Source organism: Nannobrachium achirus (assembly GCF_963921795.1).
Source record: "Nannobrachium achirus genome assembly, chromosome: 9".
Classification (NCBI taxonomy): domain Eukaryota; kingdom Metazoa; phylum Chordata; class Actinopteri; order Myctophiformes; family Myctophidae; genus Nannobrachium; species Nannobrachium achirus.
The window spans coordinates 37,911,786-38,055,964 of NC_137818.1; the positions used below are offsets into that span (position 1 = coordinate 37,911,786).

General features: G+C 43.9%; 2 protein-coding genes across 2 annotated transcripts; one reads left to right on the forward strand and one right to left on the reverse strand.

The window, feature by feature from the left end:
* Nucleotides 1–6,106: 6,106 nt before the first annotated feature.
* Nucleotides 6,107–99,355, forward strand: syt6a (synaptotagmin VIa; the record flags this gene model as incomplete). The annotated part of the gene is made up of 7 exons (XM_080733438.1): nt 6,107–6,275; nt 85,640–86,042; nt 86,610–87,168; nt 90,745–90,865; nt 92,067–92,238; nt 98,931–99,081; nt 99,284–99,355. The coding sequence occupies exons 1-7, from the start codon at nt 6,119–6,121 to the stop codon at nt 99,353–99,355; spliced, it is 1,635 nt and encodes a 544-aa protein (XP_080589564.1). The 5' UTR covers nt 6,107–6,118.
* A 5,657-nt stretch (nt 99,356–105,012) lies between these two features.
* On the reverse strand, nt 105,013–115,053 carry olfml3a (olfactomedin-like 3a; the record flags this gene model as incomplete). The annotated part of the gene is made up of 3 exons (XM_080733594.1): nt 105,013–105,797; nt 111,750–112,083; nt 114,940–115,053. The coding sequence occupies 3 exons, from the start codon at nt 115,051–115,053 to the stop codon at nt 105,013–105,015; spliced, it is 1,233 nt and encodes a 410-aa protein (XP_080589720.1).
* Nucleotides 115,054–144,179: the final 29,126 nt, after the last annotated feature.

Genomic DNA, 144,179 nt, shown 5'->3' on the forward strand with positions numbered 1-144,179 from the left:
TCAGGGATGAAAGAGAATCCTATATTGTCCTTGCCATTCTGCCTTGACTCAGAACTAATGTATTTAGCGTCGTGTTGTCCTTTACATTTTCAATGTCAAAGCCCTCTCCTTTGATTTTCTTTTCTTCCATCCCCCCTTTTCTCCTTCTATAAAACCCAGAGAAATGATCAAAGGTATCATTGATGCTCCCCGCCTTGATTTCATTCTCTGATCTGAAGGCCAATAATTATTTTACCTCATCAGCCTAGACAGACAAACAGACAGACAGACAGACAGACAGACAGACAGACAGACAGACAGACAGACAGACAGACAGACAGACAGACAGACAGACAGACAGACAGACAGACAGACAGACAGACAGACAGACAGACAGACAACAGTGAAGGTGTCCACCATCACCATCACTCCCATCACTGATGGTGATGGGAGCGGGGAGGTCTCTTATTGCTCCAGCGGCAGTCTTCCACAGGCTCTTTGGTCTTGCCTACTATACAGTATGTTTAGCTGAAGGTAGTTGTTATTACATGACTCTACAAATGTCTCCACCAGGGCACTGTGTGTGCGGTGGTCCACCAACTGGCCGACCACATTCGCAATTTTAATGTACAGTATGATGATGATGATAACTTTGTTCACAGATAATCTCATTGTGTGTTCTTTCTATGTACGTATGTTAGGAGTAGCTGAAACCATATCCATGAAAATACTGCACAGCATGGTTTTACAACTATGAGCCTTAAGTTAGAGCTTAAGTTTATTTTCTGATCGCTTTACAGTTGTGAACCTGTGATTCACAAATTGTGACAATGCTAAATAGACATGCACACACTTGTGCTCATACATGCTCACGTGCACGCACGCACGCACGCACGCACGCACGCACGCACTCACTCACTCACTCACTCACTCACTCACTCACTCACTCTCTCTCTCTCTCATATGCACACTCACTTTACACAGTTTATACTGTACATAGACCCCGCGTTAGTTCCCTAAGGACAATTTTGGAAATGCTGATGTTGATTAGCATAGCTTTGAGTGTGCCAGCCCTTTGTCATGCCTTTGCCACTATGAATCAAGTTCAACATCTGCGGCCATGGGCTGTCACCTCCACAGAGAGATCGGCCACAGATGAGGATGATTTGCATATCAAACCAAGGACCCTGTGTGCCACAACCTCCTCATTTGCTGTGAAAAATATGCCCCCACCTGCTACACAGCGATCAATACGGCCCCCACAGCCCTCATTTATTCATCGCTCGTAGCCAGACCTCCTCTACCATAAACGAAAGAAATGCTTTACAGGACAACTTACTGGATTATTGGCTGGTGTGCGTAACAGAATTAGAGACCATTAAGCCTGATTTATACTTAGGCGTACAGCGGCGTCGAACGCTATACATGTTAAGCTGATGTACAAGCTCACAACGTGTTGCAGATGCAGTGTGTTGTGAGCTTTTATATCTGCCATTTTCGGCACTTCGACACCGTCGTATGACGGACTACAAATCAGGCATTAGGCTGCTCCCAGCAGTCGCCTTGATTATGCCATTAATTCAACATTAGCGTATATAAAGTGTATGTTTATTTCCTGCAAAGCACTTTTGTAGCCATGGATCCCTAAATTATTTACAGGCGGGGAGACGACTTTCACACCAAAAAATGTGATGCATAAATAATTAACACAGCAGATAGAATATAGTGTATAATTAATCTTGCACTGCTCAATCAGTTTTAATCACTGTAGCATTTACACATGGTAGCCACTGCCTGCACTTTGAAATACAGAGGGCCTTATCCTCCGCCCGGCGCAATGCAGTGCTAGCGGAAGCGCACATGTTAATCCTGTCTTCAAAGCGCAATTAGAGCACACTGCTATCTTATACCCAGACCCAGAGATAAATGCAATTTGCGCCTTGCCAGCCAGTAGCTGCTTTTGGCGCTGAACGCAAACGCTTGCTTAGTATTTACGCAGCGCACCATTGGGATTAAGAACGCCAGGCTTATTGCACAGGCTTTAGGGGCTGCTGCAGCCGTTTACACATCTCCATTCAGAAACATTCAGAAGATTGACTTCCATTATTATAAATGGAGGTGTCACCTAAACCTAACCTAAACCCTAACCCTAACCTCAGTGGGGGTACTTCTGAATGGGGATGTTTCTAAGTGGGGGTGTTTCTGAATGGAGGTCTGCCCCCGCTGCGGCCTTGGGCAACAAGCTCTGGGGGGCACCAAATGCCAGGCCAAACAGACTGGACTTTTTCAAATAACACCACCAAAATAGTGTCCTAGGCCTGCTGTGAAATGCACCCCTCACACCAGAGTCCTGCATGGGTCCAATTCTGAAAACCTGCGCCCGCCCCACCCGCCATTAATCAGATCCGCGGACCGAACCTGTTACCCGTCATTATATAAAAATATAAACCAGATCCGCCCCGCCCGTCAAAAAATGGACCACACTTTGGCAGGAAACACCAAACCGGAAACAGTTTCAACCCAGTTAGCGCATGCGCAAGTAGTTAGCGCTTGCGCAAGTAGGGGTTAAAACTGTTTCCGGTTTGGTGTTTCCTGCCAAACTGTAGTCCGTTTTGAATACAAAATGACGTAGGATACCATCCGCTCCCGACCGGATCAAAAGCCCGAAATTGGAAGCCGTCCCAGGCTACTTCCCCACTGACTGTGTGCGCTCCACGTTGTTTAGGCGGAAACAATGCTGTGTCCTGCTGCTCAATGTGTGTGCTTCTGTGATGTTCTTTAGGCGGACAGTTGTCTGAGTTTCACAATAAAATGTCGCCCGCCTGTGTTTAGTCACGCACCGCCCATCCCCGCAAATTTATATTTATAGTATTATTATATAATTATTTAAATTTATAGTACATATTCCGCCCGTTTTCACCCGTATGGGTACCCGCGGGGCCCCAACCCATTGCAGGACTTCTCACACCGCTGGTGAAGAGAAAATCTTCTGCAGATCGTATATCCAGCTAAATGTAAAATCTGCTTTTAGCAGATGAACAAAGTTGATTTACTGAAAATGGAGTTTAACACATTTTAGCACATTTGCCATCCATTGATGGCAGACATCCATTAACATTGCAGAGAAAATCTGGCTTTCCGCTGAGTGAAAAGCCTGCATGGTGACGTTAGGTTAGAGTGCTGGTAGCACTGAATATCAGCCCTTGTCGGCGAGTGATGCAGCTGTACAACAAAGTCTAATTTAACCGTAATACTCCTCTCACACACAGTAGCCTGTGAACTGGGAGAGCGGGTTGCAGCTGAACCTGTTTGTTTTAACAAGAGCAAGGGTAAATAAAAGATAAAGTGATATTTGCCTGTTCATCACTGGCCTGAGATGATCCAAATCTTCAGCATTAACAGGAATTGGTACGGTATCCAATTTAGTTAAGACGACAACTACACTGCAAGTCCAAGTGTTCATTTAACTCGGAGAATGCACAAATGTAAGGCAAAGGCTGAGGATACAACTGTGTATGCAAAAAAGGGGGCTTAGTTTAGCTCCCGATAATCTAAGGCAGGGGTCTTCAACGTTTTCAGGCCAAGGAAGGACCCCTTAGTTGTGAGAGAGATGAAGCAGGGAGTGGGACCCCCACAAGCTGTTCATAGATTCTGTATAGTTTCATTGTTTGACAGCACAATCATCAGTGTATTTTGGATTCATGTCAATTTGTGTTTTCAGATATTTAACCACTTGAACCGTCAATACTTAATAAACTTGACATTTCAAACCGTTCTTAGTCTGCTCTTTTTCCCCTCTACACTAAAGCTCTTTGCCGAAAATAGCAGATCTACAAGCTCACAACTGTGAGCATAATTTTTGTGGACTATGGACACTAGGGTTCAAGTGAATATTTTTCCACTTGAACGCCTGCGCTGCGAGGCGTTGTGAGCTGGATTTTGTGAATATGGACACTAGGGTTCAAATGGTTAATTTAAAAAATTAGAAAAAAACTTTCTATCACTCAAAAATTTGGAGGACCCCCTGTAGTAACTCTGAGGAACCCCTAGGAGTCCCGGACCCCCTTTTGAAGACCCTTGATCTAAGGCCTATCTGGTAGCCACACAAATGGTAATGTACTAGTCTTTAAACTCTGGGTCAACCCAATTAGGGAGGGAATTCAGTGTGTGACCGTGAGTCAGTATGTGAACCACTTTTTGAGCTTCCTTTCTTTAATGGGTTTATTATATTACTTTAATTAATGGTCAGTTTGAGTATAATTAAGGCTTACGGTCATTTGAAAGTTCACCAAGAGTTCAAGTTGATAATGTGGGAAAGTCAAGTCAATTAGGTAGAGCTTTCTTTATCTTTTTTAATTGCTGGAGGTTTTTACCCCCCTGCAGCATTCCTGGAGGGAGAAGCTAGAGTTCATGTAAATGAACACATTAAATGATGGATCTTGGAGGTCAAACCCCTTATCAGTGATGATTTGAAAATAAACATAGTTATGTTTTCACTTACTGAGTTAATCTGAATGAAATCCACTGAGGTTCATTGCAGGCAGCACAGGGACCTGCCTCCCTGCATCTACTGTGTTGTTTAGAACATAATTACCTGCAATTGTCCTAGCAGATATGGCGAAGAGTGTTAATATCATAATGTGCTGTATAAATAGATACAGTATAATGTTGCATATCATTCTCAAATACAGGAATGCATGCACAGGCACTTGGTTATGCATACAATGTATGCGCAATTGTATGCATAATACACACGCACGCACACGCACACACTCTCACATACACACACACACATTTGCAAAGGTTAATTATATACAGCCACAAGTAATTATATGGCTCCATGCATGCATGCACTTACATACTCCAATTACAGTACATTGGCATTCACTCGCACGCACTCACTCACTCACTCACTCACTCACGCACGCACGCACGCACGCACGCACGCACGCACGCACGCACTCACTCACTCACTCACTCACTCACTCACACTTATTACCCATTCCTATACATCTCATGCATTTGATGAGTTGATATTTGCTTCTATTTCAGTATAAGTTCTTCTATTTGCACAAGAGACTGCAGAACTCTGGCACGCACATTGTGAATTTGATATTTGTTTTGATATTTGATATTTGCACCGAAGTTGAAATTGAACTGGCAGACATATGTGCACTGAGGCGACACGCAAAGCACAAACACAACCAGAAAGCCAGCCGCTCATCACCTCAGCACCACAAGTTGTAAACAGTCAGCAGCACTTGGAGCACAGACAACCAGAGCGATGGGGGAATGTGGGTGACAACGAAGAGAAAGAGCTCTCAATCACAGGTGGCTCAGCTGGGAGAAGAAGCTCACCACTGGAGACAGCCTGACCCGAGGGAGCAGCCTGTCAAGCGACCTGGGAAAAACAAGCCCAGTGGTCCTAAGTTAACATGAACGTCTTCATAAACAAAACGTCCCTGTGCAGCCACAGTGCGGGGGGATGGCAGCATGGGGCTGGAGCATGAACGGACCAGGGGATCTGCGGAGGGAGGGAGGTGGGTGCAGGAGGGTATCTAGGGATGGGGGATGGGCTCCTGGGGGGTGTTAGGGGGTGGGAGGGGATCTGGGCTCAGGCTCTTGTTTGAGTGTTGCCGAGTGAAATCATCTGTTGTGTTCCATTTGGCGTTCTTCTTTAGAATAGATGTGATGCAATATTTCTGTCCCTGGGAGTACCTGGGGGCATGAGTGATTCATTAAGCTCACACTCTGTTACACACACAGCTAAGAAACCCACGCACGCACATACAATACGAATGCATACATGAACACGTGCTCATGCACTTGCTCGGCCCGGCTTTCACACACACACGCACACACACGCACGCACACTCACATGCACGCACGCACGCACGCACGCACGCACGCACGCACGCACGCATGCACGCACGCACGCACGCACTGCAGACTGGCTTTCACAATGTGGAAGTGCCCACACACTACATACACAAGAGAACCATCATAAACGAGGAGAATCGGCGGAGGACGCAGACAACTTGAATTTGTCTTCTCTATCTATCCCAGGCTACCGTGTGGTATGTGTGGGTGCGTTAGTCCTGTTGGATGAGCACACACGACTGAGGATGCGGCTGGGAGCATGAGTTCTGACCGAGAGGACTATGACATGGTCTGTCACAAAGCTGTGACCCTGATCGTTGACCTGTGCCTCCACAACAGTCCACTGTTGGATCAGAACACCTGTCAGGATTTCCTCTTCCTGTTGTCCAGACAGAACCCTGACCACAAAGACCCAGGTAAGGACAGTACAGTAACTCAATATCTAGCCTATTCTGCAAATATCACAGTGGCTTTCCACTGTAAAAAGCCTGAATCCATAAGTTTACACATATTTGTACTATATCTTAGTTACAAATTGATAAACTAACACTGAACTCCCTTCTGTTGACTGCTTTGTGACCCTACTACTGTATGTGTTTAATGTACTTTTAGGGATTTGTGTTTTTAGATGTAAATATATCACTTGATGGATTTATTTAATTTTTGTTTTGAACACGACTATTTTTTTATTCTCCAAAGACCCATGACTCCTCCATCTAATTTTCCTTTCCACATATACTGTATGTACAAATGCTCTGAGGGGGGTCCACTAGCTTGGCTTTCTAAGCCACGAATCCAACCCTTAATGAGTTTTTGTGACCCCAGGGCAGAGAGCAAAAGGTACAATCCATAGTGACACATCTCAGCCTGCCTCACAGAACAGCGTTCCTTTACCATGAAGAAAAAAACCCTGTAGGGGTGACTAATGCCAGCTGATGCTGTCCTGACCATTCAGCCTTACTGTTACAGTTAGCTTAACAGTTAAGGGCAATGTAGCTAAACCTTTTGTAAAATGAATGTTGCTGCCCGGGTGGATAGTGCTGTAATGAATGTAGGGTCACTCTGGCAAGAAGTAGCAATGCTCAAAACTAATGGTATGCCTAGCCAAGTTTAATCTACAATGGCTCTCTGGACTTGTTCATTGCACACCCCTGGGTGCATGTTGCTTAGTTATTATAATGTAGTATCCTTCAGTAGTCCCCTTTTGACATTATTTTAATGGATACATTGTTAATGTCCCATTTACTTTTTAACAGAGACGCGTCCACGCTTTCTCTGTGAATTGTAGCTTTGGAGGGGAGTTGTTAATGCTTGAATATATTAGTTTAACTACCGTGGGTCATGGGAATATATTAAAATCTGTCAAATGGCTGATTTACACAGAAACGTACACAGTGACATTGTCAAGATAAGTTGTTTAAAAATGTTTTTTAAAGGAAGAAACGTTTCCTGAATCCAACTGAGAATGCATGTCTGTCGTAAAACGTACCAGTGTGTTCTGTGTCTTGAGAGCTCACTCTCAAAGGTACTGAACTAGTAAGACGCCTCAGGCCGCGCCAATTCTTGGGCTGGCCATCTGGCCAGTGATCGGACCAGTTACCCATATATGGAGGGAGACCCCTGGTACCCATAAGCTGTGAGAGCCCAAACATGCTTACTCAGTTAATTGTTATGTGAAAGTCCTATGATGTCTATGTCAGATGTCATAGACTCTATGACATCTGACATCATACCCTTTTTATGCACATACATGGAGATCCCTGTCTGTAGAACCAGCCACACAGATATGGGCTGTCTTGGCCATCTGTCTTGACCATATATGGATTCTGTTTTGTGTGGTATGTGGCCGATGTGGCCTCCATATATGGGCATTCCCATATGAAGTCCTGTTAGATATGCGCTTAATATTGATGACATCAGGGAACACCATACATGGGCATAAAAGGATTCTGTTAGTGTGACATCACAGTGAAGCCAGAGCGTGATGTCAGAGCGGCAAACCCATTCTGTTAAGAGTGGTTCCCCTGACATCACAGTGACGTCAGAGCATGATGTCAGAGTGACAAACCCATAGACCGTAAAAAAGTGGAGATCCCTGCTCCTGTGATGTCACAGTGATGTGTCAGGGGAACCACAGTGTCAGGTGTGACAGAGATATAGACAAGATGTGTCGGTTTCCATATGTTCGTATTCATACCTATAGTAGTAATAGATCTTTTGTCATGGAAAGATCAGATTGAATCAGTGTATAAGAAAACAAAGCAAATAATCTAATTCCTTTGCCGTTTAAGATCATTTGGTGCTAGTAGACAGATTCTTCTTAGTCAGTCACAACTGCGGCAACAACTGAATATTTGTTCAAAGATAGTTGAACAACCACTTCAGAGGCTATATACATCTACGTATGATAACAGTATTCTTATGGTTGGCAATGAATATTACCTCTAACAATAGACCTGTAGGTTGCTGCCTTCAGGAAGGAGATACAGTGTTCCAGCATACAATAAGGTCAGACTAAAAAGGTCCTTGAGTTTAGCCAGGGGTAGGCTAAGCGGTGGACATTGCTCTTGTCCTTATGTATGTAATCCCGTTTTGTTCCTTGTGTTATGTCAAATGTGTGTATATTTTTCGCATACTTGGCTACTGTGCTGTGTTGACAAATTTCAGTGTGAACTAACAATAAAGTACTATATCATATTTCACATAATGGTAGTAGAGGGTAATGCAAAATGGCAAGGAAATTGAACTCACAACCATTGACCAAAGTGTGGTGCTATAGCACTCAATTGAACAAGACTGACATAAGTAATATGGCATTAACTGGGATACCAGGTTATTAATGCATGAATCCACCCACCCACACTAATATAAATAGCCTCAATGTTTTTGGATTCATATTCATTAGATCAACATCGTACATAATCACAAACTTGCACTTGCACCACAAGGCAAAGGCTAACAATTCAAGGTTGACTTTTAAATTACTCTTTTCATTGCCTTCAGTGACACATTAAATGCTACATTTGAAGGCAATTGTTTGGTCGTTGGCCTAAACCAGGGGTAGGCAAGGGGAGGGTGATCACCGGCACACTGGCAGAAGTGTGAGAGAGAAGATTTTTATTTTAAAAGGGTTAGGGTTAGGGTTAAATGTGATCATGAATGAAGTTAGCTAATTTATAGCAATTCAACATTCATTAAAACTCTGAACTCTGACTGGGGAGATAGGTGGATTATTGCTCTGGGTCTAATAATCGTTATAACAATGTCCTGCCAAAAATAAGTCAAAATATTTGTCATTAAAATGCACTGTACCGGTATGTTGACATGGCACACTGACACACTAGACAATAAAAATCACACCCGTGTGAACTGAGCGGTGGTTCTCCCCCCCCCCCCCGTGTGTGTGTGTGTGTGTGTGTGTGTGTGTGTGTGTGTGTGTGTGTGTGGCCTGGACAACAGCGCCCCTCCCTTAACATGTGTGGTCAGAAAAGGTACTACACAGGCTTGAGGCTACATACAGACCCACCCACCCACATACAAACAAACTAACTAACAAACAAACATACCTACACACACGGCCACGCTATGGAGACGGTGTGACCACCGCTCAAAAACATGGCACTTCATTTCAAAAAGGTTGCTGACCCCTGGCCTAAACAAATGTAACCTTGTTTACAATTTCTGTTTCCACATACAAACAGACTAAATTAGATAGGCCTAATAAATAAAATAATTGCTCTAAGGATGATTAAAAGTCATGATGCTCTTGGATCGTCCACTGGCACAGACAGTATTGACATACATTCTGAAGCCAGCCAAGGATCTGCAGTAGAAATGGACAAAACAATTTACCCGTTTGGGGTAGATTTGATCTGATTTGGGGGCTGACGAGATGGGAAGGCTTTTAGCATGTGTACTAATTATTTGTTTACTTATAGCACCACTCCTGTATGACCATTAGCAACTACATGAGCTCATAAATACATGAGCAGAACGACACCTTCTTGCAGGTGATGAGTATAGTAAAAAAAATCTGATCTTAAATAGTCACTCACTTGTCCTCTGGGGACCCCCCACACAGACCCACTTGAAAACCACTGGTCTAGATGAAGTACAAAAAAAAATGTCTAGTAAGAGTTTTTTACCCCCTGGGAAATAGAAGGTTCAATTCCTGGCCCCGGCTATGTGTCTAGGTTTCCCGGAGGAATATACAAATCCCCTACTGCTTCCCCTCAAGCGCTCAATATGACCAGCTCATCAGCTGTAGCGGGGCAGTTAAGGAGAACAATACTTCAGTTCTGGAAAGAAGCACCAAAATTTGACAGAGTGTACCTCTTGGGTCATTCTTTAGAAAAATCACATTAGACACTTAATTTTCAAAATGGCCGCCAGTTTTAAAGATGGCCGCCTTTTCGGATATGTTTTACAGTACGCCAGCCAGTTAATATTGAATTGTCATAATATTAGAGTTGTTTTGTAGGTTTTAAAACATCCTGAGTTCATTTATTACACTTTTAAAGCAGCCAGAATAACCTTTCTGACTTTTGGTTGGGGTCTTTCCTCACCTGGGACCCCCCAGACAGACCCCTGAGCCTATTTCAGTGATCGCTCTGCTCCTGCTCCAGAACAATGTTAAATTAGATCTGAAATATGCTCTGAAATAAAACATGGCTTGTAGCAAATAACAGAGGTCTTCCACGGGGGGTCCGGGACCCCTGGGGGGTTCCTCAGAGCTACTACAGGGGGCCTGCCAAATCTCGATGAGATCTTTTTTTTTTTTTTACATTTGAAACTTTGTATGTTTTTATGTATCCTGGTTTTATGTATTGTACTTTGATGGTTTATTAGCATTCTCAGTATTATTTATAATGTTTTTGTGTTAAACAGTTATGGTTGACAGCTGTTACTTCAGGGATTGCAATAATGAAGGTATTGCAACTTTTCACTTTGGGCGCAGAACAACATTTCCGTCACTCACACTGACAACACACACACACACACACACACACACACACACACACACACACACACACACACACACACACACACACACACACACACACACACACACCTCTTTGTTATTGTCACCCCAAAACCCTCACCTTATCCTCTTATAGAGCCCATCGTCAATTACGCCCAAAGAGATTCATTACAATACAGTCATTTCAGACATGCAGGATATATTTGTCTTCATCATCATCATCTTCAACGTCCAACCTAATAGTGTTGACACAGTCTCCACCATAGCATAGAGTGAAAGGCAGGTTATTTGAGCAGCTGTACCGTCCCTTACAACCTGCTTTGGAGACACATTTGATGAGCTCAAGTACTGCCTTTGGAGCAGGGAGAGCAAGAAACCTGAAACCTGGAATATACCCTCCACTCTCTGAATTCTATCTATTTTCTTCGATTGGTGGAAGCACAGGGTAATTTGTCAGGTATGATTTATCCTGCATTGTGACAGAGTTGGCACAAAGGTAATGTGGTAGCAGTGCAGCACGAGTTGGAGGTAGCATCTCACCCTCCTCCAAGTTCGTTGACAGAAATAGTTCCCATCTGAGTAATCCCAGGGTTGTTGGACCTTTTGAACTGTAAACATGGCATGCAAAATGTTCCGACTGCATGTTGATGGAAGCTCACCATTAATAAGCTCAGGAGGAATGGCCAATGACCTTGCCAAGGTCCTTGAAGCGGTTAATGGCTTGGTCATCATCATCATCAAGTAGGCATTGACCCATGTCTTTTTGGTGATTCCAACAAATGTTCTTCCCCAGTCGGCACCTGAAAAACTATGTACGCAAGGGAACCCTTGACATTTGTAACATCCAATAACTTGAACTCACTCGAATATATCAATTTCCTTTTTTTGTACCGGAGGCAAGGACTTGATAAGGACGATTCCTTATCAAGGTATCAGCCTCTTCATGTGTTTGCACTTCCTCAAAATCATGTCCCTTGATGAAGGTATCGTATTATGATGCCTACTTTGTCATACCGGACAAATTGCCCTGAGCTTCCATCAATTGAAAAAAAAAAATAGATGGAATTCAGAGAGTGGAGGGTATGTTCCAGTCAGGTTTCTTGCCCTCCCTGCTGCAAAGGCAAAGCTCATCAAATGTGTTTGCAAAGCAGGTTACAAGGGACGGTGCAGCTGCTCAAACAATAACCTGCCTTGCACTCTCCTCCCTGCAAATGCTATAGTGGAAACTGTCAACACTATTAGGGAGGACATATAGTATAGTAGTGAATTTCTTTGGGTACAATTGACCGTGAGCTCTTTAAGAGGATAGGGTGTGGGTTTTGGGGTAACGATAACAAAGAGGTGTGTGTGTTGTGTTGTCAGTGTGACTGCAGTGTAATAAATGGACATGTTGGACTGCTCGCCCAAAGTGAGAAGTTGCAATACCTTAATTCTTGCAATCCCTGCAGTAACACCTGTGAACCTGTCTGTCTAACACAAAAATGTTATAAATAATACTGAGAATACTAATAAAAACAGTTTCAAATGTAAAAAAAAAAGAAAGAAAAAAAACACTTCCCCATCAAGATTCGGCAGGCCCCCTGTAGTAACTCTGAGGATCCCCTAGGGGTCCCGGACCCCCTGTGGGAGACCCCTGGGTATTTGCTACTATTCATTTTTGCTTTCAGAGCCCAGTTACAACAACTTTAATGCTTCAGTTATGATCTAATTTAACATTGCTCTGGAGCAGGAGCAAAGCGATTACTGAGATAGGCTCAGGGGTCTGTTTGGGAGGTCCCAGGTGAGGAAAGACCCCAACCAAAAGTCAGAAAGGTTATTCTGGCTGCTTTAAAAGTGTAGTAAATGAACTCAGGATGTTTTAAAACCTACAAAACAACTCTAATATTATGAAAATCGGACATTAACTGGCTGGCGTACTATTCAGAGGCAGCCATCTTGGAAACATGGCAGCCATTTTGATTTTTCAGTGTCTAACGTGTTTTATCATAGGAACAACCCCTAAGGAGTACTTGTGAAAAGTTTTAGGTTTCTTTCCACTTGTGAAGTATTTTAGTGCAAAAATGCATTTATCTGCCCCGCTACTGGGTGAAGCTGAAACTGTATTACCTCTGTAGGGATTAATAAGGTCTACGCATTATTATCAAATATTATTATTATAAACAGCGAATGGAGCGACCTCCATTATTGACCTATGACAACAAAAGCTAGCTAATTTCATATAATAGGCCTAAACGCAAAGCCTATTTTTTTTCTCAAACTTCTTAGTGGTACAAGGGCACCCTCGATGTCCACTGTCGGAATATGAAGCAGACTATGAACTTTCTGTCGCTATGGTGATAAAATGCATAAGCCTAAATAGAATACAATCCATGTTGTATTGATGCAGTACAGAAATTGGCATAACTAAATGTTTTACATCAACTACTATCTACGTTACAATGTGTAGATAGAACAGGAAGGTCCAGTGTACAGGAAGGTTGTTGGGGGATCGGGATTCAATCCACGACCCACTGTTAGGCATTAGTGTCTACTGTCTATATGCAGGGCTAGTTGTTGTCTCCACCAGCCGAAGGCATGGGGGAGAGTATGTTTTCCCTGCGTCCGTCCGTGCGTCCGTCCGTGCGTCCGTGCGTCCTCGCAGTTTGTGTGCACCAAATCTCAGTCGCCGTTGGCCCGGGCGCTGCCAAATTGAGCACACACATTCCCTGGAAGCCAATCTAGAACCTCTGCCATAAATTTTTCAAATAGGCCTTTTCTAGCGCCACCTAGTGGCCGATGTTTGCAAAACACATTTCTGTGCACTACTCTTACAGATTTTGTCCAAAAATCCTACAAATCGGTAGGCAGTATCTCGACAGTCATGTGATCGACACGGATCTGTCCAATTTTGCATATTCCATCCTGATTGGCTAAGATTGGCTTCCAAAATTTGTAGGATTGAGCCGTTTTGAACAAAATGCCTCAAATCCCAAACGCAAAGTGCAATTATCATGAAATTGCACACACACGTTCCCACTAGGTCGAGGAAGAAATGCCACTTCAAATTTTTGAAATCAGCCTCATGGTGGCGCTATAACAGGCCAATTTGTGGTTTTACCTATAACTCCACCGATCAGTTTCAAACTTTGTAAGCACACTCCCTAGAGGCTAAGGATAAACCTTTGCCCTGCATTTCTCACATCAGCCTTTTATAGCGCCACCTTTGGGCCGACTTATGTAAAACACATTTTTGAATATTACTCCTTGAGATTTTATCCAAAAATCACGCAAATCGGTACACAGTATCTCTATAGTCATGTGATCAAGTCCGATCCGTCTGATATTTCATATTCCATCCTGATTGGCTAATATTGGCTTCCAAAGTTTGCAGGATTGCTCCTTTTTTGAACAAAATGCCTCAAATCATCAACGCAGCTTGCGATTACCGTGACATTTGCCACACATATTCCCACTAGGTCTAGGAACAAATGCTACCTTTTTCACATTGGCCTGTTATAGCGCCACCAGCAGGTAGACTTTAGCAAAACACATTTTTGGAACACAATGCTTCAAATCATGCATGCAGCGTCCGATTGCCATGAAAGATCTAAGGTGAAGAACATATGCCACCCGTTTTACATTGGCCTATTATACAGTAGCACCACCAGGATGCACAGCCTGGTGGAGACCTGTGCTCGGAAGAGCACTGCTTCTAGTTCCCATTGTACCCATTGAGAGTACTTGGAAGAACACAGAGTACTTGGTCTCCATTAACATGGTACATGGAGGCTGGTCTTTGACATCAGTAGGCTACTATGACGTTGAGGACATCAGAGATCTCCATATATGGGACAGACAGACGGACAGACAGACAGACAGACAGACAGACAGACAGACAGACAGACAGACAGACAGATAGATACAATCATTATGGAGTCATAGATACATCTCTAAAGAATTGCCAATCCAATTGACTTCCTACTCCCTTGGGTCATCAGCGATACAAACAGTAAATTTGAAGTTGATCAGTCAGATGGTTCTCTATTATGCAGGGGAAACACAGACACACACACACACACACACACACACACACACACACACACACACACACACACACACACACACACACACACACACACACACACACGGGTCCCTCGTGCACGCACACACACACACACACACACACACACACACACACACACATAGATTAAGTTAATGTATAGATACTAGTCAGATATGTCCCAGAATATAACCATGCATGCTCATATTTAAACTAACATTACAAACAACTAGAGGTTTGCACCGCGTCGCCCGTTTCATAGTGATATGTTACTTACCAGTAAGATGCCGAAGGGTGAAAAGCGACAAGGGCGCGCCATCTGTCTTGGCCATCTGTCTTGGCCATCTGTCTTGGCCATGAATCCCTTTTATGCCCATATATGGAGATCCCTGCTCTGAGTATCTGACTTCACAGAATCCCCTTTATGCCCATATATGGAGATCCCTGCTCTGAGCATCTGACATCACTGTGATGTCACCTGTGATCTCACAGTGATGTGTCGGGGGAACCACAGTGTCAGGCGTGACAGAGATACGGCCAAGCTGTGACCGTTCACATACTAAACTGCGACGGTTGCAATTATAATGTCACCCGTGAAACTTGACCAAACATGGAGATTGGAGATTTATATAGTCTGGTTGGCCAAAATGTCATATGAAGCTCACCAATCCACACTTATCGGACATATACCCATCTGATTGGCTACTACGGGCATAGACAGCCCCTCTCATGGCTCTTAAATATGCCTTAATATTATGACGTAACCCTTTGACCCTTTCCGATTGGCTATGTGCCCGTGGCCCATGATTGGCTACGCGGACGCAGACACGCAGATGTGGTTTCCCTAATTTATTGATAGTAGATATATAATAGTTGGTACCAATGCCCATATACAGTATGGACATTTCTGTACCTGTCTGTCTGTATCCCGTATGCCCATAGAGTCTGACATGCCACAGTCTGACGTCACTATGATGCCATATTGATAATATCAGGGTACTCCATATATGGGGATTTGCAGATGTATCGATATTTTTGGACAAACAGCGTTCCAACCAACTTCCCACTTTGCAGATCACTCCGTCCGCTCCTTGGTGATGCGCTTTCCAGGCGAAAACATAGTCTCTCCCATGCCTTTCGGCTGGTGGAGACAATAACAGGGATAAGTCAATTGAACCAAATGTAAAAAATCACACCCGTGTGAAGTGGAGCTGTGTGTGTGTGTGTGTGTGTGTGTGTGTGTGTGTGTGTGTGTGTGTGTGTGTGTGTGTGTGTGTGTGGATCATGTGTACCGATTTTTGTGACATTTGAAGAAAATATGTAGGAAAAGGAGCAAAAAGTGTGTTTTGGAGAAAATTCAAGATGGCGGAAAATCTATCATGGCGCAAATGGGCGTGGCCTATATGGGGAGATGCGTCATGACCCAAGGAATCCAGAGAAAAATAATTTTAATTTTCCGACCTACGGTTCAAGAGTTACAGGCCAAAACGTAAAGTGGGGTGTTATGGCGCCACCATGCGGCCAAATTACACAATTATTTTTTATTTAATCCTTGAAATCATTATGAACCTCCTCTCCAAGTCTTGAAACTCTAGCCCCTATGGTTTGCGAGAGACAAATAATTGAATGTGAGTTTTTCCGATTCCCATTATAAGTCAATGGGGAAAATTAATTCACTAATAAATTAATATCAATTAAACTATAGAACCTTTCTCTTAGAAAAGTAATAGCCCACGATTCCCGAGTAAGCCGTTCGATTTGACATATGGCGCGAGTGTGTGGTGGCAAAACTGTGGGACTAGTGGCGTGCCGAAGTTTAGGAAGTTCAGGCTACATACAGACACACACACAGACAGACACACAGACAGACCCACACGGCCACGTATAGGGAGCCTGTGCTTCACACAGCTCCAAAAAGAAGAAGAGATGGACACTGGAGTGGACAGTTAAAGCCTTTTATTCAGGTTGCTAGTAACAAAAAAGAATGAGTGACGTTTCGATCTTTCGATCTTCCTCAGGTTCATGACTCTGAGGAAGATCGAAAGATCGAAACGTCACTCATTCTTTTGTGTACCGCACTAGCGCCTGAATAAAAGGCTTTAACTGTCCGTGCTGCTCTAGTGTCAATCTCTTCAGCAACTGTTGTTGTCCCTGCTCCTGTGACGGACCAGGACTAGTTGTATTAGGCTGAGGTGCACCGGTAGACTCTCATTGTTGTTGTTTTTAGACCTACTAGAAGCTCGGCCACCTGAAGATTATGTATTTATTTTATTTAAAAAAATAAAACATGTACACGTGTGTGTGCGTGTGTGCGCCTGTGTGTGTATGTGAGTATATATATATATATATATATATATATATATATATATATATATATATATGTGTGTGTGTGTGTGTGTTCGGTAATATATACAGTATATAATCTGTGCAGTATAACTGTTCAGCTTTATGACTGGGGGAGAGGGGCCTCAGGTACCTCAGAAATATCAAGGACCACTTCCTCGGAGATGGATCCTTGTTCACAGGCTCTACATGTCACACCAGTCCTGACCAAATCCTCTGTCACCCCACATCATCCTCAATGAAGGAATTGAACGTACATCACAGTGCCACCGGCATCCGCTGCTGAGCACTGGGGACATTAAATGCCACTGCATGTTATCAAGCCATCGCTGTGAATCACTGCTGCCACATGGAGGCTCACGGAGGCTGCTTCTCCTGATATGTGGGCTATGGTGGGGCGAAGTACAACCCTTCTCCTCAGTTTCTGTGCTCCACACAGTATATAAACCCACAAAACGCTTTGGATGGCAAATGTTCATATCTGTTTATAGGGCTGTCACAATTATTACATAATCGTCTAATCGTGATTATTTGACATTATCGCAATTATTTTGTCATAATCGTGAATGTTGAAAAATGTCCGAAATAGTGGAAATAGCAGATCTACAAGCCCACAACGCGTCGTATCGCGACGCGTTGTGAGCTTGTAGATCGGCTATTTCCACTATCAAAGTTATTTTTTAAGTAGTAAGTTGTCAAATATGTCAGTAATTGTCTCCACCAGCCGAAGGCTGAGGGAGAGTATGTTTTCCCCTCCGTCCGTGTGTCCGTCCGTCCGTGCGTCCGTCCGTCCGTGCGTGCGTGCGTGCGTCCGTGAGTCCTCGCAGTTTGTGAGCGCCAAATCTCAGTCGCCGTTGGCCCGGTCGCTGCCAAAGTGAGCACACACATTCCCTGGATGCCAATCTAGAACCTCTGCCCTAAATTTTTCAAATGGGCCTTTTCTAGCGCCAACTAGTGGCCGATGTTCGCTAAACACATTTCTGTGCACTACTCTTACAGATTTTGTCCAAAAATCCTACAAATCGGTAGGCAATATCTCGACAGTCATGTGATCGACACGGATCTGTCCGATTTTGCATATTCCATCCTGATTGGCTAAGATTGGCTTCCAAAGTTTGTGGGATTGAGCCGTTTGGAACAAAATGCCTCAAATCCCAAACGCAAAGTGCAATCATCATGAAATCGCGCACACACGTTCCCACTAGGTCGAAGAAGAAATGCCACTTACATTTTTTGAAATCAACCTCATGGTGGCGCTATAACAGGCCGATTTGTGGTTTTACCTATAACTCCACCGATCAGTTTCAAACTTTGCAAGCGCACTCCCTAGAAGCTAACAATAAACCTTTGCCCTGCATTTTTCACATAAGCCTTTTATAGCGCCACCTTTGGGCCGACTTATGTAAAACACATTTTTGGATATTACTCCTTGAGATTTTATCCACAAATCACGCAAATCGGTACACAGTATCTCTATAGTCATGTGATCAAGTCCGATCCGTCTGATATTTCATATGCCATCCTGATTGGCTAATATTAGCTTCCAAAGTTTGCAGGATTGCACCACCAGGACGCACAGCCTGGTGGAGACCTGTGCTCGGAAGAGCACTGCTTCTAGTTTATTTGTATATTTAGGTTATGTCTCATATCTACCGTGTACAACTTCAAAGCCTAAAAGCCAAACAGAAATGTAATTATTAACGACAAACACACAATTAAATCGTTAATCGCCAATTATTTTAGTGACAATTAATCGTCATGTAAAATGTCATATCGTGACAGCCCTATCTGTTTATATGCACCTTATGTGAGCCCACCCTGACTTGGCTCACAGTGTTTCGGTTTTCAATATTTTGTGTTGTGCCTGTTGTCAGAGTTACCAATTGTACCTGTCTGTCTGTATCCCTTTTATGCCCATATACAGTATGGACATTTCTGTACCTGTCTGTCAGCATCCCTTATGCCCATAGAGTCAGGCATGCCCACAGTTTGACATTACTATGACGCCATATTGATGATATCAGGGTACATGGGGATTTGCAGATGTATTGATATTTTTCGACAACCAGCGTTCCAACCAACTTCCCACTTTGCTGATCACCCTGTCTGGTCCTTGGCGATAGGGTTAGCCAGTAAACCCACAACATTGGAGAGAACGCTTTGGATGGCAAATGTTCATATCAAACACCCATGCACATTATGTGAGCCCGTCCTGACTTGGCTCACAGTGAAAAAACACATTTCTGTTTTCAATATCGTTCTAATTGTCAGTTGTTTTACTTTAAACCCTAAAAAAAGGAGAATGTGAATATATATATATATATATATATATATATATATATATATATATACACACACACACACACACACACACACACACACACACACACACAAACACATAAAATTGTATATCTATCTAGTATGTACTAGTATCTACCTACCCATCTACATGCTAGATCTGCAATTTTTTGCGAATGTTTGCTTATTTACTTGCACCATTAGAGCGCTTAAGTAGGCTGATGGTAGCTGTCTGTGAGTGTGTATGTGGGTGGATATGTGGCTGACAGTCCAAAGGCTGGGCCTTTAGCCAATGAGGGAGCAGCGTTCTCGGGGACGTCACCACCAACCAAAGTGCGACCTCACCTGATATAAATTACAAGGCGCACTAGGGTTCATAATGGTTAAAGCTTTTCAGCTATTCAGCTTTCCCCCTAAATATGTGGCCTATAGCCTCTTTTGAATTCATCTACACAGGGTTTAATAAGATTGATAATGTTATTCTAAGTACAGTATATACATTTTTGCCTATCCACAAGTTTCCAACGCCCCATAGTGCATTGCGCAGACGTCTGTACCGAGCTTCCGGCGCCGATTTACAAGCTCACAACGGGCTGCATCTGCGACGCGATGTGAGCTTGTATGTCTGCTGTTAAACCCGGAAGTTTGGTCCCGATAGTCTCCAGTAAACTCCCGCGGAAACTTGTGGATATGAAGTCATTTTCTCCTCTATGACACAAAGCAACAAAGCACTCTGTGTTTGTGAGCAGAGCAAACAGTACCTGCTGAACCTGGTGCTGTCTCAGAGCAGCAGTGGCATTTTAGTGGAATTCCTCACTGCAGGTCCTGCCTTTTGTTGCCCTCGAAAATGTCCCCTCACTTGGAAATCAGCTGTGACAAGATGCAGAGGAATTCTCAGATGTCGCGGGGGGAATTTAAGCCCCACTTCTTGAGTCATGCCCTAAGACGGTGCTCCTGTTTAGAGCGGGTAAACTCTCGAATCTCTGCGGGGCTGATTTTATTCCAAGCACGACCGTGTCACCACACAGGACGTACCTGTACCTGCTCCACGAGGACCACGAGGCCTTTCAGGGAGATAAATGACAGTCCCGACCGCCATCTCACACTCTGCTGAGGAAACATTTCCCACTGATCGGCCGCCTGCCAGGGATATTGATATTCACTGTAGAGACAGGCTAGAAAACATGTCCCCCAAGCTTCCTCTAGCCCACAGTTTAGCCCGATGCGCACACACACAAACACGCAAGGATATACCCTCTCACAAACACTAATACTAATTCCACTTTCCAGCTGCAGGTGTGTGCGCAATTGAAATTTTAAAGTATTTTATACACATTATTTCTCACAAGACATGGCCGTGTCTTCCAGAGAGGTTTATTGAGCTAGACCTCTGGCTGACAGACGACATTAGCATCACCAGATCGTTTTTTTTTTTTTTTTTTGCATTTCCACTGGACTGCTCCTCCACTGTCCCTGTTTTTTTTTTTTTTTTTTTTTTTTTCAGGAACGGATGGTGCATTGCAGGTTGAATCCAAAACAGCAAAAACAAGAACACCAAATTAACTGCATTGTAGAACCCCGGCATAACCACAACGCCATTCAATAATTCATATCCATAGTCTACTGTCTATGTCTTTTATAGACACAATATTTCACCGCAGACCACAAAGGAACATCCGGCAGCCGTACTTTCCTGTTGTGAGAGATAACACAATGTTGCTGTCAGGCTGGAAACCTTGGAGTCCAAAACCGTTACATTTCAGGCAAAGGAAAAAGAACCTGTGTTCCAATGGATCCAGTGTAGTTATCTAGTCACAAACTCTTAAATACTTTTCATTGGTTAAATATTCATAAAACCCACAAAGCAGCAGATCTACAGGCTCATATTCTCTCAAGCCATACAACTCTTCCACAATCTTTGAATGCTACAGAGACTCTGTAACCATGTCTCCTGAAAGTCGTAAACAGATACTGTCATCTGTTTATCATTTAAATGTTTTTATTTTATTTTTTTTATTTTTTGATTACTATTTCTGCACATGTAGCAGCAAGATAGAAATGCTTCAAGCTCACAATGTGTCATGTCGTGACATGGTGTGAGCTTGTAGATCAGCTATTTTTGACTACTTTTACACAACACTTTCATACGATGAAGTATAAAGTAGGGTATTCATTCATGAAAAACCATAAAAAGATGAAATGTGGAGTTACAAGGTTTCTGTCCAACGGTGACGAATTGTCTGTATTGTATCCACTCTTCAAGGATGCATAACATTATTGTTGGCAATTATGAGAGCTATAAAACACTTTTTCGTTGTTTTTATTGTGTGCAAAGTGGGTAAAGAAATTGTTCCATTCTACAGAGCAAGATGGATACAGTATAAACACTGCTGGTTTTCTGTCAATTCCTTCTTAAGATCTCGGAGCATGCAGGCAGCAGCGAGGTTACTTTTAAAAGTATCTGTATAAGGGTGGCTTGAAATCAAACGGATGGATGACTTTTTATGGTAGGGTCAGCATACCGGGTTGAGGAGGTATAGGATATAATGGCCAAGCGGAACGTGTTTTTCATTAAAATGAATGTGCTAAAGACAAAAGTCAGAGCATGGCAGTTGAATACCAATCACTGCTTCTGTAGGCAGTCTGTGACTGGCATTTTAAATTGTAACGCCCTCTTTTCTTTCTTCTCTCAAGGGTTTCGCTTTCTTTCTTTTCTTTTTTCAATTTGATTTAGAAGATCGATAGCTTGTGGGATGTGGCTGATGTCCTGGGATCTTAGCCGGCTCAGTAGAATACTACAAGGTTATTTCCTCAACATGGGGCTATCATGTGAATTTACCTCAATTGATGATCTTTTCCTTTCCGTTTTAATGATTGTTCCTCTTCCAAAATAGTGTTCATAGAGTGCTCTCTTTAAATAGCTTGCTTATGCTGGTTTTGCAATACAAAATAGATTAAGGTCATTAATGACAAAGAGGTTTAGCGGATGAATTATGGAGATACCTTCTGTGCCTCACATGAACCAGAGCACAGGGGGAAAGGTGCTCTGCAGGCCCATGGAGCAGCAGCATTGGTTTATTGATTTGAGAAGCGGGGCCTCAGGCAAGCTCTGTGTGGGTCCCACAGTGTGGGGAGAGCATTATATGATGGGGAGAAACAGGAAAAAGTGCCAGAGCCTTGTTTATTTTCTGTTGCCCTTTGGAGCGCACGGCCAATAGAAATTGTCTTGTTGTGGGCTAGTACTGTATAGAGAAGTTTAGATAGTGATTTTCTCCTTAATTTTTTCAAAGAGTAGTGTAATAAAAACAGGAAGAAACAATACGGTTTCACGTTTTCTTTCGTTTGTCCATTTGCCTCTCCTCACAGCTCAGGCTATAATGACTGATTTGGCTAATACAGCTGTCTCATTATTATTGTTGTGTTAATGGAGTAGAACACAACCAGACACGAGCCTGTACAGATCATTTTTGATTGATTGATTGATTGATTGATTGATTGATTGATTGACTACTTTATGAACAAGATTGTTAACAGTACAGGTAGTGCAGTCAACGGTTATGCTAAAAGGATAACTCACAAAGCCCCAGTTGTTTACAATTATGCTATTTTGATGGAGATATAGAACTTGGAGATGAGAAAGAATTAGCTTTAGGTGTTTTGTACACTCGTTATTTGGAGATATGGATTTATGCTGGAGATTTAGTTAATGTCTTTATTTTGTGTTGTATAGCCAATGTGTTTGATGTTAAACAGACTGAAACCTCTGGGACTACAAAGGTTAATGTAATCAAATCTAAAGTGTTGGATGAACAAATTTCATGGCAGTCAGACAATTCTATGTGCAAAGTTTACCTTTGGGCCAGAGGGTGGCACTAAAGGAAAGGTCATAGGGTCACTCCAAGGGTTAGGGTTAATTCTCTGGGGAGCATGTGCACTCAGCAAGTTTCATGGCAATCCTCCAGCCATTAGATATTTTGTTTGTGATATAGTGCAGGAAAGTGGACATTTTGGCTGAAAATCACAGGGTCACCAGGTTAATTCTCCGGGGAGTTGTAAGGCATGCAAGGCATTCCAGCCAGTAGTTTTCAATTTAGGTATTTTGTTAGGTATCAGTGGAAGGACAGATGGACAGACGGCTGGACCAGCCAACATTTCCAGTCTTATCTGGAAATGTTCTTATAGCCCTGCTGCTAGTGGGCCCAAATACAAAACACAAAATAAATCCAACTAAAAATAAAAAGTATTGAGTTGAGAGATGAGAGTATTGCTTATGCTTATATTTGTTTACAGTATTGTTAGGATTATTATTACATTAAAGCTACATTCTGGGGACTTTAATGAATGTTATACCAATCTCTGGTATAGTTTTGATTGATTGATTGAAGACTTTATTAGAAGTTTGCATAGAAAAAGGTACAGTTTCATGACGCTACAGTTCACTGGTACAAGGTCAAAAGGGAGATCTTAGAAAAGCACTTGGCTTATTTACACAGGAAACCATTGAAGTATCTCATAAAACATCGAATGACAGACGGATAGAACACAGTACTATGCAGCAGATATAGTCAGGGTAAAATAGAATAAAAAGAGACTAAAAGTACGTTAATATAATAAAACTAGCACATCTTGAGCGGTTGGAGGTGGTCTCCCTAATCATCCATTGATCAGTTTTAATTCTGATGACACCTAATGGTTGACAATGCCAATAAAGTTATTTTGAAGCAGATTGTACACTGGAATGGACACTAGATGCACTAACATGGCGACATCTATATTGCATTTAACAACGTTGCAATTAACTTTCTTTGTCGTGAGAGTGAAACAACAGACATAAAACTTTAGATTTAGCTTTAATAATGATACGAATGTCAAACAGTGTCACAATTAACTACAACGGAAAGATGAGTCTTACCGGTAATTATAGGCTGCTCTTTCTGACATTGTCCAAGTGCAGGCAATTGATGCATGTCTCATTGCCATCTGTGACATGGTGATGTATGATGTGGTTTTAGTTATTGTACACAGACATTAGAATAAACGTTGTTTCTGAGGCTGGCCAAGTGAGCTACACCAGCCCAATCATCTCCTGCGAACTGTAAGGTGTGAGGTGTTATACATCTGCTGCCTTAGCGGGTGTAGTGGTGTGAGATATTGTTTCCTACCAAGTCTCTGTTAAGTGCCACAGGCTACATTTTTGACAACATAATGAAGAGGAGGTTTAGTTTGTCAACACCTTTTTCATTAATTGGATGGAAATATTGCATGCCTGCAAGGCTGAATAAGTTACAAATATCACAGCTTAAGGCACAAGCCAAGGATATAAGGTCATACCTATTAATAGTACACTGTTTTCAGACATTCATTTTATATGATCAAACAGTACAGTCGCCTATAATACTGCCTACAATTTTAAACAGTTTAAACATCCTCTCAAGACTATACTGCCCCCTAGGCTCTTCATTCAAAAACCTACAACCTCCAATAATAGTGCGACGATTCGTAAGGATCAAAGCGAGTTCAGGGGGCGGTCCCAAGGGAGCGCGCGCGCGGAGGGGGGTGGGTCACTAGGTCCTGCCCCCCCCCTTACCCATAGTTCTTAGGGAAGTCAGATGGTGGGACTCAGTCTCGTTGCATAGCACTGCTGCTTGCTACCATGCTGCAGTACACACACAAGTGCCACACTTGTTGCTTGCAGGTAGCTGTGCTGCTGCCCACCGCTTGGAGAGGGTGCCTAACTTGGCTGAGTATTTCTGTCTGTTTCTGCTATTTTTCTATCGCTCAATTCATGTATGTTCAATGACCATACATGAAGCTAGTTAACATTTGTTTGTTAGGTTTCTCTAGAACTTGATTATATTGTGTTTTTCTCTAGATAGATATCCATTTACATTGTTATATTGCTGTTAATGTACTGACCTATTATCTTGTTTATTATTGCAATGTTGTATCTGCTTATTGTAAGTCGCTTTGGATTAAAAGCGTCTGCTAAATGCCTAAACTGTAAACTATAAACTGTAAACTTAGCTGCCAAACTAAGAAGCTGTGTTCTTGGCCAGGTTGTATGGGAAGTTTGAGATTGTTATTCTGGTAATCGCTGAATTCTAAACTGCTGTTTCAAGGTTCAGATTTCTTGCTATCGTTGCTGGTGCCTAGCTGATTCTGTACTTTCAGTTTGTTGCTAAAGCTATTTCAAAGGTGTTACAGGCTTGCTAAAGTTGCTAAAGGTAAACTCCGTATCATAGAAGTTGGCTGTGGCTACGGGCTAAATGTTAACTTATTTCGTGCCCTGGTGGGCCTTTACTGGGCTACCATGAGTTAAAGTAATCTCAGTCGTTGGGTTTGTCGATAACCATGTCAGTACTTTGCAACGGCGCGGGCCGTATCGGCTAGCGCGGAACAACAGGTTTAATGTATAGTCAGCTAGGAGCTAGCTGGTGGCTATTGCTAGCCGGCTATTTCGGTAAGGATGCTGTTAGCTGGTAAATCAATGTGCTAGCCAGGTCAGGCATAGAGCGGCGGCCCGTGTGAAAACACAGCCCCGTAGCAGGTAATGAATCACGCTAGGAGGATTCAGTTTGTAGGTTGCAGGTGTCTGTAAACGGCAGAGTTCACCTAGCTCCTGAGCTAGCCGAGTCACGTCAAGCGGTGATTTACGGCATGACGTTCGGCAGCAAATACTAAGCGCTGCGTGTGGGAAATGTAGTTCTCTATCATGCCAAGCCTCGGCGTCGTGCTAGTAGCAAGCTTCGCCCGCAGCGTGCTTAATCTAGTTAGTATGGGGCCTATATTGCTTCTGCCTCGCCTCGGGTTATGTGTATGTTTTCCTCTTTTTGCCTCTTTGTCTGGCCGTCTTAACAGCTGCTGCTTATGAGGTGCTAGTTGCTATACCTTAGCAGCTACTAAATGGTTCCTGTCGCTTCTTGGACCATAGTAGGGCTGCTGTCATTTACCGTGGCGTAGAAGCCCTCGCGGGAGGAACTTTTAAAAACAGTAATCGCCTCTCTTTGAGAAGCCTATTAAGGATGTTTTCCGTGTGAGCTCCTGGGAGGAGGAAAACCCGCAGGCTATACAGTTTACGTGCAAACTTGTTTTGCTTCCGCTAACACAGTCGTGCCTGTCTGTCCTGACGTCACCAGTTGAACTCGCTAGTGCATGCAGGGAATCGTAGTCTAATCTAAATGCTCGATAGACCACCCTCCCTCCCTCCCATCCAGCTAAACATTCTCTTTCAGTTTCAGCATCCATCAGCTGTAGCTTTTCCTCGCATCGTAGGCTTTTAGTTGATAAGTTCTAAGTTGTCAGCGGTACTGCTATACTAAATGCTATAAAAACCAGCAAGTTATTGTTTCTACTGCATGTCAAGCTGTTACCAGGGTGTTGAGTGTTTTCTGCTAACATGCTGTCATTACTGCTCCAGTATGGCAGCTCCAGGCTAAAGCGGCACAGGTCCAGCTAAATCACTTTCTTAACAGCGTCTCGCTGCGGCGGCTATAAGGGCGCGGCTAACACCAGGTCTACGTTTTAACTTCAGGTTCCTAACCTAACATTATGTTTATTTTTCAGGTTCCTAACCCTAACATCAGGTCTATCTTTCAGCTTCGGGCTAAAGCCGACGCATAGCGACAGCTACAGCAGGTCGTCTTTGCAGCGTCGCACGGCAGCTGCGGGGTGTTTCTACTGCATGTTAAGCTGCTACCAGTGTTTCAGAAGTTAAAGGGGTTTAACTCAAATATTTGTTGCAAACTAAGGTTATAGTACTGGGTCACATAGCACACCGTATGTTCTAGTGGTGTTTCCGTAGCCGCTGCACTTGGCTTCAGTACTGTTTTCCTTCAGTTCATGCTAAAGCTAATACTTGCTGGTTGCTATTCATCCTGTCTATTATTCCAGCTTCAGGCCGGCGCGGCTGCAGGCCCACGGCTAGGACAGCAGGTTATCATGGCAGCTTTAGCTGCAGGTTCCACTAATCATGTCATGAAGGTTATGTTTCTAGCTTCGTCTAATGCTGTGTGCGGCTGGGAGTCCAGTCGGGAGTCGGTCGGCACCACGGAGGGTATCGCTGCGACGGCCACAGCTGCTTCCGCTGCTGCCTTGGGACAGCCGGCCCGCCAGCCTCCTGACTTCCCGGCGGCCCGCGAGACCACGACGGAGGCACGTAGGGCACAGGCTCATCTTCCGGGGGGAGCGGCACACCGACACCGCCGTCACGCCGCAAAGGAACGCCAGTTCTAGCGCCAACGGCGGGAGCCAGTTTTCTCGCCAGCGACGGCTGCCCTGGAAGCACGGCGGAGCCAGACTCTAGCAGGTAAATAGCAGCGCATTTGCTTGTTAAGTTCTGTCAGGGTGCAGTCGCTCTAAGCTGGGGAATTTACGCATATCGGTTGGGCCACGTTTTGGTATGGTTTGACTTTAAAAGTCAAGAGATGGGTTGTAGAGTTTCTTATGTGTGCATCAGCAAACTCTGCAGCAGAACTAACTCACTTTTCCGTCCTGTATGTCCATGCTGAAACACCTGGCTGTCCGCCCGATGTCTGCCCCAACGACCCTCTGTTCCATGACGCATGCTGGTTCGCCGCGAGACTGAGGGAGCAGGGCCAGAGTGAAGGCGTCGCGCCATCTCTCTACACGCCGCATTCCCTGCGGAGCGGAGCAGTTTCGGCAGCGGTGCCCCGGGCGCGGAGCAGCTTCAGCGGCGGCGCTCCGGGCTCCCTCGGGCTCAGCCAGATGCCCTGAGGAGCCACACTCTAGCAGGTAAATAGCAACGCATTCGCTTGTTCGATTCTGTGAGCGTTCAGCCGCTCTCTAAGCTTGCTAATAATAGGCAACCATAGTTACATGGCAGCGTCTTACTTGTACTGAATGTTGGGCTTTAGCCGCTCTCTAGGCTTGCATAGCTTGCCTTTAAAGGTCAAGACGGGTATCTCGTGGAGATTCTCATATGTGCAGCAGCAGACTCTGCAGCAGAGCGCTCCGTGGGCTGCGAAAATTTCTCTGTGATCCTAAAAGTCAGCGTCCTTAGGCGTGGTTTCATTGTTATGGTCAGCTAAAGCTAAGATTGTAATTTCTGCGGCAAGCACATGCGGTCACCAAGGCCAGGCTTAAGATGCGACTAGCACATGGCCTCTGAAGATTGCAGCTCGCAGTTTAAGCAGGGAAGGTACACCAGTGTCAGTCGCAGAACTAACTCTCCCTTCTGTCCTTTCATGTCCATGCTGAACACCGGGCCGTCTGCCCGACGTCCTCGTCACACGACCCCCGGAGAGAGCTGCCAGATTTGCGGCCCGCCCCTCTTCACTCTGCATTCTCTCCGGATCGGAGCAGCCACACCACCAGCACTTCTGGTGCCCTCAGCTAACTCAAGATCCTGCACGCCAAGCTATCAAGCACACACAACACAGGACTGACCGAAGCGTAATGGTTCCAAGCTGGAGTTGGACGCGTTTCAGTTAACGCTTCTGCTGCTGATGTTAATAGTGCTGCAGGCACTATTAGCACGGTTGTTCCATAGGGTTTTATTTGCTGCTTCTGTTGCGTTACTCGGGGCTCGCGCCCCTGATAGGTTGCGGGCCACGATAAATATTACGCTTAATATTTCAATCTTGCAAAAGCTAGGTGGTTGCTGGGGTGTTAGTTAGGTAGGATGTGAAGCTGTATGGCGCTGTAGTTATATGAATTAAAGGTTTCATTGCTGCTTTTGGTTCTGCTGTCTATATATATACGTCCATGTTGCTGCTTCCGCTTTCTCTAGGGTGTTTAGTATGGCTTCAGTCAGATTGCAGTATATAGTTATAGTCAGCAGTACCACCTTTCCTCACCGTTGGGTTCGGTCTGCAGCTGCTAACATTCTTAATTATTAAATTATTTTAGCAGTACTTATAGCGTTTTTGGCAAGCTGCCAATATCATTGCTTAATATTTTGCTTAGTAATATTGGCTAGCACTGGCATGGGATTCTGAGATTTTGGCGTGCTTTGGGGGTTTGTAGTTTTGGGGGGTATCGGGCCAGGGCTCGCTGTAATTAGATTATGCCCTCGATGCTCATGGTAACATGAGGATCGTGGGTTCAGCGAGCCATGGCCCGAGGCAGAACCCCATGCCAAACCATGCTAACTTAGGCTATAGATTCTATGCTGTCTTATAGTAGAGCTAAGGTAGACTGCCAATACTATGCGCTTAGATATAGGCTTAGATTCTATGCTGTCTCTATAGTAGGGTGCTCAATATGCCATGTTGTGTGATGCTTGCTTTCTGCTTCATTCTGGTCAATAAAGTATATCTTAAACCCAAGTGATCGTCTCCTGAAATAGTGCGACGATTCGTAAGGATCAAAGCGAGTTCAGGGGGCGGTCCCAAGGGAGCGCGCGCGCGGAGGGGGGTGGGTCACTAGGTCCTGCCCCCCCCCTTACCCATAGTTCTTAGGGAAGTCAGATGGTGGGACTCAGTCTCGTTGCATAGCACTGCCCCGCCACCACCCCAGCGCCACCTTCAGGTTCTGCCTTAGATCCCCCTCGGGGGGTATCGGGCCAGGGCTCGCTGTAATTAGATTATGCCCTCGATGCTCATGGTAACATGAGGATCGTGGGTTCAGCGAGCCATGGCCCGAGGCAGAACCCCATGCCAAACCATGCTAACTTAGGCTATAGATTCTATGCTGTCTTATAGTAGAGCTAAGGTAGACTGCCAATACTATGCGCTTAGATATAGGCTTAGATTCTATGCTGTCTCTATAGTAGGGTGCTCAATATGCCATGTTGTGTGATGCTTGCTTTCTGCTTCATTCTGGTCAATAAAGTATATCTTAAACCCAAGTGATCGTCTCCTGAACTAGACTAACTAAACTAAACTCCATGTTCTTTAGTCGTTCAATGCCAGGCAGACACTACTACTGGGTTAAATTCCGAAGCAATTCCTTTTTCTTTGAGTAGTCTTCTTTTTTTTCTTCTTTTTTTTGTATTACGTAGATTCCTTTTATATACCCCTATACGTCACTGTAGTGTAGAGTGAGTGCAGAAGCAGGAAGTAAGTTAATGGTACGTGAAACATGTAGTACAATAAGCCCACAGGCCATCAGTTCATTCCAATTTCCTGGAATCGCTGCCGCTTCCTATAGTTTTTGTTTTGTTTTCACTTATGCTGCCATTAACAATCCCCTGAGGAAACATGAGCCAAAAGAAGAACAGTGAGAGAGATGGGAGCAAGTAAAAATGTAATGTAATAACAAATAATAAGGCTAGATGGCATGGAAAGTGCGTATTTAGGTAGCAGGCAGATGTGCATGTATGATGTGATGTGATGTGTGCCTTTACACAAAAGGGCGATCAGGTTTCATTAAAACTACCGTAAATAGAATACAGTGGGTTTTTTCTCCCATTCTCCTGCGTTGCACAAAGAGGAAAGACAGGGGCCAATTTGAAGTTTGTGGTGACATTTCATCCTCTGATTGTATTAGAGCACCATCCGCAAAGCAGCAATTGTCTACCCCTGAAGTGATGGTACCTAATCTGACAGGAATGGATGGAATGACCTTAGCACTTGTCTATCAGCACAAACAAGCTTCATGCATGAAACATCCCATGCATTGCACCTCTCTGGGCTCTCTCTCTGATCACGTGTTGGTTAAACAGTGCTAAATTGTGAACACAGGAAACAAGCGACCTGCATAGTGAGTGAGAGCACTGGGGATCAGGGACGTGCTGGGCCCCTGATTCAGCCCGGGAAAAAGCGTTGGAGAGGCCCTCATTGCGCGTTATAGCGCTGCTGCTACTCAAAGATTTGCCATTTCAGATCACGACAAGTGACAAGCCAGTGGGCCAACTACATGAGTTATATTTCGTTGTTGTCGGGTGGAAACCTTGTATGTCCAAAACCGTTTGTTTTGTAATTATCATTTTAAAAATGATTTAAACTAGTGAAAACAACGCGGTGCGAGGCGTTGTGTGCTTGTAGATCTGCTGTTTTCACTACTTTTGTGCGACGGCCTTGTATGATGAATCAGGGCTTTGCTTTGTGAAAAAAATTACAAATTTGAAACTTGGAGATACAAGGTTTCTGCCCGACAGTAACTATTTACTTTAACGGAGGACGACATTTTATTTGAATGAACCGGCCTTTCGGGAGTTGTCCCGCTTTTCCCAATGGCCAGCACGTCCCTGTTGTGAACACAGGAAGCAAGCAACCAGCATAGTGAGTGAGAGCACTGGGGATATTCTCCTTAGCTCTGGTGCAGGATTCTGAGCTATGCAAAGCTCAACCAGTTGATAGTAAGTATCTCCCAGAAGGGGGGTTGACTGTCTGACATACAGCCAGATAGGGTTTGCATAATCACCTGACAACACACACTGTGGACGCTATGTTCCATTATTCATCAATATGGTCGTCCATTTATAGTGCTTATTTAAAATACATCTGTTGGATACTGTAATATACAGTGATAGATTGCACCTACCATGAAATGATAGCTGTCTTTCAGAGGTGAAAAGCAGAAAGCCTTCTCTTTGATGTGATTAATAATGACCTGTTTATGACCTCATTATGAATCCTTGCATATATAATTGCATATATTTGTTTGATTACTGTGGTTTTCTTGCACAGTAAAATCCTCAGCATCCATTTGTCCTTTTGTAACTCTGATGTAACCGAATGGACCTACCGGTATAACACTAGAGGATTTGACTGTGTACAGTACATAGTTGACTGCCTGACATGTATTTGATGAGCAGTCCATGAATTAGAATGTGTTGATAATCAGCCCTGGGCTATGGCTTGTCTCTTCCTCTGTCCAGATTTTGCTAGCTGTACTCCTTTGTTTACTTTGTCCATTGTAAAAAGGGTCAAATGGGCAGAATTGTTCCGATTGCTACTCACCTAAAAGTGGAGTATGAATGAGCCTTTACTGTCAATACTGTCAGTACAGTGTAGAGAGACAGGAAACATGCAACAAATGCTCTAGCGGGCCCAGGAATCAAACCAGGGACTCTTGTACACGCCCCTCAACACTTGGCTATAGAGACACACGGGCGCCTACAAATTCACGCCCCCTATTGTGATAGCGACCCCACTTCGGGTAAGGATGAACGGTGAACTGCAGCTGCCAATGCAATCCCAATGAGAGGAATTGTGAAATATCATAATTTCAGTGGTTAAATTTGCCTTTTTAAAGTGGCATATTTTTGGGAAATGATCGCATCTCACTTCTTCCAAACGGAGTCTTGCAGGTTATTTTTGGATTAATACTAACCTGGAGAATTCACTCTGTAGTTGAAAAAGTCAGTATCTTCAAAGTCAGCGCTCATAAACGCAGCAGTAAAGACAGTGATGTCACTGAAAAGCGACAGGTTCTGTGTCTGCCGTTTCCCCTCTTCTCTGTTAACATTATGGGTAACTCATTCAAGTGGCAAATTAAACGTGACACACATCATGTATTTAGCAAACAAGAAGATATGTTGGCAGAGTCAGGCCATACATTTGAAAACATATTTTTATTTAAATCAATATAGTCTTCGGTTCGTGTAGGATTATTTTAATATTAGGCTAACCACAGTTGAATTGCAATGACTTTCTATGGGCTGGCTTGCAGTTCACCGTTCTCCCTTACCCGAAGCGGGGCCGCTGTTTCAATTGTGGGCGTGAATTTGTAGGCGCCCGTGTGTCTCTATCCCCAACCGGCTGCAGTGGTGGTCCGGGCGCCTGGGCTGCTGGTGCGGCCTGGCGGCGTGTGGCGGGTTCGACTCCCAATTCCGGCGACCTTTGCGCTGTGTGACACTCCCCTTCTCTCTCCCCATTTCCTCTCGGTCTACTATGGTCTATCAAAAAGGCAAAAAGAAAAAAGTAATATATGTGTATATATATGTAAGATGGGCCAGTCTTACTGTTACGTTCAAAAACAACGGCACTATACTAATACAATACTACTAACCATTTACCATTAAAGGAATATATATATTTTACTGTTGTATGATTACTCTTATATAAACCCAAATGGAAAAGGGGGACCTTTGTTGCCGGACAACGCCAGTTGGACTTTAACCAACAAACCATTAAAGGTTTAACACCACTAGGCTAGACACAGGTTCGTAATTATACCAGGCTGGGAGAGCAATAGTGGGTACGAACACCCTGGAGAGACTGACACCACAACGTTCTCAGGGGGGTACAGAGGCACAAAATGTTTATTATCTAAAATTACAGCGGCCTCTATAATGCCACAGAACAATAAAAGCCAAAAGAAAACCTAAATCCTAAAAGGCGCCGCTAAACTAATTCAAATCATTTATTAAAGCTAAAATGTTATTAAAACGTTATCTTTGGTTCTACTAGTCAAGTGCCAGGTGCGGATCGTAGAGCACTCTCCTAGTATTCGTCTGTTCAACGAAATAATATCACAGGGGGGTGAGCAGCCAGGGAGCCCAGGATAGCCACACAGCTCAGCAGTACTCAACAGCGTACATCATACGTCATCTCCTGGAACACACAATGGGAGGCCGCCAGATCATATGTTCACAGGTGCAGCATAGTTGTCTTAAAAGTATGGTGCGTCAACTTCGTGTGTCGCGATGGAAAGGTACTTACACACCAGGGAAGCGGCTGCTTCCCTGTGAGTGTTGTAGACGTGCGACACACGCCGGACCCGGCGGACCGTCTCTCTCACAGGGGACCAGGTAGTCGTCTCCTCCGTCCTTCTCCGTCTCTCTCACCGGCGGTTCAGGTAACCGGCGTCTTCTCACAGCGGGCCAGGCAGTCGGTTCGCCTCTCTCACCGGCGTGCCAGTCTCTCCGTTCGCTGTAACTATAAGATTCACACAATGTCTCTCTCGGTCAGTGTAGCCTAGCTACTCCACTCAGCACATGAGCCTCAGCTCTTGCTCAATCCGTCTGTGCTGCTTCCCCTGTTCAGCCCGACTGAATCACAATGTCCCATTTCATAGTCCTGCGTTCCGCCCAGCCGCCACCCAATTGGCCAGCCGTGACGTCAACCCACCCTGCATAGGCTGCGACAACGCCGCTAGTTATCCTATCCAGAACCTTCATTCACTTAAAGTCCCGCAGTCCATTCAGAAAAAAGAGAACAGGGTTAGGGGGAAAGGAATATTGTTACAACATAAATACCATAACGAAAATACAATGTGTTTAAATAAAAGAAACAAAAAGAAAACATCATTGTAGTTAAAGAAATAATACAAAAAATGAAAAATAACAACACCTTCCTTTCATCCCTATCACATATATATATATATCTAACATATAATTTTCGGAATGTCTGTCTGTCTGAGTGTCTGTCTGTCTGAAACCGCGTTTCTCATCAGTGGCTGGAGCAATTGATCTGAAATCGCATCACCATAAGCATATGAACACACCTGACATAACTGTGAAGCCCGTTTGTCACTTTCGCAAATCGTATGCTGTATATTTGCATTTTTATGGTGTATCTATATCTATTTAGCCTACAGTACCTTTTGTGACCACACATGTTAAGGGAGGGGCGCTGTTGTTCAGGCCATGCACAATCACACACAAACCCACACACACACACACACACACACACACACACACACACGGGGGGAGTGTGTGTGTGTGTGTGTGTGCAGGCAGGCGGGCGGGTGTGTGTGCAGGCGGGTGGGCGGGCGGGCTGGGGGGGGGACAGTATCTCTGTAGCCATTAAAGGAAACGGGTTTCTTACATTGATGCTCCTACATCATGCAAGCACCAGTTAAAGTTACTTTCCATCCCTCATATACTGTGTGCACAGTGCACATCCCATAACCCACACACTGCACATCATTTTGGAGCTCATATCTTTGAACGGGTAAGGGCTAGTATATATATATATACCGGTACATACATACATACATACTGTACATACATACATTACATACTGTACATACATACATACATACATATACATACATACATACATTGATGTTGCTAGGTTTTCAATGTAATGAAACCCACAGGTGGCCATTCAAATGGGTCCCAGAATTATTTTATGGGTCCCGCGACGACACACGTAACATTTTAAATTTAATTAAAATGTAATTAATTAAATGTAGTTTAAACAAATAGTGGCAAATAGCTACTTGTGTGTAGTTAATAAAGGACAGAAGCATGGATTTACAAGACAATCTCAATCATCTCATCAATAATGCCAGAACGCACAGCTGTGGAGACTCCACCACATGCAGCTCAGCTGGTGCAGTGAAATGATTGATAGCAGGAAGGATAGTGTTGTATGCATCCTGGGGATGCATACAATGCTTAGTCCTTTATTAAAAATATGGGTCAGGGCTGATGCAGGGCTAGTAGCATCACTGAGATATATATATATATATATATATATATATATATATATATATATATATATATATATATATATACTTGGCTATCGGGTGCCCCTGATCACCAATTCTAATCAGTTCATCCGTGAGGTCACTCTGGTTTAATGAGCCTTTTGCCGTTTCACTCTACAAGCCATTATTTAGTACTTAGACATGCATGGCTTAATCTTTGAGAGAAGCATAATGCTACTAGCAGGATCAAGCAGGTAGGCCTCCTGCCATGGGAGCCAGGGCTGCACCGGGCTGCACCGGGATGCACCCCGGCCCGCGCACGCAGCACCTTGACCACCCAAATATTTTCTCAATAATTTTATCCTATTAATTGAACATTTCTGTGAAACGTTGTCATGAATAACATGGGGATTCTTGAGTTATGGCCAAGCACATTAGCCTGACACTCAGCCTGAATTGACATTTCGTTTCACTTTTCATTTTTCATATTCAGTCTGAAGTTGGTTCCACCCAGGGCGATTGCTGGGATGGGCGTTGCCAAAGAGGCAGTCTTCTGAGATTGGTTCAATGTAGTGTTGTTATGTGTGGCTGGCTAGTGGCTAGCCTGTTGCTTGCTAGTGCTACTTGCTAACCAAAGAAAAAGCAGGAATAGGAGCACAACAAATTAGTAATCAAACACAACATAACATGTCTGCTACTGATGTTTCATAGCGAGATCGATACGATCGGATTTTACCTCATATATTTTTTTATAAAATAGTAGAAATAGCAGATCTACAAGCTCACAACGCGTCGCATCGCGACGCGTTGTGAGCTTGTAGATCGGCTATTTCCACTATCAATGTTCTTTTTTAAGTATAAAGTTGTCGAATATGCCAGTCATTTCTTTGTATATTTAGGTTATGTGTCATATCTACCATGTGCAACTTCAAAGCCTAAAAGTCAGAACAGAAATGTAATTGTCAGCGACAAAAACACAATCAAATCGTTAATCGCAATTATTTGAGTGACAATTAATCGTCATGTAAAATGTCATAATGGTGACAGCCCTATTAAATGGTTAAAGGTTTCTTAATACTGTGCAGTGTTACTGTTACTGGCTAAACGTGTAGGGAGAGGGATTACAAAAATGTGGCAGCCTTACTTACGAGGTGTCAGTAATGACCCGCGGGTCAATCATGGAACCTTGCTGTATGTAAATAGGTTTTACAGATGGTAATTCATCCCCTGGTAGACGATAGTCCCCTCTTTGACAAGCTAATCCTCAGCCAAGCGTGTAATTAAGAACATGAGAGGTTATGCCACGCTGAGCATAATGCTAGGCATACCTGTGACATGATGGTGAAGTGCTGCTCCGTGCCATCCGTTCAGTAACTAATCTCCTTGGGTGAGACAGACAAGAAGATTTACCAGTGGCTTAATATTAACCCATTCAAAACGGGTAGGCCTACACATTATTGTGTGTATCATTATTTTATGCTTTAACTATTGAAAAATAGCAGATATACAAGCTCACAGCCACGCTGCGAGCTTGTAGGTCTGCTATTTTTGAAAAATCGTGAAAATTTGAATTCTGACCCGATTCTATAAGTGTCTTTTGAATCCTTCTAAGATTTTTTGAAAAACCTATATTTCTACGTCGGCAATCTGGCTAGCCATCGTCAAAGAAAAGGTCCTTTTCACTTAACTGGAGCTCAGTTAGTCTGTTCTTGAGAGACTACTATGTCAGTGGTTCTCAAACCTTTTCATGTGAAGAACCCCAAAATGATATGTATTTGGCCACGGACCCCTATCTCAAAATATCTCGTTCCAGGGACCACCCAGAAGCAAAATTTGAGCTACAAATGTTCGCTTAAAACATACATATATTCAAAGATTTGCAAATATTTTCACAACTTTTTCAAAAATAGCAGATCTACAAGCTCGCAGCGCGGCACTGTGAGCTTGTATATCTGCTATTTTTCAATAGTTAAAGCGTTAAATAATGTTAAGCCTAAATGGGTTAATATTAAGGTGGAAGGATACAACGTTGGATATATTGGGCCATGCCCCTGATCTCTTATTACTGTTTATTTGTTATTCTATTTAATAAAAGCGCCAATCCGTTGGGGTTTTCTGGGGATATGTGGTGGGTTATGTGTGTGTGTCTGAGACAAGAGCACAGCGGGTTCATAGTCTCTGTCTCAACTCACCCCCGTTGGCTCCCAATGTGTACACTGGTCCATCACTCAGACAGCAGCTTTGCGCCTGTCTTTCACATCGGCTTCACCTTTACATAGCCATTGTTTGGCAGAAATATTGTGAGAACTGGGAACATCAGTTACTGTCATCCGGGAGAGTGCAGTGTGTGTGTGTGTGTGTGTGTGTGTGTGTGTGTGTGTGTGTGTGTGTGTGTGTGTGTGTGTGTGTGTGTGTGTGTGTGTGTGTGTGTGTGTGTGTGTGTGTGTGTGTGTGTGTGTGTGTGTGTGTGTGTGTGTGTGTGTGTGTGTGTGTGTGTGTGTGTGTGTGTGAGAGAGAGAGAGAGAGAGAGAGAGACATAATAGTTGGCTGTCGGCCGGGAGGCGGCGACCTTCTGATTACCAGACGGGTTGTCTACCTACTAAGCAGCCGGCCCAACATGAGGCCCATATGAGTCAAATAAAGTTTAGTTACCCCCATGGGGTTGGCATAAAAATATGCCATACTTCCATCCGTTTTCACTATCTCTCTCTCAATTATTTATTTAGCACTTTTTTGATGTAAGTGGTTTCAATGGTCAATGTAACCCCCCCCCCCCCCACACCCCCACTTATTGAATTTCATTTCAAGTACAGGCTGCTCCTCACCCACATCTACAGAAGGTGCACTGCATACAAATAACAAATAACCATTTCTGAACAGCAAGCTCTCTGGAATGGATGATTAGCAACCAGCCTGTGGAGTACTGTACGAGCCTAATAGACTCCATGTGTACTGCATTCAGCTGAATGGTTGAAGTGAGAAGGGGTCAGTGCAGGCAGTGTGGCCTGCATTCTGAGCAGGAGAAGACTACAGTAGGTCACACAGACGAGAGATAAAGAGGGTCCTGCAATATCCGGCCTGTGTCCACAAACTGATATATCTCTGTGTGGCTTGGCAGAAAGCTATTTACCTGCAGGATCACAGGAGCACCCAGAAATAAATAGCAGGATTTTGGTGTCATGGCCTGTAATGATGAATTGCTTCACCCAAAATGAAATCATTCACGGGGTCTGTTCTACATGCGATTTCTCTATCGTACACAGTAAACAGTAAACTCCTCGGTGTTAACGTATCCATTTGTACACTCTCAGAGTTAAAGGCACTATTTGACTGTGTACCTTTGAGCAGCGCTGTATGATGAGTATCCACAACTTTCCAACATCCCATCGTGCATTGCGCAGAATGCGCAGGCAGCTTCCGGCGCCGCAGCCGAGAATGATCTACAAGCTCACAACGGTTGCATCTGCGACGAGACGTGAGCTTGTATGTCTGCTGTTAACCGGAATTGTCCCGCAAATAATGCTACAGTAAATTCTCGTGGAAACAGGTGGATAGGACTTGACTGAGGTGTAGCAACAATGCAACCAAAACAAAGAAGTCATCCTCTGTCTTTTCACCTTGCCTAGCCATAGAGCTGTGCGATCAACAGGGGTAACTGCTGCAGAACCACGCTACTATGGACAGACTGACAGTGTCACGTTGAATCACACGACTAACGTGTGTGTAGAGTCAACCCACTCCAGTGCATTTGTGGGGGTTTTAAAAATGTTCATGTCTTGCCTACCCTGTTTTGGGGTCGGAAAAAAAAACATTGCATGGATGCACCTGGGACATATCATCAGTGATGTAGCCTGAAGTCATCTGGGTTTAGGGTCTCGCAACATCACACCCCTCGATCAGGTGACCCAGCCGGGGTTGTCCCGAGTCCCGACTTACGTCCCAGTAGCTAACCCACGATCAGTCCTATAGGGAAAGACAGGGCCATGCAGTCCACTGCTCCAGAACTACTCTGCCGGGACTGGGAGGTAAACCAATCTGGTGCGGGTAATTCAGTGGCTTTCTGATCCAGGGAACCACTTTGATGGTAGTGTGTAATGCAGATGTAATAGACAGGAGTAGGATATGGTCTATAATCAGGGACGTGCTGGGCCCCTGATTCAGCCCGGGAAAAATAGTTGGAGAGGCCCTCATTGCGTTCCGTTTCAGATCATGACAAGTGACAAGCCAGTGGGCCAATTACATGAGTTATATTTCGTCGTTGTCGGGTGGAAACCTTGTATGTCCAAAACCGTTTGTTTTGTATTTATCATTTTAAAAATGATTTAAGCTAGTGAAAACAGCCGATCTACAAGCACACAACGCCTCGCGGTGCGAGGCGTTGTGTGCTTGTAGATCTGCTGTTTTCACTACTTTTGTGCAAAAGCCTTGCTTTACTTTTAAAAATGTACAAATTTGAAACTTGGAGATACAAGGTTTCTGCCCGACAGTGACAATTTACTTTGTTGGACATTTTATTTTGTATTTTTTCCTAATGGCCGGCCTGGACCGGACGGGAATGAACCGGCCGTTCGGGAGTTGTCCCGCTTTTCCCAATGGCCAACACGTCCCTGTCTATAATCATTCCCATTTTATGACCGTAATTCTAGGGCAGGGATTCTCAAAGTGAGGGGTCCTGGAAGGGGTTCCAGGGGGTCCCTACTAGCAAGGCTAGCAAAATGAGGAAACCTTATTATGAAATGTTTTACTTTGGCTAAATGGATGATGGTCAACCCCTAGATCTGCTATTTCCAAAACTTTTATAAAAGTCTTTAAAAAAGGTATAAAAGAAAATTGGAACTAAATATTTTCAGATGCGGTGCACAGCCAAATACTTTCGGGGTCCTTCACATGAAAATGTTTAAGAACCAATGTTCTAGAGGACTTAATATCACGGCATAATATCATGGCATAATATCATGGCATAATATCATGGCATAATTTGATGACGTCTCCCCCTTTATCTCTGACCTGTGGGGGTCCTCTGACTCCTGCCCCGTCTCTCCTTTATAAGAATGTCCTCAACCTCCCTCACCCCCTTTCCAAGTAAGCAAAGGGTGGTCTTTTTTCAATAGATGGAAGGGTCTCTGGAGGCCATATCAAATCTCTTTCCTGTGTATGCCAATGCCGGAGTAGATTTTGAAATAATATTTGTATGCTCAGAGCGATGGTCTCTGAAGTACACACTTGTCTATCGTCAGCTCAGCTCCCTTTGAACTGCTCTACAGGCTCTCTCCCTACGCCTCCGGGCACCGGTGGATGCAAGAGGCTAAAAGAAGGAGAGACGATGATGTATAGTTCATTAGAATGCTAAATGCTGTTGAGTGTATCCCTGGTGAGGACCATGTCAGAGATCCTCAGTCCCTTAGTAGTGATGTACATATACGTATTCAGGCCATGGCTTCCCGTGAAGTCACTGGTGGCCATGCAGGAACCACATCAAAACTTCACAAACATGAAATGTGTTTTGTGTCCTGAAGCTACAAAACAATGTGATTTTGGTCCACGGATAATTGTGCAGCAACATTTAAACACAATTCTTTATTCCATGTTTTTCTTATTTTTCTTATTTTTTTGGACTGTGAAAACAATTTAACAGAAGAACTAATTTCTGTTTTACAAATATACCATGGCACATATCAATATCAGTAGGGTGTACTGGCATAAGGAGGGGAGAACAATAGGCATCCATGCATCCACAGTTGAAGGGTTTGTCTTGTTTAACCTAGCAGAAATTATTAGCAGACATACCGGTATTCAAGATTAACACTGTTCCATACAAATATAAGGGATTCCATACAAATATAAGGGATAAACCAATTACCAATGATAGCGTTTTAGTGTCTGTCAGGCCAGAAATCAACACTTTTCGTTCTGCATCTTTTAACTGCAAGTCAGTGGCATCATTAAGCAAGAATAGACAGATTTGATAAAAGGAGATTCAAGCTGGATCATAAGTAGATTGCTAAGGACAGAATGGATTCACAGACTAGCCAGTAGCCACAACAGGACATTCCCAGAGCATAAAAAGGCACCTGAACTTGAAATGTAAATCAGATCAATTATAATAGGAGGGTTATAAATACATTTCATAGCCTTTGTAGGGTGTATCGTATCAATCAATGAATCAATTTTATTGATATAATTCCAAATCACAAGGTGTCTCAAGACACTTAACATATAGAGCAGGTCAAGCCCATATACTCTTAGGACCCAACACAGAGACCCAACATGTTGCCATGAGCAACAGCGGCAATGCAAAACTCCCAATTAATGGAAAGAAACCTCGAACCGAACCTGGCTCTAAGGTGGGCGGACCATCTGCCTTGACCAGTTAGGTTGAGAGATTGAATGAAGAGAGAGAAAGACAGAAGGGCTGGGCATGGGGGGATGAGGGGGACGACAACAAAATGACAATATGAAGCATAGCGTTAGTTTATGCAGGACACGTGAGTCTCGCCCGCCTCAGCTGTAATCAGCTGTCAGTCAGACAGATCTGCTGATCATTACGTCACACTGTCATAATCCAATCAGAGCTCACGGCCAGTAAGGGAGGCTCCTTTAAATACGGCTTGCATTCACTATAGCTCTGCTTGTCTTGGATCCGCTGCTGCTTAGATGCCTCCTCCACCGCAGCCTCCACCTTTTGATCAGAGTCTGGCATATGCTCTGAGTCTAATACTTGTCATTTTATGTCTGCTTATTCAAGCTAATATGTCAATGTATTGCTATTGTACTACAATTGTCTCCCTATGGGGGGTTTTGCTTAAAGTTCCCTGATTTTGCATAGCAGGCATGCATGTACGAAATAACATCTCCGAACGTGGAGCCCTTAAACTCCAAGTTTAACTGTATTCCATTTGTTGCAATAAATGGTTAAATCTACTTCGACGTGAGTGTTTCTGACGAAACAACCATAATGGCAACTGACAGTCTGCAGCCAAAATCCATGGAACCCCTGTAACCGCAGCTGGGGGAGTTCAGCTATAGCTCTAGCTCTCGAGGTATAATGGTGCCTGACCATTAAAAGCTTTGTAGGTGAAAAGGATGATTTTGAATTATATTCTGTATTTTACGGGAGCCATGCGGAGAAGCCAATGCGGTAGAAAATGTCGTTTTTGTAGTTCACATCAGCACATGCATGCAGCATCCTGGACCGATAATGATGAATTGCCATAATCCGGCCTGGAAGAAACAAAAACATGGACTTGTTTTTTTACTGCTTCGTTTTGAGACATTTTTGCAATGTTACATACAGCTGTAGGTAGAAAATAGACTTGGAATGTACCCTGGGTATTGGGTATTATCTGCATAACAGATGACTCAAGTAGTGTCCCAGTTATACCTAACGCTCTTAGCTCTCAAAGTCTCAATCCCATAGTTGTGATGGCAGGTGGCTTTGCATACTCCATGAAGTGGAATACACTTGATTCATTTTGTCTTGTTCTGTTCTGGTTCTTTAGACAGACCAAGTCGTACATTGTTCTAGATTAAAGTAAAGCAGCGTCCAATTCATTCCCTATGGAAGTCACATGGTTTTGAAGAAGCAACTTGCTTTAACGGCTGCTTCATGGGGGAAGGAAAGCCTTAAAGCAAGTTGTTTCTTCAAAACCATATGACTTCCATATTGGGGATGAATTGGATGCTGCTTTACTCCCCGCCTCCCCCAGGTAAAGCATAAAGTACATGCTTTAAATGTGTGTCCGAGGCCTGGGACCCCATCAAGTGCCTGTCAAGCCGCTGTCAGCCTGTTGTCATAAGGTCCCACTTCTTTGCAACACCCTGTCATGCATAGTTAAAGTTGTCTTTGTAGGACAACGTGAAGCATGCATTATTCTATGTGCACAACCTACATCACAGGGACTGGAGTTAATGTGATCTGATCGCATCTACAATCTGAGTGTGTTTAGCTGCATCTCTGATGCATCACACCTCTTTCTTTGTTCCCTTTAGCTTACATGTGCTTGATGTGATTTCCAGTGGGAGATGAAAGCAATGGGAAGCCCACCAATTCAATGTCAGAACATCTGTTCTGTAATACACCAAAAACATAACAGTACGTGGATTGTTTGATAATTCACTGGCTCATTTGGGTGCCTTGGCTGTTAGTTAATACCACTTCAGCAATATGTTCACTTGCACTGCAGTGCTATTTTGCTGATATTTATTTTTGTTCTTTTGAAGTTTATTTTCTTACCCTGCCTAAAGTGGTACAGGGATGCCAGGTTGAAAGAGGTTAAACGCAAACAATTTGCTGCAGTTCCTCTTTGAAACATCTTTCACACATTTCCTCTCTATGTTGCTCATGCAACAGTAAATACACTTGTTAAGTTCTCACAGGTCAGAGAGCAAACCGTCTTGTATACAAGATTAATGAATCAAGGTCAAATCACCACACTGCAGTTTCAGATCAGACTTCTGTAACACTCTGCAGTAGTAGATTTCTAGCAAATGCATTATACATACTTTCTCTCTCCCTCTCCCTCTCCCTCTCCCTCTCCCTCTCTCTCTCTCTCTCTCTCTCTCTCTGTCTCTCCCACTATCTCTCTTTCTCTCAAACTCTGTCTCCATCTATCTCCCTCTCCCTCTCCTACTCTGACTTCTGTCTGTCTGTCTGTCTGTCTGTCTGTCTGTCTGTCTGTCTGTCTGTCTGTCTGTCTGTCTGTCTCTCTCTCTCTCTCTTCCTCGCTCTGTTTCTGTTGAAGATTGTACTGATTGTGCTGCAATATGGCATGACCACGGTCAGAGCTGCAGAACAAGACACAAGCTTATTAAATCAATGTTATATGCCTCTTGAGGCAATTTGTGGACATACGTGCATTCAGAGCAGCAGCTTACCGCCTGTTTCTATGGGGAACAAAGAGAATGGATGCATGTGCTCCTCATGAAAAAGAAAATCCCTTTTATATCTCCCTCCCCGATGCATTTGCCTAATCTCATGCTATCTAGAAATAAAACAACAATCTCTTTGGATGTGTTTTATCGGGACATCTATTGAAAGAATAGCTTTGATATTCATGAAGATATTCTCATCCATATTCATGAATCTAAACTTATGCATGTCTCTCCCTTTTTTGCTGCATTGCCTGTATGTTGTTAGCAACAAATGCCTCTGTTCTGTAAAGAGTTTTCTTTTCTCCTTTATTGTCACTCCTGCTGCCCATTGCTCCGGTGGAAGTAGTTGTGGTGGCTTGCGGGTGTTTTAACATTAGACAGTTTAAGTGAGAGGCTGTGTGTGTGACTGCTCTCGGGGCTGTGTGAGGGATCCACTGCCCCCAGACATTTGCACGACAGTATCCTGCTGACTGGCTTGCTCACACTGCCATAGAAACAGGGTTTGAGTGCAGTGGAAGCTCATTCTGTTTAGGAGCCTGCTAGGGTGAGGATCAGGAGGAGAGCCGCGAACGAGGGGGGAAACAGTGAGGAGAGAAAGAGAGTGTGTGTGTGTGTTTGTGTATGTGTGTGTGAAGAGGGAGATTGAACGAAAGGGAGTGGGGGAGAGGGAGGGAGGGAGCAAGAGAAGTAAGGAATCAAGGAGAGAAAAGTGAGCGGCAAGACTGTCACTGGTGAGTACACAGCTGTCAGGTTGTAATAGTTGCTTGAAGAAAAATAAAAACTCATGCTTTGAGCTTTTTTTTTTCCTGTTCCTAATGGTTGATTTGGGCAGGTTGCTTGCACTGCTGGTGAAACAGGTTTCAGGTCGTCAGTAATGATGAGGCGCATGGTGCTTTGCGCTCATGCGGAGACAGATGTAGGGCTACTGCCTTCTTGTTTGTTTAACGTTTCATTGATGTGTTGAAACATTATCTTCTCACTAATAACAGTTTTTTTGTTGTCTCACAATATCAAGTTAAATATTGACTTTTGAACCATGCAGAATTTCAATAAGCTTACTTTCTTTTTTCTTCTCTTTTTTCCATTCCAATAGCCTCAGTGTCTATATATCATAATCCTTTTTCCATCTATTTATGAGCCATAGTGTAAATATTTAATCAGAGTAGATGACTGCGGGTCTGCAGCTGCACTTTTAGCCTCTATCTTCTCACACCTTTCTCCAAAGCTTTTCTTCATGCTTGCTATCTGAACCGTGGTGATAATATTGACCAGAACCAGGTATTGACTTATCCTTTACCCTGCGCTCTTTTTTAATTATTTAACAACTGTGCCATCGCTTACGGCTCAGTGCTCCACCTGTATGATTAGGGATGAAGATACCAGCTAAGCCCTTGTAGCGTATAATGTTGTTGAGTCAGGTTGTCACGTGTGTGTGTGTGTGTGTGTGTGTGTGTGTGTGTGTGTGTGTGTGTGTGTGTGTGTGTGTGTGTGTGTGTGTGTGTGTGTGTGTGTTTATGTGCGTGTGTGCGTATACAGTATGTGTGTGTGTGCGTGCGCGCGTGTGTGTGTGCACGCGGGTGCGCGCGTGTGTGTGCGTGCGTGTGTGTGTGCTTGTGCGTGCGTGTGTGTGTGCACGCGCGTGCGTGCGTGTGTGTGGTGTGGGGTGTGCCTTGGTGTGACAGTGTGTTTGTGTCACTGCTTGTTTTTTTCTTCTCGTGCTGGGTTTGATCAACGTGCAACAACCCAGTGTGACACTTTGATGAAAGGGGCCAGCGCTGTGGGGCTAATAGATAAACCAGTGCTTCATGTCAGCCAGAGCTCATGGAGCCAGTCCTGTTCCGATCATTATCTGAATATCTGTCCCAGTAATTATGATCTAAAGGTGGATGAAACATGCTGTTGAGATTTGAGATGAGACAAGGGGGAGAGAGAGTCTTATCTTACAAAGACTAATTAAAAATGAAGAATCTGCCCTATGGTATATCATTAGCCAAAAATAGCTGATTGTGAACACACAAAAAAAAAGAATAGATTTCTTCTTGAAAACCTAAAATCTTTGGTCAACACAGTCTTACGACAAGTGTATATAAATTACATTTTAATAATGTCAGTACACAAGTGCTCAATGTTAATTATTCACGCTCTCCAAGCAACATCCAGGATTTTACTGTTGCATTGTACAGTATGTTTAGTATTAGCACGACAGAACTGAAGTGTACAGTAGATACTGTACTGTATGTTGACAAGAGCAAAGCAAGGGTGTAAGCAAGGCAAAAACTCTGCGAATCAAGATGAGGAACTGCTGCTGCACCACATTATATTAGAGTTGAATTAACATTCAGTAGGGCTGGTCCAATATGACTTCAAATCAATAGCACAATTATAAAACTTCCAGCGATAAAAAGAAAACAACACAAAAATAGCAGATCTATAAGCTCACAACACGTAACATCGTAATATTGTAGATTGTCTATTTCACTTTTCACCTTTTTGTACACAAAGCAGTTAAGTGGTTAATCTGACTAATCAATTTAGTCTGATTGGTATATAAGAATATACTGTATATTATGCATTGGCTGCCCCATGCCATGCATGGCACCTGATGGAGGGGAAAGGAACTGGTTGGAATAACGTGTTCCTTCCATACTACGTCCAGCCGGGGAACCCCCTGTCAGGTGAAAAGAAGCGGCTTGGACTCATCATGCACTGAAGGAAGCATGAGGTCAGTCTGTTGCTCTCCTCAGGTTGGTAGAGGGAGTGGAGCGCCCCGGATTACATTAGACAATTCACACTGGGTGATAAAATGAGTTAAAAAATTTGTGGGATTAATAAAAAAAGAAAAAGAAAAAATATTATATAAATAATTATATATATATATATATATATATATTAGGGCTGCAACAACTAATCGATTAAATCGATAAAAATCGATGACTAAGTTCGGTGCTAACTAATTCGATTATCAATTTTTATCGGCAACGAATCGCGGGTGTTTTGGAACATTAAATGTAGCTTACGGCTGCTAAACTAAGGGGGAGAAGAGGAGGAGACGAGCCAGCTCTCTTCCCGCAGTCTAGTGGGTGAACTGCGCATGAGCACTGGCGACCGCACAAGACATCACAACATAGAAAAATGGCAGCGTCCAGAGCAGTACTGGCTCGTGAACGAGCGTTGACGTTCTAAAACGTCTAAAAGTTTCACTTCACATTTCACTGTTAGCAAAACAAATAGTTACTTGCAAACATTGCAAGGCAGACTTTGCACGGTAGCACGAGTACAATCAATGAACGGTACATAACAGAATGCACATCGGAGTGTTGGTTAGCGCGTTAGTTAGCTACTTAGCTTGTGAGGTTCCAGACTGAGTTGTCTTGGCTTTGCATTTAAATTCACTTCTCTTTACCAGACATTCCACTGCATAAAACCTGGTTTACTTTTTCCATCCAGTACTGGTTAGGTCCAGTCTTATTAATAGTCTTATGTGCTCTATTTACACTATAGAAAGTTAAAAACACGAACGCTAGAACTGGGACCAATTCTCTTTGCTGATCCGTTCTGGGGTAGAAACACTATGTGCGTGGATGTGTGTGTGTGTGTGTGTGTGTGTGTGTGTGTGTGCGTGTGTGTGTGTGTGCGTGTGCGTGTGCGTGTGCGTGTGTGTGTGTGTGTGTGTGTGTGTGTGTGTGAAATTACCAGATACAGTAGGCGGGCTCTAGACCGGATTTGAGCGCTGAGCAGTAAATAGAAACCAGGCTCTTTCATCTCTGCATATTAAAGCCAGTACAATACATCTGCACCAGTATACCTGCTTGGAGGTTTAAATAATAAAGAATCTGATATGACTGGAAATGTTTCTCAAACGTTTACATTTCAAGGTCTCCCCTTAACTCTGACAGTGTTCAAATGTACCTGTGAGAGCTCATTTGGTTCCATGTACACTGTCAGAGAATTTAGACCCCCCGGCCTAAAGGAACCCCTAGAATCCACTTTGAGCAAGACACTGGCCTAGAATGATATGTTAAAATAAAATATGTGAATGAATAATAACAAATACAATATTTGAGTTAGAGATAGGCTATGTTACAATTTAGCTTGACAAATGTCTTTCCTTCATTTAATCAAATGTAAAGGTACAGTTATGTACAGTCAAGGAAGCTGTAAATAATATTATTTCAGAAGGAAGAATTTGCATTGTCTTTATTGTTGGATAGAAAATACCTAAAATAACTTCAAGCTAAATTGTAAAGGTAATTGCAAAAAAGTGCCATTATCCGATTAATCGATTAAGCGTTTAAATAATCGTCAGATTAATCGATTATGAAATTAATCGTTAGTTGCAGCCCTAATATATATGCATATCGTCGTTGTCGGTTGGAAACCTTGTATGTCCAAAACCGTTTGTTTTGTATTTATCATTTTAAAAATGATTTAAACTAGTGTAAACGGACGATCTAGATCTGCTGTTTTCGCTACTTTGGTGCGACGGCCTTGTCCGAAAATTTACAAATTTGAAACTTGGTTTCTGCCCGTCAGAGACGATATTAAATACTGCTTCTGGATGAATCGATTAAACTACATGAGCAAGATTAAGTCGGGTTATTGGCTCTAAATACCGGTTTTCTATATATTTTCAGTTCATTGTCCAGCCCTATAACCTCAGTATTGTACCGTGTACTACTGTATGCGTATTTAGGAGGTGCACTTCGATCTCCCGTTCCACGCTTCACCCGTTCCGTTCTGCTCCATCTGCCACTGTCTTACCAGCAGCAGTAGCTATGGGAGACCACATCCAGCCAGCCTCATCAGCTCTCCACTGGCCCCTGCACGCCAGGGCCCTAGTGGCCCTAGCTGTGTACTGTTATAGATAGATAGATAGAGGTTTTTTTGGTGTCCTGCACCAGACGATGCCCAGCCCGTACGGGCTTACAAGACACTCACAAACATAGTACATACATACACCAAGATAAACACAAAAATGCAAAGGAAAAACTTAATGGTTGTCCATGCTGTCATTTACGGATACAATGTTCTCCAACGCAACTGCCATGCCTTCTCTATGAATTTTGCTAAAACAAAAACTTCCTTAGTGAACAACCAGCGTAACATGGAACATTCAGACATCCAAAACAAATCTGGATTTTTGGCTTGCATTTTTTCAAATAAGACATTTCTTAAGACATACAGTGGACAGTGAAAAACAAAATGAAACTCATCCTCCACAACTCCCAGATCACAAAGAACACACAACGCTGCTCCTCAGGAATACCAGTATACCTACCCACCTCAACCTTTTCCACAGACCCAACACCACACCACTCCACACCACACCGCCCACTTGTGCCAGTTTTTCCACTAGAAGGACCTGGGTAGAGTGGTGTGAAAGTGGTACTAAACGTGGTACTAAAAAGTATCCAATCCAGAGCAGGTCTGAGCTAGGCCAAACAGGACCAAACACTTCATAATGACTGATCACTCACTGACTTTTCATTTAGACCACCAGGATATAGTTGTAATACATGATAATAGATTATATTGTGTTATAACCACTATTATAATCTATTATAGTGTATTATAATTATCAGAGTAATATATTAATACGTTATAGTGTATTATAATCACAGTTATAACCCATTATAGTGTACAGTATTATAATTTAGGATAGTTGTAATACAAATTTATATTGTATTATAATCACAGTTAAAAGGGTCAATTTGTTTCTTATCGATAGGGGTAATGGAAAATGTAGATATTTTTATGTGGTGCGGTGTGGTGTGGTGTAGTGTGGTGTGGTGCTAAAGCTGCAGTCGAAAAGGGGCTTAAGTGGGGGCACGGTGGCGCAGTCAGTAGTGCTGTCGCCTCACAGCTAGAAGGTCCTGGGTTCGATTCCCGCCGGGGGACACTGTGGGTGCTGGGGGCGTGTTCCCTCCTCCGCGTCATCAGTGCCCACACTGATGCCCACACTGATGACGCGGGGGTTGGCAAAAGGGCCTTTCTGTGTGGAGTTTGCATGTTCTCCCCGTGTCTCCTAGGGTAGATACCCTCACAAAAACATGCAGTAATCCTGGTCTCTATAATGCCTCCCCCTGGCCAGCCGGGGCGCCTGATGGAGGGGAATGGAACTGGTTGGAATAACGTGTTCCTTCCACGCGCTACGTCCAACCGGGGAAGCTCCCCCTGTCAGGTGATAAGAAGCGGCCTGCTCACTCCTCATGCATTGAAGGAAGCATGAGCTCAGTTCGGGGCCCTCCCCAGGTTGGCAGAGGGAGAGTAGAGCCCAGGATTACAGCTTAGGCAATTGGCACCGGGTGAAAAAATGGGTTACAAAAATCGTGGGATAAAAATTTAAGAAAAAAAAAGAAAAGGGGCTTAAGTGTGTGTATATTTTATGTGTGTACTGAGTGTGTGTGGGGGGGACATGTACGTGTGTGTGTGTGTGTGTGTGTGTGTGTGTGTGTGTGTCTGTGTGTGTGTGTGTGTGTGTGTGTGTGTGTGTGTGTGCGTGCGTGCGTGCCTGCGTGCGTGCGTGCGTGTGTGTGTGTGTGTGTGTGTGTGTGTGTGTGTGTGTGTGTGTGTGTGTGTGTGTGTGTGTGTACCAGTTTGTGTGTGTACAGTGTACACGTGTATGAGTGCACGTGTGCGTTGGGCAGCCTTTGACATGATTGTCTCTGATTAGGATTGGCCGCTGGGGTCCCTTGCTTTCCTTGCAAGAGACCGAATCAGAGATTCTGTGATTTCCCTCTGCTTCTCTTCATCTCTCGTGTGACGTGCTTTATGACTACTTGTTAAAATGTCACTCACTAAACGGGTGAACTGTAAAATGTCCCTGTGTGGGTGCTGGGCACGCGAGCAGTGTGTGCACAAGTGTGTGATAAAACTGGTAATGTGCCCGGATGGCAAGGCTGCGGGATATGCGAGATACTGCTGGGCCCCCCAACTGGCCCTTCCAGGCACAATCTGTTTCGATACAATGAAGAATTGGACTCGGTTTTGACAGCCATGTGGCTCGGATCAATAGCGTGGCTGTCCGTGTGGGGAAATAATGTTACTCTTGTAAACTACAAGGATGTGCTGCGCCGACGATGATTTAACTTGTTCAGGGGAAGTGCGAGGGGCTCATGTTAAAAGGAGCTGGTGGGATCCAGGGTGTTTATGAGCAAAGCAATTATGCATGTTGCATCCCTGACTGGTTTAAGAGAGGAAATCCTTTGGGGTATTGCTGCTGCGGAGCAGAATTTCATTGCATCGTCGCTGGAAACCATGTATGTCCAAAACCTTTGCTTTACTGGAAATGGAAAACAGATGTGCTGCCATTGACTCAATGTATTGTGGTCATTATTAAGTCATATTAAGCTGTTATTAATACTTTTTGTTATTTAAATATTGATAAAACCCACAAACAGACTTAATGACTTTCAACCTGGCATCCCTATTTTGGACATGCATCATATCACAGCGAGCTGTGTGCTTGTAGATTGTCTATTTTCACAACTTTTTTTTCACACTGCTTAAGTATAAAATAGGGCATTCATTTATGAAGAAACATAACAAGATGAAATACATAAATACAAGGATTTTACCGGACAGCGACCAAATGGCATTTATTCTCTGACCTGTCATGAAGTGTGCTCAGTAGTGATTATTCTAGGTGTATTTCCTCAATACATTCATCATGAAAAAGCTTTCTAGATCAGGGGTCTTCAACGTTTTCAGGCTAGGGACCCCCTACATCGTAGGGTAGGGGTGGTGCTACAACATATATTGTATATTTACGTATAAAATTGTGTTTCATGTGTATAAACATGCCATGTTATTGTGCATTCAATACTATGCTATTAAAATAATAGATTCATATATTTTTTCCACACAAAATCAAATGTTATACATTTACGAAAACACACAATAAAACAGTTAACATAAATAAATGATAATATATATACAATACAAACAGTAGGAAACAAGTCATGATCCTAAGTAGTATCTCTGAAAGTCCCATCCCCTTCCCACCCATCCCTACTCCACCGTCATTTGCACAATAATCATGTAAGCTATTCAGAAGAAACAGAACCATGTTTGTTTTTATTTTATTTTTTTATTTTATTTATTTAGGCTCATCCCAAGAATGTAATAGTGACAGGCTCAAGGACTTTCATCTGCAGTGGATGCTGCATCCCAGAATCACAATATTTATTTTTGAAGGTAGAACTGAACTCTAACAGAATATAAAATGAATATGTATGTTTTCTTTGTGTGTAGATGATTTATTCGTTGCTCATCTCTAAATCCAGTACAAAACATCAACCTCGTGTCTTTAGCTATTCCATATTTTAACCTATCTCATCTTATTATTGTACACACTCTGGAGAGGCTGTGAGTTGCATCTGCATCGCACAATCAATAACATTTGATCAATATGTTATGGACGGAGCCTTAGTGGCCATGGACAGGAGTAATGAGTTTACTGTATGCACTTCTTGAAGGTGGTAGATAACTGCCTTGCAATGCTCGGGTACATATGAATAATGAGAGTCCTTTGTTATGATAAGGTGCCAAAACCACGATAAAACAAACATAGCGTGGCGGAATGGCCGTTGCCATTTTTCTTCCTTATCATCTGTTATGCCATATTATAGAATGAAAAGTATAGAGCGGACTTTTCCATTCATAGCAATGCAATATTCCTGTGTCGGAATAATCCATTCGTGCGGGCCTCTGTGACATGTTATTTTCTATATAAAGATCTGTTGGTTATATGGTATCCATAGCAATAAGCATAATTTGGGACCCGCACGGAACAGGGAATAGGGCAAATTATGACATCTATTATTTTGTATACAGTATGTATCTATGAACCGTCAAGAGACAGCTTTCCTCTGAGCATGGTTTTCCCAGATGTTATATTGTGTTTGGTCCAAGAGAACCATCCTTATGATGCATAATTTCCCTCTTGCTGACTTCATGCTTATTGTTATTGTTCAGGGCTCCAGGCCAAGGGTCAGTTCAAATCAAGGTCTGAGATACTGTATAGTGTAGAAAGTGATGAAGCAGGCATTTTGAGAGTGGTGTTCATGGTGCCATCCTTTGAAATGCAAGCAATGTCTGTGATGCACAACGAATTTTAACCTGCATAGTGTCTTGATAAAATGGGGAAAAAAAGCTAAGAGACTGGAACAAAACAGCTTGAGACATTTCTTCAATGTGTGATGAAGCTGTATTATTTTTAGCAGCCTGCTGCATCAGCACACTGTTCAGACTGTGAAATAAACCATACGTTTACTTGATAGCACCTGGAATTGGAGCAATTAATTTAAAAGACAGAAAAGTATAGCAAGGGTTCCTTAATTACTTTGAGGATGAAATCTCATCCACATTGAATAAGCTGCAGCCCCCCAGCCTAGTCCACACCAATGATTCACCATGCAACAAAACGCAACGATCCGAATCGTCCCGTTGCTGTATTGGTATCAAAATGTATATGTATGTATGTATCGCGACGCATTGTGAGCTTGTAGATCGGTTATTTTCAAATGGCCAAAATGTATAGGGCTGAAGTGGTTAATGTATGTTTTGTAATAATAATCAATCTATCTACAAAGTAACTAGTAACTAAAGTTTTGAAATACCTCAAAATGGTACTTAAGTACAGTACTTACGTAACTGTACTTATTTAGTTTACATCACTGCTTCTTTATAGCTTGTGATTAACAGCGTTTTCATTTTTTTTCTTTTTTTTTCTGGACAGTAAAGCATTCTGAGGCAACCATAGATTTCACTGTGCAACAGCTACTGGAGAGCCTATAACTTTATCTTGTGATCGGTGATGTGGATCCATTTATATTCCCCGACGTTGAAAATTACTGAGATGGAAAATGAGCTTAATCTGTTTTTACGGCTCTCGAAAGTGGCCTGCCAATTTTATTGTGATTCCACTGGAAACTAGAAGCAGTGCTCTTCCGAGCACAGGTCTCCACCAGGCCGTGCATCCTGGTGGTGCTACTGTATAATAGGCCAATGTAAAAAGGGTGGCATATGTTCTTCACCTTAGATCTTTCATGGCAATCGGACGCTGCATGCATGATTTCAAGCATTGTGTTACAAAAATGTGTTTTTCTAAAGTCTACCTGCTGGTGGCGCTATAACAGGACAATGTTAAAAAGGTAGCATTTGTTCCTTGACCTAGTGGGAATATGTGTGGCAAATGTCACGGTAATCGCAAGCTGCGTTGATGATTTGAGGCATTTTGTTCAAAAACGGAGCAATCCTGCAAACTTTGGAAGCTAATATTAGCCAATCAGGATGGAATGTGAAATATCAGACGGATTGGACTTGATCACATGACTATAGAGATACTGTGTACCGATTTGCATGATTTTTGGATAAAATCTCAAGGAGTAATATCCAAAAATGTGTTTTACATAAGTCAGGCCAAAGGTGGCGCTATAAAAGGCTGATGTGAAAAATGCAGGGCAAAGGTTTATCCTTAGCCTCTAGGGAGTGCGCTTACAAAGTTTGAAACTGATCGGTGGAGTTATAGGTAAAACCACAAATCGGGCTGTTATAGCGCCACCATGAGGCTGATTAAAAAAAAATTAAGTGGCATTTCTTCCTCGGCCTAGTGGGAACGTGTGTGCGCGATTTCATGATAATTGCACTTTGCGTTTGTGATTTGAGGCATTTTGTTCAAAACGGCTCAATCCCACAAACTTTGGAAGCCAATCTTAGCCAATCAGGATGGAATATGCAAAATCGGACAGATCCGTGTCGATCACATGACTGTCGAGATATTGCCTACCGATTTGTAGGATTTTTGGACAAAATCTGTAAGAGTAGTGCACAGAAATGTGTTTAGCAAACATTGGCCACTAGTTGGCGCTAGAAAAGGCCCATTTGAAAAATTTAGGGCAGAGGTTCTAGATTGGCATCCAGGGAATGTGTGTGCTCACTTTGGCAGCGACCGGGCCAACGGTGACTGAGATTTGGCGCTCACAAACTGCGAGGACGCACGGACGGACGGACGGACGGACGCACGGACGCACGCACGGACGGACACACGGACGGAGGGGAAAACATACTCTCCCTCAGCCTTCGGCTGGTGGAGACAATTAAAACATCCATAGTAGTGCAGGCCTATGTGGAAGCAGTGGGCCAAAACGATAAACATTCTCCACCCTTTTAATGACATAAACTGTCAGCCGTCCTATAGGCTGGCATCATGTCACAATCAACCTGTTCACCATCTGGTTATTGATTGCATACTGTATATTTCCTAGAGCGCAGCTATGCTAGATTTTTGGGTTTGAAAGAAAGTCCTAACCCACCGATTACTGATGTTTTGACGAATTTTCTATCATTTTATGTTATGAAAAACGTATTTCCTTAATGAAAAGAGCATTTCACTTCATACAATGAACCAGTAGGAGCGAGATCATTTAGCGACCTACAACCGGGTCGCAACGTGGTCGGTAGTTTTCAGCGACCGGATCGCTAAATCGAGCGACCGGGTCGCTAAATCACCGACCGCGCCGCTAAATCGACCGACCCGGTCGCTAAATCTATCGACCTGCCTGCAGTTTTAGGTCGGTAGATTTAGCGACCCGGTTGGTACATCTAGTGACCCGGTCGGAAGATTTTGCGCCCCAGTCGGTCGATTTAGCGACCCGGTCGCTCGCTTTAGCAGCGCGGTCGGTGATTTAGCGGCGCGGTCGGTGATTTAGCGACCCGGTCGGGAGGTTGCGTCGGCAGGTTAGCCTACTGAGGTAAGGTTACTGAGGTTAGGTTTAGGGTTAGGGTTAGGGTTAGGGTTAGTAGCCCGGTGGTCGGTGGAAGCGACCACCGGTCGGTGGATTTACCTACCCGGTCGGTGGATTAGCGTCCCGGTCGGTGGATTTAGCGTCCCGGTCGGTGGATTTAGCGACCCGGTCGGTGGTTTTAGCGTCCCGGTCGGTGGTTTTAGCGTCCCGGTCGGTCGATTTAGCGACCCGGTCGTTGGTTTTAGCGTCCCGGTCGGTGGTTTTAGCGTCCCGGTCGGTGGTTTTAGCGTCCCGGTCGGAGGTTTTAGCGTCCCAGTCGGTCGATTTAGCGACCCGGTCGCTGAAAACTACCGACCACGTTGCGACCCGGTTGTAGGTCGCTAAATGATCTCGCCCTCTCTCCAATGAACACGCATTGTTCTTTAAACTACTATTTTAACAGCCTGTTAGCAGGGACGTGCAGAGAATGTTAGAGAGGCAGGGGCTGACATTTCTAAAAGGGCCTTTTTGCTGGAAATATTGAAAATAGCAGACCTCCAAGCTCACAACACGTTGCAGCGTGACGCGTTGTGAGCTTGGAGGTCAGCTATTTTCAGTACTTGATACACAAACTAAGCATAAAAAAGGCAATACTGGAGATATGGCGTACAGCATGGATTTCTACACAGGGAGGGCAATTATTTCAACATAAGATGCTGCATTCAAGTTCAGGAGAGTTTGGACAAGGCAATTCTCTTGAATGCTGCCTTCAGGTATGGCATGGACAGAGGGTATTTGCGTTTTTTTCACCATAAAACCTGCATTCATGGTCTGGGCACTTTTTACAGACGGAAAAGGGCAGGGGCTCAAGCCCCCTTTGATGTCTATGTGTGCACGTGCCTGCCTGGCAGCTCAGGCACCAAAATAATCTGTTTTTGTACATTATTGAAAAAGTCAACAGATGCTGTCGGGTTAGTCGGGTTCTAATCTTTCTCCAGATGACCTGTAAAACCCTGGTTCTCAACCTGGGGTCTGGGGACTCTCATGGGTCCTTTGGGGTGGGTCTGTCCCCAGCTAAATGATTCATAGATGTGCGTACCAAATGGATGAATGTACTGTAACTCCAAGAGTGTCCAGATGGAACTGGAAATGTTTCTGCTCTCAGAGTTAGATAATTTAACACTGACGATTTGACCGTGTTGATTGCATCCCAGAGTTAAAGAATCCCAGAGTTGAGAATCACTGTTGTTAACAGTAATTTAACACTGACGAGATATGGCGTACATGGAGTGTCAAATCACTCCATACTGAACATTTGTGTGTATGATTTGACACAGCATAATACCGGTACATCTATGGTAGTGGTTCCCAAACTTTTTAGCTTGTGATCCAAAAGACAAAATTGCCCGCGAAAGTGAAAACAGCAGATCTACAAGCTCACAAAATGGTTAAAGTGGTTAAAATCTGCAGTGGTCTTAACTTTGGAACAGGCTACTTTACATACAGCAGGAAAAATAGATGCTACGGATGTTTTCACTACCCCTTATTTGTATGCACCAGAGAGCGTGCTGAAAAGGATTGATCTGGCAGCATAATACATGATTGATAAATCCAAGGATGTGGATTTATTCTTGACATTTCTTTCATCAGAAGATGAGAAGAATTGTGTTTTGTCACCACAGTTGTGCTCTTCTAATAAGGGGAGCTTAAATTGTAGTTGATTTAAGATTTTATTTTTTCAAGCATTTGCTGTACTTGTACTTAGCGGGTGGATACACAATCTCACATGATTAGTAGTAGTATTTCCATATTTGCATTCTGTAAAAGCTCTCAATTAAAAACCCCCGGATTACGTTGTGTACCTGGCACATTAATGCTGTGTGGCAGCGATGGGGGCTTGTGTTCAACAGTCAGGTTAATTGGGGCGATGAGACCAGATGCTGATCCAGGTCTATGGGAGCCAATGGCATCCTCCGGGGAGGCTGACCGACGCCTCCTGAATGGCCATAAAATGGAAGGTCTAATTAACCACCTGAACCTAGGTTTGCGATAGAACAAAATCCATTGACTTTCATAATTAGATTAATTTGCTTTACTTTAATGGGTAGTTGTTTATGTAGCAGAGTGGTAGCCCTGCTCGAAAGGTAACTGTGTAAGTGTGTGAGAGGGGAAACAGCAGCATGCATTTTGATTAAAGGTTGCAATAAAAGCTCTCCAGGAGTCTCTCTTGAATCGGCGTATTGAGTGTTTGTGCATTGTATAAAGCACAGGAAGTCCATTAGCAAGCTCTTCGTGTTACCTTGCAAGACACTGAGATTATCAATTGGAGAGAGACATGCTGATAGAAAACGTATTTAACTAAAATGTCCAAAGATCTCACCCATATGGTTTGAGAGTCATCCAGTGGGGTCAGTTCAGAAAAAGCTAAGGTATGGCAACATGACTGGTGTCTTGCACATACCTTAGCAACAGGCATGATACATTTATTCCCCCCGTTTCTACGGTTTATTGGGCTGGATATGGCAGCCTGGAACGGTTGTTGAAGTGCAGCTAAACTTGGCATGTTAGTAAATGTTCCACAATTAACAATAATGCATTGCACCTGTGCAGCTGACCTGCAGAACCTCAACCTGGGAATATACCATTCTGTCAAGATGGGGAGAATATAATTATAATGCCTTGTTAAAGTGAACATTTTGTAAAATTTTGCATTTGTAGTTATTTTACTGTAATTTAACAACATATAATAACCAGCAAGGATTTATATTTAAAAGTAACTTTTATTTTCCCCCTGGACCCAGGGTATGGCAGCTGCATACCTCTGCCATACCCAATTGACGCCCCTGGAGTCATCTCGAACCATATGGGTGAGATTATTGAGGCATTGGTGAAGCTTGTCTACATGATAGCTAAAGGCTGATCACACACTGTAAGAACTGACTCAGAGTGGAATCTTTAGAAACTTATGTAATATGACTGCAGTTCCCGTTAAAAAGAACCCACACTATGGCATTTCATTAAGGGAGGGAAGAGAGGCATTTTCCTCACAGTGGCAATAATGAAGTTGGAAATTATCTTGACTTTTTGAGCGGTGGTAGACCGCTCCATAGCATGGCCGTGTGTGTATCCGTGTTTGTATCCGTGTATGTATGTATGTATGTATGTATGTATGTGTGTATGTAGCCTGAACTACCACTCAGTGACCAGAGAGGGTGCTCTTGAGTCTAGTCTGAGCATCAACTGCAATATTTAAGTGTGCCTATGCATAGCATGGGGACACTTATTGTTCTCGCTCATATTTATTTATTTAGGTCCATACGATTCCCCAAAGTTTGGCACGCTACTCCTCCCACAGTTTTTGCACCACACACTCGCGCCATATGTCAAATCGACCGGCTTACTCGGGAATCGTGTGCTATTAACTTGCTAAGAGAAAGGTTCTATAGTTTAATTGATATTAATTTATTAGTGAATTAATTTTCCCCATTGACTTATAATGGGAATCGCAAAAACTCACATTCAAATATTTTTCTCTCGCAAACCATAGGGGCTACAGTTTCAAGACTTGAAGAGGAGGTTCATAATGATTTCAAGGAATAAATAAAAAATAATAGTGTCATTTGGCCTCATGGTGGCGCTATAACAGCCGAGTTAACGTTTTGGCCTGTAACTCTTGAACCGTAGATCGGAAAATTAAAATTCTTTTTTCCCTGGATTCCTTGGGTCAAGACGCATCTCCCAATATAGGCCACGCCCATTTGCGCCAGGGTAGATTTTCCGCCATCTTGAATTTTCTCTAAAACACACTTTTTGCTCCTTTTCCTACATATTTTCGTCAAATGTCTTAAAAACCGGTACACATGATCTATGAAGCCATGCGATAAACATAGTCAACGGATATTTCGATAGACCATACCGTTCGTTCGTAACGCGCTTCCAAAGTTAGCGGGAGGGGCACGTTTCGCAAACAATAGCCATAAATCACAAACAATAGGTCGAGTCAACACTGAATTTCAACCACAGGTCGGGGGTGGCATACTCAACGAATCCCCAAAAGCATTTCCACTTCGCCACATGGTGGCGCTATAACGGACCACTTGCCTCGTAACTCTTGAACCGTAGGTCGGAGAATTAAAATTCTTTTTTCCCTGGATTCCTTGGGTCACGACGCATCTCTCCATATAGGACACGCCAATTTGCACATGGGAAGATTTTTCACCATTTCGATTTTTCACCAAAACACACTTTTTGCTCCTTTTCCTACATATTTTCTTCAAATCACACAAAAAGCGGTACACACGATCTATGACCCCATGCGATGAACATAGTCAAGGGATATTTCGATTGTCCATATCGTTCGTTCGTAACGGGCTACCAAATTTAGCGGGAGGGGCCCGTTTGGCAAAAAACAGCCATAAATCACAAACAAAAGGTCGAGTCAACACTGAATTTTAACCACAGGTCGCGGGTGGCATACTTAACAGATCCCCAAAAGCATTTCCACTTCGACCCCTAGGGGGCGTCACAAACGCGCAAAACGTAACCGTTTCGTGCCAGAACGCGTTTTTCACGGGGAACGACCCTCTCACAACGAAACGCGGACGACTCGGCGGATGGTCTCACAGTCCAAACCGCTACACAAGGTCGCGCATTTAGCGAGCTGCAGGCACACTTGTCAAAATTGACTCTGTCAATTCTAGTCTCTCTCTCTCTCTCTCACACACACACACACACACACGCACGCACGCACACACACACACACACACACACACACACACACACACACACACACACACACACACACACACACACACACACACACACAACCACCGCTCAGTTCACACGGGTGTGATTTTATTTTATATATATATCTGTCTCCTAACATTAAAAAGATAATCTCTCAGACAATTAGGTAGCTCTGGTCCATAGCGTGAACTCCACTAACGCTATGGACCAGAGCCAACAATTAGGTTACTCAATCAAGAAGGCAGTCTTTTCAGGCACAATCTGTGCAATAATAATATTTTTTGCATGTATCAGTGCTTTTGGTGTCTGAACTCTTTGGGCCTAGTGCAAGGTGGGAGTAACTGAAGAGTCCCTGCGATACCTTTTGATGATTGAATCCTTTTTAAACCGATTCAACTTGTTTTGCTGCTGTGATGCAAAACACATTTCAGCTAAATATGAAAAAGTGATTGTATCTTAGAATTGCAGTCTTTTAGTTAGTGATTGAATGGTGAACTTGGTTGACAAACAGTATTATTTGTCTAGACCTGATCTGAGCATGTCATTGTAGATGCAAAAGAAAGAAAGGAAGAAAGCAATCAAGATTTTGACAAATATCTAAAATAGCAGATCTACAAGCTCACAACATGTCACATCGCAACAAAGTATAGGGCTAAAGTGGTTAAAATATTAGTTTTTAATTCACACTGATCTAGTATATATAATAATAATTGTAAACAAATTACAATGTAAACCTTTGCCATGTAAATCAGCAGTTTCACCATGTGGACCATATTATAAATATCGACTTGCATTTTTAAAGCACAACTACAAATAATTATCAACAATAAGTTATCAAGCATATTGTGCATTGGTTAATCTAATAATAATAATCACTAAATACTTTGATCATTAATTACATCCAACTGTCATCGATCAAGAATATGGCTATGACCATTTTTATGTATCTGTCACAAAGAGTTGAGTACTGTACGTTAATAAAGGGTAGTTTTTTCATTTCCAATATTTATGAATCCTCAAAAGTTGAGACGTACAGTATAGGAAACATCTATACAGTTCACAAGTTTGAATCAACCACAGTCCTGTCAATATCCAGTAGCTTTTAACACTAGATGCTGTTGAATAGAGCACTAGCTATGGAGGCTACGTCAAACATGTCAATAATATGGACCCTTGCGAAGTTGGCTCGCTACACTTTACCACTTATGCATATATTACATTTGCTATTTTAAGCCTTGAATTGCCCGCAGTGTGTAATAGAAGAAGAAAGAGGTATCACTGAGGATAATTATTATGACATGCTATAGTGGCCATAATTGACCATAATCACGCTTACCGCATGGAGAAAGAGCAAAATGGCCCCCATGTGGATATGGTCAATAAGTGGAGATTCTCCCATAATCAGGGGCGTCACAAGGGGGGGAAAAGTGGGGCTGAGTTACCAGGGCCCAAGGTGGACGGGGCCTTAATTATTTTATACTTTAGCTATTGAAAAATAGCAGATATACAAGCTCACAGCGCAGCACCGAGTGCAGCGCTGTTCGCTTGTAGATCTGCTATTTTTGAAAAGTTGTGAAAATGCGTGCAAATCTTTGAATATATGTATTTTTTTAAGCGAACATTTGTAACTCAAATGTTGCTGAGATTGGGGTCCGTTGGCCAAATAAAAATCATTTTGGGGGTCCTTCACATCAAAAGGTTTCTATGTCAGAGTGCCACTGACATAGAAACATAGATTTTTCAAAAAAACTTTCAAAGACTAATTTTCATGATTTACCGTTTACCATATTTATTTTTCAATAGTTAAAGCACAAAATAACCCAGTGAATCCTTGTACCCAGGGCCAGGAATTTGGTGCGACACCCCTGCCCATAATCATCAAAGACATTAAACCGTTTCCCATCCTGTGGGATGTGAACATGTAGGCTATATGTTTCCCATGTGCAGAAACCTCTGGTTCATCTGTAGGAGTCTAAACTCCCCTTCCTGGCATGCAGGAGGGGATTTGTGGATCTGTAGGATTAGAGGGATTTACAGAATGCTCTGAGAAAGAAGCCATGGGATACAGCGATCTAAAAATGGCTGAGGTGCCCACATCAAGATTAGAGGACATTATTCACCCCCTCCCTGAAAGATAGAAGGTGGAAAAAGCCACATATTGACAGGCCACTTTAGTTTGTGAAACAAGTGTGTCTGAAAAACGTTTCACAATTTCACAGGGGGTTGCAGACAGTGGACGGCAAAGCCTGTTTTTTTTTTGTTAAAGATAGTTTGGAGCATATCGTCGTTGTCGGGTGGAAACCTTGTATGTCCAAAACCGTTCTTTTTGCATTGATCATTTAAAAAATGACTTAAACTAGTGAAAACGGCCGATCAGCTGTTTTCACTACTTCTGTGCGACGGCCTTGTATGATGAAGCAGGGCTTCCGTCATACAAATCTGAAACTTGGAGATACGAGGTTTCTGCCCGACAGTGACGATATACTGTAGACACAATTTCACATCAAATTAAATATTGGGTCTTATGTAACCAGCGTGCCATTGGTAAAGTGATTTACCTTTTTCTTTAAGCCTCCAATAACACTGTTACATTGTGTACTTGTACTCACTTGTATAATCTATGCTGGAGCACAGTACAGTGTTGCATTTTTGAAATTCAAAGTGGTATATACCAGTAATACGTCCTAATTTGCGAGAAACAACCTCACCCTAAAGGGCGCTAAAACAACAGAGACTGACACAATGGTCTCTCCATATGTCCATATTCCCAGATATGGGCTTAATATTGATGACATCAGGGATCTCCAAATATGGGCATAAAAGAGACAAGGACAGAATGAATTTTCAAGTGTGGTTGGCGTGACGCGAATCACACTTGCAAACAGGGACGTGCTGGGCCCCTGATTCAGCCCGGGAAAAAGAGTTGGAGAGGCCCTCATTTTATTTTTGTCGGGTGGAAACCTTATATGTCCAAAACCGTTTGTTTTGTATTTATCATTTTAAAAATGATTTAAACTAGTGAAAACAGCCAATCTACAAGCACACAACGCCTCGCACCTGTTTTCACTACTTTTGTGCAACGCCCTTATATGATGAAGCAGGGCTTTGCTTTGCGAAAAAAAAGTATAAATTTGAAACTTGGAGATACAAGGTTTCTGCTCGACAGTGACGATTTACTTTGTTGGCCGCCCAGCCCCCAAAATGGAACGAAGGCCGACATTTTATTTTTATTTTTTTCCCAATGACCGGCCTGGACCGGCCGGGAATGAACCGGCCGTTCGGGAGTTGTCCCGCTTTTCCCAATGGCCAGCACGTCCCTGCTTGCAAATGAATTCTGTCTTGGTCATACTGTATATGGAGCGTGATATGAGGCGTGACTGACTGACGCACATGAGCTGACCTAGGGTCGCAATCACAAGGAATCAGAGGTTCAAAGGCAAAGCTACATGTCATGTAACCTCCTGAGCAGAGAGGGATAAGCCATGGAGATACCATGGAGACACCAACCAAATTCTCCACGGGTCACCCATTTGAAGAACCTATTAAATTCAACCACATTTGCAAATTAATTCTGTCCTTGTCCCTTTTATGCCCATTTATGGAGATCCCTGATGTCATCAATATTAAGCCCATATCTGGAAATGCCCATATATGGTCACATTGTGTCAGTCTGTTTCAGTGCGACCTCGCCCTTGCTGGTGAGTACTTTCTACTTTTGGTATTTTGAGTAATTTTTTATACCAATACTTGGCTGACTTTTACTTTACTTTTACTTTATTTAAGTCAAACAATTTTAATACTTTTCCCACCTCTGCTTAAACTAACAGGACTGTGTATGTCATAACATCGGGGGTTCAAGACTTTTGACTTTTGGACACTTGGCTCTGCATGCCCCGCCTCTCATGCTGCTCCCCTAGAGACACACCAGCTGTCTAACAATGTGCTGGAGGCACAGAAGCTGAGTAATTGTGCGGCACAGGACAGAGATAGCACCAACACTTCTCCACCATCTGAAGAGAATGCCCTTTGGGGAAATGAGGCTATAGTAATAACCAGTCAATCACCATCATGATCACTTTGAGCAATTATAAGGCACTTCAAAGATTTAAATCAATGGCTTGAGTTTAGTTTTTGCTGGTGTGCACTCGAGTCGAGCATCGTCATATCCATGTAACTTGGGCGCGGGTGGCTTCTGTTCAGCAGGTGTAACTTACTAACTTTGTGCAGGGACGTGCAGAGAATGTTAGAGAGGCAGGGTCTGAAATTTCTAAAAGGGCCTTTGGGTGAAAATATCGAAAACAGCAGACCTCCAAGTTCACAATGCGCCGCGCTGCGACGCGTTGTGAGCTTGGAGTTCGGCTATTTTTGGTGCTTGATACCATACTGAACTAAGCATAATCAAGTTAACACTGGAGATGTGGTGTACGGCATGAATTAATACACAGAGAGGGCAATTCTTTCAACATAAGATGATGCATTCAAGTTCAGGAGAGTTTGGACAAGGCAATTCTCCTGAATTCTGCCTTCAGGGTATGGCATGGAAAGAGGGCATTTGCATTTCTTTCACCATAGTAAAACTGCATTCATGGTCTGGAGAGGGCACTTTTTACAGTTGGATAAAAGGGCAGGGGCTCAAGCCCCCTGTGATGTCTATGTGTGTGTGCATCTTCAGTGGTCTTTGTTTTCGCCGCCGGAGATGACTTGATTCATGACACCAAAAAAAACAGAGTCCATATTCCTCCTAATGGTCAGGTTGCTATGGAAACCAGGTTACCTCAGGCTTCACTTTGCGCTCTGACTCAGCTTTCAAAACAATCCTTAATTAAATTTTGGTGCCCTCTCAAATACCTTATATTCCCCAGCCAAGACCCATTTGGCCACGTCTTACCGGCAGATTGAATGGAGAGCTCAGCCTTGCCTCTATGACTGAATCAAAGGCTGTTATGAAACATCGTTTCCAGAGAGAAATAACCACTGCCAAAGTTATCTCATGTAGTGCTGTGGTTGTTTTTGAACGATGGAGTTCTTATGTCATTCACTAAGTCCCCACTGATGGAATTGTAAAATCATATTCCATATTGATGAACAGTTTTCCCCAATCATAATAAAATACTCCACACACAAGAAATGATGAATGTCCACACCAGGGAATATGCGTTTTTTGTTGAAGTTTAGTCAGAGTTCAAATTACTGTACAGCAGTACAGTAGAGCAAAATCACCCATCTTTGCTTCTCTCTGAGTGACAAACATAATGATTTCATAGATATATGGATTTACAGAATACATTAGTCACATTCTGATTGGACAATTAAACATAACATGGATGGGATGTTGTTGTGACTGAGTCTCGTGGACTCAGAAGCCAAGGATGTAGAATGTTTTGGCTTTCCATTATCCCGTGTCCTGGACACTTTGACATTTCGCTGGTCAATCTTTCTGTCCCTGGAGTGGGGCAGATTCTCGTCTCGTGCATTAGTTATCAGATCAAAACATCATGACATTGACACTGAAAATGGTATCTATACCATGTTAAACAACAATAACATATTTTACTATCAATTCCCTCCTGAGATAGCATTTGAAGTGTTAAATGTCAAGGCAGCATAAACAACAAGGGAAGAAAACATGGGTTCAACTTTTTAAAGGTATTTGAAACAGAAGATAATAATTGAACAATTTAAGTCAAAACATTTCGATAGCTTTAAGTTTTTTAAAGAGGAGAGTCAAAAGAACTGTATATTTCCAAAGTTATTTAAGTCTTTTAAAGGTATTTAAATCAGAATACAACCAAAGGTGAAAATATTTTGATAATGAAAGATAAAGGACTGTATAATTTGGAATCATTAGGGGGAGTGCGTCAAAGGGCAGTCTGAGATTAAACCAAGGATATTTTCTCAAATAAGGCCTGTTTAATTTGGGGCCTGTTTAAGTTTAGATAACATGAGTTAGAATATTTTTATGAGAGAGAGGAGAAAATCACACGTTCCTTAAAATATATTGATAGGAAAAGGAAACCTTTGATCCATCAATAACAAACATTGTCCTGTCGCACCATGACAAACTTTATCACTAAATTTAGAATCTTTCCAAAGTTTCTTCACAGCCTCACCTGGGTTGATGGTGGGGTGCACTACAGAGAGTGCATTTAATGAAAGAGAATATATATATATATATATTTTTTGACGTTTTTTAATTTGTTTGGTGAAGTCGTCACCTGAGATTGACGAATGTAGAATTTTGAAAATTTGATTAGTGTGGTGGAGCGTCATGGTCCCTTGCTTGACCTATGACCTTCGCGATATGTCCCAGCCAGGGTGGACCTTTTTTTTGACTCCACAACAGTAAGGTATAGGACCTCTGTCCTCATCATTTCAGTAAGGTTTTATACACTTAATATGACAGTATTTAACATTTCCAGGACGAGGCTATGAGATCTTATCAAAAGAAGAGAGTTGCATTTTGGGACAAGACAACTGTAAATATTAACAAAAATGATATAGGAACTCAGGTGACTTGAATCCTCGTACTCACGAAAAATGATCCTTCCTCACAGATCATGGGAAGAGATATGGACCGTCTATCAAATAGATAAGTCTGAAAAATAGAATAAACATCAGAATTACATGGAAGTTAAGACCATTGTGTGTATTTAGGTATAGACATGTTTGATTTGTTTTAGATATACATCACCAGGGGACACCATTTGTGTCAAATTGTATTAAGTTTGTTCTGTTAGGGGTAAACAGATTTAAACATGGTTAAGCAAAGTGAAATATATATATATTCTGAAATAAAATGAGATGAAAACAAAATGAAATATGTAAATATGAAATCAGAAAATGAAATATGAATTCAGAAAATGAAATATGAATTCAGAAAATAAAATATGAATTCAGAAAATGAAATATGAATTCAGAAAATGAAATATGAATTCAGAAAATGAAATATGAATTCAGAAAATGAAATTCTCCAAACACATTCCCTCCCGTTTGCCACAGCCAAAAATATTGGGTGTGACAAAAATTGTTTTGTTTGGAGGATAATTTGTTAAAATATGGTTAAATGAGAAACAGATGGTACCGAGGTACAGTAGGGTACCGAGGTACAGTAAAGGACAATGACTCTGCTCACTGTCAGAGTTAGAGTGAGCTTCCAGGCCTGTGAGGGGGGAAGTGTACCATACAATAGTTAGCGAGGCCTGTTTAAAGCCTCTCTAACCAGAAAATGAATGAAACTTTAAAGAAATAAAAATAAGAAAAATTAAATAGAAACACATAACATAATCATAATGTCATTATTATTATTATTATTTTTTTTTTTTAATGTGTAATCCCGTATAAGCCCAGTAGGGTTGTAATAATTGTGGAATTTGACTGGGAAGGTTTGAATGGAGCCCAGCCATCTAAATTGTTTTTGGAACCGTCTCAGCCTGCTTTTACTCAAGTAAAGAGGATAAAGTATTACCAAAAATAAACCAACATGAGAAATTAAAGGTTGAGTAAAGCAGGGCTAGGCCTCTTCCATCCTTAACCCATACTGCAGTTTATGTGTTAAAGATGGATTTTGGCAAATATTGGTGAAAGTAAACGTTTTGGTACCTGTCCCTAAAATGTGGTTTTTTAAAAGAACAGGATTACTAAATAATAAATCTCACACACACAGAACCTCTGACCTTGAAGGCCTGTCTTCTAGCAGACATGTACTATCAGTAGTTTTAGAAAGGAATGAAAACAAGTCAGTTGTTTACACGTTCTCTGCAAGAGGAACGGTTTTCAGGATATGGTGTTTTTCACGACAAAACAGTAGGACAGGAGAAAATGGGTTATAATAAAATAAACAGTCATGAAATTAAACTGGCTAAAATAAAATTGAAATAAAACCGTCAGTCCGTCAAGTTGAGTGTCAGTCAAGTTGGTTAGCGAGTTAGTGGAGTTCCTTCCACGATACCTGTCTATCCAGGTCGAGTCCGTCCTGTCCCCTAAAATGAAATAAATAAAGTAAAAATAATCCCTACCACATTGGTGAAAAAGAATTAATACATTAGGGAGAAAAAAAATTATTAAGACGTTAGGGGCATCATATATAAACATTCAAATAAACCCAAGCGTTGGTTGTTATCAGTACGAGTGTAGTCATACCAAGAGTGAATGAGATCCCTTTTTAGAGAGAGAGAGAGAGACAGTCATATGTGTAAATAATTCCTAGTTTTGCAAACCAGGCAAGTGAGTTAGAACACAAACAGAGGGAGAAAAACCCAAGACAGATTCAAATAAGACAGATTCAAATATAACCCCAGCACATTGTTATCAAGCCCTGTATTAGAATGTAAACAGTAGATTATACAGAACAAGAGCGAATGAAACCCATTTTTGAGAGAGAAAGAGAGAGCAAGGTCACACAGAAACTGAATCGGCTCGTGGCCTCTCAAGGTAAAAATAAGAAAAATTAAATAAAAACCAATTCCAGCAATCCCCTCATAGTGAAAATAACACATAGGCCGTGCCAGCCTATAAGCAGCGTAAGCAGCTCAGAGTCAAAATGCTGAGAAGCGACTTGTGGCTTCTCAAAATAAGATCCCCTCATAGTTTTTTTCAAAATAAAACATCGGGCAAGCGAGCGCGGGCAAGCGTGAGCGCGAGCGAGCCAGCAGCATAAGCGAGATAAGCACAGAACACATGAATCATGTTGCTCCGCTCACTTCACCTTGGTGAGGTTTTTTTCTTTTCCTTCTTTCATAATAGACAGGCCAAAATGTAACCACGGGAGGAAAATGGGATTAGAGAGGATTAGACAGACAATATATATCATACATTTAACACTAATAAAAGGGTTTGTCAGTCAGAACTTGATTTCTTTTTTTTTTCCAGAAGTCGTACTTAGTCAAAAGTAAACAAAATATAGTACCATTATCTCGGGGTGTCCCCAGGGTCAAAAGAGTGTTTGTTCTTTTCGGGACATTGTAATCCATGAAAGTCACGTAGCAGATCGACAAGCTCACAACGCGTCCCATCGCGTTGTGAGTGGAAGGCAGTGCCAGCCAGGTTCGGCTGGGGGGGGCCTTGTCAAGCCCGTCAGCATCTGAAAACACTGTTTGCGTTCTCGGTTCCTTCCTAATGAGGTTTGAGTGGTATCCAGCAACACATCCAGTGGCAATAATGTCTCCGCAGCTTCGCCCATATCCATTGAAATGTTCCAGGAAAGGTTTTAGGTATTGCTGGTAAATGGGAGTTCCCGATGATCTTCCAGAGTGATGTGAGGTCCGGGTTAAAAAAAAAAGGTTCTAGGTTTAGATTGTAACATCTCATCCGTGTGTGTCCAGGATTTACACGATAAAAACACTGCTTCTCGGAGCAGGGGGCTTTTTTAGCTTGAATGGTCATGTTTCTTAAAATGTTCTTGGGAGCGCTGAGATAAAAAGCTCCTTTATTCAACATCTCAGAGTCGCCTGAGATGGAAAATAAAAAATAAATAAAATAAGATAAGACTGAGACGAAAACGAAGACGTGTAAGCTTAAAGCATGAAGATTTCCGTCAGAACGTTCGGTTCTAGAGCATAAAGTGAAATCTCCTAATTAAAATAACCACGCTATTTCTTATGTGATTAAGTGGCTCTAATCAGCCGTATTGGGTTATCGTACTGGCCGAAGAGACATTCCTTCAGAACAAAATATGTTCTGGCCCCAAATAAAAAGATTTCTTCTCAGAACTTCTTGAAACAGCCGTTCTAGAGCATAAAATGAAATCTATATTGAAGTCTCGTACTGATACAAACCCAACCTTAGACAAGCAATCTCCGTGGCCAAACGGCTGCTATGTCCTCAAAACATGTAACAAAAAGCGACAAAAACAATAGACTAAAAACATTAAACATTAAAAACGCAGCTGTGTTAAGAGCTAGCTAGACTCTTAAGACAGCAGGTATAAACGTATGACCTGGGTTCTGTTGAATTAGGACTCAGACAGTGTGTGAGAATGAAGCATGTCGCCCTCTCAAAGTCTCTGTGCGGAGAGATGAGGGGGGAGAGACCGTCCGTGAAAGGCTCCTGGTGTGGAACTGTGCCAGAGAGCCAAACCTGGCTGCCTCCATTTCGGCTTTCTTCAGACCGTTGTGAGATTTTATCGATATGTTGATGTGGGAGAGAGTCATCATATCCGAATTCCTTTCTCCATATGGGCAAAAATGGTGCAATTGTGGGGCACCTAGAAACAACCTGTTTCATTTCCTCATTGTCTATCTTGGCCATTAAAGCTGTTATCAGTTCATTCTCCAAGCTTTGAAGAGACGCTTCAAACTCAAAGGTGTTGTTCCGTTTGTAAAAAGGTTGTTTAGATTTCGGCAGGTGTTTTCTGCCTCCCTGTGCTCGGGGCGTCCCAAGGTAATTTCTCCTCGCGCAGGAGGAAAAAACGTGTGGGAGATAGTCCTTTCCGTGGGAGTCAGGGGAAACGTCTGATAATATCCCCGGCTGGTTGTTAACTGGTTCTAGCAGCGGAAGAGACCAATATCTCCTCGGAGCTAATCCGGCAATCGAATGGACCATTGATGGAATTGTAAAATCATATTCCATATTGATGAACAGTTTTCCCCAATCATAATAAAATACTCCACACACAAGAAATGATGAATGTCCACACCAGGGAATATGCGTTTTTTGTTGAAGTTTAGTCAGAGTTCAAATTACTGTACAGCAGTACAGTAGAGCAAAATCACCCATCTTTGCTTCTCTCTGAGTGACAAACGGTAGGTTCCGTACGGAACCATTGTTTACTTAGATATGGAAGGATGACCTCCCACTTGGGTAATGACGCCCCCTGGCGATCATTCAGAGAAACTACTTCAGCTCCCGTACTAACGTAGGTAGGAAGGGCCTGTCACTCAAACCGGAGTGACCCGCCTCCAGGCTATATAAACCCCCGGAGGCGGAAGTAACATCCTCTTAATACCACTCTCTGCCACATTCAGTGAAACAGAGGGGCATTACGTGGGAGGTCATCCTTCCATATCTAAGTAAACAATGGTTCCGTACGGAACCTACCGTTTACTGTCAATATTCCAGGATGACCTCCCACTTAATTCTTAAACTCCCCTCTAAGCCACAACCTACTCTCATACCCCCACACACCCCTCATACGGGTGAGCACAGCCCAAACGGGCGTGACCCATCACCCAGAAGGTCCCAGGCCCACCGGACCTGGGTGTGAAGGCATGAGAAAATAAAGAGAGACCCTGACAGACCGAAGTCCGCCTCATTCAACTAAATGAAAAGGACAAGTCCGCCTTATAAGTAAGACACACTATATAAGGAAAACACAGGGTCCCCCCAAAGTACCCCAGGTGGCTACATGCCCACCTGTGGGAGGGGAAGATCCGACTCCTCTATGACGTAGAGGAGGCAACTGCACCCAGAACCGAATGCGCTAGCGAAGAGGATTCGATATCCAGGTGATAGTAGGCTGCAAAGGTAGAAGGCGAAGACCAGTTCGCCGAAACACAAATCTCCTGAACGGAGACTCCCTTTGCCAGTGCCCACGAAGTAGCCACACCTCTAGTGCTATGGGCTTTAAGTGCCGCCGGCACTTCCACACCCGCACTAGAGTAAGCCAGCCTAATAGCATCCACAATCCACCTCGAAAGAGTGGGTCTAGACACCGGCTTTCTGACAAGAACATTGCCCATTTCTACAAAGAGCTGAGAAGAAGCTCTAGAACCAGCAGTCCTGTCACAGTAGGCCTTCAATGCCCTGACAGGACAAAGGCAATTCAGCCGTTCATCCTCCACCGAGACAAACGGAGGAGGATGAAAAGCCAGAAGAACAACAGGCTCCTTAGGAACCACCATGTTCTTAGGAACAAACTTAAGATGAGGCTTGAGCAACACCTTGAGATCATTGTTCATAAACTGCATGCACTCCGCAGACACCGAGAGAGCTTGCAGGTCACCAACTCTTTTAGCCGTGGCCAAAGCCAGCAAAAGAGCCGTCTTGAAACTCAAAAGTTTCAAAGGCATCCCTACAAGCGGCTCAAAGGGAGCCCGACATAGGCCCCCTAGAACCACCTGCAGATCCCAAACTGGGAACAAAGACCTAGTCACCGGCCTCAAACGTTCAACTCCTTGCATGAACTTGATGACCTCCGGGACTTTAGAAGGTGCCTTGCCCGCCACCCCCAGGTGACAGGCATTAATAGCCGCCAAATACCCCCTAAGGGTAGAAAATGCTAGACCACTTCTCAAGCGGTTCTGCATAAATTCCAGAATTTCCTGGGCTGACGCCACATGAGCCACCACAGGTGGAACACGCGACTCACACCAGTCCTCAAAGGCATTCCACCTTCCATCATAAGACGCCCTCGTAGAGGGCGCCTTAGCACTCTGAATGGTATCAACCACTTCAGAAGAAAAACCGGCTGCCAGCAGGTTTAACCTTTCACGTGCCAAACCCACAGGTCTAGGACCTGCAGGTCTTGGTGGAAGATCTCCCCCCTGGCCTGACTCAACAGGTCCCTGCACCGAGGCAGCTGCCAACCCGGTTCGCAAAGGAGAGGGGCGATCGCCGATCTCCACGTGCCCTTGTAGGGGGCCACCAGGAGCATCTCCAGACCGAACCTCCTGACTCTCTCCAGAGTGGGTCGGATTAAGTCGAAGGGGGGAAACGCGTACAGTAGACCTCTCGGCCACGTGTGCGCTAAGGCGTCCAACCCCAAGGGAGGACTGCCCTTCACCGCGAAGAACAACGGACACTTCGTATTCTCCGCTGACGCAAACAGGTCCGCCACTGGCTGACCAAACTTGCGAAAATTCTGGCTCACCACCCTGGGGTGGAGAGACCAATCCTCGTAGCGAGGACCTCCCCTGGACAGGAGATCTGCTCCGCTGTTGAGGAGACCTGGGACGTGTGAGGCCCTGATCGACTTGAGGCGCGACAAGCACCAAACCGTCAATTCTCGAGCCAGACGGTCCAGTGGCAACGACGACAGGCCCCCCTGTTTGTTGACATAAAACATGGCCGTCGTATTGTCTGTCCTGACCAGGACGTGACAATGCAAAATCCAAGGCTCGAAATGCTTGAGCGCCAGGAGTATAGCCATCAACTCCAAATAGTTGATGTGACGACCCCTCATCTCCAGAGGCCAAAGCCCCTGCGCTGTGCGCCCCTCGAAAGTGGCTCCCCATCCACTGAGACTGGCGTCTGTCGTGATCGACTTGTGGGAAACCACCTCGCCAATCGAGACTCCGCTGGTGAGGAATCCCTCCACCAGCCACGGAGACAGGGCGATCGCGCAGGAAGGGGAAACCGTAACCTTCTTGTACTTCAAGGAGGGCGGGATCCCGAGGGATAACATCCATCTTTGAAAAGGTCTCATATGAAACCTGCCCAAACGCAACAGATGTACTGCGGAAGCCATCATTCCCGTCAGTACCATGCAACTCCTGTAAGTGACCTCCTGGCCCACTTGAAAGGAGTCGAGACATTCCCGAAACCTGTCCACCCTCTCCTCTGAGAGACGGGCCGACATGTCGGATGAGTCCAGAAGGACCCCAATGAATGTAAGACGACTTGCTGGAGTCAGCATGCTCTTGCCGTGGTTGACTATGAAACCTAAGGCCTTCAGGTGAGCCAAAACCACTTGTGTGTGACGCGCCACTTCGTGGGCGGAGCTCGCTGAAATCATCCAATCGTCGATGTACGTCGCCAACCTGACGCCCTGCTGTCTCAGCGGGGCGATGGCTGCTTCGGTCACTTTCACGAAAACCCTCGGGCTCAGTGACAGACCGAAAGGGAGTACTGTATACTCGTACAGGCGACCCTCGAAGGCGAACCGAAGGAATTTCCTGTGTGGGGGATAAATCTGGACGTGCTGATAAGCATCCTTCAGATCCACTGAACAGTGGAAATCCCCTTGCCTGACCGACCGTAACATGGTGGGTACTGTTAGCATCCTGAAAACGTACTTCTTCAGGTACACGTTTAGTGCCTTTAGGTCCAGGATGGGACGTAGCCCCCCCCCCTTTTTGGGCACCAGGAAATAACGGCTCCAAAATCCCATGCGGGATTGGGTCCTGTCCAGCTCCACTATAGCACCCTTGCTTAGCAATGAGCTGATCTCTTCTCTCAAAAGACTTGCTTTTAAACCACGTGCTCTGGTATGAATAACCCTGCTCGAAAGCGGGGGTATATCTGCGAACTGTAACCTGTAACCCCTGGTTATCGTTCGAAATACCCAATGGCTCGGGTTGCATAACTTCCACTGGCGCGCACAGCGTGCTAGCGTGTTTTGAGCGAGAGAAACCCCACCACTGTGCTTCCGTGACGGCGGAGCTTTTTGGCGGCCGGACCGGAAGTGGGGAACCTGCGTATCCGTATCCGGAACGACCGGATGCGGAGCGCAAGGGTTCAATAGGCCGCATGGCGGAAACACCTTCTGGTTGTACCGCTTGACTAGCGGAGCTATTTTGCGGCGGGACCGGAAGTGGGGAACCTGCGTATCCGTATCCGGAACACCCGGATGCGGAGCGCGGGAGTTCAATAGGCCGCAAGGTGGGAACACCTTCTGATTGTACCGCTTGACTAGCGGAGCTCTTTTGCGGCCGGACCGGAAGCGGGGAGCTAGCGAATCCGTATCCGGTGAAACCGGAAGCGTTCGGTTTTCGCTCGATAGAGCGACAGGAAGAGCAAAGCGATTCGACTGATAAACAGACTCGCCCACAACTAAAGCATTCTCCCCTGACAGGAGAGGAACTTTTACGTTTAATACCTGCTCTAAGGCCTTTATGCTTGTCCCTTGACCCGGGCTCATAGTAGGCCGACAGAATTTCTGACTCAAGGTTAAATTCATAGCATCGCTCACGCGAGGGAAAATCCACTCGCGCGCATGAGGAACCATATAATTGTTTGACGTTAACATTACTGGTTGCTGATAAAACCTCTGACTGATTAAAGAGTCCTGACGGGACTCCATCATTCTTACAGGAGGCATGCATAAAGGATTCATATTGTCGACGCGAGGGATATCCCACTCGCGCGCTTGAGGAACCACATAATTGTTTGACATTAACATTACTGGATTCTGATAAAACCTGTGATTGATTATCGAGTCCTGACAGGACTTCATCATTACTACAGGAGGCATGCACGATGGGGTCGTCTGTGCTAGTGCGAGAGAGTTGGACAGAGACAGACTTTGCTCTTTCAACATGTTTATTGTCGACACAGGAGGCATCAAAATTAACATTTTCATTTCCCCGACACGGGGTACCGAAAAACTCCCTCGTTTGGGGGGAGGGGGACCGAGAGACACCTCGGACCCCCGCCCCAGCACAATTCCCCTCTTCAAAGTGTCATTTGCGCTGTCCCCTACCGCGGCCACCGCGGTATGAAGACTGCTGCCTACCATCCTTGGACGGGCGGCGCGGCTGAGCGCGCTCGGGAACCACAGCCTTGCTGCGGGGCCTGTCAGGCGCCCTGGCTGCAGAGGCTCCCCTGGAGGAAGACGAGTGCTTCTTAAAAGAAGCAGAGCGGCCCCTTTCCTTGGCGCGGGAGGAGCGGGACGTCCTCCTAGCTTGCTGCGGTTCATCCTGTGGCACTGTGGTGGACTCGACGATGTCCTTAGCCGCCTTGAAGAAGGTAACTCTACCCTGCAGCAGCTCCAAGCCCCCACCCATGAGGGTGGTGGGACTGTTCTCCATGTTTATGAGAGACTTGTACATCTCCCCGCGAGGACCTAGAGGCTTCTCGCCCACGTCCCTCTTAGGCTCGAGGTCGACATAGTCGAGCCAGCGGGCTCTCTCAGACTGGAGGTTGTAGTCCATGGACCTGCCCATCCACTTAACCGCATGCCAATTGACCTTCAGCATGATGTCAAATAGAGTGTTCAGTTCAGCTGTGTGCTCCCCCGTGGGCAGACCTTTGACCAGGTCCTTGGTGGAAGCGAGCAAGAGCTGGATCAGATTCAGGTCCTTAGCGGCCAGAGCAGCGGACCGGTAGGCGTTACGAGCCCTGTCCGACTGCAGCTTGTCCTCCAGGACAGTGAACCCCGGCGGGTTGGTGCCGACGGGGCCAACAAACGGCCCGTTTTTAGCTGTGCCTACATCTTTGTACTGGGGTCTGACGGAACTCAGAAAAGATTGTGCCAACAGGTGGTCCAGGTTAGGGCAGGTGGACATGCCTGCCTCCGCACCGCCCACCAAATCCAACACAGAAAAAGGCAGCTTCCTGGGGTCTTTATGTGTCTTCCATGAGGAATGGAGGGCCTTGGTGAAACCTTTCACCAGCGGCAGCCTGGAGAGGACATACGGGGCGGGAACCGAAGGCTCCTGCCCGGGCATTTCGTCATCATCCTCGGCCTCTTCAGAGGGGAGAGGAGGTGGCAACTCCTCTCCAACTCTGGCCAGAGCTCTCATGTAGACTGTGAGATGATCCAGCATTTCTGCTGCAGAATCGACGTCCTCTGCTCCCGCTTCACTCGCTTGACTGGCGGGTGGAGGGGCAGTGGTGCCTGAGGAGGCCTGGGAGCTCCCTGCGGCGTCCAGTTGACGTGCTGGAGCCGCAGGGGCATTACCTTTCACAGTGACCGTGAGTCGAGAACCCTCGTCCTCGACGGAGTCCTCCTCCTCCTCGGCCGTGTATCCAGAGTATTCAGAACCAGAACCCTCGCTCTGACAGGAGCTCAGGTCCGACTCTCGCCTGAAGGTCTGGACTGTTTTGGTGATGCTCACGTCGAGGGGGACGTCCCCGACGGTCACATCCAAGCGTTTCTTTTTGGGCACCGCGCCCGAAGGGGAAAAGGCTACCGGAGATTTCTGGATGTTAGCCTTCTTGGTCGCCTTCTTAGCGGCGACTTCACCAGACCCGCCAGCTCCAGTGACAGTGGAGCTAGCTGCGGTCGGTTGCGCGGCAGGCGGTGTCTCATGTAGCACGGCGCCATCTTGACTTGGAATGGCGCGCTGATTGCCAAGCGGATCTCCGGAAGGCAGCGCCGCACCTTGACCAACGGTGCGGGCCGCCTGGGGAAGGAAAGACTGGGCTGTGGGGTTGAGAGCAGTGGACCCACCTGGTGGAGCGCAGGCCCCGAGGCCTGCCCTGGCTAGGTAGAACCGGTGTATCAGTACATCGTGGTCGTAGGCCACGCAGCAGTCACAGAAAGGTCCTGCTCTCCCCTGAGGACTCAGTGCAGAGAAGGCGTGTGCAACGCCCATGCAGCCGACACAGAGATGGTGAAGATCCTGTCCGTCGATGAGTCCTGGACAGCCTGGACATTGCCTCGGCAGGAAGGCCAGAGGATCCATGGCGAAGCACTGTAGATAGAGTTAACCAGAAGCAGACGAGCTAACAAGCTAACGGCTAAGGCTAGGCCACGCTTGATTCGGGCAGGGCCTGAACAAGCGGTAAGCAGTGTAGCTAACGTTAACAATAGCAGACGAGCTAACAAGCTAACGGCTAATGCTATGCCACGCTTGCTTCGGCGAAGGCCTGAACAAGCAGTAATAATCCTTTGTTATAAAAGGAAATAACCGTCGATTTAGGACGGAACAAGAATAAGTATTCTTAAGTACGGGTTAATTCAACACTCGCCAGTGGGCGACTCCAATGCCACCGCTTTAGGCTAATGCGCGAAGAATAATAATACAAAGGCTGAGTTTCAACTTATCTGAATGTGATATCGCAGAGAGTGAAAAGAGGATGTTACTTCCGCCTCCGGGGGTTTATATAGCCTGGAGGCGGGTCACTCCGGTTTGAGTGACAGGCCCTTCCTACCTACGTTAGTACGGGAGCTGAAGTAGTTTCTCTGAATGATCGCCAGGGGGCGTCATTACCCAAGTGGGAGGTCATCCTGGAATATTGACAGTAAACATAATGATTTCACAGATATATGGATTTACAGAATACATTAGTCACATTCTGATTGGACAATTAAACATAACATGGATGGGATGTTGTTGTGACTGAGTCTCGTGGACTCAGAAGCCAAGGATGTAGAATGTTTTGGCTTTCCATTATCCCGTGTCCTGGACACTTTGACATTTCGCTGGTCAATCTTTCTGTCCCTGGAGTGGGGCAGATTCTCGTCTCGTGCATTAGTTATCAGATCAAAACATCATGACATTGACACTGAAAATGGTATCTATACCATGTTAAACAACAATAACATATTTTACTATCACCCACCCTGAGAGCTGATGTCTGCTGTCTCAAGATTTCGTTTTTCTTTTCCAGCAGTTTGTCCACACCCTGCTTTTTCTGACCTTCTTTCATCTGCCCTCATGCTTAATCCTCACCTAAGAGAGATTTACAATGGGACTGAGGCTATTGGGGATATTGATTGAGTAAGCTGTTTCTGCCATGAAAAGACATGAAAAGCCCTTTTGATTGACTGCAGGACTGTGACTGTCCACTCTGTGTCTTTTGGGTGTGATCATTAGTTGCGTGCTAAAACCCGAGGTCAACCCACCCCAGTCTCACACTGTCAGCATGAGTGGTTGTATCAAGAGAGTAACAGGTTCTCACCCCCCCTCGCCTGTCTCTCACTCTCACATCTACAGTACCTGTCTCACTAATTACTGTATGTGCTTTTTGAAAGCAATAAGGATCCCCAATGTAGTGGTTTCCAAATGGTGTGCCAAGGCACACAGGTGTGCCTTTTCACTGCCACACATTATTGTTGCAATAACACAACTATACAAAAAGTTTTGAATTATCTTTTAATTTACTCTCTATATAGTAATAGTGAGTGTAGTGTCTCATTTTCCAATACAGAGGCAAATTATATCCCGCAAAAATAAAAAAATAAATTCAAACTGGCATCCCATTTTTTATAGCTCACAACGAATAGCATCGTGACCTGTACATCTGCTATTTTCAATATTTTAGAAAATTCGTAATCAAAAATATACATTTAGAAAAAGATAAGAGTGATAACACGTTTTATTATAGAGAGGATATATATATATATATATATATATATATATATATATATATATATATATATATATATATATATATATATACATACATACAGTTGTGTATTGAGACTTTGACTCAAAAAGTTTGAAAACCACTACCGTAAAGTCTTCACACCATCTCGTACCACAAGAATGCCAATAAAAATCAGATGAATATGATGTTGTCTCAGCTTTCAGAATAAATAAATATTATCCCGTTGAATCTCACTTTGAGCTACTGTATATGTTAACATCTCAATTTCAGCCAACTGGCATAAGGGGTGAGAACATCAACAATAAGAGTATTTTTCCTTTTTCTAAGGAAATAAGCGAAACAACGGTTATCACATACTGCCTTTATTTGCCCTGACAGAGGGTGGGAAAGGACAGAGAGGGTGATTAACTTGTACCGATTGGTATCTTCACTGTATATCCTACAGCAGCAGACCAAACAGCACAAAACTAGGACACAAACTAGCTAAAACACCAGATCTACAAGCTCACAACGCATCGCGTTGCGTCTCGTGAGCTTGTAGATCGGCTATTCTCACTATTTCTGAGGCATTTGTGTTCTAATTTATGGCTTTTTTTTTCTTTGATCTTTTCATGAAATTACTGAAAAGTCACTGAATTTTCATGAAAAAAAAGCTTTTTTGGGAATGTTTTTTTGAAAATATTTGGAATAATATTAATTAAAAAACAAAATGTCGGAAACAAAAATCAAAGGGAACCATACAGATCTGTCTGCGACCCTCAAATGGGTCCTGACCCACTGTTTGGGAAACAGCGCTATAGACGCTCGACAAAGCCACCACTGTGGATTGGAACCCACAGCTTCCGTGGTATTGGGCAGACAATTTACCACTGCACCACAAGGCTACGGTAACAGCACAGTGGCTGACGCTGTGTACAGTAGTTATGTGTTTGGATGACTGAGTCATTACACAATGCTTTATGTTCCTTCATTGTGCACACATTATGGTTTATTTTAAAATTTTCAGTGGTTAATATATACTTTACTTTGTGATGCGTGCTGGATTAAAGGAAACAAGTTGATATATAGTGTCTGCATAGTCTAAATCGCTCAACAGACTCCTGACTCCTGTCACTGTATTTGCCGTAAATAGGTTGTCAGCAAATTGCATTTGTTGATAATATACAGTATTTCAATGTGCAACGGAAGGTCTACTTGAATTTACTATGACGGATGGGTGAAGACTGTGCCAGAGACAGGTCAGTCAACATTGTGCTTTGTAGAGAACTGTGCAAAATTCCAGATGACATAGAGTAGCCATGGCTGGATGAAAAAATCCCCCCCCCCCCCCGAGGCACAAATCCTCCAGACCTGGAAATCCTGTCCATCCCTTGAATAAGCGGCAAATTCGTCTCGGTGGACTCTCGGTTTATAAATGGCTTTGGTGGAGAGTTAGAACTCTTAAAATGTGGAGAAATTCTCTCAAAGTTTCTGAGGGTGTTCATTGTGTTATGAACCCATGGTCAGGGGCAGCAGCTAGGGGCTTAGGAGGTAGAACGGCTTGTCCGGGAACCGGAAGGATCCCAGACTCCCAAAGATACCAAGCTCCTGTTGGGTCGAAGTGTCCTTGAGCAAGACACTGAACCCCCTAACTCTGTTCTCCTCAGTCCCTCGTGGCTCCTCTAATACAGTGGTTCTCAACCTGTGGGTCGGGACCCCCAGGGGGGTCCCCAAATTATTTTGGGGGGTCCCCAGATGATTAACCTAATGTGCAACATTGTTTTCTCACTCAACAGTAAACAAACCAACATAAAATGTAAGTGTATAGAGGGTTTATGCACATTTCTAAAGTGACAATTTTAGGCCTTTTTAATACCTCTAACATGACAAATTTAACATTGGCCAAATTATCAAATATTAGAGGCAGAAATTGTGAAAATAGCCAATCTACATGCTTTGCGAGGCGTTGTGAGCATGTAGATTGGCTATTTTCACAATAGAACTGTGTTATGCAAAATGTAATGTCTCAACTCTTAGTGCTCGTCAGAGTGGGGGGGTTCGCAGTTAAAATATGATTATTTTGGGGGTCGCGGCCTGAAAAGGTTGAGAACCACTGCTCTAATACAGTTGTTTGGAAAGGTCAGATGCAGAGAATTAATTTCCTTATGGGGATCATTACAAGTTACCAAAAGAATTGTGCAGAACAGAGGCAGGACATGTATTAGAAAGGGTTATTATTAATAAAGAAGGGAAAAGAGGATGACAGGACAGCTAGAGCGGGCAGGCAGGGCAGGTGGAGAGGTGTAGCAGGTATAGGGCAGGCAGGCTGGGTAGGCTGGACGGTTAAGCCTCTATCAGAGTCTGCGGTGAAGAGAAAGCTTTCCACCTCAAGTCAGAAAATAAGTGGAGGCCATCATAGTCAGTCACGGTGAAGTCCTATTCACCGTGACTGACTGGTCCAGTCCAGGTCGACCAATCAGTGAACGGGGTGAAGAGCCTATCTGTCTGAAAGTAAAAACAGAGATGTGTCGGGACTCGCGGTGGAAAGCTCTTCAGCGCGAGGAATGACGTAACGTTGTAGTTTTATGACTCAAAAAGACTACACCGCGGTGGATAGCTCTTCACCGCGGTACCGACTCTGATAGGGGCTTTAGGAGGTGCAGGCTGGCAGACGGGAACCGGAGAGTGTGAACTGGAAACAACAGAGGAAAGCTATTAACATCGACAAGTACATCACCAGGAATACTCTGACTATGCAGTCAAAAGCAAGACTTGCATGGCAGAACAAACTACAATCTGTTAATGGGTGGACAGAAAGCCGGGGTGTAAATATAGTTTTCGAGCGGTGTGATCCAGGAAGGAGCTAAGCTCCAACATCTAGCTTTCTCCGGGACGCAAAGCGTGGCCTACATCTGGCCTACATCTTGGCAAGTTTGTTAATGTACGCCCAGTTGCCCACTAAATGTCCGGGCTCTAAAGAGTGGCCTATATCTGGCCTGCATCTTGGCACAAAGCACTCAAAGGTTGTTGTACGCCCAGGGTGACGTTGGCCAAGCTTCGTGGGACGTTTAATGAAATTAACTCATAAATAGTACCGCTCACTTCACACTAGGTGTGATTTTGAATGTGAGTTTATTGAATACTTTGTGAACAGTTTAGCAATTAGTACAGTGGTGGTACGATTAATGGTGCTAATAGGATAACACAACAAGTCCTGAGGTCTTATTTACCTTGTGGTCCTGTTTACAGCATACAGAATGAGATGATGAACCACACAGTGGCTGATGTAATCTTTGTCAAAAATAGCAAAATCCCATTTATGTATGTTTCCTTTCTGTACTGTAGAGCAATTCATATGGGTATAATTCACAAATCCCACTCTTGGAATTACGGCCCTCTAGTTTCACGGTTTGCTGTATAAATGATTAATCATATTGATGTTCTAAAAATGTAACTCACTGAAAGAGCAGAATCCTTTGGGTCTCACGGCTTAAAGACAGGCTCATATCGGTCCGCTGCAACGAGAAAGGTTTGAACCTGATGCATAATTTAGAGGATTCCCCCTCCCCCTAAGATTCCTTCTTTTTGCATTTCTGCTTTAGTTCTGACAGTGACAGTGAGACAGGAAAGGTGGGAGAGAAAAAGGGGATGACATGCAGCAAGAGCCTGGGGTGATTCAAACCCAGGCCAGCTACAGTAAGGACTATAACAGGTGTCTTCAACAGGGGGTCCTCCAAATCTTTGAGTGATAGAATTTCTTTTTCTCCTTTTTTATATTATTAACCACTTGAACCCTATAGTGGCCATATTATGAGAACTTTAAAGAACAAAAATAGCAGATCTACAAGCTCACAACGTCGCAGCGAGGCCTTGTGAGCTTGTAGATCTGCTATTTTCGGCAAAGAGCTTTGGTGTAGAGGGGAAAAAGAGCAGACTAAGTTCAGTGAAAGTTTATTAAGTATTGACGGTTCAAGAGGTTAAATATCTGAAAACACAAATTATCATGAATCCAAAATACACTGACGATTGTGCTGTCAAACTATGAAACTATATGGAATCTATGAACAGGTTGTCTCTCTCTCTCAACTAAGGGGTCCTTGGCCTGAAAACGTTGAAGACCACTGGATATCTTTATTATTACCTTATTTATGGTTTATGCACTCTTACCAGGTGAGCCACGGGGCCTCCTCCCCCCTTTAATGGAACAAATTGAATGTGCCTTGGAGCCTGTTTTCTCTTATCTCTTCAGCCTTGCCTGCAAATTCATGTCAGGGATCCTCATGAGACATCACCCCCCCCCCCCCCCCCCCCCCCACCACCTCAACATGAGTTATTGAAGATAAACGTGAGGTATCAGTGGCCATGAGGGGAGGAGCACTGCGGTGACATTTAAAAACAATTGGATTCAATCTCCGCTGATGGATGCAAATATCATGGTGGATGGAGGAATATATAATTACTTCATAACAATCATTGGGGATAAGGTGATGTGTTGTTTCTTTTCTTTTTTTTTAAGGGGGGGAGGTTTTCCGGTCATTACACATGCAACGCATGACGCTTGTCAGCAGTTTTTGGTGCCTCTTAATGTCTACGTCTGTATGCAACCCGTTCCCCCGGGAGAGATATTCAGAATGTAGGAAAATAAATTAGTTTGAACAGCCCTCCCCCGCTTTCAGATTCCCTCTCACACCTACACATACTGTACACAACACCACCGCCACCACCATTCACACAAAATATAAAAGATGTATACGAGAGCAGGCTCCATTCGCAGTGTTGTATGCCATATTATATAGTGTATACAATTTACCTTTATACCATTTGATGACACACTGAACTGTACAGTACTTGTACTTTAACACCAACCCAAGTGCAAAGATAATGCAAAATGATGTGCATCTGCAAGTGTGTGTGTGTGTGTGTGTGTGTGTGTGTGTGTGTGTGTGTGTGTGTGTGTGTGTGTGTGTGTGTGTGTGTGTGTGTGTGTGTGTGTGTGTGTGTGTGTGTGTGTGTGTGTGTGAGAGAGAGTGCGTGTGTGTGTGTGTGTGTGTGTGTGTGTGTGTGTGTGTGTGTGTGTGTGTGTGTGTGTGTGTGTGTGTGTGTGTGTGTGTGTGTGTGTGCGTGCGTGCGTGCGTGCGTGCGTGCGTGCGTGCGTGCGTGCGTGCGTGCGTGCGTGCGTGCGTGCGTGCGTGCGTGCGTGAATTAATGTGCTTGTGTATGTATGTATGTACTCAGTTGACTATGTGCCAAAAATGCATATGAACTGTATTTACTCTCATAACCAGACATATAAGCTCTTTCCCATATAGCTAGAGACTTATTCAGTCAGCTTTGCTATTTATGAAGTCCGTCTCCCAGTAATACTTGGCTCCAGTTCTGCAGACCTTATACAACCACCACTGACACAGTGGGAGGGGGGAGGGGATCCTATTCTGGGTTTCTAATTGACTCTGTTTCTCTCCCTCTCTCTCTCCCTCTCTCTCTCTCTCTCTCTCTCTCTCTCTCCGTGTCCCTTGTAATCACCATCTGCTTGTCCATATTGTGTGATCCTGCTTTCTTCGGGTACCTGCGGCTCTCCCCCGGCAGACGTGACGTTTGGCGTCCTCCTCTGTGTGTTTGTGGTTTGCGGCCTGGCCCTGCTGGGCCTTGTTGCCTTCGCCTCCTGGAAGCTGTGCTGGGTGCCTTGGCGGAATAAGGCGTCCTTCTCCATCTCGGCAGCTCCCCTCGCCCCGGCCCACAGCCCCGACCACGGCCCCCCGCGACCCCCGCTCCTCCTCCACCCGCCCAGTCCCCAGCAGCCACCGGTAGCCATGGCAACGGAGAAGGTGAAGGAACGCATGGACTCCATGGGTTTCCTGGAGGCGGCGGTGAAGATAAGCCACACGTCGCCTGACATCCCCACAGACGTGCAGCTCTCCATGAAGGAGCATTTCCTGCGTCGCACGCAACGCATGCAGAGACAGACCACGGAGCCTGCCTCCTCCACGAGGTCAGCCTCACCCCAACCCTCCCCCAACCCCATGCACCCCCCGAGCACTTATCACTTCTTTGGCTGGAAAGTGCAATCACATATATGCACGACTTGCTTAGGCACAGTGCGGGCAGATGTATTTGCCCATGCATGATATATTGAATGATACGCACGCACACGCACACGCACACGCGCGCACACACACACACGCGCACACACACACACACACACACACACACACACACACACACACACACACACACACACACACACACATATACACAGTATATACCGTATATGTACCGGTATACACACACACGCAAGCACATATTGTACACTTCCTTTAGGGTTCAATATTGCAACAATACAATATACTGTATATAATAATATGTTGAAATTGTATGTGGTGGCCTTTTCAGATATCTTGGAATATATGGCAAAAAACATTTCTTAAATCAATGATTGTATGCTTCCAAAATAAAAGTTTTTTTTTTTTTAACTGTAACTGCAATCAAGCTATTCACACATAGCTTTCTCTGTCCCTGTCTTATAACTCTCCCTGACCCCACCCCCACCCCTACGCAGGCACAGCTCATTCAAAAGGCATCTTCCCAGGCAGATGCAGGTGGGCAGCCTTGACCTGGGAAACGATTATGAGGTCGAAAAGGAGGAAAAGTCCACCGGCATCGGGCGCATCCAGCCAGAGCTGTACACACAGAAGAACTCGGAGATGGAGGCTTCGTCCAAGAACAGCGGCATAAACTGTGGGAAGATTAACTTCTCCCTCAAGTACGACTACGAGAACGAGTGCCTGCTGGTGAACATACTCAAGGCCTTCGATCTACCCGCTAAGGACTTGTGCGGCAGCTCCGATCCTTACGTTAAGGTCTACCTGCTGCCGGACCGCAAGAAGTTCCAGACGCGCGTCCACCGAAAGACGCTCAACCCCACCTTCAACGAGAGCTTCCAGTTCCCCGTGCCTTATGACGAGCTGGCCGTCAGGAAGCTCCATATGAGCGTCTTTGACTTTGACAGGTTTTCACGGCACGATATGATCGGAGAAGTGGTGTTGGACAACTTGTTTGAGACGTCTGACCTGTCCAGAGAGACAAACATCTGGAGGGACATTGACTACGCCACCAGTGTAAGAATCCTGGCTTTTACTAATATGACAATTGCTGATTTGGAGGTTACCAGGCACGTTCGCACATAGCCATCAAAGGGGGCTCGAGCCCCTGTCCTTTTATCCGTCTGTAACTAAAAGTGCCCTCTCCAGAACATGAATTCAGTTTTTACTATGGTGAAAGAAATTGTTTATGCTAAGCATAATTCAATGTGGTATCACGCACCGAAAATAGACGACGCGTTGTGAGCTTGGAGGTCTATTCATTTCGATACAGTATTTTCACCAAAAGACCCTTTTCGAAATTTCAGCCTCTGCCTCTTTAACATTCTCTGCACGTTGCTGGAGGTTACTGTACATTTTATATGATATGACAGGTGATATGACAGGGTGCATGGATATGTCAAATAACATTATTTCATGTTTTATTACTGTCAAACTACCTCAGTCAGCTTTCACATTGTAGCCTAACCTTATTCCCACTATTATGTATGGGGTATATGGGGACCAGCTAAAGTCAGAGCTCGTGTTAAACACCTCAAGCCAGAGTCAGACTGCCTACAGTACTAATGGCTTCTTCTAAAAGTTATTATTCTCCTTTTTTAATGATATCCAGGAGCCAACTTGGTGAACTAAATAATCCTCCTGGGCTTGGGGCATCACTGTACTGTAGGCACTTTTATCACTTCAACATCTTCATCAAACACTTAAATCTGAATTTCACCCTCTGGCTGCTGAACTACACTTCTTAGAGGTTCAGTAAGCTCTTACCTTATTGTTCAGGAGACAGAAAGGCAGTTACCTTATTCTTTAACACAAACAGGGCCCACCGTCTTTATTGATTTCAAATTTTATGCCAAAAGCTCTAGCTCACTTAACTTACAACAAAAATAACAACAACAAAAAACAGGCAAAAGAAAAAAGAAAAACGTTGTTTGGTGTGCAAATGAAACATCCAAATAAAAATGTAAGATGAAACGAAGCGCATATCTCCCTCAGGCTTGGTTGCCTAACCAGGGCTGTGTAAAGCCCCTACACTCTAGTCTAAACTGTGTTGTCCAGACTTCTTCTTCGAAGTGGAATGAAGTCAGGAGATCAGTCAGTTGAAAGGTATCAAAAACGCTCTCCACACCACATCGACATGTCAGCTACTAGTATGATGTTCTGTTCGTAAAATCCAAATACGTTTGTGGCGCCCATAAGCCAAGATAGGCCCATCACACAAACTTTGGAAGCCGATAGCCAATCGGAATGGAATTTGTATATCACATGACTTTTGAAAAAATAGTGTATTGATTTGTGTGAGCTTTGGACACACACACGCGCGCGCACACACGCGCGCGCGCACACACGTGCGCGGCGCGCGCGCACACACACACACACACACACACACACACACACACACACACACACACACACACACACACACACACACACACACACACACACACACACACAGGGGCAAAAACATAATCTCTGCCCTCCCAGCCTTCTGTTATGGCGGCGATAAGATAAGAGTGTTGGACTTATAGGTATATTAAATATTGTTGTAATGAATGAATGAAAAAGAACAGGAAAGTCTACATCATTTCTCTCTAGACTCCTGCAGCTTCCCCCTGTTAATAGGTCAAGGAGGAATATTCATCAATAACACTGACCCAGAGACATTAGTACGATAAAGAGTCTAGAGGGGAAGGAGCAAATTATTGATGTCTGCACTGAAGCAGACATATTCGATCTGGGAAACTATTTTGGGAAGCTTTTTTCTTGCTAGCATGTATGGCAAGAGATTTCTCATAAACCTCTCCATATTAGCTTGATATTCATGTATCTATTCTACATAATGTGCCTGTGACTGTTTATATTGACACGTGCACGCAAGATGTCCATGGCCAAGATTGTGGTTAATCGTCCTGCAAAGATAATGTCAGGCCTTGTTGAGTAAATGACTTGACTTTAGGATAGATGATCATCTATTTAAATAATAGATCAGCATGCCACCAACACAGCACTCTGCTTTCTTTAAAAAGGTTAAAGCAGGTCTAATTTCCATGGACTTTGAATTTACTATGCCCCCTACATCTAACTACGATAGATTCAAAATTCCACATCCTTAAATGAAATCCCCAGTTTCATTTGCAGCTGCAGCTGTACTCAGCGGCGCTCTGGATACACGCCTTACATATATAGTAGGTTCTGGCATTACACAGTACTTATTATTAATTACCATTAGTTTGTATAAGGTACCAAAAATACAGTTGTTTATGTTAGGCCAGCAGTAATCAAATGAATGTACTGACCAATCTTTTGCATGGCATAACAACATAAACATTACCTATTTAGACTTGTTAGACGATTGATTTTTCTTTATTAAAGTGAATGCTTCCAAGGAAGCACAGCCCATATGGACACGTTTACATTTAATTTGACAAAGACATTGAACCGATATGACAATTCACAACAATGATCAAACAAATTATTAACTAAAACACCCAAACTTCATACATGGCAGATTACATAATTATAATAGTACAGCCTAAAATACAACATTGAGCCTTTTACCTCACATCTTAACAGGAGACCGGAAATGAATTTACTTGAGATTTAAGATGAGATTGTGTTCTACTCCAGGCTCTAGAAAGAAAAGTGTGCCACCTAAAATACTTCATAATTAAACAACCACTCCAACTTCTGGCAATCATCCTCCCAGAATAGCAGAGGTTTTTTATTTTTTATCAAATAAAGGAAACCTCAAATCATCATACAGTGTTCAATAAAACATGAAATGGAATTACATGAACGTAATCACAGCAATGTTGAGAAAGCATTTAGCCTAAGTAAGAAGTTTGTAAAATAACAAAAACGTGCAACCGTAAGAACCAGTGGAAGAAAGTGCACGAAGGGTGTTATAAAACAATGCTAGCACAGTGAAAAGGTCATGTAGACATATCATTGCGAAACCATTTCACGTATCTGATCAACTCACTTACAATCTGCCCAATGCAGGGCTAAAAACATCTAAAAACAGTTCAGCATTATAAACATACCTGCAAGCAAAACACATTAAATTGCTGTGGTAATGGAAATGCGGATGTTGTCAGGATAAAAATGATGACCCAGTGAATTCATACGTTTTATCAATCTCAAAGCCTATTATCTTTGTCTTTCTCATTGCATCTCTCTACACTATGTCAGGTGGGTAAGTAAAACATTAAAAATTAAACATTGCAGGAGGCCTAATAAAGTTATTCCCCCTAATTTTGCTTGGTTCCAGGGTGTCCCAAGCTAAATTAGTCAATATAGCATTAAAATCACTTTAACCCTATTATCCGATCTACAAGCTAAAAAAATGTGTCTGTGTGTTGCGTTGTGAGCTTGTAGATCAGTAAGAGGTTTGAGCCCCACAAGCGATATCAAAATAATGTTGTATTTGAGTATTTGAACTGCTAGCCGGCTCATTGACTGTCAACATTTCATTTTAATCATCAAAACAATTTGTGTGTGTGTGTGTGTGTGTGTGTGTGTGTGTGTGTGTGTGTGTGTGTGTGCGTGTGCGTGTGCGTGTGCGTGTGTGTGTGTGTGTGCGCTCCCCCACAGGAGAGTGTGGACCTTGGTGAGATCATGTTCTCACTATGCTACCTGCCCACCGCAGGGAGACTCACACTCACAGTCATCAAATGCAGGAACCTCAAGGCTATGGACATCACTGGATATTCAGGTAGTGTGCCTGTGGGTATGTGCGTGCGTGCGTGCGTGCGAGAGTCCAAGGATGATTATGATGATGTACTGTTTGCAATAAGGGCTCAGAGAGAATATCCAATTCTCAATACAAATACTCCCTGTCAAAAAGAATAATCAAACGTTGAAAAGCCCTTACCACCGCTAAATTCTATTTGTTTTTGTTAGATGTTGAAAAAAGATGGTTGCAGCCGCGGCTCTTTTGCATTGTTGTTGAAAAAAGATGGTTGCAGCCGCGGCTCTTTTGCATTGTAATAGACTGCTGGTCCATAACCCCCATTCCATTCCACGTCTCCAATACTGATACAATCACTTGTGTGAAATTGAAGCATTTATTGTACATTGATTTAATGCAAGGAATCCAAGTGTAATTCAGAATGAATGCAGCACTTCCCCTCTCGGACTGTATTTCACAACTTTGATCTGCTTCAGTTTGGTTGTTTTAGACCAAGCTACCATTAGGTCAATCTGTGTCATAAACCATGGCTATCAAATTGTGCCTTCCAGCAGATTGGGTTGCAAGGCAAGCACTCTTGTTTGTTGTTTATTGGACGCAGGGCCGCTCACTAAATGCTGCCATAATGGATCATATGAGGCTGCCCCTGATGGAGTAAGATTGAGATCAGCATCCATCCAGGAGGTTCTGTCAATGATCCCATTTAAGTTCACTATTAGTGGGCCTCATATCCGATTTGGAGGTGTTGACTCACCAACATTCCTCCAAAGACTGATGGGTTGGCTTTAATGCTTCAGTAGAATGTGTCCTCACTGGAGGGTGAGGATGCCCACTGCATCATAATGCCCACTGGGTCTTTGAGGTTGTTTCGATAGCTTTATATATTGTCGTTGTCGGGTGGAAACCTCGTATGTCCAAAACCGTTTATTTAGTAATGACTTAAGAAATGATTTAGAATAGTGAAAATAGACGATCTGCAAGCACACAATGCCTCGCGGTGCGAGGCATTGTGTGCTTGTAGATCGGCTATTTTCACTAGTTTTGTGCGATAGCCTTGTATGATGAAGCAGGGCTTTACTTTACGAGAAAACGTAAAAATGGAAAACTTGGAGATACAAGGTTTTTGCCCGACAGTGACGATATAATTATGTAAACTGAGGATGTCAGAGTGACTTGTGACTTAAATCAGCCATTTTTCTTTCTTGATTTGCTCTCTCAATAATAGATCCCTATGTCAAAGTGTCGCTCATTTGCGATGGGAAACGTTTGAAAAAGAAGAAGACGACCATAAAAAAGAACACTCTGAATCCAACGTACAATGAAGCCATCATTTTTGACATCCCTCCAGACAGCATGGACCACGTCAGCCTCCACATCTCTGTCATGGACTACGACTTGTATGTAAAGCATTCACATACTTTACATACAGTAGCTTCTGTAGCTTCTCCTTTATTTGGGCCTAACCTCTCTTCCATATGAAAACCATTCATTTAGCTTAAAGCAGGGGTTCTCAACCTTTTTACGCCAAGTACCACCTCAGAAAATATGTGTCTCTCCAAGTACCACCATAATACCATACCATACCACCCTAACCCTAACCCCATTCTATTCAGCTATGCACAGTTAACACAGGAGGCCAATTTATTCCTTGAAATCATCGGCCAGATTTAGCTACTACATTTGTGAACTTCCCATGCAAACCGATGATATTTCTAACATGGTTAAACTGTTCTCAAATCCTCTATTAACGGCTAGGTGTGCCCTCATGCTCATTTCAGCACGGTTGGAGAGCCTATTTCAACCAATTGCTTGGTCAGAAGAACTACCTGTAGTACTGTATAATATATATATTTCACTCCACTTATGTATTTTTTCTTATTCTTGGGGAACTCTTCTGAGTACCACCAGATGGGGGCCCATGTACCACCAGTGGTACACGTACCACAGGTTGAGAACCACTGGCTTAAAGGATCACTCATCATCTCCACACAGCTTTTCACAAATGCTTACTGTGGGACTGTGACCGTTTTTAAATCTGTGAAACAGATTACATTAAACACGTTACATTGTCCTGAGACATTCAGGCGACCTAGGTCACCTAGGTCACCTATTTGCCGATTGGCTGTCGCATGTCACATGGTAACCAAGCTAGTAGGGATGCGAAGATATACCGGTACGGATCGTAATCGCGATACAAACATCCGCGATACGAGTGAATCGGTTCATTCAGTGTGTACCGGTACAATATACGGCTGAAATCGTGATGGATCGTTCCGTGAGTGACTGGATCGGTAAATTCCGCGATTGTATCGGTTCTTCCATTATAGTATTTCATTCTATCCTGTGTTTCCGAGGCGCCTTGAATGCACCATCAGCCCAGCATTCAGCCCCCTCCCCAAAAGCCAGTCTAAATGCGAGCTGCGACTCGGACAACATCTGCGCTCTGCATGCAGGCAACCAGGGAGACAGACAGTGCAGCGAAATGCGAGTGAAAGTGAATCAACACAGACGAACTAGCAGCCCCACGGGTTAAAAAGATGCAAGATTAGTAGCCTACTTAGCTTTATAACATCCAAGTCCGCTGCGCTGATTGTTGTCACAGAGTGGCACAGGCTGAGTGATATGTAATCAACAGCCGTTTCTTAGCGAATCTCCGACGGACAATTGATTGATAGACTATTAACTGCACGCACACACACAACAACAATGTTGCTGGGTGTTGTAGGACTACTGCTTGCGTTTAACAAAGTATTTGTCACTGTTCTGCAACTTTCCTGTTTGATGCAAGCAACTCTCACTTTCTCTGCTGCTAGTTGTGCTCTGGGAAAGAAGCCTACTTTATACATCGCAGTACAAGGGTGTCGCACCTAAAATAGCAGACCCTCAAGCTCACAATGCGTCGTGGATGCGACGCGCAGTGAGCTTGTAGGTCTGTTTTAAAACATTTTGGCTATAAAAAATGCATAATCCTGGATAAAATATAATATAATATGATATTATATAATATTATTATATCATATAATGATATAATAATACAAACCAGGGAGGGACTTTATAGTTTTTCAGGTTAAGGACCCCTTAGCTCAGACAGAGATCAAGCAGGGACCCTCGCTGTAGGCTAGGCATTATAGCCTACTGTATCACACAAATATTTGGCAGGCCCCCTGTAATAACCCTGGATTGGGGTCCCTGACCCCCAGTTGAAGACATATAGGCCTACTAATAATGACATAGGCCTTCTATATGATTAGTTATCAAACAATTCTACAATAGCCAGCAGCTTTGTGTTCTCCCAGAATACTATATGTTGGGTTGTTAGACAGAGCCTAGTACTACAGTGAAACAATAAATTGCCTTGAATTTAAATTTCATAAATATTTAGTCGCTATGTTTTGTAAATTTTGGGATTTGGGCTTGAATCGTGGTGAATCGTGAATCGTATCGCATCGTGTCGGGAACAGGGGTAAATCGTGATGTATCGTATCGGCAGGATTTTAATGTATCGCAATTATATCGTATCGCTGGCAGTGTATCGAGGTGCGTATCGTATCGCGTCAGTGGTCGAGATTCACATCCCTACAAGCTAGTGTCATGATTGGGAGCGGCCAGAGCAGTATAATCAGAGAGTGGTGTCACCGCGGACACGCAACTCTCCATTCTAGGGCTCTGGGAGCGGCCTTGCGCTGTTCTTCTTCTCGAGTTTGGAAAAAAAGGATCCGATCCGTTTGTCACATTGTTATGATCGTAAAACTATCTAGTTTTAACGTTCAGAACGTTTTCTTTTTGAACAATAAAAACATTGACAGCCAGGGGGAAAAAAATCCATGAAGGACACGGAATGCAATCGTTCACTCGCCGTTGGAAAATTGACATATATTAATTAAACTATTCTGGATGTGTGGCTAACGGCTAACGCTAACGTTAGCTAGCGCTAGCTGCAGGCTAACGCTAGCTAGCGCTAGCTGCAGGCTAACGCAGACATGTTATACACAATTACTCATGGAATAAAACGGCGACCCAACTCGGAATGCAATCGTTCACTCGCCGTTGGAAAATTGACTTAGACTATTCTGGATGTGTGGCTAACGGCTAACGCTAACGTTAGCTAGCGTTAGCTACGTACAAAAACGTTCATATTTCAAAGATAAAGTGCTTACTGAAGTCTCACAGATGTCACAGTATGGTACGCTCAAGCAGAATTACCTGTATCTTTCGTATTGTTTAATAAACAGCATTTTAATCCGATCAGACGTCATTTTCTGTTGTTTTTCAGCCATGCGACCCCATCGGTTGCGAGGTGTACTGCACTTAGATACATTAATACCTTTTTAAGGAAACGACGACCGATCGGATTAAAATACTCCTCTTTAAATAATACGATCATTACGGGACATTCTGCTGAAGCGTACCCTATGGTGACATCCGTGAGCCTTCACTAAGCAATTTATCTTTGTAATCTGACCGTTTGTGTAGACGTACGTAGCAAATTTGTTAAACTGCTCACGGTTGGCGCAGCGTAGCGTCTTTACATTTAGCCCAATAATGCTAATCTACAAAGCAATAACTGATTGATTGATTGAAGAATTTATTAGAAGTTTGCAATAGAAAAAAGTACAGTTTCATGACAGTACAAATCACTGGTACAAGGTCAACTAGAGATCCTAGAAAGCCGAGGCTTATTTCCACAGGAACCACACTTTAAGTATCTCATATAACATTGAAAGACAGACGGGAATGGGCGATAGTGTGTGGGGTTGGCTAACTAGCTAGTACATGCTAACAGGGTTTTTTCTTTCTTTAATTTTCCTATTTCCTTTTCTGACGAAAATACGCAACCCTTTTTTGACTGATATTATATGATCAAACGGCGTATGTAGACATGTCCGTTCCAACGGTTAATGCGAACCACTTGTTTACTCAATTGGGTATTTTGTTTACGGCGAATTCTATTGCGCCTGTGGTATGCTAATATGCGCTGTTTCTTTCTCTCCGTACATGACGATTACGTTACGGCGGTTTAGTTAAGTGTTAGAGAGCGATCGAATGCTTTGCACTTTATGATGACATGATTGTAGTCGAGACTTCTCGACATGTTTTCGTTGTTTTTATACTTCATCTTACGATGTGGCTCTAATATGCTGATAGCCTGAGTTGTTTGTTTTTGGTCGGTGGCCGCCATTGTGTGCCTCTGACAGGATGGACCAAACTGTGAACTCTGAACTCTGAACCACGCTCGACCTATGCGCTCGACAATTAATGGTTCTACGCTGCCTCTGCCGGCTGGGAGGTGGTATCACTACTATTTTTGTTACTTTTTCTTTTTTGGTTGTAACAGCAGCCTCTCTCGACTGGCAGGCCTTACTTTATTTTACAACTGACTCATGGACATTAGTTTTTTTTTTCTTTTTTTACCTTTTAGATAAATATGTCGCCACATAGCACCTTCCCTCTGGGATTATATAACCTATTATGTTTTTGTTTTGTTTTTTTAAATTTCTGATGTCTGGGGGCTGCCTTTTGGGACCCGGTGGCAGTCCAGTATTGGGGCGTCTGGGTGGGATACCAATACTTTTGTACTTTTACTCAAGTACATTTTTAATTCTGGACTTTTACTTGTAACAGAGTGATTCTACATTGCAGAATTGATACTTTTACTTAATTATAAAAATGTAGGTACTTTTTCCACCACTGTGTAAACGTTTGTGTTCTCATGCCAATAAAGCTTCTTTGAATTGAAGATTGAATTGAAGATTGCTCCCCATGTGGCGGAGTACACAATAATGGTAAATAAAGTAGCTTACTCTAAAATAATCCATCCATCCATCCATCCATCAGTTCCAACTGAGATTTCTAGAGTTCCTTAATAATAATAATTAAAATAAACAATACTAATGATTATAATTGCGACCTTCAGGTCGCAGTTACTATGAAAACCTCCACCGCCTGTCTGTCCGTCAGTCTGTCTGTCACGTCACATCACACTTTTTTGCCCCTATCCATGTGAAATTTTCCACACACAATCCTTGTCTGCCAATCCACAACCTCCACCCTTCCAGGGACCCCCGCAGCTCCAGGGACCCCCGCCAAATTTTTTAAAACACATTTTTGAATACTGCTCCTACAGTTTTTGCCCTAAAATCACACAAATCGCTACACAGTATGTCTACACTTATCTCATCGACATGGATCTGTCCCATATAGCGCCACCATCAGGTCGATTTTTTAACACATTTTTGGACCTAAACTTTTTTTTTTTAAATTTTTTTTTTCCAAACTTTTTTTTTTTTTTCAAAAAAATTTTTTTTTCAAACTTTTTTTACACTAACGTCAACACACCAATCCACAGATTTTATATTGACTGTGTGTCAATTCTTGTTTGTCTACACGCTCTGTGTCGCAGAGATGGTACAGGAGTAGATAGTTCTAAATGTGCCCACTGATTGTATCATCAGTAGTCATTACAAACAAGATTTCAAATTATTTTTAAATTGATGCAAGAACAATGCAGCTTCAATTTCAGCATGCTACCTTTCCAGGAAGAGAAAGGCTGTGGTTTCCATTAGCTTGGAATCTCCACAGATGATGACATCGGTAGGCAGGTTTCTGAACTGTCCATAGCCCACCAATGGGACGCAGAGCGAGTAGAAGGAAATGACAAATGAGTATTATTGAGGACCAGTTATATAAAGATTCAGTTGAAAATACTGTAGGTAAAGTGTTCGTTTAAAGGATCATTAAGGACATTGCTACATTTTAACACATTTTATAAAGCCGAAAATAGTCCTTGGGTAAAAGATTGATTTATGCACGGAGTTCAAACGTCCATGACTCATTAACTGCAAATGATGTTTTGCCAACATTAACTTAGTCATTCAAGTATGTCGCTAACATTTTAATGACCACACATTAAAACACAGGCAAATGGTCTATGTACAATATAGCTGAAGCTGACAGGCATACAGCCCTATAACCTAGCGTCTGACCAAAAAAAAAAAGAAAAAGAAAATTAACCATCAGTCAGAGCAACAAAACAAATTAGGCTTTAACCAAGAGGCAATACTTCATGCAGAGAAGGTGTACCCTGCTGCCTCCTTGATAGGATAGGTGGAGATATAATAAACCAGTAGCAGCAGGCAGGAGGCTGCAGTCCAAGTGACACAATGGGATCACAATCGTTAAAGGTCAGAAGTCATGGCGTGTTCTTTCTGTCATGTAAAGAGAGGAAGGAAGGATGCGCTGAGGATTACACTGTAAACTCCTTACTATTGATTTAACTCTGATAGTGTACAAATGTAACAAATGGACCTGTAAGGCTCCGTTTGCTTACATTATTTTGTACACTCTCATAGTTACCAATGGATATATTAACACTTATGTGCAATATTGCCAGCCCATCCTTATTGTTCAGGATGTTTCAGGATGAAACCCTACTGTGTTGATGATCCAAGGGTTATGTTATGTGCAACAACAAACACTGCCCTTGGCCCAGGCCAATTTAGAGAGAAAAGCTTGGGTAACTCTCATTTACACTTCAGACCTTTTTTTTGTATTTCACAATGGCTTTGATGGCTCCATGTAAGCAGTGAGATGAGTCACTTGTATTGTCTCATCATAGCTCAAGCTCAGCTCAGCTGCAGTATCATTGTGCCTCCTGGAGAGCACGCACACACGCACGCACGCACGCACGCACACACGCACGCACGCACACACACACACACACACACACACACACACACACACACACACACGCACGCACATATATATCGTCACTGTCGGGCAGAAACCTCGTATCTCCAAGTTTCAAATGTGTAAAGCAAAGCCCTGCTTCATCATACAAGGCTGTCACACAAAAGTAGTGAAAACAGCAGATCTACAAGCACACAACGCCTCGCGGTGCGAGGCGTTGTGTGCTTGTAGATCGGCTGTTTTCACTAGTTTAAATCATTTTTTAAATGATAAATGCAAAACAAACGGTTTTGGACATACAAGGTTTCCACCCGACAACGACGATATACAGATCTATTTGCCTTGAAAACAACCTGCAATTATTGACACAATGGGTGGATGTCATGTGTATTTGTCCCTGTAGGGTAGGTCATAATGAGATCATTGGTGTGATTCTACTTGGGTGCAGCGCTGAGGGTCTCGGTAGGGACCACTGGAACGAAATGCTGGCGTATCCACGGAAGCCAATTGCCCACTGGCACCACCTGCTGGAGTCTAAAAAATCTGAAAAAGAGGTGAGTGTGTTGTGTTTATACTTTGGGGGGAATGTAGAAAAAAAGAAGAAGAAAAGGACAAACAAAATAAATAAATTATGTATTTATTATTTTATCTATTTTACATCTGGGATAAGTGTTTGATAGTACAGAAGACTAGGATGTGGTCAATCTTCTGTGTGTTCTACCAAAACCTCTGCCTTGTTGTTTGTGTGTGCTCCAGTGGAAAGCGAGGACAGCCAGCTTTGACAGCCAAGGCTCTTGCCCTTCCCCCAGACCCCCTGCTAGCCCCTGAGCAGAACCACCTGTGACCCCGTGGCCCAGGAAGGCTTCTATCTCCCACCGCTCGACAATTCTCTTCCTGTCTATCTGTATGAGAGGGGAAACACAATCCCCGTCTCACTCTCCCCTTCCTGTTGTTTACTCTTCAGGACTGATCTTCTTCTTGGGTTAAATGTTTACCTACAAGCTTCTCTAGCTGACCTGGAGAGAGATTGGCCTCTGAGCAGACCAGACATCCCGTCTACAGACACTTGACGTCAAGCTTAACTTTTCCAGATTGAGGCAAATTGGACATGATCCCAGTGCTTTTAAGGGGGAGGGCGGGCTGAATCTACAGCTTTGTGTTACACAGACTCTTCAGTCTTCAATAAGGCTTCAGTTGGAAATTGCTCTCTGAGGGCAGAGTGTGTTTTCAAAGAGGGAAGATAAGGACACATGCAGCCAGAATGGGGATGAGGTTGGGGAATATGATTCTTATTTTTAAAACCCTTCAGCTTTCCTCTCACATAAAATGTTTAAGATAGTGTTTGTCGTACTGTCATTGTGACACACTATCGAGTGCAAAACTATTCCATCAAGCTTTATTGCTTTTAAGGGAAATGGAACTGATGAATGCAGCAAATTAATTCCAAATCCCCAGCTGAATACTTTATATCGCACCACCACAGTGAAAGAAACAATTACCTGATCTCTGGCTTAATGAAGAGCAGAGGCTGCCTGGGACTGAGCCCAAAATATACTCACAGCAGCTTCAATGCATCTTTACAGACAGCCGAGAAAAGAAGTACGAAGTGTTTTGTATGGCGTTTATGGTGGATGAACAGGAGGAGGACAAAAGGTAATTCCTGAGCAAACTGGCTGCACCTTAACTGATTTCATTTGTAGAACAACGTCTATTATGGAACTATTCCCAATTTCCCATGTGAGAAACCACTCCCACCTGGCAAAGGTCCAGATATGAAACATGAGAGAGGAAAAAAGGCCTGCACAAACACATTAGATGGGTGCAGCGTCAAGAAATGCCTGGAAGTTGAAACTGAAAGATCCGCACAAGGTTTTAAACATTGAAAACACAGTCATTGTAACTTTATTGTCATAAACAAAGCATATTGGCAAGGGCTTTATCCTCTGTAGGTTCCTCCTCTCAACGGAGACTCAACCCTGGGCAGCATTCAGCAAAAATAATGTGCCACACTGAGATGCATCGTGAGCTTGTAGATCAGCTGTTTTCTGCGATGATATTTGCTTAGAGTGAAAAAAAAGTGGGGTCCTATAGACCACTGGGTCACTCCGACTGTACTACTTACTTGACTAAGTATATATGGTTTAAGACGTGGATAACTAGCACAGTGGTTCTCAAACCTTTTCATGTCAAGGACCCCCAGATTTTAAGATTTGGCTGTGGACCCCCAGTTGAAAAGATTTTGTGCCAGATTTGTATTCCACATTTCTTTTAAATAATCTTCCAAAAAATAGGGTTAAAGTGTTTAAATTGTTTCTCTTTTGCTGGGCCCCCCCAGAACCTCCTCAAGGACCCTTGAGGTTACCACACTTTACAATAGTACCTCTGTCTCTGTTTGATGTTTGTTATGAACGGCATTTGCGCTTGCTTCATGGAAGTCAAAACTCAACAATTTTCCTTCAGCCGAAACTCAACAATTTTCCTTCAGTCAAAAAAATAATAATTAGCACTTGTTTGTCATTTTTTTGTACAAGGTTAGGTGGGTGTGTGTAATTTTATGTGCAAGTGTGTGTATGTTACCATTATGCATAGTTCAAAAGAAAGGATTTATATTGGTTCCATTTATTTATTTGATGCTGGTGATGACTGCAGAAAGCAGATGATAAATAAAATAAAGTTGATGTGAATTCTGGCCCTATGAAGGCTTTGTGTACAGAGTGGTGATGAGGTGAATCTGAAATCTATACCGTAAAATCCTGAGTATTAGTTTAAATCTAGAGAGTGTAAAAATGTAGGCCTACCAATAAGGGTCTACACACCACATACAGCAGTAATAGCATTCACGATTTTGCAACAACAATAACTGTTCTATTAAAATAAAAAGGGGGAGAGAATAGAATAAATAAATGTAATGGATTTGTTGAAGGCCTTGGTCTTGGTTCTGAAGAAAGATCTATATATTTGACAGTAAAACCATCAGTGTTAATTTATCCATTGTTAAATTAACAATGAGGATTTTATTGTGCAATTTAATACATGTTTGTGTGGGTTGTCTCTTCCACTTATATTAATATTGATGTACATTACATTTAGCTAAGTCAGTTGTGGGTAAGAAAGAATGTGCAAAATGTTATACTTTAAAATAATTTAAAACCCTTAATGGCACCATGTGTTTCAAATACAAAGGTGCACGACAAAGGTGCCAAATGTCACATGTGATTAAACTTTAAAAAAAATATATACATTTCACACCAGCTTTTCAAAGTCTACCTTTCCAAGTAGGGGCTGTATTGTAGATTTTATTTGAGATGTTTCATATTGTAAGCACAAATAGCAATTATTTGCGCTATAGGGCATTTTCAGGTACAAAGCTAGGCAGGAAAACTGAGGCGGGGAAAACATTGAATGGTTATTGTGGGTGGAGAGGTAGAGATCATTCCTTTTGAATATGAGGAGATTTTCTTTGAATAGCATCCAATGTGAGTGATATGAACAACAGTCCATGGGAGTTTTAAATCCAAATCTGAGAGAGAGAGCTGTTTTTGGCGATGGCCTAAACAATGGTTCATTCAAAGACATGAAATACTATCCACCAGAGTATATTCTGGAATACTAATAGGTAGCACTGAACTCTGAACTCAACTGAAGGCAGACAAAGAAGGTAGGCCACCATGAATCACAGTCTTGGAGAAAGATGAATATGGCAGAGCACCAACAGATGCGGTAAGCAGACACATAGCAGGCTCTGTTTTAGCTATTTCCATCTCCCTTAAGTGTACCCAGAGTGAGCTGCTTACCTCAGCGTGTGTGAGAGGCAGAGATGACAAGACCAAGAGGCCGGCTGTTGACACAGACAAGCCATAGGTATAGGAGTGATGTTTCTCTGTGTAACTGCCACTTGCTGGCTCTAGAATGAGGTGACACAATGTGGTTCTTGGCTGTACTTATTAATGTCCTTCTCCACAGATGTGATTTTGAGGGGATTCTCACATTCACACTGTTGGTTTAGTCCTTAAACTCCCTTTCATTCTAATTATTAAGAGATTTCTATTGTCTGATTTGAGTGTAAAATCTGAAACTAGTAGCTCTTCTAAAATGTGCTTTATGATGGCCATATGTTTTTTTCCCCCTGACATTGTGGTGTGTTTTCCATTATAGATCATACCTGTTACATCAATTGCCTCAGTTTATGGACTGTTTTAAGACCTCCTAGCTTTGGCTAATGTTGTGTTGTTCCTTGATATTTGATCTTGTATCCCTTCCAACTGTCATGGTTATCACTGACTTTCCAATTTTGTATCGAAATATTTGTATTTGTAATATAAATGTTTGAGGAAAAAAATGTTCTGGTAAATTGATAGTTAAGACAAGGTCTTTCTTGAGTTCCTTTAAGATCCTGGATCATTGTAAAACGTTAAATGACGGACAATAATGTAATAAACTAAACTCAAATATATTTTGTTTCATATTTTTGTAATGATGAAAATTATCAGTGATCAATGTGATTTATTATTCAATGTACATTTTTGTGTTAACATTGATTCTTCTTTTCTGCTTTGAAGCGAGCCCTGGTTGTTAATTGTTTTCAAGATGACAACAAAGCTCCTGGGGAGGAAATGAGAGTTGCAGTCGTAAGACCTATTGGTCCTATTTATACTTCGTCATATGACAAATAGAGAAAATAGCCAATCACAAATATATCACGATGTCATGCAAGTTAGTTGAGCAGCTATCTTCACTATTTCTGATGACAATTCTGACAATTTCTGCCTACAAGAGGTTCAGGCAACTGCGCAGCCCTCACACCTATGCTATGCTGATCCGACCAATATGAGTCATAGTGTTGGCACTGTCAGGGGCTTTGTCAGTGTACCCATTGCACCCGTCTGTCTGCGTCCCTTTTATGCCCATATATTGAGATCTCTGTATCTGTCTGTCGACCTGTGTCCCTTTTATGCCCATATACTGTAGATCCTTGATGTGATGCCCAGTGGTGTGCGATGAGGGATTGAATAGGAGTCTCAGAAGTAATGTTGGAGAACCCAGACCGGTGCCCGTTGGGCAGAATAGTCACCATCGATGTCCAGTTGTGCAATACCCGTCGTATCCGTCTGTCTGGCTGGCACTCTTTTATGCCCATATATGGTGTTCCGTGTCCAGGCCAGTCTGTGATGTCATCTCCAAATTTGGGCACTGTAGTGATGTCAGTCAGTGATGTCAGTCGGGCTTTGTTGATGTCAATTGGGCATTGTTACCATGGTGGCGACACTGTGTAGTATCAGTGATGTCAGCATGCAGACAGACGGCGGACGGACAGACATTCGGTAAATGAATAGTTAGATGTATTTTTGATCAACAGTATATATGAGACGTGCGAAATTATTGTATTCTGCAACATCTGGAGTGTCATTTTATTACAATTCTGAAAGTATCAAAATGTTGGGGTCCCATTTTAAAGGGGCCACACCATGCTTTTCAAAACAAATATTTTATATAAATATTGGTCCATAATACGGTTTTATACAAGTTTTAGCCTCAGCAACCACTCGGATATTGAAATTTCATGTACTGTCTGTCTCTAATTCCAAGCCGTTTCAGATGCAATACCAAAATGCCCTTTGTTGGCAACGGGGCGCTGTCTTTGGGCTAAAATTGGAACGATACAGAGAATATTAGAGAACCACGGTGAGAACCATGTAGAGACAATTGTAATCGTCTCTGTATTGTTCCAATTTTAGCACCACTTTACCTCATGGTTCCACCTCATATAGTCTCAATATAATCCACCCCAAAAGTATCGCCCCCTTCTTTTCAGTTGCCAGGAAACTGAAGTGGAGGGGTGGTATTATGGAAATGGGCCCTGGGGTGACATCACACCAGTCCACTTTTCAGGAGAGAACCATTCTGACACACCCACTCAAATGAAAACCAAGGCTTAGAGTTAATGAGTTGTATTATTTTTTTGGGTGGAAAAATACACATGAAAAAATAAAAGAAATGTATGGTGTGGCCCCTTTAAAGTCTCAGAGTTAGTTTTACACAGAATTTTACACCGTAGGCTTCGAATCTTGTCATACTTGGAATAAACATTCATTATCTACTCCTTTACTCCTCCATTTCACAGCAGACATTTTGACAGGTAAACAAAGCTGACGCTAGAAGGTACCTGTAATGATGTTAATTAATTGCAGATGTGTTACTGTGTGTTCCAGCATGGACAGCTCCAGGCACACAGAAACACCTCAAAGAAACAAACCAACACCATTATTACCCCAGCTGCATTTACCTGTCAAAATTTCTGCTGTGTTAAGTGATCCATTTATACTTCTTCGTACAATTGAGTCGTGTGCCGAAATAGTCGATCTTTAGCTAGTCGATCCATTAGCTCACAGTCACAAGCTAGTGGATCTGCAAGCGACTCCAATGTATGACAGTGTATAAATTAAACGTATGTAGTTGCCCGCGGAGCATCCATCACTCTCCATAGGTCAAACAAGGAGTTTCCTTTTCATGGTCAGTCTGTATAGGATCTGGTAGCCATCGTCCCAGCCATACAGCTGTTTCTCATCAGGGTTGTACTTCAGGCTTGCATGGGCTCCGTACCTCCTGGGGAAGTAGAGGAGCGGAGCCTCCTCGCTGAGCATCACGCCATTGACGTCAAACACGCACTCCACGCGGGAGCGGCTGGCCAGCCGGGTGTTGTACACCACGTACACGGTACCGCAGGCGATGAAGGCCGCCTCCGCATTCTCCCGTGGGCAACGGGTGTCCCACATTTCCTCTATATCGAGAGTGGCGGGGTCCATCTTAGCGAGGTGGATGTTGGGTTCATCCTCTCCGCTGGCGTACAAAAGCCAGAGGCCCTCGTCGTCGGCTGCCAGCTCTGCGGTGGTCTCTGGGTTGAGGCTGTAAACAGGAGCGCTGCTGTCCACGGGGAGAATGGCGCTGTCTGTCACCGTACTGCTCCGAAGGTCGTATTTGACCACCTGGATCTCAGTGTTGGCCTCTTGCTGTATGTAGTACAGATAGCCGTTGTAAACAGCACTACCAGGGCCGCTCCATAGTGAGGGCAGCCGGATCTGCGTGCTGTGGTTGACCCCCAGAGAGCTGGAGAAGTCCAGCACAGAGCTGAATTGGTATAAAGTGTCTGCCGCGGTGCCATTGAAGACGTACACCTTGGAGGACCTGGGGTCCCTGATCCACAGGCCCTTGGGGCTGCCCACTCGCTTCAGGATCTTTACTGATCTGATGCTGGAGACGATGTCCTCGCAGTCTGAAAGAGAAAACAGGCCACATGACACACAGGGGCGTCACAAGGGGGGGAAAAGTGGGACTGAGTTACTAGGGCCCAAGGTGGATGGGGGCCTTAATTATTGAAAAATAGCAGATATACAAGCTCACAGCGCGCCACTGAGTGCCGCGCTGCGAGCTTGTAGATCTGCTATTTTTGAAAAGTCTTGAAAATGTGTGCAAATCTTTGAATATATGTATTTTTTTAAGCGAACATTTGTAACTCAAATTTTGCTTCCCGGGGGGTCTCTGGAACTAAATATTTTGAGATGGGGGTCCGTGGCCAAATACATATCATTTTGGGGGTCCTTCACGTGAAACAGTTTGAGCACCACTGACATAAAAACGTAGGTTTTTCAAAAACCCTTAGAAAATTTTGAAATATTCAAAGACTTTTTTCAACATTTTTTCAAAATAGCAGATCTACAAGCTCGCAGCGCAGCATCGAGTGCCGCGCTGTGAGCTTGTATAACTCCTATTTCTCCCAGGGCCTAGAATTTGGTGCGACACCCCTGCAGATGACACATGATGATAATACAGCCTCAGTGTGTTTGTAAACAGACGGGATATAAACATACAAGTAAACACAGAGGTATGCGTAGATAGAATGATCTTACATGCTCCATTCTCTGCCAACTTGGTGTCATATGCATTAGCATGCATGTGCTGCTGCCCGTCTGGGTCATGTTTTTGAGCGGTGGTTACACCGTCTCCTATACGTGGCCGTGTGTGTATGCGTGTGTGTGTGTGTGTGTGCGTGTGTGCGTGTCTGTATGTAGCCTGCCCTGCAGTACCTTTTATGACCACACATGTTAAGGGAGGGGTGCTGTTGTTCAGGCCAGGCCAGAGACACACACACACACACACACACACACACACACACACACACACACACACACACAGGGGGGAAGGGAGGGGGGGGGGGGTTTGACCACCGCTCAGTTCACACGGGTGTGATTTTTAATATGAGACCTTAATATGCAGAACAGATCTTGTAAGCTTAAATTAAAACATGCTATTTAAACCAGTCTATGGCAAATTGAATCACTTTGCTAAATGAAATAAAAAGTAGGAATGCCGCAACGCATATAGAAGAGCAATAGGCCTACCTATAGATACTGCAATGCAGTAGAGTGGATTGCGTATCTGTTCAAATTACTGACAATATCTACTGTAAACAGCTAGCACACTCACTCCCTTGAACATGAGCTCTGAGACTAAAAGCATTGACCTGCAGACCAGATCCCTGTTCTGCTCTACAGAAATAAGACAGTGAATTTGAGAGGAGATTCAAGGCATAATACTATGTGGTAAAGCATTTGCTCTGTATCAACAGAGATGGTTTGCAAAGTTGACTACATGCAAAAGGGTAATTATGTGTTTTAATTTCAGTTGGGGATGATGCTATTTCAAAAGCCAACTTAAACAATATGTACTTTTAATTGACCGGTCGTTTCTCAATAATGCTATTCCCCCCAGCTTCCTCGCATTCTGATGTCTGCCTGCAACCCACAACTTAAGCGGCCCTGGCAGACCACCCTATCCGAGTTCAAACAGCCTGCCTGGCCTGGGGACCACAAGGCTATAAAACTAAAGACAATTGTGTGCTCAAACTGCACAAACAGGAGAGCAGAGCAGAGCACTTCTAATAAAAAATCAAACCTGAGTCTCCTGGAAAACATGGGCCATTGACTCGGAATACGTCTCCACAAAACAACTTGTAAAAACACTGTGATTGGACCCATTTTTCCAGAGAATTGCTTCTCTGGGACAGCACGACACTGCAAAGGGATGGCGCAGATCTCAGTGAATCAGTAAATATAGTAACATGCTCTGTGACTCTGCCAGCGCTCTGCAGGGGTGGACTGGGAACAAAAATCTGCCTGTGAATTTACATGACAACGCCCCCACATATCTGTCCAAATTCACATAAAGTGGAACATGCAGCCAAAGCAAGTGACGTCAAACAGTGGATCAGTCAGTCTATCTATGACAGAGATACAAACTAAACGGAGCAGTATGGTAGGACCAGTCCTCTACATCTTTGCACTCCTTACTATAGTGTGCTGCACATATTTAAGACATGGGCTCTATTATGATCCAGGTCTTATGCTTTATGCCTTAACTTCTTTGCCTTTTTTTACTATATAGACATATTTTTTTTTTATATTTCAAATAGCTGATCTGCAAGCTCACAACGTGCAGATGTAGATCAGCATTTGAAGTATTTAAAAAAGTTTTTCAAAATAGTAAAAAAAAGGCAAAGAAGTTAAAGGTCCTACACCATGCATTTAAAAATAATTTATATAACACTGTTTGTGTCCCAAAAACGTTTTTGAAAAGGTTTGAGGCTAAATTACCACTCCTGAATACAGAGCCCCTGTCATTTCTGCCTGGCTTTCAGAGCATTTTCAGCTGCAGTACCACCTTGTCCTGAGTGGAGGACTGCGCTATTGAGCCAGATTTGGCCCCACACTCCTCCCCACCTCCTGCTCAGCAGGCCTGCCCACCCCTCCCCAACCCTCTCCCAGCTCCTCCTGCCTCCTTCTCAGGCCTGCCCACCCCTCCCCAACCCTCTCCCAGCTCCTCCTGCCTCCTTCTCAGGCCTTGTGACATCACAAATCTGACATTTCACAATCAGGACCGTTCTGAGACATGCTAACATAGATCTGCCCATAAACTGAGAAAGACACAATGGTCAGAAATAGGACTTTGTGAGGATAGAAGTTGCTGGTGGGACACCAAGAAAATACATAAAAATTGGAAAAATGAAAATTCATGGTGTAGGCCCTTTAAGGCATAAGGCATAAGACCTGGATCATAATAGAGCCCTATAATCTTATACTGTATATAACAACACAAAAAATAAAACATTAAGAATGTGCAAGTCAAGTCAGATTCTATTATCAAGGGGCCGCTTGATAACCAGTGCCTGGACCGGCACATACGGTACACCACATAATCTCTGATGATGCCTTGACAGCGTGTCGCGGGTTCGAATCCCGATCCCAACGACCTTTGCTGCGTGTCACTCCCCATCTCTCTCCCCATTTCCTGTCAGTCTACTGTCCAATCAATAAAGGCTTCAAAATGGAGAAAAATACTGTATGGTAAAATCCTCATCCAAAGTTGTAGGGCAAAGAAATTAATTACGTATATGTACAGTATGTTGACTAAACGCAGTCTCATACCTGCTGTGTTAAAACGGGTGATGAGTTGCGATGGATTTCACCATGCATCAGATGTTTGGAACAATGAGACGCCCTGTCGCATTTCATGTCGACAAGGATGTGGTGACGATTCTCTGCCTATTGGTATGCAACTCAACCAGGGCTGAGTCGGCAGAAGCACCGCTCAACGCGGCCACTTGTTCACCTGACAGGTGACCCCTGTCGCCCTGCATCATGCCACCCAGGTGCCTCACAGGCCTCAAGTCCACTTATGATGATCGCATGGACAGATGAGAGTGAGAATGTGTAGGACTAAACTGCACAATACAGCAACTCACCATATGTGCTGTTTGCGCAAAATGATTGGAAAACTAAAAAAGTAATGGAATCTACAGAAGTTGATGCAGCTGGGGTTTTAGTAGCGTAAGAGCCATTTCATTAGTCCGAAGGCATGAGAGCCTGAGACTATGTTTTGCACTATTGTATGACCTCTGGCATCCATGGGCCTCTTATAGCGCCAGGAGGCAGATTTTTGCAAAACACATTTTGTGACTCTCTTTAAACCAAACAGGTATTAAATGTTTTCATATTCCATCCTGATTGGCTAAGATTGTCTTCCAAAGTTTGCAGGAGTTCTCCTTTTTGAACCAAACACAGTGTGCGATTTCTGTGAAAGTTTGCACGCACATTCCCACTATAGGCCGAGAAAGAAATGCCACCAATTAACATTGGATGATTATCGCCACCAGGATTTTTGAAATACCTTTTTGAGCGGTGGTCACAACGCTCCTATACGTGGCCGTGTGTGTGGGTCTGTCTGTCTGTTTGTCTGTTTGTCTGTCTGTCTGTCTGTCTCCGGGTATGTAGCCTGCAGTAACCTTTTCTGACCACACATGTTAAGGGAGGGGCGCTGTTGTTCAGGATAGGCCAGGCATAGGCCAGGCACACTCACACACAAACACACACAGGGGGCACACACACACACACACACACACACACACACACACACACACACACACACACACACACACACACACACACACACAGGGGGCACACACACACACACACACACACACACACACACACACACACACACACACACACACACACACACACACACACACACACACACCACCGCTCAGTTCACACGAGTGTGATTTTTTATATATTACTCCAATGTTGTCAAACATCACGTAAATCGGTAGCCTACACATTATCTCTATAGTCAAGGGCTCAAGACGGATCGGATCGATGTTATCTTAAGTTTAATAAATGGACAGAACACATGCTTGCGTCAACTGTATAGCCTATTCTGTACCACAGGTTTTTTTGTAGGTTTTACAGACAAAGAAACCACATTGTACCCAATATGTCAATTCCAGAAATTGTACATACTGGAATCCTGTTGCCCCTCTTGAATGTTGAAAAAGCTAAAGTGATGGTCATGGACTTCTGTCAATGTGACATCATCACTGGAGAGGGTGAGTTCCCCCCCCCCCCTCCCTGAGGTTATCTGCATTCTCTATTATGCTGCTGTCTTCAATTTGACAGTTGAGTTGAGGTCTAATCTGTTGAGTATTTATGATTGAGAGCACAGCCACTGTCATACTATTAGTAGTTGCCTGGCTCCAGCCCATAGACCTGCCCACTCTCTGTTTGAGTCTGAAATCAGGCTACTACAGTAGGCTACTAGCAGGTGTGAGGGGTCACACAGGTGTGTTAATTGCATGATCTGGAACATCATCTACTCAGTGCTGGGAATGAAAAGATCTATCAGGCAATCGAGCCACAAGAAGAAAAAAGGTGAGGAAGAATTGGAAACAAAAACATAGCGGTATGTTTTTTATGGACATTTCTGAAAGCAGCTGTCTTAGCGGTTTTAGCTAATTGAAATGTAGCATGCTAAACTACTGTAGCTAATCTAGAGTGCCTCATAAAGCAGAAGCTGTAGTGTAATGTACACAGTATCAATCAATAATGTCATTGCTCATCCATAAATGGAAAGGCCTACTGTATGTTTTCAGAGGTCTTTGATAATGTACTACTAGCACTGTTCAGTACTTAAAATAATAAAATAAAATGTGAAAAAGATTTCCTAGATTTAACACTATAAGGCTCTAATTCATTTTCAAGCTAAAACATGTGGAATGTCCTTCCGCAAGCCTTAAAGGAGTGCAAATCCCTAGCCTCCTTCAAAATTGGTATGAAGTCACCTTCAAGGCCTCTCCATACTTCGACCGAAATGTTCGGTGAGTTGTGTTTTCCGATGTGCAAATTTCCGAACTCTCGTTTGGTCCAATGCTTTTCAGAAGTCCCGAGGGATATAATTTCATGGTAGAAAAGGACCTTTTGACCGAAAACGGCGGTTTCAGTCGAAGTATGGTCAGCCCTTTAACCCCGAAGATTTCGGTCAAAAGGTCCTTTTCGACCATAAAATGATATCCCTCGCGACTTCTGAAAAGCATTGGACCGAATGAGAGTTTGGAAATTTGCACGTCGGAAAACACAACTCACCAAATCGAGCCAAACAAGTAGGCTATAGATTTAGGCCTGTCTATACTTGTTCGGTGAGCTTGTATTTCGGCTATTTTCAAATGGTAGAAATGTATATGGTTGAATTGATTTGTAATTTTAATCAAAATCTACAAAGTAACTAGTAACTAAAACGAGTCTTTTGAACAGCTCTTTGAAAGGAACGGATCCCAGAGATCCGGCTCACTTCAAAGAACCATAAACCCCATCTTTAAATTGGTTTCACTGCTCACCAGAGACACTGGACTGCACCTCCTCCCACGCCACCTCCTCCGTCTCCTCCTCCTCCTCTTCGTCCTCGTCCCCCCTCCTTCCTCCCTCAGTCCAGGCCCCCTGCTCCAGCACCTTGTCCGCCTGGTTGGCGCAGGCCCTCGGGGAGGTGTTGGTCTCCAGGTAGTCCATCTCACGCTCCACGCGGTTGACCCGCACCGCAGCGCCCTCCAGGTCCAGGCGCAGGGAGCCGTGCCCTTTGCCCAGCCCGTCCATGATGTCGGCGGTCAGCTTCTTGAATTCCTGCAGCTCCGCATGGTAACGATGGAACTGCGCATGCCACAGCTCCATGCGATCCTGTACAAAATAACACACACGATATCGAGACAGGATAGTTGTTTTTCAGTTTTGCTTTACTTCACTGCTGCTCAACGTAGGCACTGCATGGGGACCCCGGGTGACATTGAGGGGGTTCCAGGGGGGAGACCCCAGCTAAATGATTGATAGGAACCAATTGGAACCGTCACGGGGCTGTAACTCTGAGAGAAAGCCATATGGTTCCATTTGCACTATTTTACAGTTTAGATTGGGGTCCCAAAGATTAAAATAGATCTTTTAAATGGCGGTCCTTCGCCTAATGCACATCCTTATCCAGGTCCTTGAAATGAAAAGGGTTGAGAAGCAAGGCTCTACTTCTCTCAGTTCTCTGGCCAGTAAAATATGTCTCTTGAACTATGCCGTTAAATCAGGGGTCTTCAACGTTTTCAGGCCAAGTACCCCTTAGTTGAGAGAGAGATGAAGCAGGGACCCCCACAACCTTTTCATAGATTCCATATAGTTTCATCGTTTGACAGCACAATCATCAGTGTATTTTGGATTCATGTAAATTTGTGTTTTCAGATATTTAACCACTTGAGCCGTCATTACCTAATAAACTTGATCTTTTACTCTGTATTTATAGTCTGCTCTTTTCCCCTCTACACCAAACCTCTTTGCTGAAAAATAGCCGATCTACAATCTCACAATGCCTCACAGCGTGAGGCGTTGTGAGCTTTTAGATCTGCTATTTTTGGCTACAGTTCTCAGAATATGGACACTAGGGTTCAAGTTAATATAACAAGGATTGGAAGGTTTGGAGGACCCACTGTAGTAACTCTGAGGACCCCCTAGGGGTCCCGGACCCCCTGTTGAAGACCCCTGCATTATTTAAATATTTTTGTATTTTTATACATCAGTTATCCACCATAATGGATGTATTATAGCATGTTTTCTCACAGATGCGGTTTCATCATGACGAGCACAATTGTAGGTTTTCTAACTTCATCTCATAATCTAAAACAGAAGCGCTGTGTTTGTCAGCGCAGTGACTGACAGAGTGAAACTGACAGGTGAATTATTTAGGAAGAGAGTGGTGATAACTGATTTCCCCTCCTCTGTTTAACTTTAATTTACTTCTTTCTTTGCTTGCTGTAGGTCTGATGTCGAATTGAAAACGTCAGAGACGGCGAAAAACTTTTGATGGATTGTCCTGCTCTCATACTGAAGCATTGCAGAAGTCAATTCGGCGTCATGGGAATGAGACTGGTGAGATACCACATGGGATGAGGTGGGAAGCGTTCCGCTGTAAATAGGATATTCATTTCATTTGAATAATTGTTTCAAGATTTCTTATTTCTGGAGTACACCCAAGTGTACGGTACACAGTACATCAAGGAGGGTTCAAAGCAAAAATAATTATTCTGAATGGTATGTGTACATTGTGAATATGCAGTACAGCCTAGGGGCTCTTTTCAAAACAACACCCCGTACAGTGCACAATCACACACACATGATATATATTTTGTAGAGGAAAATCTGTTTCTAAATGGCTTTTCATAGGAAATAGTTATTTATTTTCTTCTTTTCTTCAAATATCTGCTTTTGTCTTTATTTCAAAAGTCTTTCTTTAGACTATGAGCTCTAGCATTGCATAAAGGTGAGGAGCCTCATGGGTTTTCTCATCATGTATAATCCATAGCAATGAGATCCTTTCTAATACCCAGTCAACAAATTCATGACAGTCTCCATTCCATGAAATGGATGTCATGTCTCATAACGTTCCCTCTTGAATACTGTCATAGAAAAATACAAACAAAAACTGGTAATTTGTTCCCTCCCTGAGGCACTCTTTTGTAATAGGTTTTCATTCAGCCCGTGCATAGAAGCTGTGGATTTGTGTGACATTGTTGTCAGTGCTGTTAAGGATCAGCGTTCCAACATCATGGCATGCTGGTAACAACTGTAATGTTGGGTGCCTGGTGGAAATTGAGTGTGATATGAGAAGGGGAATGCAGAAGAACGGCCTGCAAGCCATCAGCTGATGTTCTCCCTCTTATTCTCCCTGAGGCCCTGGTGAATTTAATGAGATGGGCAAATTGGTATTGCTTTGGTCAAGACTTTAAATTCAGGAAAGGGAATAAACCTGGCATGCAGGATGTACGGAAAGTTAAGTCTGAAGAGATCTCGGCTGTTCTGTGTCATTATTCAAACATCATTACACTTAATCTGAGACAATGAGTCTATTATTTCTCAAATCCGTAACCGAGTTTTCAAGCATGGAAATGATTCCCTTCCATTCTCACAAATGACTCCAAATAAAGTAGATTCAATTGAATGGAGCCCGACCAATATATTGTCTGGCCGATACATAGCGAAATGGCCATTATTTTACTTTTTTTTAAGACATGGCCATTTTGCAGCTGTGTCCTGATGTTTATCCACTTTAAGCCTGGTGTCCAGGCATTGTGACGACATGCATTCTAAACTTGTATATTGAGTTGACTAATCTGAGAACAGGGCTTAAGTGGTTAGATAAAATAAAGTTCAGTGTATGTGTATTTTATATTTACTTGTTTGCTTGTTCATTGTATAATTAAAGTAAAATTTTATGTAAACATTTTCATATGTTCAAGTTTAGCATAAATACTTAAAAACAGCATCTATCATTTTTATTTATTTTTATTTAAGTGTTTGCTTATAATTTAAATGTTCTCAAAGATAAACTTTAATCATGTTTTGCTAAATAGATTAGAAAAGAAAACATTGCACCAAAATCAACACATTGTAAATCAGTGGTCTAGTACTCTCCAAAATCGGGATTGGCATCCGACCCAAAAATCTGGCATCAGTCAGGGTCTACAACTGACGTCATTCTAACTGGGCACTGTGTCTTACCTCAATGGCCAGCATTCGGTTCTCCAGGTAATCCATTAGTCCTTGGTAGTAATTATGTTGTGCCTCAGTGAGAGCCCAGACCGAGGACACAAAGAGGACAATGAGCAGCCTCATGGTGGACAGGAATGATCTGTCCAGCTCTGGTCCTCTCCGCAGTGACTTGGTCTCCTTACAGCTGTTGCTCCAGCTATGAGTGTTTGTGTAGAACGCGGTGTGTCCAGAGTGCTGCTCTCTGAGTGTGTGTATACACAAAGAGGTGAGTGGGACAGAGGGAGTGAGAGGCCACTTCTGCTGTTTCTAATTCTTTTGGCTGCGCTCACTTTGCTGGAATGTTTTCACAAACTCCAGGGAGGAGCCTTTGAGTGCCTCTCGCCGTCCTCAATGAATAAACGTGCTCTTTAGTACTCTATAGTCCTTGTGTGTGTGCTGTGCATCTGTGTTTAACAGTGGTAAGGCCGAGAGACCCAAAAGAGAGATTTGACGTTTGCCCGGGACCCAAATTAAAATAGTGAAAATAGCCGACCTACAAGCTCACAACGCGTCTCTTCGTCGCACTGTGAGCTTGTAGATAGTGACCCACGGAAATGGGTCTGTTTGTTACCCACAATTGCCACAAATGGGTCCTGACCTACTGTTTGAAAAACACTGCACTATAATGTACTGTTACTCAGCGGAAATGTGGAATAATGCAGAGTGGACACGGCTGAATGATGTCTTTGTGAATGATGCTTATCCATGCAACATCACACTTGTTCTCTGTTTTGATTTAGCACTGGGTCATTCTTATGATTCTTTATGGTTCAGTTGAAATGATGTGTGAGGGAGGTGACTGGTGGCTCAGCCAGTTAGTGCATGGACCGCAGGCTCCTTGTGAGTCACGAGGGCCCGAGTTTGGATCTTTGACTCCCATCATATTTTTGCATTGTCTCCCTTCCTGTCAAAAACACTACACTCTACACTCTATCTAACACTCTACATCAGGGTTCCCCAATTAGTTTTCCCCAAGGGCCGAATTATGTCTAGGGTACCAAGCCGAGGACCACAACATTGCAGGGGGCGACGGTGGCGATCCCACTACTCCAGCGACAGTTCAGATATCGTCGTTGTCGGGTGAAAATCTTGTATCTCCAAAACCGTTTGTTTTGCATTTATCATTTTAAAAATGATTTAAACTAGTGAAAACAGCCGATCTACAAGCACACAACGCCTCGCATCGCGAGGCGAGGTGTTGTGTGCTTGTAGATATGCTGTTTTCACTACTTTTGAGCGACGGCCTTGTATGATGAAGCAGGGCTTTACTTTGCGAACGAACATACAAATTTGGAGATACGAGGTTTCCACCCGACAACGACGATATACTAGTGTTGTTGCTGCTCTTATACCACCATTATTACTGGGGTAATAGAAGCCCCCTGCGGGCCGCAAATGTCCCACGGGCCGCCTATTGGGGAACCCTGCTCTACACTCTATCTAATTAAAAAAAGAGGATATCAAATGTGATATAATGTCAGTTTAGCCCCATCGCTGGAAACAAAACAAAAAATAAAACATTTTAGCCTGCCATATTTATGTTTCTGTGTGCGCCAGTAAACAAAGGCTTATCATTTTTGGGGTCACTGGTGCCCACGCGCATGTCTGTCTTATTAGATGACAGCAATATTACTTCCTCCTACACTGACAACAGAATCTCCTTCTAGCGCTCTGGTTCAAGCAAGGTGGCATACACAACTCTACTGTAACTGCAGAGCCAATGCAGCTGACTCAGTGTTATTTTAAGTCTGACTACTTCGGCTCCATTTGTAGACTATCAGACACTTAAATTACTTTAGTCAACACTGATCTCTGATCTCACTGTGATTACACCAACACCACATGTACATTTAGTCAGTTGATTTGTTCCATGGGAGGCTCACCTTTAACCCATGCATTAAAAGATCAAACTCACTATTTTTCTTATCACTGTGCAATTGCACATTTGACCCAGGCTGCTTTACCCATCCTAGCTGTTAGCAGCAGTGAGCACTACAGGCGCAGCACCCAGGGAGCTGTTGTGGGTTTAAGTGTCTTGCTCAGGGACACTTCAACTCATAGATCGGTGCACAAGCGCTGGATCTTCTGTTTCCCAGACTGCCTCTCTATACCCATTCAGCTTTGGCCGCCAGTTGATTGATTTACTTTGTAAAGCAATTTCAGAAACAGACCTCAGGGAATAAGCAGACATATCAAGTGTATATAGTAGGACAGTTGTGTCACTCAGAAGGCCATGACATCCCGAATGTGTGCCAGTTTTCATTTCAACCAAACACCCAAACCCGGCGCTTTCATTAATTAGACGGGGGCGGAAAAAAAGAGAGATTGCCTGCAGTGGAGTTTAGTTGGAACTATGACAGCAAATGACAAACATCATTGCAGCCGCAGCAGAGAATAAATAAATCTGTGGTTATGTTTTAAGCATAGCAACGTCTCAGGGTTGATGAAACGCGATTCCAATGGCGAACTGTATTTAAACTCACAGGAGTTGTTCAATTTAACTAGGTAACAATAGTAGTTAAAACTCTTTAGGCCACCCCACCAGAAAACAGATTTTCACAAAAATGTTCACTTGAAAATCTGTATTCAGTGAGTGACAACAACATGTTTGATTACCGTGTTTAACTTGTCTATTATTTTAGGTGAGAACCTTGTATAATCCCTTCAGGATTCACCTGGAGTTATTTCTGTGTCTTTTAATAATGTTACCTTCGTACTGTTTTTATTGAGCAAATAAATAAACCAAAACACCAAAACAAATTGGACAATAGATTTGGCCTGGCTGCTCCATGCTTGTGCTGCCCACAATCACCTCAATCTAGACGTGAACCCAACCACAATTCCCTCATCTATTTTTACATGCAGACACTGGAGAAGACAGAGGGGAGTCGTCATGGTAACAAAGTGCCATGATGCGGCTGTGTGAAAGAATTGAAGTGTGTAGCTACTAGCTATAGTACCTGATGTGTGTTCTAATCTAGACTGAGCAGCCTGTCTGTGTCTGCCTGGCAAAAGCATAGACAGGCCAGTGTCTGTGCCTGTGTGTCTGCGTTGATGTTTGCATGCACATATGTAACTGTGTGTTTGCATCCACAGATTCCATGTGTCTACTTTAGAATTAGGAACTTAGGTGTTACAGTAGGTTTGGGGGGGGGGGGGTTAGATTCAAGACTGAAGAGATTTATTAGTCACTCACTCAAACAAGTATATGCAGATGCAGTGAAATGTTTTCGTGCGATATGCTCCACAGACTGTGATAGAATAAAATAAGGTATAATAATACAAGTAAAAATGTAGGATTAGGTTGTGGTTAAATTAAGATTATGTTTAAGGTTAGGTTTAGGATAGGGTTAGGCCAACAGGTTAAGTGTGCATTTCTAATGGCGGCCGATCGCAAAAAGAATTGTGCTCCATTGGATACCATTCCTTTTCCCCTTTCGTTTTCTAACCTTAATTAACATTTTCATGAATACTGTATGGTTCCTATCGCTAGTTAAAAAATTGCCTTTCAATCACCATCATATTCGTTTTGTCGAAATGTGGTCCAATTTATTTTAAAATAAATGATAAAGTTGCGGGGGGGCGTGGCCAACTAAACTGATACCAGCCGGCTGTGTTCTTCTTCGTGTGCTGTATTTCGGGAGGCTCCGACCACATTCTCCCATGTATCCCTGCGGTTGCACGTGACCGTTGGCAGCCAATAGCATCTCTGATGCCTTTACAATTCTATGATGGCGACACCCATTCCAAGGGGTAGAAAGGGCCATTTGCGCTGCATAGAAACCAATGGCTTCGCATCGTCCATATTTTTCTACAGTCTATGACACACACACACACACACACACACACACACACACACACACACACACACACACACACACACACACACACACACACACACACACACACTACCCAGAGCGGGCGGTCGGGGACTCATTGGGCACACAAACACTCTAATCGAATTGTACGGCATGTGTATAGTATAGTCAGACATTAGTGCTGTTAGACAGCTATTTAGGAGGGGCCTTGACTTGTACTGTAGGCTGATGGGCCCATATTTGAACGCTAACCATTTTAGAAGATTTTTGATTGGCCTCGCAGAGAGCGGAGAATGGAGCCGTTATAGTTGAGAGCCCCTGGTCACTGTCCTCATTGGCCCAGTGTGTATGTGTAGGTGTAGCCTATGTGCGTGAGCGTGTGCGTACAGTATGTAATCATTTTGTCAATTTAGTCCCCAAGTGATTTTATTCAATTTCTTCAATAATCTGTTTTTTAATTGATATGAGGGCTTGTGAGACAAAAGCCTCATATCAATTAAAAACCTCCTGGCAGTCTGTAGGAGATTCGTTTTATCTATTAATTAGCCTACTTAATTGTGTCACTGACTGGTCAGTGACACAATAGTCATTATCCTCCATTTAGCAATGGCGTGTCACAGACACATACCCTTTTGGCTTGCAGTTGATGCTCTGCTGCGTTATTTATTTAGCCATTTAACCAGTGGCGTCACTTCAGAAAAAGGTAAGGTATGGCAACATGACTGGTGTCTTGCACGCGCGCCTCAACATGCATTGAGTGACACCAGTACATTCTATTTTTTCCCCCCAAAATTTCTATGGTTATTGGGCTGGATATGGCAGTCTGGAACAGTTGTTCAAGTGCGGCTAAACTTGGCATAGTAAACGTGCCACAATTAACAATAATGAATTGCACCTGTGCAGCTGACCTGCGAACCTGGGAATATACTATTATATATTACTATTCTGTCAAGATGGGGAGAATAAAAGTGTGGAGAATATAATTATAATAGTACCTTGATACATTTAGCATTTGTAGTTATTTTAATGTAATTTAACAACATAACCAGTACAGATAGACAAAGAGACATTCATGGATTTATATTTTAAAGTGACTTGTATTCTCCCCCCTGGACCCAGGGTATGGCAGCTGCATACCCCTGCCATACCCAATTGACGCCCCTGCATTTAACTAATGGGAAAGAACAGAAAATAGAACGGGAGGTAAAAAGGTATGTGTGAGTTGGCAAACCTCACACTAGCTCAGTGACCTTGTGGTTAGTGTCTGCCCGGAGATTGGGAGGTCAAGTCAATTAAATGTTATTTATAAAGCAAATTTAAAAACATTTGAGGTTGACCAAAGTGCTGCACAGCTTACACTACAGAACAAAAACAATACAAGGTCAGGGTTAGTTCCCCCGGCTGGGTCATCCCTGCCACATGCAGGTGTCCCTGCCACATACAGTACTAGTGTCATGTCCAGGGAGTGTACTTCAAGCCGCATCACACTACAGAAACAGGAGAAAGGCTCCTGCCCCATGGGCACTTATACGGCAAACCAGTGCTCATTATTCATGGGTTGCATTTGTAGTCCTAAACGGCCATGTTGAGTACCAACACAGGTGTTTCTATTTGTCCGATTGGCACAGAACTAATGTTCTACGCCAATCAGAACACCTGTGTTGGTCCTAGACATGGCCAGTGTAGGACTACAAATGCAACCCATGAATAGCTCACCTGCTCACCGTGCATTGAGTGAATATTCCACAAGATGGCAGCATTTGTCTTCATCTGAAAATGATTATTATAATTTTTAAGCCATGGCAGTTCTGTGGTTTCATGTTAGCTCATATAAATAAATAATAGCTGTGCTGAGGTAATGAAATTTAGAAGAAAGTCTTTGAAGCTGTGATATTGGCTGACTGCTTAATGAAAACTCATGAGAAGTGAGTAATGTCATTATAATAAGGCATCGGCAAATGTACTTTATGGTTATCATGTTCTCTACAAAGGGAGTTATTTTTGCAAGTGAGCAAACCTAAGGTTAGACGTTTGTAGTCGTATTGCTGTGCACTTTTCATTGTATGTGTACTGGTATATGTGTACAGTACTATTTATTATGTGCACCTTTGTGAAATTGTGTGTGCGTATGTGCCCACTGCCCACATATGTACGCATGCATATGCTTGCATGAAAATGTGTGTGTGTGTGTGTGTGTGTGTGTGTGTGTGTGTGTGTGTGTGTGTGTGTGTGTGTGTGTGTGTGTGTGTGTGTGTGTGTGTGTGTGTGTGTGTGTGTGTGTGTGTGTGTGTGTGTGTGTGTGTGTGTCAGACTGTGTGGATCTCATGTAATCTCATGTCTCTCTGTGTACTTGCCCTCACACCAGGCGTCGGGAGCCACCCATAAAAAAGCCCTTTCCTCCGCAACAAAACAAAAAACTCAAACACGGCCATAAAGGCTGCATTCTTTATTAGCCTTTCGTATTGATTGAGGGGGTCAGGGAAAAAAAAGACCTGACTACCTACTGCCAGGTCGTATAAAAGAGCAGACCATATAGTGAAGCAACATAAATCCTTTAGGCTCTTGTAAATAGCTTTAATACACCCGAGGCGCCAAATCACTTGACCTGTGTTAGCCCTGCCGTTTGTGGGCTTTCTGGCTGACTGAGCAGCGTGGAGCCAGCCCCTCTCCTCCCATTCTCTGGCTGTCAGTCCAGGTAATAGTCAAGGCCTTATTAGTAACACGCTCGCTCTAGGCCAGTGGTTCTCAAACTTTTTAATTTCAAGGACCCCCGGTTTGATATGTGTTAGGCCACGGGCCCACATTTGATGCGGTGCTTATCTCTGGTAGTGGTAGCCCAATCTATGCTGTCAGATCTGGGTTCATTTAACTCTGAGAGAATGGAACCAAATGAGTTCTTACAGGGATTTGTAAAGTATTCTGTGCTACAGATCCATACGGGTCTATTTGGTCATTTAGTCACACCCACAAGTTTTTCTTTTACTTTTTATTATTATTATTTTTTTTGTTACAGTTTCCCCCCAGCTGCTGTAGCCAAAGACATTAAGGATCTCATACATAGGAATACGAAAAATGTGTTGAACTGACATTTATATCAAGAGATAGGCCTTTTACATAGACAGACAGATAGACAGACATTATTTTATTTACTGCAATATAAGGTTTGAACTTGAACTTAATTGAATCTTGAACCAAACTGAATTATATATATTTTTTTCCTTTTTTAGATAACAGAGATTGTTTACAGCTTTTCATTTTTAGTATTGTATTTAGTATCAGTATTATTTTTTGTTGTAGTAGTAGTAGTACTACATCGTAATGTAGGGTGTATGTTCTTTCTTGTCTCTTGTTATTTGTACTTTTAGCTCTTTTTAAAGCTGACTCTGGGAAGAATTCCTGTTCATTCGTGCAAAAGGCAAATAAGGTCTCTAGACAGTTATTTAGCCGGGGACCCCCTGGAACCCCGGCTCCAGACCCCACTTTGAGAACCACTGCTCTGGACAGACTCTGCTCCACTCTGGCTCCAACCTTCAAGGCCCTCGCAAAGTTAACCACTTTCAACTTTGTGTCCCTATTTTTATCAAGAATGTTCAATATTTGTAGACAATTGTTCATAACTAGGGATGGGACGATAATCGCTATTATCTTTTATCATGATAAAAAACACTCACGATAATTATATTGTGGAGATTTAATTTATCGTGAAATCGTCCTCTGTCATGCACTAGAATCGATGCACCTTTATTTGCCGAGCTGCATATCCGGTACCACTTAAACCCTCTATAATAGGTAAAACGGACCTGTAAATAACATACTTGGTAACATACTTTTTTTTTTTTCAATTTACCAAATCCATTTGCCAAAACATAGACGATCTAACAAACAGAGCTTGTAGATCTGATATTTTTTGGCAAAGGTTCTGTCTTTTGGCAAAGATTCCGCAAATGTTCTGCCCCAGGATAATGGATGTTAGGGATATTTTGATTATCGCGATAATATCGTAAATCACAAATAGTTTTGGTCACAATAATCGTGACATGAATTTTCATATCGTCCCATACCTATTCATAACCTTTCCAAAAATGTTCATGTTTCAAAAATAGCAGATCTACAAGCTCACACTGTCTCATCACAATGTGTTATGAGCTGGTGGATCGAATAACCGAAATATATAAGGCCCCCCGTTAATATAACAAGGCTTTAGTGTTTTGTCAGCTACAGGGGAAGGCCACTGCTTGTGGGTTTCCTTGCTTTATTGTTTTGTCTCTGTTTGTTTTGCTTAATTTATGCTCAATTTAATACTGATGTACAACTGTATTTCTTGCTCTTGTTGAACATAACTGCTTATCGTCAAGCGACACGGTCATGACAAGGTGTTCAATTAGGCCCCCCCCTCTCCTTCCCTCTCTCCGTCTCTTGGCTAATTTGTCATTTTTCAATTTCACAATATACTTGTACATTCTCTGAGCCAGGACTATTATCTAGTCATGTTTTCCTTCCTTTTTCGTATTGCATGCATAGTTGTGGTATGTACATATCCTCCCTATCACTCCTCCCTGTCTCTTCTTCTCCCCGATTGGCATTACCTCAGTAACTACAGCCAAGGCTATCAAGCACACAGTTGGAAGAATCTTTTTCAATACTTTTGTTGGCCACCTAAACCAGGAACTCAGTGTTGGCAGCTTGCATTGACTACAAAGACCTTCCAGGAACATCCACAGTGGTTAATGGACTCACGTAACTACCGCAATTGTGACAGACATTTATTTTAGTTTTATCAGGGCCTATCCATGTGCTTTACATGGACACGACCATTGGGGTGACTTTTTTTGATTGATTATTTTATTAGACAAAAATGGAGAACAGTACAAGTATAGTCAAAACAATAGAAATGTAGTACAGTACAGGTATAGTTAAACACCCTGCCTAAAAGGAACATCCCAAATAAGTCCTTTTACGGTCTTTTTTACGTTGGAAGTCCTTGATATTCAATTCATGGACATAACAAATAGCAAGCAAAGAAAACATTCAATAATATCGCAGTTATAAAAATACTATATGTCCTACTACAGGATAGGGGAAACAAGGGGGTGGGGCTAAGGTAAGGGGGGGAGTGCTCCTTTTTGCCTGTCTATGGGAGAAGTGATAACTACCTCTGTCTCTGGCCTCCTGAAAGGTGAGTTTTCAGGGCAGTTTTGAAGGATGCCAGCGAGCTACATGTTTTAAGGGAGGTAGTCAAGGAATTCCACACCTGGGTGGCAGTGTTGTAGAAAGAGAATTTACCCATATTTGTCTTATGGGTTTGTGTTATCAGATCGTTGTGTGCGCTCCCTCTGGTGTTGTGGCTGTGGGTGTCACAAACTTTTTGGAGATGTTTGGTCAGATATGCGGGTACTGAGGGGATGGAGGGCAGATTTGCACTGACTATTTTGAAAATCAATCCCATTTTTAGTTGTTTAACCCTGTCTTCAACGCTGAGCCAACTTAGGCTCAGCGTTGAAGACTGTAGCTGAATGTGTAGAGAGGCCATCTCCCGTCTGAGAATCAGTAGGACGTCTGTTTTTTTGGGCTTTTTATGCCTTTATTGATACGGAGGTGAAGTGTGTTAGACACAGGAAACGGGGAGAGAGATGGGGAATGACACACAGCAAAGGCCGTCGGGAACAGGACTCGAACCTGGAACACACTGTCAGGCTACGTTGCAGCCTAGGTACGGTCTGGACTGGGCCGAAGGACAAAAGAGTTTGTTTATCCATAGCAGAGTACGAAATGAGAATAATTATTTTTTTCATGTAAGCTCTAAAATAGGAGAATCATCCTTCAACCTCTATGTTCAGTTGTCGCCGTCCCGACTGCCGACATGCACTTGCTTCAGTTTCTTGGTTTGCTGAGGAGAAGAGCGCCTTAAGGGGCTGTGGACAGCTGCTCAGAGGGGGGAAAAAACTCTGACAAAAGCAGCATTTATCCACGGTGGGCACTGCGCGGGGATCCAGTGTGGCAGCTTGACCACTGGAAATAAAGACACAGTATGTGAGAACGTCCAAGGAAATGCCGTCAGAGCCAGTTGTCCCTGGACAGAAACACACAGCTGTCAGACATACATAACGCCTGCTTTTAGACTACACAGTAAAATCCTCAAACGTGTAACTCAGATAGTATATCATCTGTAACCAAAATGGGCCCTTACGCCTCCGGTCCATTTGGTTACATTTGTACACTGTTAGATAATTTTGGTTGTAATTAATATCATATTGTTTGAATTCAATAAACTAGAAGTTCCCCATCTAGAGATCGCGCCCACTTTGCAGGCGCTCACAGCCACGTTGCAGCAGTGATCCAATTGATATGGCCATTGTGGCAAACCAGGGGAAACTAAGCGGCCTGTTAAGCTCAGACTGGGGGAGGTGATAGAGGGAGTCTACTTTCCTATCCAGGTTCTACAGCCACTTGGAAATTGGCATTGGTCACACCTGGAGCCCATTCACTAATCACCCTGAAACCTATATAGCTGGCTCCAAACTGCCAGACTGGCCTTTGAATGCCAGACAGAGAGGAGGAAAGACCTCTCTCACTTGGAGTGAGAGGCTAGGAGGACGGACCGTAAAAGCACCGTCGACTCCAACACCACTGGGGAAAGCTGGGTTTCCCCCGTCCCCCAAACTTAAAGGCTCACTGCTCTCTTTTCTGCCCACAGGACCTGAACGGTTCCATTTAGTTTGATTACGGACAAGGACAAAGACGCCCTGACCAGGAAGAACCTTAGTTGATCCTTTGCCCCGCTCCTCACTTTGTTTGAATAAATACCTATTATGGTTGCATACTGACTCCGAGCCTCCTGTTTTATGGTGAAACATTACTCTACCACCCCTGGGTTGCCACATTTGGTGGAGAATAGGGGTAGCCACGCCCCCACCAGAGTTTCACCATAAAACAGGTACTCAGAGGAGAGTTTTGCATTATGGAAAACGCCCTAGTCCAGCTAATCCAGAACCAGGCCGAGCAGGCCCATGGTATCCTGGCCCTACAGGAAGCGATGACCAAGCTGGGCCAATGTTTGACTAATCAACAGACGCTGACAGAACCCTCTAAGGTGCTTACTAAACAGACAGGCGAAGATGACATTGAGGTGTACCTCGAGGTGTTCGAGAGGACAGCAGGAAGAGAGCAGTGGCCTAGGGGCCAGTGGGCTGGAATCCTGGCCCCGTTCCTTACCGGGGAAGCCCAGAAGGCCTACCGGGACATCCCCCAAACTGACATGAATAATTATGACAAGCTGAAGCAGGCCATCTTGGCACACTACGGGCACAATCTACAGACCAGAGCCCAACATTTCCACTCATGGGTCTATGACCCTACCTTCCCCGTTCGCCCCCAGGTTGCCGCCCTGGGGCGACTAACCCGAGCCTGGTTAGTCTCAGGGGAAGGTCCCCAGGCCATTGACCGAATTGTGTTGGACCGGTGCATCAGAGCTCTGCCGGCGGATGCAAAACGAAACGCCGCCCAAAGCTGCCCTGACACTGTAGATAAGCTGATTACTCTGCTGGAGAACCACCAGGTGACGTCAGAGATGATGCGGAGTCACAGAGCAGAGAACCCCCGCCCCAGCCGTCCGGACCCCAGGGGAGACCGACCGAGGCTGAGGAAGTACGACCTAGAAGTCCTACCTGAACCCCCAGCTCCTCGACCAGGACCACCCCGGGCCCCGGCAGGACGGGCACCCCCAGTAATGCGTGAGCGCCGTAGGTGTTTTACCTGTGGCCAAGAGGGCCATCTGTCCTGGAGCTGCCCCGGTAACGAGGAGTCCATGCCAACAGAAAGTCCACGTGAGTCTCCACACAAGGGCGGCAGCTATCTCACCACCTGCTGGGCCCACAAGGGCACAGACGCCCCGAAGCTCCCTGTCAAAATAGGGGCCCGCGACGCGGAAGCTTTATTGGACTCCGGCAGTCACGTGACCCTACTTCGGCCTGAACTGGTGACTGGCCCCCTGGGACCCCCTATCCCCGTCTCTTGTGTCCATGGGGACTCACGTGATTATCCCACGGCCCACATCAAGGTACAGACGACCAAGGGGTCTTTTGAGGTCTGGGCCGGGGTCGTCGAAAATCTCCCAGTACCAGTGCTAATAGGGCGGGACTGCCCAATATTTTGGCAGTTGTGGACCCGTAGGTGCACTAACCCCCGAAGAAGTAAGGTGAAGAAAAGACCCCGTAGCTCCCAGAAACCCAAGCCCATGCATGCCTGCGCTGCCCCCACTGGTGGCACGCTATCCGCCGGAACAGGGACACCTGGGAGCGACAACACCGGACCCGACGGCTCCTCGTCAGACGAGCTGGATGCTGCCCTCTCAACCCCCGCCGAAACCCCCGGGAGGGGCAATGCTGAACCCGACCGGTCCTCATCGGACGAAAACTATGCGGAGGCCTTCTCAGAGTTTCCCCTGATCGAAGGAGGAAAAGAGGCCCAACCAGGGCAGTTTGGAACGGCCCAATTAGAAGACCCAAACCTTGAGCAGGCTCGACAGAATGTGTCCATGGTGGAAGGAAAGCCTGCAGAAGGGGTGAGTCACGTCACCTTTCCTCATTTTGCAGTAAAAAATGGGCTTTTGTATAGGGTGGTTAAGGTCGGGGAAAATCTGGTGGAACAACTGCTAGTTCCTAAATGTTATGTTCCGAAGGTATTATACCTAGCCCATTCACATATGTTGGGGGCCCATTTGGGTGTGGAAAAAACATATGATAGAATACTGGGGCGCTTTTACTGGCCGGGCGTGAAAAGGGCAATCCAGGACTATTGTAGGAGTTGTGTAGAATGTCAGAAGACAGCCCCTAAAGTACACTACCGAAATCCATTGATTCCCTTGCCCATAATTGACACCCCCTTTGAGAGAATCGCAATGGACATAGTAGGTCCCCTGCCGAAGTCCAGTAGAGGACATCGGTACATCCTGGTCCTGGTGGACTACGCCACTCGCTATCCCGAGGCCATACCACTACGTGCGGCGAATTCTAAGTCGGTGGCTAAGGAGCTCTTCCTGCTTTTCAGTCGGGTAGGCATTGCCAAAGACGTTTTAACTGACCAAGGGACCTGTTTCATGTCTGGTGTAATGAAAGCAATGTATAAATTGTTGAAAGTGACACAGATAAGAACCTCCGTACACCACCCAGAGACAGATGGGCTGGTTGAGCGCTTTAATAAGACCCTCAAACAAATGCTGAAAAAAGTTGTTGATGCTGATGGGAAAAACTGGGACCAACTAATCCCCTTTGTGTTGTTTGCCATCCGAGAGGTCCCCCAGGCTTCAACAGGTTTTTCACCGTTTGAGTTACTGTATGGACGGAGACCCAGGGGCCTGCTGGACCTGGCTAAAGAGGCATGGGAGCAGCAGCCGTCGCCTCATCGCTCTGTAATCGAATATGTCGACCAGATGCAAGCGAGGATGGGTAAGATTTGGCCTCTGGTCCGTGACCACATGCAGCAGGCCCAAAAAGCTCAGGCCCGTGTATACAACCGGAATGCCCAAATACGAGAATTCCGGCCCGGTGAGTTGGTCCTGGTCCTGATCCCGACCGCCGAATGTAAGTTCTTGGCCAAGTGGCACGGGCCCTACGAGGTACTAGAGAAGGTCTCGGCTGTAAACTACAAGGTGAGACAACCTGGGAGGAGAAAAACCTGTCAAATCTATCATGTCAATCTGCTGAAAAAGTGGCACACTCCAGATTGTGTACCGATACCATCATTAACTGCCGAGGTCCTAGCCTCTAATCCCTCACAGGTACCTCTAGGCCCCCAACTGGCCCCGGCCCACCGGCAAGATTTGACCGAGCTGACCAGCCAGTTTAAAGACGTGTTCTCAGACCTGCCGGGGCGGACCGAGGTAATTCAGCATGACATCATCACTGAGCCCGGAAAGACAATTAGGCTGCGCCCATATCGCATCCCGGAGGCTAAGAGGGAGACCATCAGAGAAGAGGTAAAAAATATGCTGGAATTAGGAGTCATTGAAGAATCTAATAGTGCCTGGTCCAGCCCGATTGTCCTAATTCCGAAGCCAGATGGCAGTGAAAGGTTCTGCAATGACTTTAGAAAGCTAAATGAGATATCCAAATTTGATGCTTACCCGATGCCCAGGGTGGATGAGCTGATTGAGCGGTTGGGTCCTGCCCGGTTCATATCCACCCTAGACCTCACCAAAGGATATTGGCAGGTACCCCTCACTGAAGCTGCCAGGGAGAAGACGGCCTTCTCTACCCCCGATGGACTGTACCACTACAGGGTCCTGCCGTTTGGCGTGCATGGGGCACCAGCAACATTCCAGAGGATGATGGACCGGGTACTCAGGCCTCATCGTGAGTATGCAGCAGCCTACTTGGATGATATAATCATACATAGCTCGAGTTGGGTTTCCCATCTAGGCCATCTGCGGGCTGTCCTGGAAGCCTTGCGACAAGCTGGCCTGACAGCAAATCCTAAAAAATGTCACCTAGGCTTGGAGGAGGCCCAATACCTGGGTTACACTATCGGAAGAGGCAAGGTAAAACCCCAGCTTCGGAAGGTTGAGGCGGTCCAAACCTGGCCCAAACCAGTCACTAAACGTCAGGTAAAAACATTCTTAGGCCTTGTTGGATACTATAATTGTTTCATACCGCATTTTGCTACAATTGCAGCCCCCCTACACGAGATGACGAGGAAAAACTGTCCGCATCATGTCCGCTGGACTGCTGAAGCGGAGGGAGCCTTTGCCTCCCTTCAGAGGGCCCTGTGCACAGAGCCAGTGCTGAGAACACCAAACTTTAAAGTACCTTTCATTGTCCAAGCTGATGCCTCAGGAACAGGTATAGGAGCTGTGCTGACCCAAGTACAGAGTGGAGAAGAGCACCCTGTCATCTATATCAGCCGTAAGTTAAAGGAACATGAACTAAATTACTCTACTGTAGAAAAAGAATGTCTGGCAATTAAGTGGGCCTTGCACAAGTTACGCTATTATCTGTTAGGTCGCAAATTCTCTCTAGTAACAGACCATGCACCCTTAAAGTGGATGTCGACTGCCAAGGACAGTAATGCACGTGTCACACGATGGTTTTTGGAACTGCAAAACTTTAATTTTGATGTCGAGCACAGGTCTGGCAAAGCTCACGGGAATGCGGATGCCCTGTCCAGGAGAGAGGAATGCTGGTTTGTTGACGCTCCTAGCCCCTGCCTGGAGCTGGAGGGGGGGATATGTGGCAAACCAGGGGAAACTAAGCGGCCTGTTAAGCTCAGACTGGGGGAGGTGATAGAGGGAGTCTACTTTCCTATCCAGGTTCTACAGCCACTTGGAAATTGGCATTGGTCACACCTGGAGCCCATTCACTAATCACCCTGAAACCTATATAGCTGGCTCCAAACTGCCAGACTGGCCTTTGAATGCCAGACAGAGAGGAGGAAAGACCTCTCTCACTTGGAGTGAGAGGCTAGGAGGACGGACCGTAAAAGCACCGTCGACTCCAACACCACTGGGGAAAGCTGGGTTTCCCCCGTCCCCCAAACTTAAAGGCTCACTGCTCTCTTTTCTGCCCACAGGACCTGAACGGTTCCATTTAGTTTGATTACGGACAAGGACAAAGACGCCCTGACCAGGAAGAACCTTAGTTGATCCTTTGCCCCGCTCCTCACTTTGTTTGAATAAATACCTATTATGGTTGCATACTGACTCCGAGCCTCCTGTTTTATGGTGAAACATTACTCTACCACCCCTGGGTTGCCACACCATATATGGAGATCTGTATCTGTCAGTCCTTGCACACTTAGCCACAAGATCCTAGTACCCAGTTGTCCAGGTGCCCACCTCTCCAATGCCCACATGTCCCTAGTGCCCAGTATTCCAGGTGCCCACCTCTCCAAGTGCTCACATGTCCCTAGTGCCCAGTTGTCCAGGTGCCCACCTCTCCAAGTACTCACATGCCCCTATTGCCCAGTTGTCTAGGTGCCCACATGTCCTTATTGCCCAGTTGTCCAGGTGCCCACCTCTCCAGGTGCCGACATGTCCCTATTGCCCTTGTACTTGTCCAGGTAGCCACCTCTCCAAGTGCCCACATGTCCCTAATGCCTATATGTTTTTGTGGCCAGTTGTCCAGGTGCCCACATGTCCCTAGTGCTGTGTTATCCAGGTGGTCACCTGGTGGCACCACCTACAGGCCAAAAAGGCCCTGATTGTGTGGGGCCCCAGGCAGCTACCTAGGCCCGGCCCTGCACTGCCTACTGTGTGGTGTCCCAGTCCAGACCTGCAACTTATTTGACTCAGAGACTCAGAGGTGTGAAATAATTCTTGTTATGGATTTATTGATCCATATTTATTTTAGTTAACACACTCTCAAGTTAAATGAAAGCAGTGTAGAAGCTACTGTACTGCTGCTACTCTGCTGGACTGCATGTCACTCCTGGGCGCATGGCTGAGAACATTCAAGCAGTGTATGTTTTCTTGCTGAAGCCAGCCTGACTGTGGAGCTGAGATCAGGCACATGCACACATAGACATCAAACAGGGCTTGAGCCCCTGCCCTTTTATCCGTCTGTAAAAAGTGCCCTCTCCAGACCATGAATGCAGTATTTACTATGGTGAAAGAAATTCAAATACCCTCTTTCCATGACATACCTGAAGACAGCATTTTTAAGAGAATTGCCTCCAAACTCTCCTGAACTTGAATGGAGCATCTTATATTGAAAGAATTGCCCTCTCTGTGTAGAAATCCATGCCGTACGCCACATCTCCAGTATTAACTTGATTAAGCTTTGTTTAGTGTGGTATCAAGCACAGAAAATAGCCGACCTCTAAGCTCACAACTGTGAGCTTGGAGGTCTGCTATTTTCTGTATTTTCACCAAAAGGCCCTTTTAGAAATTTCAGCCTCTGCCTCTCTAACATTCTCTGCACGTCCCTGTCAAGTAACCTCGCCTACCAGGCTTTCTGGGGGAAAGCCTGGTGTTCGTTCACTACAGGCCGTTTGTTTTCCGCCTAAAAGCGCGGAAACCACTAGAAGAAATGGCGTCGCTTTGATTTGGTTCCTCCCGTTTGTTTCCCCAATCCCTTTTAAAATGCTCGAGTAGCCTTGCGTAGTCTTGACAGTTGCTACAGTACGAGTTGGACTAGAAGATGCATACCAAACGAATTTTTCAAAAGCAAAACTACTGTTTATTAGGTAGGCCCTAAAAGTATGTCCATGAGCGCAGGGGAATCATCTTGGGTTAAAACTGAATCCGGTTTCATAGTTCCGGCAAATTGTAGTCCTTTGGGGACTACAACATGATGTGTTGTGGTTTCTGCTCCAGACCGGTTACAACCCCGAAAAGTAAAGCAGTGTGTTTGCTTGCTGAAGCCAGCCTGACTATGGAGCTGAGATGGTGCCAGGGGCGCAACGCTTCTGTGAGTGACCTGCTGCTGTGTGTGATCGCAGAGTATTTAAGTCAAAACATAAATTAGGAGAACTGGCTCGTCAGGATGGTGGGTGCTCTGGAGGTTTACGCTGTGCACCGCAATCCTCATACAAAATGCAGAACAAGTTTATTAAACAAGAGTTGATGGCAATACGCCTCCCCTACAAACCACCCTCGGGTAGAAGAGCATACAGTATGTGTTCTGAAACTGGCCTATGTGACCAGTGGTGTAAAGTAACTAAGTACTCTTACTCCACTACATTTATTTGACTAGTTACTAGTTACTTTGCAGATATAAATTATAATATGTCAGACTATGATGTCAAACATCTATGTCAAATGTCAGTCATCTTCATATTTGGGAAAATATGGCAACATTTTGTCCAAATTAAACAACCAACCAGGTCTGTGCATTTCTTTGGTCAAAGCTGATCCCATGCCAAAGAGCCAGCGCACGCCCAGCAGTCTGCTGTCACCCAGGTGGATATGTGCACGCACCCATGTGCACGCGCCCATGTGCACAACCTCGCCATTTAGGGCGAGGTCGTGCACATACCTTGATTATTTGAAAATTGAAAATATTTTCAAACATTTTGTACTTTTACTTGTGGTACTTTAAGTACATTTTGATGCCAAACAACACTTTCATACTTTCAAGTACATTTTGAATTCCGGACTTATACTTGCAACAGAGTATTTCCATATTGCAGTATTGATACTTTCACTTAAGTGAAGCATTTGAGTACCTTTTCCACCACTGTATGTGACATGTTCTGGCATTGTTCTTGTTGCCGTTCCTGCCTCTGGAGCGTGAGTGTGAGGAAACCAAGCAGGAGGCGGACCTGTGCATACCATTATCTCACAAAGCACTCATTACTGGGAGTATCTCCCATCTCCTCTATACCAGCACAACATGTCACCTCATGCTCTCTGCCTCGTTCCTGAGCGCTGCCTGCCGCGCTCGCGCCCAGCACCCCTTTGGCACGGCGCTCCGCTCATGACTCACTTGAGTGAAATGCCTCATGCTCTGATTAATGACGGCTTTATGGTTGCCAGGCTGTGAAGTGAACGGGGATGTATGCACGGGCAAGGCCTCCTCTTCCTGTAAGTGAAGGCGTTGGAGACGTCAACTTGACACGACCACCTGTAGCCCCCTACACCCCACGCTTTTCTTTTTGGGTCAAAACATGCAGTGGTGTTATGCCACCATACATACATCTCATGAGAACATATATCATTTACTGTAAACACCAGCGCTATGAAAGTGAGGTAATAGTCTGCAGATGAGTGTGTTAAATTACTGTTGTCAGTGGTGTTAGAGTTCATTACTGAGGCTCTGCACAATATGCTTTAACACCGACTGGAGCGTAAACACACGACCGCAGCAGATATCTTGTGAAAAATTGTTGCATTGTCTACCTTAACATCTGAGCACACAACAGTGGTGAAGGCGCATGTAAATCGGGCATACTTCTTTTATAAGGTAATTACATGTTTAGCGACACCGTGTCTGGAAGAGTGAAAGTATGAACATATCCACCCCCCTGAGATAAAGCCACAGTTGCTCTGTAATTACCACAGGTCTTGTATAAAAAAGAAAAAAAGAACTCCCAATAATACATCAGTCGTGGCACCCGTTGCATCATAGTGAGGAGAAAAACCTGCGATTGCACCCAACAGCTACAACAGGCCCAGGTGGCAGAGGCTTGTAACCATTTAACCAATTTCAACCTGCCATCGCTATGTTTGCACAAGTCATTACAGGTGAATGTTTTCAAACATTTCCAAAATTAATGTTGAGAAATGTCCAGCTTTAGTAGAACTATAAACTCACAATGTGTCACGATGCGATGTGATCTTGTACACAGGGTAGTACATGTATATGGTAGTAGTATATGGTATCTAGGGTTTAAGTTGTTACGACTCAATTGGAACTCTACTGTATAATCACACCTAGTGTGAAGTGAGCGGTACTATTTATGAGTTCATTTCATCAAGCAGGATGCTAGCCAATCACATTGTGTCCTGCAAAGCTTGGCCAATGGGACCCTGGTGTACTACAAACATTGCCCCCCGACATTTTTGAACACGTTTTTCGACAAGACAACAAACTTTGAGGATGTAGGCCGGACATTGTAGCCACGCTTCAGTTTAAGCCCAGACATTTATTAATGCGTTTTCCCGGTGGTATTTGACCGGACAAAGCCAGATCTTAGAGCTATAGCTCCTGTTCCAGGACTGCTCAAACAGAGCAGGACATGTAGCAGACCCGGTAGGTTGACCTCATCAGGTCAGTGGTTGTCGGGAGAAAGACTTCCTCCTGAGGTGTACGTCCCGGGAAGACCATTCCGGAACACCGATGTCACATGGAGAGAGCATCTCCGCAGACTGCAGGAGAAAAGAGGGACTTGTCAGCAGCTGTTCCAGTCTGTTGCATGGTGTGGAAAAGGCCTGTCATGGCCTAACTAATGGTAATTGTTTGGAGCACTAAGAGCCGTCTTGTCTGCAAGCTGGTATCTCAAGGTTTGGAGTGGAGGGTGACAGCGCTGGTGGTTGTGGGGGGGTAAGCGGAGTGGAAGACGGAGGAGGTGGAGGGGGGGGGGGCGGGTTGTGTTGGGGCGGGTTGTGTTGGTCCCCTCGTAACGTTTACCCCCATTGTTTTATAGGGGTAGGGGGATGTTCAGGGGTGGCATTCCAAAAAGGGGAGCGTGTGAGACGAGTGAAACGGCGGAGGCAGTGAGTGGGGAGGAATAGAAAGAGTGGGAGACAGGGTTGTCGCACCAAATTCTGGGCCCTGGGTACAAGGATTCACTTACATGTAATGCTTTTGACTACTATTGAAAAATAGCAGATATACAAGCTCACAGCGTGGCACCGAGTGCCGTGCCGCGAGCTTGTAGATCTGCTATTTTTGAAAAATCTGGAAAATTTGTGCAAGTCTATGAATATTTCAAATCCTTCTAAGGTTTTTTGAATGTTTCTATGTCAGTGGTGCTCAAGCTTTTTCATGTGAAAGACCCCCAAAATGATATGTATTTGGCCACGGACCTCCAACTCAAAATATTTAGTTCCAGGGACCCCCAGAAGCAACATTTTTGTTACAAATGTACGCTTCAAAGATTTGCGCACATTTTCACGACTTTTCAGAAATAGCAGATCTACAAGCTTGCAGCGCGGCACTCGGTGCTGTGCTGTGAGCTTGTATATCTGCTCCTCCACCTTGGGCCCTAGTACTTAACTCAGTCCCACTTCCCCCCGCCCCCCTTGTGACGCCCCTGGTGGGAGACGAGAGGGAGAGCGGGAGGGAGGGAGGGAGGGAGGGAGGGAGAGAAAGTGTTGGGGAGAGCGAGAGATGGCGTCTCAGGCAGACTGGCTGGCTGCACCAGGATCTCCAGCACTCAGCGTCATATGATTCTAGGGGTCAGAGGTTATCCCCACTGATGAATATCGGGCTGAGGCCAGTCTCCCTCACAAAAGAGAGGGAGTTGTTTTCACTCCCAAGGTCTGGAAAGTTTATTTCAGGAATTCATTCTGCCAGCGAGAGACTGTAAACCTGTCTCAAGCCACAAGAGTTACGTCCTCAAATATTACATTTTCTCTTTTTTTTTTATGGTCCTATTGTCCGGTTCCAAAATATCCAGGGATGCTCTTTTTCATCTCGCATTACGTTTGTGTGCAGTCAGTGGTGGAAAAAGTACTCACATTTTGTACTTAAGTAAAAGTATCAATACTGCAATGTAGATGTACTCCGTTACAAGTAAAAGTCTGGGATTCAAAATGTACTTGAGTAAACGTATGAAAGTATTGGTATCAAATTGTACCTAAAGTACCATAAGTAAAAGTACGAAATGTTTGAAAATAGCAGATCTACAAGTGTGAGATCGGCTATTTTCAAATATCCGAGGTATAAAATAGGGCTAAAGTGGTTTATGTATGTTTTATAATATTATAATTTACATCTGCAAAGTAACTAGTAACTAAAGTTTTCACATAAATGTAGTAGAGTAAAAGTACAATATTTGGATCCGAGATGTAGTGGAGTAGAAGTAAAAGTATTGGAAATATTCAAGTACATATTACTCAAAATTTTACACCACTGTGTGCTGTGGGAGAAGAGTGGAGGTGAATGAGAGTATTAGCTAGTGAAACATACATCCTCTACAGCATAGTGTACATCCCTGGGATTTTGACTGGATTTGGAAGATTACAGTTTGTAGTCTGTGAACTGTGTGAACGCACACTGAACATCTCATCTCAGAGGGGTGGACATACACAAAGCAGTTTTTTGGCATTGTACTTGTAGGCTGGCAACATTCCCAGCAACAGGCGATCCGAGTGCGAGCCACAGGGTTAAATAGCTATTCAATATACTTGCGGGCAACATATTCCTTTTTAATTAAGTCAACCGCACCGTGGCAGTTGGTTGAACATTGCTGCCCATCATATCGTCGTTGTCGGGCAGAAACCTCGTATCTCCAAGTTTCAAAAGTGTACATTTTTTCACAAAGTAAAGCACTGCTTCATCATATGGCCATGCATCGCTCAAAAGTAGTGAAAACAGCTGATCTACAAGCACACAACGCCTCGCGGTGCGAGGCGTTGTGTGCTTGTAGATCGGCTGTTTTCACTAGTTTAAATCATGTTAAAAATGATACTTACAAAACAAAAGGTTTTGGACCATATGAGGTTTTCACCCGACAACGACGATATGTTTGCGCGGAAAGCCTGTTTGTGTATAGGCTGCACTTCTAGAAAGCCTCATCACAGATGAGATGTGTAAACTCTGAAGGGAAAAATTACGTGAGGATTTCAAATAACACTGTCAGCAGGATTTCTCCTAAAAGCTTGGGAGAGATTACGGCCGTCCACAGGAGGGACAGGTGTGATATATGATATTACACATCAGAACAAATGGACGGCAGAGGCCTATACAATCAATCTCCTGCCTGGGAATATACACATATTTGACAGTTTTGATTTGGTACTGCAAAGTCAAGCTCTTTCTCACTGCAGAGTGATAGGAGCTGGCCCGCCACTGACTGACGTGACTCACTGTGAAAAGAAAGGGATGGCTGGAGTGAGAAAGGGGTGGCTGGAATGATCCCTCGCAGGGGTGTGGCACCAAATTCTGGGCCCCGGGTACAAGGATTCTCTGCGGGCCCCCGATGAATGTTCTTCATAGGGGGAGGGGGTTTAACCCATTTAGACTGGAAGCGCATTATTACGCATTATTTTGTGCTTTAACTATTGAAAAATAGAAGATATACAGTACAAGCTCACAGCCGTGCTGCGAGCTTGTAGATCTGCTATTTTTGAAAAATCGTGAAAAAGTCTTCACATTTCGTCAGTGGTGCTCAAACTTTTTCATGTGACGGACCCCCAAAATGATATGTATTTGGCCACGGACGCCCATCTCAAAATATTTAGTTCCAGGGACCCTACAGAAGCGAAATTTTAGTTACAAATGTTTGCTTTAAAAAATACATATATTCAAAGATTTGCACACATTTTCACGAATTTTCAAAAATAGCAGATCTACAAGCTCACAGCGCGGCACTCGGTGCCGCGCTGTGAGCTTGTATATCTGCTATTTTTCAATAGCTAAAGTATAAAATAATAATTAAGTGTTAATAATTAAGGCCCCTTCACCTTGGGCCCTGCAGTCCCACTCCCCGTCCCCCCCCCCCCCTCCCTTGTGACGCCCCTGAATCCCTCGAGCCCTTTGCATGGACACAAACCCCCATCGTCACTTAACACTGAATTGCCGTCGGAGTCCACGCGGTGAAGGGGGAACGGAGGTCGCTCGCACATTTTAACAAGAAGGGCTGTTGCCAGGTCTGTGGTTTGCAGTTCATTAACACGGCAACAAGGAGAGGAGAGAGTGATGATGGCATCTGAGAGAATGGGGATGTGGGAAAGAGCGTTAGAAAGGGGTCTGGGATGAGAGGAGATGACATGAGGGCTGTGAGAAACCCAGTCGCGTCCACACGCTACATTCCATCGACCCGCATAAAAACGAGAGTGCCATTGGTTTGTTTAAAAGCTGTTATCTTTGAAGCTGTCGGCACTAGCAGCAATACTTAGTGTTGCCTTTCGGTTTATGCAGCAGTGAGTTGAAGTCAATTATCTTCAGCACCTATTACATGTTGAAACATTCTCTTTTCAAAGTCAGGTTTTTTGTATTATACACACTAGGATAGTAGGATATGTTATATTGTCACCTTCTGAGCCTTATAGAAGTGAGTCTGTGAAGCCAACCCACCCTAAAACACGTCTGTATGCCCCTGGCGTCAATAGCCTCGGTATCCAGACTTTTCAAGAAAGAAAAGCCTGGGATAGTGCCCCTGTAACTGTGGCTCACGACATTTTAATTGTATATAAAATATATGTAGCCGTTCAGATATCTTATTTTACATCAGTATTGTTCATGTGAACTGGTTTGTTTAGGTTTACTGTTACTTATACTGTATGATTATAAAATCGCTATGATTTATCACTCGTTTTCCAGTCAGATCACTTCCTCATTTACTCAAAGCGGACAGCAGCAGGAGTCATGTCGTCCGCCGCGTTAGCCTTGCGTAGCCAGGCTTACTCATCTCCGAAGAGAAAAGCCTGGTGACAATAGAAGGCAGAAGGCGTTCAACTTCCGCCGTGAGAATTTCACCGGAAGCTGTATTTTTTTCACAGTGCGGTGTTCCTGCAAACGTATTCCCTGCACGAAAAAATCTGGTCTACGTCTCCTGCTCCGTCGGTTGCGCTCGCAATAAACAATATACAAACAAAAACATTGATTCAAGCAATGTTACACCTATGAAGAGCGAGTACAAGAGCTACAATCTATTTTAGTTTTTTCGCTAGGGAATGTAAACAGACCCGCACCGCATGACGTAACGTCCGTTAAACGCAGCACTTCCGCTAGAAATCTTGGAACACACCGGAAGGCATATTGTCTACAGGGTGCTGCCGCGTCCATTCCAAGACGCCGGAGGAGCCGATGAGATCTGTCGGGGGCCATAGAATGTCCGTGCGTTAGGTTAGACTAGGCGTCACGTCAGTGACCACATAAGCACATTCAGTACTGCAGATGGCTCACTGTCTGACCCAGCACTCCCAGAGATAACCAACACCTACAATTGTAACTTGAATCACATAAGTTTTATTCTAAAGGTTGGGTTCAACAGAATCTCTCCTAGCCATCTATCCACCTCATCACCCTCGGGTCTAACCTTAAATCCCCGGTCCCCGGTCCTCCTGCTAGCCACTGGTCTCAGATCTACCTCTGACCAGACGAGTACACCTCTATCCACACCCTGTTCTTTATCGTCCTTATTCCCAGCAGCCCCCTCTCCCTGCACCCCCCTCCCTGCTTCTCCTATCACTCAGGGAACAGATAATGGGGGATATTTTCTCTTATTAGTGCCATTAGTGTGATTCTGTGTCTAATCATCAGTTCTATGAAGAGGCACATATTATGCTGGATGTTTGACATGTTTTTCATAACAACCAAGCTCAGCGGCGCTGTCGCACGAGGTAGCCTGGTGCCTGAGAACCATCGCTTGACTGCTCCCCACGCTATAAGTCACGTCTAGACAGAGAGCTGAAGTTTAAGGCCATCATCCGTCCAATCATCATAGCAAACTCTAACTTGGAAAATGGAAACGCATGCACACACATGCACGCACCCACGCATGTATGGACGGACGGACGCACACACCAGTACATAAGACCCAATACATCAAATCAGATGAACCAGGTTCCAAATGAACACAATAGGTCTGAAAGTCTCAGGACTGTGTGTGCAATTGTCCCTAATTATGACAATGATTCATGAGCGCTCCACATTCCAGGGTCTCTTCTGGTTTTGCTGCTATGTATCTCGGAGCCTGAGGAGCTATTAACACGATACCAATCTCACCAATGGCTCCAGATTGGGCCTCTCGTGGGCTCCCGAAGGCAACCTGTCCAAACTCTGGGGAATCCAAACATCCATCCCCGCCCCTGCTTTCCCCTCAAGGAGGTGGGCATCAGGACAAACAATCAATGCCAATGACAGATCCGTGTCAGACACAGGATAATTACAGCACTATGAAAGATACTGTGTCATTTTAACCCACCGTCTCCAACTCCAAGGGATTCTCTCCCACTGTCTGTCTCCCCCCTGTAAGAGAGGTGTGTGTGTGCGCATATGTGTGTTTGTGTGTGTGTGTGCAAGCGTGCATGTGTGTGGTGTGTGTGTGTGTGTGTGTGTGTGTGCATGATATATGTCTTTCAGTGCACAATGCGGACATGTATGTGTGTGAGTGCGTGGATAATGAGGAAATTCAGGTTTGTGGGATTCTTGGTTGTGTCACTTTTGACATAGGATCTTTTAATGAATCCTGTCCTCCCACTGCTTTTATGTAATTGCACCATAAGTTGCAGAGTGGTTTTCTAAGCACAGAGATTAAGAGATGTAGAAATGACAGAGGCATGAATCATGACGCGGCGAGCTACCATACATGAATAACAGCATATTCAAATGCACTGGGAGTCGGTGTAATTTGAGAAGAAAATTACTGCAAATGCTCTCATTATCACCGTCTGATCCTAAAACCACAACGCGGGTCCTTGCACAGTGAAATACAAGATGTGACATATTAAATTTGTGTTGGTCACAGGAAAGTGGTCCTGACTCCTGACACTCTGCACCATTTCTACTGGTGGATAACAAAGTTTATTTCAGGTCAGTTGTCAGGTAAAAGTGACTGCATCCTTATTCCTGACAACTAATCCAAGCAACGGATCCTCCCTTGTTGTACCTCTGTGCAGGAGAGAATAGATAAGAATGGCATGAAACCTGCCATCTGTCAGGTCGATAATGTAGGAACAAAACAAAACAAACAAAAGGAGCTGAGCTATAAATGGTCTGTGAGGGGCGTCACATCGGTGAGTGATCGGGATCGGCTGATAATGCCTCTATCGGCTTTGATCGGTATCAGCTTTGCCGATCTACAAGCTAGTTCAGCTATTTTCACAATATTTATCTGTGGGACTGAATGTAACCACAGCTTCAACTCCTACAGGTTAAATTGGATACTAAACGAGCAATCTCCTAATGTTTATACTTAATATACAATGTCAATGTTTTGTAAGGAGAATACTTTTGATTAAATATATAAATGCTGCTACAGTAACACAATAAACAGAAGAATTTATGGATTTGACGCTGTGATGGGGAATATCGGTACTATCGGCTGGTACTGATTCCAGTTGATCTGTGATCGGTATCGGCCCCAAAAATCGCAATCGGAGCATCTCTATCCACCTGGTCCAGGCGCATACCATATATAGGCTCTAAACGTGTTGCGGGTTCAAATATATACAGTATAATATATTGATATACTATCAAAGACAGAAAAAAAACCCACATCTTGCTAGAGTCAAGGCCTTTTGTTTCTATTTGGTCATTTGACAATCTTCTTGTTTTGGTATGCTGTCTGTGGGATGTGGGAATGAAATGTTCGAATCCCGACGACCGTTGCTGCTTGTCATTCCCTGTCATCTCTCTGTCATTCTCTACCATATACTATCAAAGGCAGAAAAGCCAAACAATTTGTATATAGTATTCTGTGTGAATCACCAACAAGTAAGTACCTCGACTGGGTTTTGGCCAGCCAGATTCGACAGACAGACGGCTGGAGGGGCAGACAGATAAGTCAATCAGATGCAGACTCTGATTCTGGGCAGGGAGCCTGTACTTGGAGTCTCTGGTACTCGCAGGGAAACAGCAGCTTCTTTTGTGTTCCCGCAGGGCAGAATTTATAGGAAAATCAAATGCTGTACGGTCTGTGTACACCAAAGCACAGACAGACAAAACACCCACTTAACCAAACTCCACGAGGTACACTAAGTTCAATTAACAGATTATATTGTGTAGAGACATGAGCTGTCATATATGAAAAGCAAAAACAAATAACGTGCGACCCTCCATGTCATTACCTCCCTGTTGCAGTCTTCCTGCTCCACCAAGGGAGAGACTCAGATGACTGGGATGGTATCCCGGCAACGGGTCTGTTTAGGGGTGTCCTGGTATCAGCAGGACTTGGGCTGTGTGTGGATCAGTCTGGAGCAGTGGCGTCAGTTCAGCAAAAGCTAGGCATGGCAAAGATGGGAGTCCTCATGGAAAAGAGGCATTGCATTTTGTATAACACGGTTCTATTGTGAAAATAGCCGATCTACAAAAAAAAAGTTTTGTCAGTTTTTTACCCAGGTTTCTACGGTTTCTTGGGCTGGATATGGCAGCCTGGAACGGTTGTTCAAGTGCAGCTAAACTTGGCATGTTAAACGTGCCACAATTAACAATAATGAATTGACCTGCAGAACCTGGGAATATACCATTCCGTCAAGATGGGGAGAATACAACATTGTTGTTAATTTTTGCACTTGTAGTTATCTTACTGCAATTTAACAACATAATAACCAGCGCAGATAGACAAACAGACTTTCATGGATTTATATTTAAAAGTAACTTTTATTTTTCCCCCTGGACCCAGGGTATGGCAGCTGCATATACCCTGCCATACCCAATTGACGCCCCTGGTCTGGAGTAACTTAGGTTGCTGTGAAAAAATGTAAAGCATGCTGAAAACATAATACACAGGAGCTTGGCATCTCTAAAGGCTGCGAGACGCTCTGTCTGTTCTCCCCTGCAGGTGGCCATGTTTGGCAATGCTGACAAACAGAGAGGAAAGACAGAATGCATGAGGTATGAGCCCGGGTGGTCGGCGCTCATACAAAATATGTTCTGCTGCTCATCCTTGAGCTGAAACCACCCCACATTATTTTGTGTGTGGCTGATGATATGAATATAAAATGGAGTTGGACAAAACTGACTTGGAGTTGATCAGGGCAGGAATTTACCACTGTCTTATCAATATGTAGACAGTAGACAACAGTGTCACTTTCTTGTCATGTAGACACCAGTGTTTTTTGTTGAAATTCTGAAATCTTAACTCCTGAGTCCCCATCTTTAAACCGATCCAGTGACTTTGGGTGCAGGGCTGAGCATGGATCAGATTGTAAATACCATCATTAATCTATTTCACTGCAGATTAGTTTATCATCCCTAACCCTTGAATTCAACAAATGCTTTCAATGGACTAAAATCTTGTTTTATTTGATGGCCTTCCTGCCCTGGCCCTCAAACAATGGACAACACCAAAGGCCAAGTGGCCTTGCCCTTAAAATGACAAAATTCCAGGCCTGGAGTTGATAATAAAACAAGGTATCAACTCCAACTTGATGCCAGCATGCATGATGGGAGAGGACGCTGGCGTCTGTTTGTTCGCCGCTTCTCCATCTGTGTTTTAGATTCGTTTTCTTGTTTTCTGACAACTCTTGATTGCTTTTATTTCTTATGTGTTTTCTCTTATAAAGCTGTTTTTAGTTTTAGTTTTCTCTTGCACCCCCATGTAAAGCGTCTTTGGGTACTTAGAAAAGCGCTATATAAATCTGAGATATTATTGTTATTAACTCCAAATGCAATGACAGTGAGAAATGTATATCTATTGTCACAATTGATTTCCCTTTTTTTTCAAGAATGTTTGTATACAGTACGGGGGGACTTTTGCTCAAAGCCATCCACCAGTCCCAAAAAAAGGAAGAGGAATCCGATAATTAAGGACCCTTTAAAGCTATACAACCCAACTATGCTGGTTTACACAACGCGGGCAGAAAATAAACCTCACATGTTCACAATGGAGCCATTCATAAAACCTCACTTTACTTCTCTAGGGGGGGAAAAGAGAAAAAGTAGTTGCTCTTAGCATTTGGGCAGATGTAATAGCGATCACTCAGCTTGTCTGATGCTGATAATGGGGCGATGGGAAATTCCTGTCAGGGAGTTTGTGGCGCGGGGCGGTTTCGCAACCACTTTGGCAGCCTCCACGTGTTCCACACGGCAGGGCAGTGAATGCGTTGCAGCATGCTCACATAGCTGTCAT